Raw genomic sequence first — 144,179 nt, 5'->3', positions numbered from 1 at the left:
CCCGCAAAAGAACTAAGCAACTCGGCGTTCGAGATAGAGACAAGAGCTTTAGGAGCCTGTAGAGCTACGAAAATCCGCTGCAATTGGCAGAACTCAAATTACCGAAAAGCGATATGTAGATAAACAGGGCAAAGGAAACTAGAACAGGCCAGACCCATTACATGATCGCGTTGCTTGGGTCAAAACGCGCGTGGAAAGCAATTCGCAGCAATACCAATTACATTGATTCCAATTAGAGAACATTATTATGCGATCTGCAAATATTGTAACTACCGAGCAAACACCTCCAAATAATTAATATTGTGTGGTGCTTAAATTATTCATATTACATGAGAACGCTTTGGCATTTGCTGCAAACTGTTTTCAACGGCGACAGACAATGAAAAGACGCCTGAGTGAGTTCATTGAAGGGGACAGCTTGAACTTTGTGTTGCCTTTTGCTTCTCTCCAAATCGAGGCTGTTCTGTAAGATGCATGTTCTTGTACTCACTTTGCCGCGCTCCTGATCTTCTAGCTATTTCTACCTGATGTATCAGCCATTGAGAGAGAAAAATATCCTCTTGAGTGTTTCTGCTATTTTCTATCAGGAGGATAAATATTTTTTGTTTTGCAATTTACGTCTTATTACCCATATGTCAACAGCATAAAGAGCGCTTTAGTGTGCCTCTGAAGGAAGTGAAACATCAGAGCGCGTGGACTATTTTAAAACCACGTGTATTTAGTTTTCACGATTATACGCCTGCATCCGAAATACGCATGGTTTAGTGCATTGTCACTGAAGTACCCGAGTTATATTTCGAAGAGCACAGGTCGCGTGGTGTGTGGTACTCTTGTGTGTTTACATTGATGCTCCCTGTTGCTAGTGAAGACAGCTTTTTGGCACTTTTCACGTAATTAGGCTCGCTCAGGATTGTGGGGCCCTGCACCACGCATCCGTGCGCGCCGCGCATTCGAAGGCCGCGCCACTATCCCAATGCCCCCTGCGCGCGTGCCTGTTTCCCTCTCCCTGCTCGCGCGGGGATAACCGGTCCCGCGCTAGGGGGCTATAAAAGAAGGCACGCGCCGCTGTCTCGCCTCTCTTGGTCCTTGGTCCCTGCCTCCTCGTTCCTTCTTCTCTCCTGGCGCTCTCCACGGAAACGACCCACATCCACCCGGCCGACGACCTAGCACCGACTTCGACGATCCCTGTGAGATTAAAGATGTTTGTCATACGGCCCACTGTGTGTTTGTCGTGCGCATCCCTCGGGTAGAGAAATCGTCCACAACTGGCACCCAACTGGGGCTGAATTAGCACCCATGTGGACGATTTCTCTGCCAGCGTGGCAGCGCACGGCAACACGACGGGCCGGTCCTTCGTATGTTAGGCGCGACGCCATTTTGAGTTTAGGGCTATCGTCTGTGCAGATGACGCGGAGTGTAGTATAGTAGTGTTTGGACAGTGTTTTAATTTTGTTTTGGGTTATGTGTGTGTTTTTTAGTGTCGGGCGGTTTGTGTTTTATTTTTTGTGCATATGTTAGTTTTATGAAGTGTTTAGCCTTTGTGACTAGCCTCTTGATGCGGGCTAGGTGGTAGTCGTGCGCGTGTAGGCTCCCGGGCGGCCTTAGTTGTTGAGTGCATTGCCTCCGAGAAAAGACGTGCCAGATAGGGCCGCCGCTTCGGATGCCAGTGCATCTGGAAGTGAGGTAAAGGACGCGGTAGAGTCCGCGCATGTTACAGATGCGGCCGCCCTGATGAGGCAGATGAACGAAGTGTTGTCGGTGTTCACCCGTCAGCTCGGTTCGGTGGCTAGCGCCAACCAAGCCACAGCTGCGGCGACAGTCTCGCGTCCGCGGATAAATGTAGAGGTTCCCTCCTTTCCCGGTTACACGGACGTGAAGTCAGTCCACGAGTTCTTGCAAGAACTCGAGGATTATCAGACGGCACTGGGTTCCCCAGACGACGTGGTGCTAGCGCAGGTAATCCCCGTGGCACTTGTTGAGAGCGCGGCGCGGTGGAGACGCTGCCAGCCGGCCTTCCAGCCGATGGCAGACTTCACAGATCGCTTCCGCGCCGAGTTCTTGCCGCCCGAATACGAACGCCGGATGCTTGAGGAGCTAGCGTTGCGCACACAGCACCCAGAGGAGAGCCTCCTCCAGTATGTACGCGCAATGCAGGAGCTCTACATGAGGGCAGATCCCACGGCAACCGATATAGAACAGGTCACGCGCGTGATGAGGCAATGCCATCCGCGCTTCAAGCCGTATTTGCGGGGACGTGGTTTTGCAAACCTCGAGGCCCTAGCACAGGAAGCGAAGGTAGTACAGGCGGATTTACTCGCTGAATTGCGCTACCAGCTACCCCCCAGGCCCGCCGAATCGCTAGAGCCGCGATGCGCCTGGGCCGGAGGGGGAACGGCTAAGGGGGAACGGCTATCGCTAAAGTGCAGTTGGCATCAAAGAGAGTGAACCTCTTGGTATTTGTGGCTGACGATGACACTTTGAGACCGAACGATGACAAACTGCAGGCAATTCTGAACTACCCCTGTCCGACGGACGTGAAAATCTTGTAGAGGGTTTTGAGAATGGTTGCCTTCTACAGACAATTCATCCCTAGTTGTTCAGAGCTCGCTAGGCCGTTGAACCAGCTGTTGCGGAAAGGCTCGAAGTGGGTCTGGGGCAAGGAACAGAACGACGCTTTTGTTGCCTTGGCTCGCGCGATAGCGAACACCGCTAGTTTGCGCCTCCCGACCTGAACAAGCCGTTTGTCTTGCAGACAGATGCTAGTGATGCCGGTGTAGGAGCTGTTTTGTTGCAGGAACACGAGGGCAAGCTGCGCCCTGTCGCTTTCGCTAGCCGCACGCTCACATCGGCGGAGCGGAATTACTCCGTGACCGAAAAGGAATGCCTGGCGATAATGTTCGCATTGTCAAAGTTCGACATGTACCTAGACGGAGCGGTTTTCACCGTGCAGACAGATCACCAGGCACTTTCGTGGTTAAAGAGGCTGCAAAAACCCGCAGGCGGACTCGCGAGATGGGCGCTGACGTTGCAAAGTTACGCATACGCCATTGAGTACCGCCGCGGAAGCATGAATAAGGTGGCCGATGCTTTATCGCGCGCACCGTTGAAGGCTGGCAGAAGCGCAGAAGAGGCGCAGACCAGCATTGCTGAAAGCGGCGTCGCCGCTAGTGGAGAGAAGGAGAGGGCGGACGCGAGTGTCGCGCCCTGCGTAGTTAAACAGAGAAAGGAGGCGGATAGAGTTGCCGCGCAGTGCTGCGAGAGAGAGAAAGCGCAGCAGCTGGTGGCGGCGACTACTCGCCTGCCAAGAAGCGAGGCAGAGAGAAATCTGTCATGGGGAGCAGCGGTCAGTAGGGAAGAGCTAATTGAGGCCCAGAAAGCAGACGGTCTATGCCAGCGGGTGCTGACAGAGCTTCCGAGTAGTGCAGCTTGCACCGGCAACGCTGAGGGCAAGTACGACGCGTATCTGCTGAGCGATGACGGCTTACTGCTCCGCTACATCCCCCAACTTGATGATGAAGAGGCGATTGCATCCCCCTTCCGAGTTGTGGTCCCGAGGAAGTTGCGGAAACGATTCCTTCAGTACTTCCATGACTTAGCGCTGGCAGGCCATGGCAGCGGCAGTAAGATTTACGATAAGTTATGCCGTGTCGCGGCCTGGCCAGGTATGAGAAAGGATGCGCTGGGTTACGCCCGTACATGTCCTGTTTGCCAGGTAGCCAAGCCTCGGGCGGGGAAATCCGCTGGCATGATGAAGCCGGTAGTTAGCAACTATACGAGGCAAGTGGTCGCGTGCGATATCATGGGGCCCCTCCCTCGCTCCGCGCGCGGGCACCAATATATCCTGGTAATAACGGACCACTATTCCAAGTGGGTTGAGGTTTTCCCCCTTAGGAAGCTTGTGTCTGAATGAATTTGGGAGAAACTGTTGGAGACATTCACTCGTTTCGGTTTCCCTTCCGACCTCATTACAGACAATGCTTCGTATTTCACATGCAAAGTCTTTGTTGATTCCTGTCGGGCGCTTCAAATCCGCCACAGGAAAACGAGTCCCTACCACGCTCAGAGCAACATAACCGAGAGAGTGAATCGGAATGTTAAGAGTATGCTGGTCACGACGACCGAGCAGCACAGAGATTGGGACGCACGGCTGTCCGAACTGGCTTTCGCCACTAGAACAACCGTGAACAGGTCGGTGGGTATGACACCTTCTTACTTGAATTTTGGGAAAGAGATCGCTTTTCCGCTAGAGAATGCCCTACTTGACGCGGCGGGGCCCACGCCCCCTCCGCTTACACAGTACGCGGCAAAGCTCCGCGAGCGCCTTGAGGCCGCGCAGCGTGCGGCTCATGAAAACCTCGATGTCGCGCGCATGGAGCAAGCGGATCAGTACAACAAAGGTCGTCGTCACGTCGTTTTCAACACGGGCGAGCTGGTACTGAAAAGAACGCACCCGCTTAGTAACGCAGCGCGTGGTTTCGCCGCGTCGCTAGCGCACAAGTGGGTTGGACCGTTCGAAGTTACCGCACGGTCTACGCCACTCACCTACCAGCTGCGGTTGTTGGCGAGCGGTGAAACCACTGGTCTGGTGCACGTCGAAGACTTGAAAGCTTACCACCTTCGCAAGGACGATAACGGCGAAGCGGGGGAAGCTCAAAGCGATGCAGCGATCTCCCCCAAAGTAAGGCGTACAGGTAGCAACCCCGTTCGCAACCGACGCTATAACCTAAGGCCAAGGTAGTGCACTACTTTGTGTAATGTCTTTGCTTCTTTCAGAATGCATTCTGATAAGATTTTGCAGCAGCCAGATAAACCACCATCGCTGGGGCGGGAAACCGCACCCAGCGCATGGTTCAAGGAGGGGCCACTTAAACAGGGGGTACCCCCCTAGTTTGTAGTGGTTTGTGGCCCATCATTGTGACCAGCGCGGCCATGCTGGCCGTCTTCAATGAATCTGGACTGGAGCTCGCTGTCCAGGCCTGGAGTACGGGCCCCAGGAAGCCAGGTGTGCCCGGGGCGGAAACGCCTGCTGCAATGTGCATCCAGCACGGCGCCACATGGAATGGGGTCAATGATGTAGAGCAGCAGCTCAGGGCCGCTGCCAGGCGTATCCGTGGCCGAGCCCAGCTACGCTGTGACCCCGAGGATGTGGCCGCTGCCGGAGAGGGACCAGTCGGAACAGTCCCGCCATGCCTGCTGCTTCTCCTGTCACACGAACCAGCTGAGAGGGCATCCCGCCTGAGCCAGGCGACAAGCCTCCCTATTTTACGCCGACCCGGGCTCGGACATGGACATGGCCCGGCTGTTGGCGTAGCCCGGGTCGGACGCTGAGGGGGGGGGGGAAGATGTGGGGCCCTGCACCACGCATCTGTGCGCGCCGCGCATTCGAAGGCCGCGCCACTATCCCAATGCCCCCTGCGCGCGTGCCTGTTACCCACTCCCCGCTCGCGCGGGGATAACCGGTCCCGCGCTAGGGGGCTATAAAAGAAGGCACGCGCCGCCGTCTCGCCTCTCTTGGTCCTTGGTCCCTGCCTCATCGTTCCTGCTTCGCTCCTGGCGCTCTCCACGGAAACGACCCGCAGCCACCCGGACGACGACCTAGCACCGACTTCGACGATCCCTATGAGATTAAAGATGTTTGCCATACGGCGCACTGTGTGTTTGTCGTGCGCATCACTCGGGTAGAGAAATCGTCCACAGGATAAATTCTTATAGCTACTTTGAGCCCGTAAACACGAACGCAGAGAGAATATAAGCGCTTCTTGTGTACTAATATTCCTTCTGTATTCGTCTTTATGCGCTCGTGTTGGCTGTGTGCCCATACCAACTCACCCATATATCTGCGGTGAGTAATTGTCATGTTTTTGTTTCCAAGCATATATGTAATACCTGCAGGCATTCGTAACCTTCTCGCCTGATCGCATAATTATACGCGTGCGTTTGACAGAATGCATTCGTTTAAACTGTTTGCGTTTTTTAAAGGCCACAGTTTCAGAGGAAACTTTCTCCTACTGTGCGTGTTACCTCAGGAGCTTTTTGATGTTCCGGACGTTTCTAAAGCATGGTCCTTTGGCTTTCAAGCAAGAACTGTGATGCGCATGCGTGGACCGAAATTGAATTAGCTGTTTATAAACGTAGTTTGAAGTTGCCTGTTTTCTGTGAGAGCTTGCTTTTTGTATGTGTGTGAATTATACTTCACTGTCATGAGTAAGAATGTTGAATATCTTGCGTTTCTGTCAAACTATGTTGGATTCCTACGGCCGTGCTTCATTTTCACGTGTTTCCTCGTGTTGACTCCTTGAGTTTGAGCATTAGGTACGCTTTATTTACTCTCAAATGCAAATTCATAGCATAGGGAATTACATTTTTGAACTCGCATTAGCTGCCAAACAGTTGTTACGCCTTACCGAATGGAAATGAGGAAGCACTTCGTAGATTTGTTCTCATGTCACTGATGCTTTTGCGCCTGAAATTAAGGAACTGTCATACTTTCTGTACTGATGCGTGAAAAGTTTGAAACACCGCAGCTTGCTGTTTAAAATATTTGCCAAACGTTCTCATGTTTGCTCGCCCTTCACTACATTTCGTCTTCACTTTCTGTATTCTGGTTATTATATACTCATGTTATAAATTCTGCACCCTATAATAAAGATCAAGCGCGTGGAACGGGTAGCAAACATGTGTTTCTGTGCCTTGAAACGTTATGCTGAAGACGAACCTGTAAATATCCCGTGTGGTAATTTTAGTTTCAGATTTATAACAAGGTCATTTGATACAAAAGCGCTCTTTACATGATTTCTAAAGTTACTTCATCTGTTCCTGGCATGGTGTGTGTAATTTAAACAGCCGTGCAGTACTGACGGTAGCGCGGTATAAAAGATTAATTAAGACGTTTTGACGGCCACCACAGTTATTTTCAAAAACGTGCGAAGGCGTGGGGAATAGATAGGCTGCCCTATACAGCAGGTATTTCTTGCTGTGTCTTCTTCTGCCTTCGCTCGTACAGAGTGGTGTTGGTGACCACAACTGCGCCCGTGGCTCAGCGACACATTGCGGTGCGGATATGAGCACCTCCCTTCTCAGACTGTACATGTTTGAGACTGTACACGTTTACACTTATTTAAATGGTCTGGTTTGGTTTGTGGGGTTTGACGTCCCAAAGCAACTCAGGCTATGAGAGACGCCGTAGTGGAGGACTCCGGAAATTTCGACCACCTGGGGTTCTTTAACGTGCACTGACATCGCACAGCACACGGGCACCTTGCTTTTCGCCTCCATCGAAAAGCGGCCGCCGAGGCCGGGATTCGATCCCGCGTCCTTGGGAACAGTAGTCGAGTGCCGTAACCACTGCGCCACTCCGGCGGGGTACTTTACGTCGTCAGATGCGACATCAAAACATAGTTCGCTAACTGCAAATGGGTGAACCTTCAGAGGTCAGAGGCTAGCAGAATCAGGCCTTGGGCTTCTTCCACACTTTAGGCCGGAGTCCCTAAAGACCTCCGTCAGCCTAACCTCCCTACTCGAACAATCCTTCTGCCCTCGACTCTCGTCTGAGCCCCACTGTCTCAACGCTCGCTTCCTTAGCGTTCCCAAAATTTGATTCTAATCCGTTGACCAATCAACGACTAGTCACTCTGTGGCCGATGACATGCAGTGTTTCAAAATGGGCTGGCCACTCAATGTACCACATATATAGCATTTAGCTCTCCTATGCATTTCAAGTAAAGCAAACACAACACACGCACTCAACAGCGAGTGGTTGCGCAAGCATACAAAGATTTGTGATTTACACTCTCTCCCGAGGTCGTCCCTCAGTTCACGCGAGAGGCGCAAAGCAGTCGCAAAGAAAAATTGCGTCGACGGTTATGCGTCCGAAAACACACACATAAAAATACACGCACAAACCTCAGGCCCAAACATTCCGATCGCTGCCCTTTTGGTCGGTTGCGCGCGAGCGGCGGATTCAAAGGGACGTTTAGGCGTCTTCTCGGGAAGATGTGTGAACAGTGGCGCCCTCTGCAGCGCGTTCTCCCCAGGCCCGCGTTACGCCGCATTTCGGGATTTATGGCCTCCGCGCCCTTTTCCCTCGAACCGGAGGTCATAGCATTTAGCACCGAACCCCTAACCACTGCGCTTATGCTGTGCTCTCTAACTGCACTGTTTTGCTTCCTTCGCGGCACGGGACAGACAGAGCCGGCAGTGTCGCCCGCTGCCATGTGTTCTGGCATCACTTCCGAAAAGCGGCCGCCTGCGCGACCGTCATAAATCAGCAGCGTTAAGCTGCGCCTTGACCTTTGTCGCCCCCTCGAAATCTCCCCCGCGACAGTGTACCGGCGATCAACACTTCGATTCTGGGCGAAGCCCGCAATCCCAACTCGTCCCCATCGACACTTGTACGCTCCACATAAAACTCTTCTAAGAAGTGGGGGGGGAGGGGGGACATTGTTGTGTGGCGTACACCAAACAAAACAGAAACAAACGCACCATGCAAAACAATAGTGCAGCACTCCGCCCAGAGGCGTGCGCGTCCTGAACCAGAATACTCCGTATGCACATTCGCTAACGGTAACTAATACATGCGCCAAAACTCTAAACAACACTGCTTGGCGTATACGACACCACACAAAGCAATAAACACAGCACTATAAAGCACAAAACAGAAGTCCATACAAGATACATAGTCCCGCACAGGAATGGCTGTCCACTCCGTGCTCAAAGTGTCTTGGATCAGTCAACGTTCCCCCACTCCCAATCACTGCCTCAGCGCGTGGTCGAGCCACAGGCGATCTTTAAGCCTGTGCAAACTGGCAGTGGCAGAGTGGGCTAAGACTGTGAACGCTAAGCGCACAGCGCGTACCATCGGGATCAAACACCCTGAGGGCTCGCATGGCACAGACGAGCCGCAGCATGCAAGTTAATCGCACGCGCCCTACTTTCTGGCTGTGCTGCTCTCCTGCATCGCACAAGACGCTAACCGATTGTTTACACAGTTCACACGCTTCCTCGAAAGCCCGAACAAATATGCACCTAAAGGGTGCTCAGACTATCGTGCCTGTCTCAGAAAGCTCATTCTCATGAGGCTCCGACTTAGCGATACGTGCTCTACGCAGGCGCTCACCGAGATCCTAAGGCTGGTCCCACTGAAGCCCACTTGACATGCCAGCCATCCTGTGGAGACCTGCACGCAACTGTCGGCACACCGCGGAGAATGTTTGCAGTGAGCATTTGGCCCTTCTACAAAACCGAGCCGGATCCGTATAATTTGGGGTAAAAGTCTGTCCATATCAGCTCCCGCGGACAGCCGTAACTACTTCGTTTTTTGGACACAGCAAATATACCCCAGATTAATTTACCACTCGCATATTTGCGTATAATTTTGTGCAAGTGTACCCCAGATCTTACGTTCTAAACCGAACCTCGTTTAGGGAGGGAGGGAAGAGAGCAACAGAGCTTGTTGCGCTATCCCTTCAGATTAATTTTCTTTCACACTAGCAGCAAATTTTATTCAGTTTTTAACGTTGACAGGAAAAATATTTCGACCTCTAACAAAATTGAAATTTTATTGTTTTTACCGTTAACTGGAAAGCACAAAATTTCGACCCCTAACAAACTTGTGCACTTCATTTTCAGAATGGCGCTATTGAAACACATTGCTGGCTGAGGCGCATTTGGATCGCCGGGGCATCAATGTCTGGAAGCGGCGTGATGGCTTAGGGAACTCTATATCGAAGAGGGCCCTGGGCAACCTGGGGCACAAGATTTTAATACTCCTACCGCAACCGGCCATGGTCATCCGATCTTCACACATCCTGGGCAGTATAGTCAGTGGCGAGTTTGGTATCCGTGAGGATCCAGCCAGTCACGAGGATCCATGAAAGCTGAAAGCGGTAAACTAAAAACCGAACCCTATGTGCACACTCAGTACGGTTCATTAAGCAGTGCCTTCCACGGATGTAGTATAGGCCAAGTAAGCAGAATATTTTGCTCAGCCTTCGTCAACATTTATGGTGTATCCTACGATACACGTTTTGGAGGGTTTAATGATTTCCTTTGGTGTTCAGGGGGTTTCGGGTTCAAAACCTATTCAGGCTATTGATGACGCCGCAGCGTAGGGTTGCACAAATTTGCACCACCAGAGTTTCTCTTTAACCTGTAGTGACATCGCACTGCACATGGGCGCCATTCCCTTCACCTCCATAGAATATATGCCGCTGTTGTCGTGACTCGATCCAACTTTGTAGGGCTCAACAGGCAAATGACCTAACCATTGAGCCTACACTAGGGGGGGGGGGGGGTGATTGCCTTCATAGGTCATCATCGCAGCAAGCCGTTACATTCTTTCTCTACTGTCTTCACCGATCTACACATCATCGTCATGTTATAAATAACATCGACTTTGACTTCTTCGTCAAACGATAGGGAGAGAGAGAGAGAGAAAAAAAAGTTTTAATGAGCATAATAATCAATAAGAATTGGCAGGAGCTGGGTGGTCGGTGCCCCTAGTCAAGGGCTCCGCTGGCAGCAGCTGACTTGCGGACTAGCTGGATAATCCAGGCTTGCTGGTCCAGGTTGTCGCTGGTCAGGGCCGCCTCCCACTGCTCGTGTGTCGGGCATGGCACTAGTAACGTTGGGTCAGGTTTGTCCTGGCATTCCCAAGAGGTGCGATAGAGTGTGGGGCTTGCACCGCACCAAGGACAGTAACTCGTGTATTTTGTTGGGCTTATCTTATTTAAAATGTGAACATTAGGGAATGTGTATGTTTGTATTTTTCTCCAGTCTATAGCGTCCGAGGAAGGAAGTTGTTTGTGTGGTGGTGAGAAAATTCTTCTTTCTAACCGCAGGTGTACCAGCCTGTCGCCGTAGGGTCCTAGGAGAGGGGTGGGGTAGGAATGGGGATCCGCCCGGTTTCTGAGAGCTCAGGCTAGATCTTTCGCTACCTCATTTCCTTCTAGTCCTTCGTGTCCAGGTGTCCATGTAATTGTGTGCGTCTGGGAGATGGAACGTAATATTGCACACGCTCTTCTGTGAGGTTTTCCGGCCAGGTAGTCCCTGCAGGCTGGTTGGGAGTCCGTCACTACGTGTGATGACTTCTTTTGGTGGTCTTGTGTTTTTATGGTGACGGCCTATTGCCAGTGACTCCGCTTCCGCAAGACGATCGCTCGGTGGCCCCGAGTAGTGTTACAGGCGATAAAGAAGAAGCGGGCACTGGCGTGGGCAGGCACGCTCGCGCTACGTCCACCGCCTTTCATAAAAGCGTCATCTACTATTGCTATCGGTCATTCTCTGTCTCGTTTCTTCATCGGCTTGCCGCCTATAGTAACAATATTTTTACCGCCTATAGGAATGGTGTACTTATGATGCGCTGAAAAAAAAACAGGCATTTGGCTAAAATTTGTTCTCTATAGTTAGAGCCATCGTTGCCAAATTCGGAAGAGTTGGAATCTGATGCCACCGCTGTCATCTGATTGTTCTTTCGCAGCAAATAACATTTTTGTCAAATTACATCGTTTTTAACGCAATATCTTGCGTTCCGCTGTGTTAGTGGAGGTTGATTTGTTCGCTATGCATCGCTGGTTCTCTAGTGTTATTCTTTCGGTGGCGTACGCTGTGAACTTCGCCTCTTCGTCTCGGCTTGCATTTCATGTCATCTGTTTTCTTGTATTGCTCACATAGCATAGAGGTTTCTATTACCACGTCGTCGTCACCTTGCTTGTGCTTTCTTGTGATTCCGACAAAATAAGCGAACGTTTGAATAACAGTAAAATGTGGACGGCAGTTACCCTGCTATGGGCAAGTTCAAAGTCCGTGAGACTCTTATTGTACTTTAGTGCAGGGCTGTATGCGGCAAACTCTCTGAGTCATACTCAGAAGAAAGTTAGTGGTAGCAGAGCGCTGTCGCAAGCGCTAACATACACGCAACATTCTCCGAGATTGTAGCATCGCAGAATGACAAGGATAGGAAAGCAAACCCTGGATAATCATTAATATGAGTATAGCGTCCTTACCGAAGCTGGCAGCGTGTTCTTTGGAGCTGTCTTTTAGGCAGCCGCTAATGCACTTCCCTCGCCAGTGTTTTTATACCATGGTAAACTAAAAATAATCATTAACGAACTAGTGAGCACGCCAATAGGCAGATAGCGTTTGGCTTTGTTTGGAGCGTATCGTGTACCGTTATGGAACTAGTCACGATAAGACAGGAGTCACTACGATGGTCTTCAGAAGTTGGGACAACTTTTTATTTCTTTATGTGCACGGACATCGCTCATACTGTGGACGCCCTCTTTGTGGTCTCTACAGGAAAGCAGCCGTCGCCGCCAGGAATGTTCTCGTGTTCAAGTTTTCAGCTGTAGACATCCTTAACTATTGAACCCTCACGGAGAGGGAGCTATTTTACATCTTGTTAAATTGAAACCGGGCGTTACTGTAACGATTAGGATGATGCAAATATCTGCTTTTTTTGCAACCTCAAAGTTTCCTCATTTCGCTCGTCTCCTTGCGTAGGTAAGCAATTTGGCTGACCATAAGCTATATGCGTAGGTTCTCAGCTCGGCTGCATTATTCATGCAACAGAATTTATACCGTTCTCTTCTTTTAATTGCGTTTGGTTCGTGTTTTAATGGAAAAAAAAATCTTTTAAAACAACTCCACGTGGCTGATAAGAAACGGCTGCCATTTGTACGGCTGCGTCGTTTATTTGCGCAGCTGCGACATCTCCCATATATACCACACGTTCCTTCAGCGTGGCAGGCTTGAACTTTACTCGGAAGGCTGCATTGCCCGCGTCTTGCGCAGCGAAGAGCGTTTGTCATCTTTCTATGTTTGTTGTGTTCTGTTGCATTTAGTGGGGCATAGGCAGCTGAGGCTATCATTCGCCAACCGCAAGGTTAAGAGTCTGAATAATTTACGTCTATGAGAATATTCGCTAAACAATCTCAGCGGGACTGCCTGAAAAGCAGAATACTTGTCAGGGTGCCGATATTGATCCCACAGCAGGCATCCGTTTTTAAAGCTGAAGTTTCACTGGGTTAGCTGCGGCGTGTTTCGCGTACGCCGGAGGTTACCCTTCAGCCGAATTTCAGCCGCATGGCAAATGGCGTGTGGCCTACTAGCCGCCCGCTTCTTCTAGTTCACACGTGTGTTGTACGCAACGGGAGGCGCTCCAATCTTCTGCTGCTGCCTCGCTTCTTGTTCTACATCATATAACTGGCAAACTGCATTAGTACCGGTACTAATTGCAGGTCTCTGCCGGATGAACCAATGAAAAAAAAATTATTTGCTACATATTTGAGCTGATTGTGACCGTTAAAGGTGACGTGAAAGCCGTGGTCGATCGTTGGATCAGGATGCCGCAATTCAATGCTGCCATTGAGACTATACGAGTAATTGTTCTGCTTCCTCGTCCTTGCTGGCTAGCAAGTTCTCTCAGTGTTCAGGTCGGCCTTAGGTCAGTCCCATTTGACATGATCTAGTGCACACTTTCCGTGACACCACGGACATTTGCGTACATATTGCCAAGGGAAATGTTATGTAATCTGCCTAGACGTTGATAAGTATCCGGTTTGCGATCTACGCCAGTCTACTGGCCTGCCTTCTGCATGGTGAAAAAACAGCGCGACAACAACGAGACACACGAGAGACAAGCGCTGACTTAGAACTGAGTTTATTGCGACGAAACGTGCCTTCTTATACATGTGCAACAGCCACGTGCGACACAACCATATCACTGAAGCATTGGAAAGAGTAACAGAATTTGTAATCATGCAGGCGCGTCAATTTACAACATGCCAAGTTCACGTTTTGTTAATGCAATAGACGGTGGGCTGATACACTTATCATTCAGCTCCGCTATAGCAGCTGCCTCAATAATCTTGCGGACTAGCTGTTCTTTGCGCTTGGCAAGCACTTTGCACCTGCTGAGTTCCGGAGCACAAATTTTTGAGGGGCAGTCTCTGCAGTGAACCCTTAAATGTTGGCAAGCCTGCTCAAAATTTCTTTTATGCTCTAATCGTCTTTCATTCAAACATCTTCCTGTCTGCCCAATGTACTCCTTTCCACAGGACACCGGCAAAAAATACACAAGGCCTTCAGTACATTCAACAAAAGGGTTTTTGTGCTTTGTCAGGCACACCTGTTTTTTTTAGCACTTGAATTAGTGTTTACCTTTCTACAGAGACTTTTCAATTTGTTAGGGTAGGATTTGGGTAACGTTTCCGCTGGCCTCTGTAATTATCGAGTACACTTGAGTACATGGGGATAACAGGGTTAAGTCCCCGCCGAGAGCCGCGAGTGACATCATCACTTAGCAATAGGCCCCACTGCACATGCGCCGTGGCTCCTGCTGCTACGCTGCCAAGTGGGATATAAGCCGTGCAGCAGCCGCTCGCTTGCAAAAGCGTATATATACGTTGAGAATTGCAGCGACTTCATAGTGCTATATCAATATGGGGAAATAACGCTTAGTGCGAGCTAACACATCACCCTTAACAACAGCAGTAGCAAGGGCGTCTATCCGCTACCTTGAATCGGTGACGCCATCGGCTGTTTAAAAGAAACTGAATTCTTTTCGTCTTAAGACCTGCGGTTAGGTTATTGGCATGTCCCTCTAGCTGATGGCTCTAGCGCAAAGATCGCTTTTTTAACACCTGATAGCCTATATATGAATTTAATGTAATGCCCTACGGCCTTTAGAATGCGCCGGCCATTTTTGAGCGCATGATGGGTTCGATTCTTCATGGCCTGAAGTGAAATACTTGTCTGTGCTATTTGGTAGATACTTTCGTCTTCACTTCAGAGTTAGAGATCCCAGTCTAACCTTCTCCGATTGAAGCGCGTGTTGAACTGTTTCACCTTATCAGTGCTCCAATTTAATCTCAAGAAATGTCGTGTTGGCGCTCGCGAATTCACGATTTCAGGCCACGTCGTCTCCAACAATGGCGTACTTCCTAATCTTGCCGTTCTTCGCGCTACTGCTTTGTTTCCCAAGCCGTCATCTATGAAGGATCTCCACAGCTTTCTCGGATAGGCTCCTATTTTCGACTTTTTTTGCGTGCGCAATACTGCTCCAAGTCTCAGCCCCTTCGCGTAGCCGTGGTGATCTTTTCAGCAGCTGAAGATGGGACGGACATGAACAATAACTATGACATGGAAAGATCGCATGCAGTTGTCACCACCTCTACTGCTTCGCCTAACCTTCCACCTCAAGGATGTTTCTTAAGCAACTCAGCGCCTACTTCATCGCTACTAAAGTCGCCGCGTCCAGCTTCAGGGGATCAACCGACTTCAGCGTCCAACAGCTTGCCTACTCCTGTGACCATTCCTATGCGGTCTCTTTCCGATTCAACAGAAGCAGCTGCAAAGAAGGTAAAACCCTCTTCAGACGATCATAATTCGTCAAGAACACCATCGAAATACGGGCTCCCTGACGCAGACTGCTCCTTCCGAGTACATATTAAGCCTACATTTCAATATGACATAACGTCAATTTCTTCAAGATCAGTGCAACAGCTTATTGACCGCGCACTGGGTACAACAGGCTACCGAGGATTTATTTACCACCGTCCCTCTAATTCAATCACAGTGCAAGTAGCCTCCCTTGGCGATGCTGAGAAAATCTGTCATATTGATAAAATATATATCAGTGACTCTCAATATGTACCTGTGCACGCATATACCTAGCATCCGGACCTGGCTTGCAAAGATGTGTCATTTAAAACCTGGATTTTAAGGCCCCTCCAAATGAGGTTATGGCGGATCTTTTATCAGACACGCACTCTGTGCTAAATGCCCGCCAACTAGGTAACCGTGGCACATTTCTTCTACTTTTGAAGGGTCCTTTAGAACTCCCTACTCATTTGCTCTACAACGGGCTGGTCGTTCATCCGAAGCCTTTCCGGCCTGCCCCAGTGTTTTGCTACCGATGCCTACGACAAGGCCACATCAAAAAAGTATGCCCTGCATCCGAGGACACTTTACCAAAACAATCAGCGGACGGCCTCCCCTCCTTCACGTGTCCGTTCTGTAAAACAAACGATCACGACATTACGTATCCCAAGTGCCCTCGCAAGAAACGTCGTGTAGTACATAAGCCTACTTTTGATGCAGTCAAGATTTCAAATCGTTTTGCTGCTCTATCAAACCACACAGAGGAGGATGGTACCGACTTGACGCCAAAATATTTACTTCCGCCCTCTCAAATCCGCTCATCTTATGCATCTGTTTCGAAGCACAGTTCCCGTACTCTTCGTCATACAGAAGATGAAATTCCACCAATTAGTTCCCTTATGCCTAACAATATTTCTGTCATAGATGAAGAGATTGCCAAAGTTCGCCAACAGCTTGATCACCTTTGCAAACGTCGGTTAATCTTACTGCAACGTTCGCACCAATCGCCTGTTGAGCATACACGTCAAGTACATCATTACTCTAATGAGTACAGTCATTTTGAGTCAAATTATGCCCAACCTCAAAAATCTGCAGCTACAACTTCAATGACATCACTGATTACACTGCTGCAGAAACTGCCTGAAATGATAGCATCTGTTCTGAAAACTAATGGCCACTAACCATAAATCCCTTCTAATGCAATGGAACTGTAGGGGTCTCACTAACAAACTACCTGAATTGAAGCTCCGTATTCAAGAAGGAAAACTTAATGCATGGGCTTTCCTTTTACAAGAGCATAACGCTATTCCACCTCTATCTGGTTACTGCATATATCACTGCCCCTCGATACCCGACCGCCGCAGTGGTCTTGCTCCCGGTAAAGCGGCAATATATGTTCATTCATCCACTCCTCATTCTCTAATAGACCTATCCCGTTGGTGCAATGCCCGTCAAGAAGTGACCGCCATTATTACTAAGCCCCAACGTACTCCAGATATATTAGTGTCATTTTACGCACGACCGATATCTACTGTACTCAACTTTGGATGGCTCACACATCTACGCACCTCATACCCAGGTGTACCCATACTTGTTGGAGGAGATTTCAATGGACCGCACACAGCCTGGGGTTATATACAAGACTCTAAGCGTGGACGTCAAATTTACGACACATTTTTTGACCAGTCGTTTACACTTCTCAACAGTTTGACAAAATGTACCCGCCCGCGTGCACCGGCGTCGGCTCCCGACCTCACGTGGTGGCTAGGCCCTGGGAATCCTCGCTGGAATTGCGAACCAGACACCTGGGGCAGTGACCACTCCCCCATTCTAATCGATTTTACCTCAAGCACACTACGTAAAATTCGCCGCAAAATTCACATTACTTCTTGGGATACTCTACGTACAGATGCTCGCCTCATCTCAATAACTCCTGATTCGGCACTTTCTACTTTCATGCAAGTTCTAAATCAGCACACCGTGTCTTCAACCATCAATGAAGACCAACCAAACCCTGACCTTCACCTCCTTAACCTCTGGGCACGGCGCAAGCAAATGGACGTATACGTCAGTCAGCATCCGTCCAATAATATTGCCATAGCAGAACTTCATAAACTAACCGCTAAAGCCCGTCGGTATTCTAAGCACCTTCTACACAAACGTTGGACAGACTGGTGTTTTCACATAAATACTCCGATCGGAAACCGCCACCTATGGCGTGTGTTTCATTCAATGGAACGAAAACCCTCAGTTAAAGACTATACCGAGAGTATTCGAATAGCCCTGCGTCTTTCACCGCAAGAATTTGCCAAGCAAGCAGCTCTTCAGTTCTTCCCCAATTTTGACTGCCAACCTGCACCGGTTCCACTCTGTCTCGACAACCATCTCCCAGAAGATAAGATCACGAACCCTATCACCATGGCTGAGCTGATCGCTGCGATTGAAGACATCCGCCCAAACACCACACCCGGTCATGATGGTGTGCCTTAGACACTATTCCGCAATCTAGAAGGTGAATCATTGACCTCACTTCTGAGAATTTTCAATGAAATCTGGATTTCCAGTGAAATGCCACCAGATTGGAAACATTCTGTCGTAGTTCCCATACCAAAGCCAAGAAAACCACCTACAACCCTTGGTGCTCTACGCCCGATTTCTCTTACCCCAACTATCTGTAAATTGTACGAAAAGCTACTTGCCATTCGAATATCCTGGTGGCTTGACCATCATCCCAAATATTCGTTCACAGATTGGCTTTCGGCCTGGTTACGGATCTGAAGATGGTCTTCAACTTTTTGCCAATGAAGTAATATATTGTTCACCTCACAGTCGTCTCGTCCGCACAGTCGTGTCAACAGATATCACGAAAGCCTACGACAACATCCTCCACACAGCGATCCTCAATACTATGTCATCACTTGGAATGCCCTTACAGCTTTGTCGTGCAATTCACACGTTCCTCTCCCACCGAACGTTTGCTATCCGTGTAAATGGAAAACCAACAGGACATTTCATTTCTAATCGTGGAGTACCGCAGGGCTCAGTTTTAGCCCCAACTTTGTTTAATAATGCATTTATTCCTCTCATACATGAACTTGCCTCAATTCCTAATATTAAAGTGCTAGCCTACGCAGATAACATTACTATGTGGTCTCCAAACCGCTCAGTGCAGGTGCAGCAAGACTCCCTGCAAAATGCCATAAATATCCTTCAAAACTTTCTCAACAACACAGGCTTATCCCTCAACCTCACTAAAACATGCTATGTTCATGTGGGCAATAAGGCCGGCCGCCGAAGTTTCAAAGCTAATCCATTCGCGTTGACAATTGACAATACACCCCTCCTTGAAGTGGAACATACCAAGGTGTTGGGTCTCCATGTACATTCTTCAGGAAAAGGCACAGTTTGGCTATCCGATGTACGCAAAAGTGTCATGAACACACTGGGACTAATTCGAAGAATAGCAAATCGTTCTGGTGGTGCCCGATCAGATACCGCTCACCGACTTGTTCGTGCTGTCTTTCAACCGCGGCTTCTATACCAGGCACAGTTTCAGAAACTGAAAAAACGGCAATGGTCTACACTCGAGGCACTCAACCACGAGACCATGCGAGTTATTACGGGACTGCCTCGATCAACTCCTATCCGTCTTCTCCAGGAGTACGCCCACCTTAACTCGCTGGCAGAATTAACTGCCCAAAGACAGACAAACAGAGCAAGAAAAGCTTCCCTTCGTGTTGAATTAGAGAACCAACCACCTGCATGGGACTACTACCACCTCACTTCTAATAAGCCTCTACTCACCAAGAAGTCGCAGCTCTCATCATCATTCCCAATAACGTCTTGCGCAACACATGATGACTGTATTATTTACACAGATACAGCCGTAACCCCAACAGGTGGTTCAGTTGCTTTTATAAGCCCAAGCCACCCTCACCTGAACACCAATCGAAGTTACCTTACCGACGCCAAATCAACTCTTGCATTCGAACTGCAAGCTATCTTAAACGCCATAGAAGCGTTACCTGCCGACCCTACGTTTGAACAAGTACTCATAATGACTCAGTCTAAAGAAGCCTTAAAACATTTAAAGAAAGTCCATGGCACTCTTAGGGTCGCACAGACTATACTTGCTGCTTGTCACCATTACCCAGTGACTATAACCGTTCACTGGGTTCAAGACAACAAAAATTTGAATACCATAGCAGCAGACGTGCTTCCTCATGCAGAAGATGTGTCACAACCTATTCATGATTCCTTTCCACCGGATCCACTCCTGACCCATTTGACATCATCAGCATCCCTCAGGCAGCGTACACGTGCTCTAATTCCCCCGTGTACGTACCCCCTTCCCCCCAATCTAACAAGGGTGGAGGAGGTATCTCTGAGACGGCTGAGGGTCGGAGTGGCTCTTAAGCCCGCCGTTCGACACCAGTGGCAAAGTACTACTATTCCAGTTCCCGACAAATGCCCACACTGCGAAGAACCGGCTTGCGACACCACTGTACGGCATCTAATATGGACATGCCCAGGAACTTCGCATATGCGCAACACCATTCTACAAAAAGCTGGACTTTCACCAAGTAATGACTCTCATTTCCAATTATGGACAACAAACAGCATTTATGCACGCAGTTTGTGTGACTTCTTGCACATGGCTGCACTCCACACATTCCTGTGACGCTATACCACCACCTTGTATGCCGTGTGGCAAACTCAGCGCCATAAATAAATAAGATGGGCTCCCGGCCGTTGGGTGGCCGCAGCCGGTAGCTACATGGACCTCCGCCGCTGCCGTCTCCATGGTAACAGGAGAGGCTACCGCTGGGCTCCGAGCTCAAGTCGTCGCGTGGCCGCGGCCGGTAGCCACGGTGCGCCGCAGATGGAGCGGCCGCTGCCGACTGGAGACGCTGCCATCGCCATGAGCAGCTGCTGTTGGGCTGTTAGCTCAAGTCGTCGCGTGTTCGCAGCCGGTAGCCACGGCGCGCCACAGATGTAGCGGCAGCGCTGCCGTGTAGGGCGCTGCTGTGGCCGCTCTCTCGTCTGCTGCTTCGGAATAAGGATTATGCAAGCACAACTTACTACGTCATAAGGTGAATCCTAAGCCTAGCCATGCTAGTATTGCTTACGTAACCTACCTGGTTTAACTAAAGCTAAACCCCAGCTAATGGTCTGTCCGAAATTTCGTCACTATCATCGCGCCTCTGAAGACCCTCCTGCGTAGGGACAATGACCTGAACACTTCGATTAAACGCATGTGACACCACGTTCATTAATTGCGCCGTTTCCTCGTCTCGCTCCCAATTTTGTGGCACTTCGATACTATTCCTTCCACTGAACTACATACCACATCCAGTTGCGTCGGCTTAGGCGCTGTTCCTACGACATGCAAACCCAGTTTTGAAGAATACATCGTTGCCTAGACGGGCCGTTTATTAACCAAAGCCATCATTTGGGTGATCTCCAGGTTTCGCCCTTACACGTACGACGGCCCTTTCGACATAATGACGGACCCGCATCCTTGTTTTGGCTTCCTCCTTAAATACCCTACAGGCAGGCAGCCCAATGGGTCCCCCGTCTCCAAGAGTGCGATATTCCTGTCGTCTATACCTTCGGCCGGAAGCACGATTCCAACACCTTGTCCCTCTCTCCCCTACCACTTCTCAGTGCCTGTCGCTCTCACATCAAATGTCATCGTTGACATATCTGTTGCACAACAACACTGGCAAGCAAGAGGATATTTGGATAGCTAGACTTATCAAGTTTCTTTTGGATCAATCAGCCTCAACAGAACCTCGTGCTCTCCGCCGCTAGGCTGCTCACTTCATTCGCGACGGCCTCCTGCACCGCCATAAGTACAGCTCTGACGGTCGAACATGGCTACTTGTCATTTCTGCAAATGTCTTATCAGGTTTCTTTTGGATCAATCAGCCTCAACAGAACCTCGTGCTCTCCGCCGCTAGGCTGCTCACTTCATTCGCGACGGCCTCCTGTACCGCCATAAGTACAGCTCTGACGGTCGAACATGGCTGCTTGTCATTTCTGCAAATGTGATGTTAGAAATCTGCACACTCTTTCGCGATGACCCACAGTACGCTCAATGGCACCTTTAACACATACAGCTTCGCCTTCGCTAAAATTGACATGGTATGTTTATCTACGTTCGCAAGTAAGTCCGATCGTACGTCAACTGCCAACGCCGCAAGTCTGCTCATCACACCTCCGTGGGTCTGATGCAGCCTCTTCCTTGCCTCTCGCGGCCGCCTTGGGATCGACCTATATATGGGCCCCTTTCACGAAGTGCTTCCGGCAACCGCTGGGATATCGTAACCAGTGATCACCTGACACGTTACGTATAAATTGCGGTGGTCTCTTAGGCTACGGCATCCCGTGATGCATCTTTCATCTTACTTCATTCTGCTGTGCAAGAGAGGGCTTGGATTCATTTTGGTGATAGTAGAATATCTATAGCAAAATGTACCATCACTCACCGGACTAATATGACATACCATCGACATACGAATGGTTTGACAGGAAGGTTAGCCGCACCATGGGCGGCATGCTCTCCATATACGTCGCGCCCGACCATTCCGACTAACACCGGCACAATGCTCTATAGCCACATATGAAATTTTCATGTATTCGAAGTAAGCAAAAAGCGTACTTTCAGGTCTAGCATTTTCGACAGATTTCAAAAATGCATTTTGAACATCAATAAAGGCTTGAAATGTACTTCAGGTAAATTATTCTGATATTTAGAAAAGTAAATTTGTAATGCGTCGCAATCATACTAAAAACGCATATGTAGTTTCCAGCTATTCTAATTGTATTCGAAGTGTACTTTCAATAGGATTTTATGACATATTTTAAAAATACATTACAATATTGCAAATATTGACCTAGAAATTTAGAAAATATATTTTTAATATATTTTAAGCGTAATCATGAATACAATATATGTTGAAAGTCGTTTTCAAATATACTGAACTGCCTTCTTGGTAGGAGCAAATACAAAATGTCAAAAACACCCCTTTGCAATAAAGACCACTCTGCAGCAAAGGTCGATGTGAGAATATACGTGGCTGAATACAATGGCGTCAGCAAAGGACGCGTTCTGCGTTTCCTTATAGACCAACACCGATCTTTGACGTAAGCAAGATGCGGTTGCGCTTCTGTCGCCAACGTGGGCCGTGTGGGGGTGAAAAGTAGGCTTAGTGCCCGTAGGAATACATGGAAGCGAATTATTCCATAGCAGTTTTATAATTTCACGGGTAATCTGTGATTTCTTTATTCGGTACAGGTCAACCATGAACACCCTGGAACAGATCTTGGCAATGTGAAATCTGACAACCGAGGCGAAGTATTTTTAAAACACCGCGAAACGTATGAGGGTGCGAGATGAGAGGGTGATCCCATCACATGGTCGATCCCATCCCGACCATGTCACATGGTCGACTTGTCGGAAAGTGCCGACCATGGTTTCTCGTTGGAGATGGGAGGATTAGTGAAATTGATACCTGCATGATCCTCCCATTCCGACGAAAGAGTGTCGTACGTCATCGAACGCGTCTAAAAGCAAATTTAATTGTTTGGTTAGGTTCCTATAATCATGTGCATGTGCCTAAGTACTTGCATTCTAGTGTTCTTCACCTTCCGTTAGATTATTGTTCTCATTTTCAAGTTTCTACAGGCAGCGACTGTGCATTTTATCAGAGACACGTTTGTTTAGGAGCAGAGCCTTCACTGAAACAACTTCACTAACATCCTCCTCCCACACTCAAAATGCGGTAAATTAACAGCCAAAGCTACATAGCAGAAGTGGTGGTGATCATTGAACTTATGGCTGTGCCCATTCATCGTTAACCCTGATTACTAAGCTCCAGACGCTCCCAAAGCGCCAGGTCAGTTTTCTGTCCTCCATTAGGATGGCTTATCTGTGTCACCGGTCAATAAGGCGGGATCTGTATAGTGACTTAGTTGCGTATGTTCCAGAAGCTTAACTTTGGTGAAGCGCCCGCGCGAACATTCTTCTTGCAGCCTGAAACTTGGGCACATCCAGATCCCCAGATTCACTGCCGCCGTTGCAGGAATATATTTCATTGTTCTTCCAGGTGCACACCGGCACGCATAAATCATATTAACCATGAAACACAACTTCAAATAACATTGTTTGTCGCTTGAACTTTGTTTTTGTCGCTACGGCAAAATATTCAGAGCTGGCCAATGAAACAGATTGTCAGGCTATTATTAAGGCAAAAATAACTGAAAGGGAACTGACAAAAATGTCAATATCAAGGTTTATATCAATAAGGAGGTTTTTAACTTATATCCTACAATCATGATTTAGGATAATATAGCGACTCCATTGGAAGATTGCAGAGCCGGTAAAGTGGGTGCTCCAAATCGGAGCTCGTTTCTTAGCTAAGCAGCAACTTATTCACTTCTGAAGAGTGCTCTGTTTTGTGTGTCTACCATTACGTAACTGTGCTGGTTTCGATAACTGCATCTAAACATTTTGTTAGTGTTCACACATTCTGTGGAATTTTTCAAGCCCGCTGTCCGCTTTGAGGTCCGCTCAAATTAGGGTGCGGAAAATCAGTCATACTTTCGTCCAGCGGTGGAGCAAAATTATTGCTTGCTAGGGTGTTGTCGCCCATATTTTCCAGTGTGCATACTGATGTAATATTTCTCCACAATGTAAAATAGCGCTTGATATTTCCTTACGACTTTCTTCAGATGTGAGGCGCAATGCTTTTTCTTGGATTCTGGGCACGACAATGTTCGTTTTTCCGAGAATCCCCCATTATATTTGCATAAACAGCGAATTCTGTTTCATGAAGAAGAAAAAAAAATTTAAATAATGACAGCATTTGCAACTTATGCTGCAAAAGGGGCATATATAAGCGGTCCTCTTGCAATTAGCTTGCATTAGTTTAACAGCAACCTCGAATATTCACTTCTGTATCACAATGCGCTGGTTTCAAATCCATATACTTATTACGCTTGCCTTCAGTACTTATGCAGTCAGGCTGGAGCACGTAGAACAGGTGAGGTAAATTCTAATATTCAGTAGAGACATAGGAATGCCGATGTGTGTTTATTGAAGAATTATAGACACAGTCCTATTTTATCCTATTTTAATGTATTCCACAAATAATACTTTTGCAGCGCACTCCATATTGCGCGTTCAGTAATGGAGACAGTATCAGGTGAGATGGGCCAAGTAGCTCCGATTCAAATTGACCTGGCGGTAGCATTGGATAAAGTTCGGCACGATGTCTTGCTCGCGGTCTTGGAAAATGCAAACATTGCGGACGTTTTTGTCAGAAACATAGGGCTGTACTATATGAACACATATACAAGACTAATTGTTAATCAGGAGCTAACGAAAGCTATACCACTGGAATCATCTGTTCGTCAAGGATGATCGCTGTCTGCATTGTTGTATGCCTTATATTTAAAATCCCTGCGTCTCCGTATAATTAACAGTGCAGCCATTCATGGTTTCTCTCTGGCTCAAAGTGAAGTTAAGATGTTAGTCTAGGCTGGCGATGTCGCCCTCTTTTGTTCTGACAAAAAGAGTGTACTTGAGGCATTACACTTGACTGAACAGTTCAGCGATGCGTCAGGCGCGGCTCTTAGTTTAGATAAATCCAAAGGCTTTTGCTTGAGCCTTTGGGGCGCTAGTCCAAGCCAGTTCGGAGGAATATGCTGGGACTGTAGTCTTTTCTGTACATAGGGGTTCAGTTTAGAGGCATATGCTGAGACTGTAGTCATATTCTGCACCTAGGTGTTGCTCTGTACCAATTTCGCAGCAGTGCAGCCTACTGGGATCCACAAATCGTACCTATGCGGCGCAGAACACAGGCTTTGATCTGTAGGGAGCTCTCAGTGTTTGCTAGGGCACAGGTCTGTAACATATTTTTGTTTACAAAGCTTGTGTTTGCCTTTCAAGTCTTGCTTTGCACAAGGAGAAAGGTACAAGTAATACACAAAATATTAGCAACATTTTTGTGGCGCTCTCAGTGGGAGCCCATACGGCGTGACAACTTGTTCCCTCCCTTAGAGTGTGGTGGAGTGGACTTTGTTTTCTTGTTTATGCATCAATTTATCTCCCGATTTTTCTTTTTCAAATCGGCAAACTACCCGTTTCTTGTAGCTGTGCTCATTAGGCGTCTTAGTCCTCGTTTGCCTAAGTTATTCGCCCCGACTGGGCAGGCTCGTGAGGGGCCTTTAAGGGGGTTGCATAAGGAGGTTTCTGATAGGTTTTATTTTCTCACTGTGCGTTTCTCGATAAAGTACCTGTATAGCCTCTGGAGAAAGCAGATGACCACGGTTCTAACTGAGTCTGTTCCCTGCAACGTTGTATCGGCAGCCTTATCTGGGTTTATTGAACAGCACTGTTCTATAGCATATTAGGAAAATGTGCATTCAGGCAGCCGCAAAAATGTTCTTCTTGAAACTACGCACAGCGACGTTGCCTGTCAAAGCATTCCTTCATGACAAGCGGATGTTCGCGCCCTGGAATGTGAACTGCCGTCTGTGTAACGTGCCTGAGACAATTGATTATAGCTTTATTCTGGGCAGTGATGCTGAGTTTTTTGGGGGCATATGACAAAGAACTCTTAAAAACAACATTGAAATGGCACAATATTGTAATTGTAAAGACGACGATGAGTTTCGGAGGCATGCGCACCGCGAGCGCACGGCGCGAGATCCTGCTGTTGAAGAAGAAGCCTCGGACTGACGCTTCAGGGAGATCTCTCGGATCTAAGATCAGGCTAAGAAACCTCGTTACAACTTGGTGGAGTGTGCTGATTTGACCCTTCCTCTACCATCCTGGAGCTACGCAGCCGCACCATCGCACCTACAATGACGACCGATGTGAGCCAGCCTTCTGCTTCTTCGCCAACTCCCGTCGTTTGCCCAGGAGTGCTCCGACAGTGGGACCCGGCCATATTCAGCGGGACTGATGATCACGATGTGGAGGATTGGCTTGCCTCTTACGAGCGGGCAAGCGGCCACAATCATTGGGACGAAGCTCTGAAGCTCAACAACGTCGTATTCTACCTGACGGACATTGCCAGTCTCTGGTACCACATCCACGAAGCAAAGTTCACCACCTGGTCAGCCTTAAAGCGTGCCTTGCATGCTATCTTTGGCCGCCCTGCTGTGCGAAAGCTGCGCGCAGAACAGCGCCTGAAATCTAGACGCCAGCAACACGGTGAATCCTTCACCAGATATGTAGAAGATGTTGTGAGTCTGTGCACATGTATCGACCCGTCCATGCCGGAAACTGCTCGTATCGGGGATATTTTAAGTGGCATCGAAGAATACACCTTTCATATGCTTGTCGCTCGCAGCCCCAACACCGTTGCTGAAGTCTTCACGCTTTGTCAGATATAAGATGAGCTCTGCAAGCAGCGCATTTCAGCCCCACCACCATCCATACAGCCTGATTTACCATCAAGCTTGGCTGTGTCGGCGACCAGCAGCACGCTGCTTGAACAGATCAAGGACTTTGTGCGCGAGGAGGCCGCCCGACAATTATCCATTCTGCAAAGCGTTCAGGTCCCTCCTTCTAACCTAGCCCCAAGCCTTCAAGCTGTGATTGGGGATCAAGTGGCTGAGGCGCTACCGATCACTGCTCAGCAGGTTCCAGTCGCAGCGGCCGCTACGTACGCCGACATCCTCAGACGCCCCAGCCCCGAATCACACAATCGCACATCCGCTACCGATCGACCACCTGGTCGCCGCTGCTCTCCATCACCGAGGCGCTCGATTTAACTGATGCGTCGCTACACCAACGAGCCTCGGGAAAACTGATTAGCGCAGTTCCCGAGGCAAGAACTGCGAGCGTGTCGAATAATATAAGGCCTCGTTTCGCCTCTGCGAATGTGATTGAAGTTGTGGAGGGCGTGACTGTCTTAGCCCTTGTGGATACTGGCGCTGCTGTGTCTGTGATGAGCCGAAAACTATGCCGCAGGCTACAAAAAGTGACGACGCCTTTACCTGACCATTCGCTTCACACTGCTAATGCTCAGCGTGTCTTGCCTTTGGCGGCTCGCACAGCCAGGGATTTCATTCAAAGCTTCCTATATAGTATAGAATTTGTCGTTCTGTCGTCGTGCTCAGATGACCTTATTTTAAGTTGGGACTTTCTCCGCAACCATCACGCCACTATCAACTGCGCTCGCGCAGAAATCGAACTTCTAACTTGCAACGCCCCTTCAGATATCGATTTGTTTCGTGCGCCCAGCAAGCTTACTATGACTGCCGACATTGAGGTCCCTCCGCGCTCATCTATTACAGTTCCTGTTTCCTGCCTCTCCGCACCTGACAGCGCCGTCATTTTCTCCCCGCCCGAGAGCTTCGCAAAACGCCACGCCCTGCTTCTACCATACTCTGTGCTCACTTTCCAAGACGGCAGCAGCCTAATTCAGGTTTCCAACCCTTTGCTGAGCCCCTGCTCGTTCCTCCGAGGTGAGTGCCTTGGTATTGTACACCTCATCGATGGCGTGATAATCCCAGACAATTGCACTGATTCCTCTCTTTCTGTCGTCTCACTTACTTTGCCTGAGGCTACTTTTTCCGATGCAGCCGAAGTCTTTGTTGGTCTTGTCGACGCAAGCCTCGACCCACAACAGCACTCCCAACTTATTCATTTACTGGAGAAGTATCGCTCTTCGTTCGATATTTCAAAAAACCACCTCGGCCGCACAGCTACCGTCACCCACGAGATTGATACCGGCACCCACAAGCCGCTACGTCAGTGCCCATACTCTGTTTCGGTAGCTGAGCGACAGATTATTGAAGACCAAGTCGACGACATGCTTCAGCATGATGTCATTCAACCATCCAGTAGTCCGTGGGTCTCGCCTTTTGTCCTTCTCAAGAAAAAGGATGGCATTATACGGTTTTGCGTCTATGAACGGCGCCTTAGCAACATCACATGCCAAGACGTCTATCCGCTAGCTCGAATTTCTGACGCCATAGACTGTTTACAAGGAGCTGAATTCTCTTCGTCGTTAGACCTGCGATCAGGATATTGGCAAGTACCTCTTGCGGATGCCGCACACGCCAAGACTGCTTTTGTAACACCTTATGGCCTATACGAATTCAACGTCATGCCCTTTGGACTTTAACGCGCCAGCCACTTTTGAGCGCATGATGGATTCGATACTCCATGGCCTAAAGTGGAAAACTTGTCTCTGCTATTCAGATGACATTGTAGTCTTCTCTTCTGATTTCGAGAGCTACCTTCTGCGTTTGGAGTGCGTGTTGAACTGTTTGACCCAAGCTGGGTTCTAACTTAACCTGAAAAAGTTTCGCTTTGTTGGCCGTGAAGTCACGATTTTAGGTCACGTAGTTTCCAAGCACGGCGTACTTCCAGATCCTGCCAAGCTTCGCGCCGTTGCTGAGTTCCAGAAGCCAGGTTGGATTTTGCTGATGGGTGCAGCGGTGAGAGTTCAAACGATATAAAACAATGCGAGCTCTGTTCAAAGAATAGAGAACACTATGCATTTAAGAGAATCGGTGATATTTCTTCCGAGGTGACCAGTAACAAATACAGTACTTCGCCGTGAAGGGCCAGCTAAGTCGTTTTTTTGTGCGACATTCCGAGCCGAATCAGTTACACATTCTCGTTTCTTAGTTGTAGCTCTACATCATAACCACACAGAGCAAGAGCCCTTCATTTCCAATATATTTGGTCAGTGGTGTGACATTTTAAACATGTTATTCTTAGGCAAACGAATTATATGATGTGATTACGATTGCGAGGTTGAAGTACTGAATTAATTAGGAAAGTTAGAGTATTTAAAAAGGTAAACATCTGACTATGAAAGGTGGAAGCAGCCAACCTGCCCCTGAGAAGAGAATTCATAGAGCTATGAAATAGTGAAAAAACATAAGGTACGTCATCTACAGACGAATTTCATATGTAAATTAAAAAGTGAATGCTAAATGAAATATTGTATGCATATGACTAGAAAAAATTGAGAAAAACACGCATACAAAGACAGAGACATATAGAGATATAGATAAAAATTTTCTGGCAGATGTAGGTTAGATATGCTAGCAAGTGGTTTTGCATAGATCTATACTGTAGGCATAGTAGCCATGACCTTAATAATAAAGCATTAATCATGAAGAGAAATAGGCAAAGCTTTAGACGAAATCTAAGATCTCGGATCATTTTGGTGCTACAAGGGAACGAAAGGCATTTGGAAGGACAGTATGTCACCGTACATAAAAAGACTTGCCCCTTTTTACTCAATATACCTCATGACTTTGTTAATAAAGGGGTCTCTAAAATGTGTTTATATTGATTTAATCCGCAAGAAACTGAACGTCGATGGATTGACAAATAGAGGCTGGTCAGCTATAAATGTGGCTCGGTGTTCAGTGCTATAAACAGAAGACGTTTTAACTAGAATAAAGCTATTACTCAGGCAAGCTATTCTACATGCTACATCACATTTGACCACATGCACACTATCATTCAGGCCATAAAGGGAATGTAAAGAACATGATAACTTTTTATAGCCGCGAATAATCGAGATAAGGAGCTTTAAGAATTGACAGCTCGGAAGTCAAGTAAGCACTGCAGATCGAAGGGGTACGATCGCCACATAAGAAAGTGATGGGTGTTTTAACAGCTGAACTCTTATAGTTAACCACTCCTTTCAAAGCAGGCTAATGTACACCAGCTCCCAACAGCAATTTTCTGTCATCGCAAATAAGCATGAAGATATATTTCACTAGAAAATTTGCGCGCAAGAATTAATGCGCAAATCTCAGTTGTGCAAAAATCACTGGTGACAATGTCTTGATAAGCACTTCAACGGACATCTCGCAAAACTTGTCCAATGATACTGACGCACAAACAACATATGCGGATAAATTATACAGCCCGGATACTAGACGTATGCAGAATAGCCTCAGAAGAAATCATCAGTTTACGAAATGCAGAGATATGCTGGAAATGGTAAAGAAGCACCACTACTTACTGGAAGGTAATAATCCCAGACATAGACCGCCCTATTAAAATAGTTTTGTTCAATAAAAAACGTGTTTAATAATTCAATTACTTTTCAGAGCATATTTGATCATTCAGCTAATTTTTATAGAAGTGCTTATAATTCAACTGCATGCTATACTGGACGAGCCTCTGATTTACTCATTGAATAAATATAACATAAGAAATAGTTTTTGACTGGATCACAGCTCTACGAAATAATGAAAAGGTGTCAATAATATTGACTTGCTTACGCAATGCGCCTCTATTAGCACATGTGGTTTTATGGTGCACTTGTGGCTCGAACAAAATTTTAACAGGCCCCCTTGAAGGGTTAATATCATCTCTGACTTAAGGCCTTAGGTACTTTATGTGCGTTGTGTAAACCACCCTTGTGGATTAATCAGAAAGGGCCATTGAAACTATTCATATTGGAGTCTCATAAAATGCACAAGAGGTGTTACATGCTTCTTGTAGCACTTCAGGCGGTGGGACGCCCGCATTTTCGGATCATGGTTCTCATGTATGTGTTCACCAAGATTAGCTATAGCATTTATAAAGGAATCTGAATGGCCGACATCCTTAGTGGCACATGTACACACCATATGAAATGATTCAAGCAAAACAAACGCACCTCCACGACGGGTGAAAGGCAGCAAGGGTGTTCAATGTGATATTTATCCAAAGTGAGGCTGTTGCTACTGCAGCTTAAAAGAAGCGATAAATACATCCAAAAACTTACACATCTTAACGTCCCGAAATGACTCAAAATAAGAGTGTAATGACATAAAGAGGGGTTTTCGTTTCGCCGCCATTGAAATGCGCCCGCCTCGTTAGACCTAAGTATCCGCTGCAATGAGGCAGGCAAATTTATGTCAGCGTTTTGTTTCCAATAATACTTCATCACAGAGGAGTGTATGCTGAATTTGCATCATATGAGTTTCCATTGTTAGAAGTTTCAAGGACTCTGAAATCGGTTTCACACTGACCTATGTCCCTATTAGTCGAACAACAAAAAGCGCTGATACGTTTGTTTTCATTCCATGGATTCAACCATGGTTCCATTGATGACACATTTGAAGAATGGCAGCATATTAGGTACTTTATTGCAGTTTATACGACGCTTCAGAGACCTGAACGACTATTTATTGTCAAACCATCCATACGGAATTAGAAACTGAAATATAACTCGAAAATAAATTCAGTTACAACGTAACCTGCGGCTGCAAAAGAATTCTGAAAATGACTCGCGTATAATGATTTCGAACGCACCACTCCAAAAAACGACCATGTGCAAGAAGGGTCAAACTACATTCCTTTAAAATACTAAACAATGATCTGACTTGACAAGCCGCTGCTGGCTCAGGACAGGGAAATTTAATTAATATGTTCCAAGCTTTCACCTGTTGCGAGTGTATATACGAGTAATAATGAAAGATAATCCTGGGGACCTCATTCGATCTTTCATCTTACCTTCAATCTTCCTTAGGCTGGAATAAGGCAAACATAGAAATCGAAATTTTGTGAACAAGTTGTCTGGTGATGATATCTGTCCGACAGCATTGCAGCATTTTCCCAGGCTGTTGAGTATTTAGTTCAGGCGAAGGGCTCTTTTTAGTTTCACGTTGGGCTCATTTTGGCACTAACAATATTTTTTATGAATCAACGTTTGTACGATTTCTGGGCTGCTGTGAACACCTGCCAGAAGTTTCCCTGATGGCCTGGTGCCATTTGCAATATGCTTCAATTGTAGCAGCCACCTTTCTATCGCATATTCGCCCTGACGAAGGGGTTAGTCAAGGCATCGCCCACTGAACAAGTGTTGATTTTCTTCGGTGATGTAAACCGCGGGCCAGACGCTCACATCAACAATCGTAGCTAAAGCAGGCCTAAAGGAAGATTCTCTTAAATTTGAGATAATATAGCTTACTTTGGGGGGATACAAAATACCCCTCATTTTCACAGCGCAAAATTAATAAATATTGTTACGGACGAGAAAAAGGAAGAATAAGCGGGCAGTACCGGAGGCAGGAGCGCTCAAGCTAGGCTCGCTAAGATATTCATTAAGCGTCTTCTCACGGCCATCGAGCATCTTCTATCTGTCCTTTGTTCTCCTGTTCTCATCGGCTTGCTGCATCGTAACTTTTCGTTGGAGGTGCTGGGTACTTCATCATCACCCCCTCATCCCGGTCCGGAGCTGCGGCGCCCTGCCACTTCTTACGCCGTCGGTGAAAGGTTAGGAGTCATCGCATGGCTGTTCCCCAGCCTGCCGGATCCAGCAAGACCGTGCCGTTCCTCCGCCCCCCCCCCCCCCCCGACCACAAGACACGACGAAGGAGAGACTGACCCGAGACGCCACACATGACCATAAGACACAAGAAGAGACCCGACAGACCATAAGTGACCTCACTGACCAGATGTGCCTACCAAAGACCCCACGACCCAAGGCACCACTACACTTGAAAACAACCTCCCCCGCCTATGTCATGCGGTGCGTGCCTTGGCCTCCGCCATCAAGTCGGGGCAACGTGTGGCTCGAGAGTGTCCTGGGCCAAAGTTCATCGGAAATCATGGTGCCGGCAAGCCGTTCTATTGTTCCTTCTTCCTCTTCTCCTTCAAGCATCGAGACATGCCCATCATCATACTATGGAATCATCAACATCGCTAAACTTCCCCGTCCACGATCGAGATGATCGCTCGGTGGCCCCGGGTCATCTTACGGACGAGAAAAAGGAAAACGAACCGGGCAGTGCCGCGGGCAGGAGCGCTCGCGCTAGGCTCGCTAACATATTCATTAAACGTCATCTCACGGCCATCGAGCATCTTCTCTCTGTCCTCTGTTCTCCTATTTTCATCGGCTTGCTGCATTGTGACAATATTGTTACGGTGAAATCAGAAAGGGGGTGTTTATTTACAGGGCTGTGGCAGCGGGTCAAGGTGAAGCCAACTAGCCCCCAGAAACCAACGCTTCTTCCTCCTCTTCTGACACATCGTCACAATCCTTCATCGTCGTCAGTAGCGTGACAATATGTTAACTCAGTAAATACATTGCCTGCATGGTTTTATTGAACACCCTTATTGTTATACATTGCTTGGGACGTTGTAAAGATGGCATCGGTGTTCTAGTTGTAAAGCTAGTGGTGACCATAATACACTTGATAAAATTAAGCATATTGTAATTTCGTTTGGAAATCTTGGATTCCTCCTTAACAAATCTTACACAGAACAGTGTATTGAACTGTGTATCTCAAGCAGGTATAGTTGAATATGCTTAAACAGGGGCTGTATGGAGAAAGTGATGAGCGTAAAACTGAGGGGCGAAACTGGGTGACTTGATAATCGGGTAATCTTATCAAGTTTAATACAGACATTGAAACTTTGTACTAGGATTATGTTTTTCATTGAAACTCGGCGTAGTACGGTCAACCAGAGAGTTTACAAACTGTTTAGAAGTCAGCGTTCATTTGGCTGCATCGGTGCAGGCAAACAAGCGCAGCGTTTACGTGCCTGTATGCATTTCCGATGCACATGTGTATAACTCTGTAATACGGGCAGGGCTCTTGACGGATCATAAACCAACAGGGAACCAAACCCAGTGCATGTACATGCTCTTATCCAAAAGGTGCTACATACTTTCGTATAGGCAAAAGCGAAACATATCAGATAATAATATGTATTATATTTCTTGCAGGCTCTAAACACCACCGAAAGAATTTACTTGTATCTTCGAACTAAAGACGATATGTAGAGGGCTGATGTAATATGCACATATATAGAGCCCACTGGGCCGAGTGAAGGGTACCGGTATTTTCTGGAACGTGGATACAAAGTCAAAGGGAAATGGTAAGCGATATCAATTCTCAGAATACATAACTCCGCAATGGTCCTTCAGCTGCACACTAGAAGGTAATTGCAAGAACAATTAGAGGCATGAAACATAAAGAAATGCCTGCAGATATTATTGTGATTCGCTCATCTGTACAAAGAAAGAGGGTGCTAAATGGCTGGGTGTTTGAACAATAACGATTAAGGCAGCTAATCGGTTTTCATCTCTGATATTGCGGCGGGTGAAGGGTTTTCGTCTTTGAACAGCGCGGAGGTTTTCGTGCATTACAAACGCATCTTTATGAGCCAGTATTAACAAAACCTGGGGGTTTCGCAGGTATACCTTAAGGTGAAATTTAAAGCACAGTAAATTTAAAGCACAGTAAACCCCTTCATGGATCACTGCCTTGTCGTGGCGGAGGGGCTTGCGAAACTCGATGAAGTCGTGAGCTCTGCTGTGTAGGGCCACCCAAGATAGACAAGTCACGGCAGAGAGTTCTGACAAAATGTGATTCACTGGAGAAGGTAATGGCAACCCACTCCAGTATTTCCTGCCAAGAAAAACCTATGGCCAGTCACAATACCATTAATGATATGGCGCCGGAAGATGAGCCCCCCAGGTTGGAAGGCGTCCCACATGTTACTGGGGATGAGCAAAGGGCGATTCCTAGTAGCTCCAGGATGAATGAAGCGGCTGGGCTAAAGCCAAAAGGACGCTCAGTTGTGGATGTGTCGGGAAGCGACCGGAAAATCCGATGTTGCAAGGAGATGTATCACATAGCAACATGGAATGTAAGATCTATGACGCAAGGTAAAGTGGATATCGTCAAGCGAGAAATGGACAGATTGAACATTGATATCTTGGGTATCAGCGAGCTCAAGTGGACCGGAATCTGATGATTTAACTCCGGCGACCATTATGTCTTTTATTGTGGGCACGAATCCAAGAGAAGGAATGGGGTCGCTCTCATAGTAAACAGAAGAATGGGCAAAGCAGTGCTAGGGTACAACCCCAAAAACGACCGAATGATTTCACTTCGGATCCAAGGTCACCCTTTCAACATAACAGTTATCCAAGTCTATGCACCGACCACTACTGCTGAAGAAGCTGACGTTGAGAGATTTTATGCGGACCTACAATGCCTTTTAGACCGCACCCCATCACTAGACGTCGTTTTTCTCATAGGAGACTGGAATGCTAAGGTAGGGAGTGAAGAAATGTCCGGAATTACAGGCAAGTTCGGTCTTGGTGAGGCAAATGAAGCTGGGCAGAGGCTAGTAAAGTTTTGTCAAGAAAACAACCTGACCATAGCGAATACTCATGTTCAACAGCACAAGAGGCGCCTGTACACATGGACTTCACCGGACGGTCTGTACAGGAATCAGATCGATTATATTATTTGCCGGCAAAGATGGAGAAGCGCTATACAAGCAGTAAAAACAAGGCCTGGGGCCGATTGTGGCACCGATCATCAGCTTCTTCTTGCCAAGATTAAGCTTCGATTGAGGAGAACGCAGAAAACTAGAAGGCCTTTCAGGTATAATCTGGATCAAGTTTCATTAGAATATGCTGTGGAAGTGAGGAATCGATTTCAAGAATTAGATCTAGAAGACGAAGAGCCCGAAAAGATGTGGACTGATGTTCGCGATATAATACAAGAAGTTGCTGCTAAGGTAGTTCCAAAGCAAAAGAAATGCAAGAAAGCAAACTGGTTATCTAAAGAGGATTTGCAAATAGCTGAGGAAAGGAGGATGGCAAAGGGTATGGGAGAAAGAGAAAGATACAAGGTTCTCAATGCGGATTTTCAGAAAATAGCAAGGAGAGATAAGAATGCCTTCCTGAACATACAGTGCCAAGCAGTTGAGGACAACAGCCAATTAAGGAACACAAGAGCCCTGTATAAGACAATCAAAGATATCAAAGGAAGCTTCTGTGCTAAGCTGGGCGTGATAAAGGACAAACGAGGCAAGGACCTCACTGAAGCCGCAGAGATAAAGAAGAGGTGGCAGGAATACACAGAAGAACTGTACAAGAAGGACCCGAATGTGCAAACCCAACATAAGACGGTTGTGATCGCTGATCTCGAGCCGGGCATCCTGAATTGTGAAGTTGAATGGGCCTTAGCCAGCCTTGCTAAGAACAAAGCTAGCGGAATTGATGGCATTCCAGCTGAGTTGCTTGAAAACCTCAATCATGACGCTGTTAACATTCTGCATACATTATGTCAGAAGATTTGGACAACCCTGCAGTGGCCACAGGATTGGAGGAGGTCAGTTTACATTCCCATTCCAAAGAAAGGCAGTGCCAAAGATTGTTCCAACTACCACACGATCGCGCTTATTTCGCATGCTAGCAAGGTGATGTTGAAAATCCTCCAAGGTAGGCTGCAGCAGTATGTGGATCGGGAGCTTCTGGACGTGCAAGCTGGGTTTCGCAAGGGCAGAGGAACTAGAGACCAAGTTGGCAACCTTCGCTGGATCATGGAAAAAGCAAGAGAGTTCCAGAAACTCATCTACTTCTGCTTTATTGATTATGCGAAAGCGTTTGACTGCGTAGATTACAGCAGATTGTGGCAAGCTCTCCAAGAGATGGGAGTTCCAATTCACCTCATGTCTCCTCAGGAACCTGTATGAAGGGCAAGAAGCCACAGTCAGAACTGGGCATGGTCTTACTGATTGGTTTCCGATCGAGAAAGGAGTGAGGCAAGGCTGCACACTGTCGCCCTGCCTATTTAACCTATATGCAGAGTGCATCATGAGGAAGGCTGGTCTGGACGAGTCTTCAGCTGGAGTGAAGATTGCTGGAAAACGTATCAACAACCTTAGATACGCGGATGATACCAATTTAATGGCAGAAAGTGAAGCGGAACTCAAGAGACTTCTGATGCGCGTACAAGAAGAGAGTGAGAAGTTTGGGCTTAAACTGAACATTCGAAAGGAGACTGCAGCCATGAAATTAGGAGACGCCTGCTTCTGGGAAAGAGAGCAATGGTTAGCCTTGACCGCCTAACAAAGAGCAGAGACATTAGTCTGCCAACCAAGATCCGTATAACTCGTGCTATGGTCTTTCCAGTTGTGATGTATGGATGCGAGTGTTGGACTGTGAAAAAGGCTGACCGCCGAAGAATTGACGCGTTTGAATTGTGGTGCTGGCGAAGTCTCTTGAGAGTTCCTTGGACTCCCAGAAGACCAAATAAGTCATATTGTCGACCATAAACCCTGAATGCTCATTGGAGGGCCAAATTCTAAAGTTAAAGCTCAGCTACTTTGGCCATCTGATGAGAAGAGAGGAGTCGCTGGAGAAAGATCTGATGTTGGGAAAGGTTGAGGGTCGCCGGAGAAGGGGTAGGCAGCGAACGCGATGGTTTGATGGCGTCCTCGAGGCACTGCAGATGAAGTTATGTGATGATAGGAAGAGAGGTGAGAGACCGGAAAGCGTGGCGTGACATGGTCAATAGGGTCACGAAGAGTCGGACACGACTGAACTGAACTGAAATGTTGGAAACCATTCAGCACAAAGATAATGTTTCGTGGATAGCCGTGAAAACATTTCTTATATACGACAACGTAGAGGCTGCCATTTAAAGGAATACCTGGACTTGCACGGAGAACTAAGGATAGGTCAGAAAGGTTACAGTTTCATTAAGAGTGGCGGAATTAAAATCTCCCTCAAGCGATTGACTGAAAATATCTCCCAATTCTCAGGGCCATCTATCTACTGGCTGCTCTCGTAAAACTCTGGTATTCATGTTATTGAACAGAAAGCATAGCCCTTCATTATATTTGTGTGCCGCCATAAAACAAGGCGAAGATGACATTAGTGATCCTTCTAAGTGGTACCAGATAGAAAATATTATCACGCGGTTTTGACGATGCCGTTGGCAACAAATGAGCAGACGATCTTCTCAAAGATAACTCTTTTTTGGGCTTACTTGCGCCCGCAAGCAAACTAAGCAATCGGCGGTGGCGAAAGCAACAATCGTGCACAGCAGTCGTCGATCTGCGAATGCCAGTTTAACTTGTCAGCGTTGAATTTAACGTTTGCGAGGAGAGATCTATATAAAGCCGCAAACAGTGACTAGCATGACCTGGAACATTGTAGAAACATACGCGAGCGCCTAGAATCTTCGAGATACATCCTGACGCATCTTGCCCGAAAAAGAAAATTATAAAGCGTCGTCTTGCGAAAAGGAGCATGAACAACTACAGAATCGATGCGCGGGCTAGAATAACAATGATAAGGTCCCACGCCAGCGGTTGTCATAAAAGAACAAATGAATTTTTACCAGTTCGCGGTAATACTCCCCACCCCTCTTAAAAAGGCATTGCCTCAATGCTTATAAAATAAACAGAGATAAGTAAACAAAAAAAATAACTAGACCCTTTAGCGTGCGTAATAAGGCTTTAGGCGCACAACATGAACAATTTCTTGGCGCGCCCGGCGCCGCTGGGATGTGGTCGTGCCGTTGGAGAGAACTTCATAGGTGAGCTGTTCAATTTGCTTGGGCCGAAGTACCACCGCAAGTGCTTTTCACTCAGTCCGCGTTGCCGTGTCGGCGTCTAAATCCACACATGGTCTCCCGGCCTCTACTGTGCATCTCATCGTCAAATGTATCCTCAGGCGTCGGAGCGTTTTAGGTCCTTTAAACGCAGTTGGGAGAGTCATCGGGCTTCCTTTGCGCGCTGAAGGTGGTGGTGACAGAGGGTCGTCTTCCGTCACTTGTAGCAGCATCGTTTCGAGCGTTGTAGTGGGCTTCCTGCCGCTCACATGCTTTAACAGTGTCGCCTTAGTTGTCACCTGGACGGCCGTGTTATACGCGAATATACTTAGGCAGAATGGCGTCCCAGGTCTTGTGTTCGGCGTCGATGTATGTACATGGCAGTCATGTCCGCAATCGTTTTGTTGAGTCTCTTTTTTTAAGGATGGCACGCAGTTGTTCGTCCATGGATCGTAAGACTGTAATGTAGGATGGCTTCCGTCAGCTCTAATGCAAATGATGTACCCCTGCCTGTGATGACCACTTCATGGGCGCGTGTCAAAGCAGAATTGGCTCGATGAAGAACTCTGCGACTTCTGTCGCGGCACAATTAGGCAGGGCTTTCACTTCGGCGTAGCGGATGAGGTAGTCAGCGGCCATTATGATCTACTTGTTCCCCGCTGATGATATCGGGGCCGAATAGTTTCCCAATTTATTGAAAGGGTTTGGTCAGGGGCGGTATGGGGTTCTGTAGCCGAGCTGGTCTGGTCGGTGGCATCTTGCGCTGCTGGCACTCACAGCCCGTTTTCAAACATTGGGCAAATCGTCAGGTAATCGCGGTAAGTAATAGCTCTCTCAGTTCCCATGCAACGTGCTCGCCATGCCGAGGTGCCCTGATGTGGGCTCATCATAGAACGCTTGCAAAATTCCCCTTCGGAGTTTCTTTGGCACCACAAGGAGGTATGTGTTCTTGTTGGGTGCATTTTTTCAAAAAAAACATCATTGCGCAGCGCGAAGGACAACAGCTGACATCTGAACACTGCAGGAGTGGAGGCGAGTTTTCCTTCAATGTAGTGTGCCAGGTCCTTCAACTCAGGGTCTGAGCGCTGCTGTTCAAAGAAACTGCTGGAGCTTACCGGTCCGAAGAAGGCATCGTCATCGTCTTTTGAGGGCGCGTCCACAGGCTCCCAGGACAAGCAGTCTGCATGGGAATGCTTGCAACCTGACTTGTAGACTACTTTGATGTTGAATTCTTGGATACATAAGCTCCACCTAGCAAGGCGGCCGGATGAATCCTTCAAATTTTCGAGCCAGTGAAGCGCATGATGATCGCTCACTACCTTGAATGGTCAACCTTAGAGGTAGTGACTGAACTTTGAAGTGGCCGAGATAATCGCGAGGCACTCCTCTGTCCTCGAGTAATAGGCTTCGGCTTTTGACAGGGACCTGCTAGCGTTGCCGATTACTTTCTCCTGCCCTTCATTCATCCAAACGAGAATAGCGCCTAAGCTCGTCCTGCTTAGGCGCTATCTCAGTTCCGGCAATCTCATCAAAGTGGCCCAGGACAGGAGGGGACTAAAGGCGGCCCTTAAGTCCCTCGAAGGCTTCCGCATGCGATGCTTTCGATTGAAGTGGCACATCTGCCCTTGTAAGCTGCGTCAAAGGTTCGGCGAGGTGCGAAAACTCATTGACAAATCGTTGTATTAAGCGCACAGTCAGAGGAACCGGTTTACAGATTTCTTGTCATCGAGCTGTGGAAACTGCGATAACAGCTGTTTTCTGCGGATCAGGGCGAACTCTTTTCTTGCTACCAATATGACCCAGAAACAACATCTCTTCATGGAAGAAGTGGCACTTTTCTGCTTTCAGCGTTAAACCTGACAACTTGATTCCGTCAAGAACTGTTCTAAAACCTCTCAGATGGCTTTTAAAGTTTGAAAAGAAGACAACAACGTTTTCTAGGTATACCAAAGAAATTTGCCATTTCAAGCAAGCTAGTATGGCATCCATTACTCGCTGGAATGTCGCCGGTGCGGTGCAGAGGCCGAATGGAATTACTTTAAAATTGAAAAGGCCATCTGGTGTGATGTGAGCGGTCTTCTCGCTGTCTGTTCCATCGACCTCAATTCGCCCGTACTCGTTCTTCAGGTCCATTGAAGAGAAGTGCACAGCGTTACACACCCGATATAATGTGACGTCGATTCGAGGAAGAGGGTAATTTTTTTTCCGTTCTGCTAAGGATGCTTCTTGTTCGAAGTCGGCGACTATTTGGGTCGGGTTTCTCAAAAGGCACACAAAAAGGGATTCTTTGGCGCCCTGCTATAAAAAATTCACTTTCCTTTCCTCAGTCATTTCATGGTCTGCACGGCAAAAGAGACGCTTCCTTCCTTCCACATAATTGAGCACTGAATATTCAGAGAGTTGAATTGGGATGTGAAGGTGGACATGTGCTCTTTCTTTTCGGACGACGTTTGCAAAAGCCATTAAGAATTTCATTTAAATGCCGCCTAAACCTTCAAGCAAGTATCATGGTTTCCGACCCAGATCCGGGCAGAGTCTTCAAGAGCAGACGTTGTACGAGACACAAATTCAAACAGGCAGAGCCAGAATTCCGAGTCCTCATCTGGTCGTCCTTGGAAGCAGGGGGGCTCACGGGGATGGACAAAAGCCAAAAGTGATTTCTGTTCGGCGGGTGCCATATGGTCGGGGGTACGTCACGGTGTCGGGATGAGCACCTCCACCAGAGGTCCTATGGTGTAACGAGTGCCGTTGGCAACAAATGAGGAGATGATCGTCGCAGGTATAAACTCTTTATTGGGCTGAGTTGAATCGGAGAAAGAAGTGATTCGGTGGTGGCGATATTAGCAATGGGGCTCAGCGGTTGCCGATCTCCGAATGCCAGTTTCACTTGTCAGAGCTGAATTTAAAGGCGCCGAAAAAAGATCAAGATAAAGCCACAAACCGTGAATAGCATTACTTGGAACATTGTAGAAACACACGCGAGCGGCTGAATTCTTCGCTATTCATCTGAATGCATCATGCGCAAAACGAAAATGATAAAGCGTCGTCTCGCGACAACGGCCATGGATAAACACAGAATACAGAAATGATCCGAGCGCTAGAATCACAATGATTAGGCCGCATGCCAGCGGCTTTCGAAAAGAACAAATAAAGAAAGCCCACCTAAAAATACGCAGTATAAAATTAACGGTTTAATGCACACATTTGTAAGAGATAAATTATTTCTGCCGAGGATTCAAGTTACCAACGTTTGACGCCCAAGCTGAGCATACTAACCAGCAATAACATTGAGTAAACAAGGACGCTTATCGAGGCTCTTGGTTTAGCGAGCTGCTCAGTTTCACACTTGGCAACTTTATTTAAACTCCTGACATCGTGGTATTCTACCGATTAGTCTCTATGCACGCTGAGTGTGATTGAAAGCTAGCCCATGGCGTCTTAAGTGTCCAGCGCCTTCATTATGTATCGGTGTTTTCCAGGCTCATCTCGGAACATCCGAATTTACCACTGTAGGCTGTTTTGTGGCCGCCCTTGAGACATACAGATGGATCGGAACCCCTATTTTTATTCCCATCGTGCCTTTTAGCTTTAAGTGTGGGTAAATGAGACATCAGCGCCAAGATTCGCTTCTAATTTGTTTTCGTTAGAAATAGCCAAAAAAGCTTTAAATGAAAGATAGCTCGCAGCAAGCAATACGACACATTCATGTGGTAGTTTGAGGATATAGTTGGGTGGCCTCATAAGATTAAGAAATTTCTACAGTGAAGCACAAACTACACCTGCTCATAATTATTAGTATGAACATTATATGATCTGATGCGCATGAGAGCGCTACCCTCTAAACACTATTTAAAGATATAGTTTTCTAAACAAAGAGCGCCCGCCCTGTACTTCCGTACGTGGCTAGATTTCACGCATTATTTGGAACCCCTTGCTTTTTCTGTATTATTTTTAAACTGGACAAGTAGGACTTGCTCAATCTAGAAAGTAGTCGTGGTCTATCGGATTTGGTAGCTTTATCAGATCTTTGCACCCAAGTTCCACTCTGTAGGGTAATGGTTTGTTTCCGGTTTATTCTGCCGCATGAACATGGTATATCCGGCTTATGCTTCGTGGAGAGTAAAGAGCTTAGCTAGTTGGTTTTGCGCAGAAGTATGCGACCTAATTCCAGCGCATAAAAAAGTCAGGGACGAAGGCAATGTTGACACCAGAAACCCAGAACTTCAGCAGATGTTTATTTAATCTATGTGCTTTTTGTGCACACAGAGGGCCGCTAGTGAGCTCTGCGGCTGAAACTGACGCCCCAAAAAGGTGAAAATATTCAGGGCAGCCGAAAAACCAGCATCAAAGCCGCACTTGTCACGTTCAACTTAACGGCGCATATTTTATATTGCCTACCAGGCTTACCCAACACGTTTGCGTATAGATTAACTTTTTCCCCGTAGGCCACTATAGGGCTGCTGTCGCTGTTCTCTTGTATTTAAATATACAACATGCTTCAAAACTTTCTCGGCTCTTTGTGTAATACATCTGAGGCACACGCGGTTTATCGAAAACGCCTTGCATGCTGCTTCATGGTAGCAACGGTGAACGTGGCCAGGTTAATGACCTCCGCCACTTATTGAATGAGTTGCCCTGCAATACTATAGCAAGTAAAGCGACTCAAGTAATCCGTCTCCTTAGTCGGGCATTGACGTCATGAGTAACTTGATGCTGATACAACTTGGAAAGAGTACAGTGAAGGCATTTTTTCTATAACTCCTTGCACGATATTGGAATGGGATGATCTGTAATTAGTAATTAGTTTTTGTCCTTGGCATGTATTGCCACCAAACATGATTTTCAACAGATATGAGCTTACATAATTTAACTGGACGTCACATCCCTGCTTTCATTGGTGAGTATACTTCGTCCAAAACACGTCATAAGGAACAGTTCAAAAATTTTACACAACAACAGATCTCACCTCAGTTCATTCAAGTTCACTACCACAAGGTGGTATATAGATACCGCAAATACTTTTCTACGTTTGCGTTAAAAAGGGACGCTCATGCATGCTTTTCAATCGTAGATACTGATATTTCATTTAAATGTGGCGCTAGGTACGCGTCTATGACTTTCTCGTTTTAGAACAAAATGGCGCTCATAGCCGTATAGACGTAAGATCTTAAGAGGCCTAAAATTTTCGATCAGCGATCATGCAACCATACGTCCGTCTCGGGTGGCAGTAGTCCTTTTGCGCAAGGTTTTGGTCAATTACCCGTTTTGCAAGCATTTCACACCAGAAGAGGCGAGCATCATGCCGAGGGAAATCTTGACCCTTGAAAACAGGTGGATACCCGGAGGCCACGGGAATCGAACTTCGTACCTTCTGAACGTGAGGCGGACACTCTATCACAAGGCCAGGGATTAGTATCTTGTCTTCAGTACGTCGTCTTGTTCTGAAAGGCAATAGACCTCTTCGTGTAAAACTGCTTCCGTGGAACGATAACAGCAGGTTTGGTTATGTTTATGGGATTAAAAGCAGAAAAGAGACAAAGGTGAGGTACAGTGGTTTTCAAAAATACACAGCCCACGGCTTCAGTCCGCGGAGCGGCTGCCGGGCCGCACCGCGGCGCTGCTATCTCTGCCCGGCGCTCGGTACGAGGGTGCCCTATGTGACGACACCTTTCTCCCTCCCTCTCGCGCTGGAAAGTAACAAGCCTTCGGAACTCAATGTGCGGCGTTCGTCCGTTTTGACTTTCCTTCTCTATGGTTTCGCCGCTGGCGCTCGCTACGAAAGAGGGCATGGATTTTTGCATCACAGGTCTCGGCGGGCGTTTGCAAATACTGGTGCCCTGCTACCTTCCTCCAACATATGTTCATCGCCGTATGTGCATCGAGACGCGAAAACGAGTGTCGCGCCTCTCTCGCGTCGCGCTGTTTTCGGACCTATATCGACGGAGCGTTCAGATGCCGCGCTCTGCAGTGGCGAGACCTTGCACTCAGTCCGCTGCTCTTGTGCAGTTTTAGCGAAACTCAGTATGACTTTTTTTAGAAAAGTCTGCTCTCCTCAATAAAAACGCTTGGAGGGAAGAAATACCAAGTTTAATGGGAATAAATTTTCTACAATTGGCCATTTTGTCTAGTATAGTTGCACTTGACAAATCAGAGACCTTAAACGTCTACTGTGAATTATGTCAATGGGAATAAATTTTAACATTATGCTACATTTATTTATATATCACTGGATAGCTTGTCAAGTATAACACTGTACTAATTTTGGGTATTAATGAGTTGTCACTAATATGTAATTTGTGATTAAATATTTCGCTTTACTTTCAAGTCATAAATTGTTGGATAGCTATGCAGAGTATAATTGCGCTGGACTAGCTAATCGTACTTTGCAATTATTCATCGCTAAATTGTTAAATGCAATTAAGTATGAAATATGCTAGACCATGAAGTCATGAATGGTTGGAAAATTTGTATGAAGTATTATTGCAAATAATGACTGGTAGGCGCTAAACTATTATAGCTAATTTGTTAATTGCTATTAAATACATATGTCGCACTATTACCTCATGTTACGTATCATTAAATAGCTTACATCGAGTAATATTGCACACAACTAATAATAGGCGTTAATTAATTAGTGCTAATTTGGGAATTGCGAATAAATATATATGTTACAATAAAACCTCCAAATACATATCATTGGGTAGCTTATGTCGAGTATTATTGCACAGAACAAATAATATGGGTTAATTATTTATCACTAGTTTGTTAATTGCGAATAAATATATAATACACTACAACCTTAGCTTATATATCACTTGATAGCATATGTTGAGTATCACTGCACAGATCTACTAGTAGGTGTAATTATTGCTTATTTGTTATTTGCGATTAAATATCTATGTTAGCTACAACCTGAATTTATATATCATTGGATAGCTTATGTCGAGCATTAATGCTCGGCATAAGCTATCCAATTATTGCATAGAACTAATAATGGGTGTTAATTATAGCTAAATTGGTAATTGCAATTAAACATTGAGTGCCATGCTAAATGTTCAAGTTATATATTTTTTAATTGCTTATGTTGTGTATAATTGTACCACCTATCAAGAAAGATTAGTAAGGATTACAGTATCTTGCTCTGAATTAGGCTAAATCTGGTGTATTGTGGCGAACTGTGTCTAAGGCGATAACAAATGAGCGCTAAATAATTAACCCTTATTATTAGTTCTCTGCAATAATACCCGACATAATCTATCCAGTGATATGTATTTTGAGGTTGTAGTGTAATATATATATATATATATATATATATATATATATATATATTTATTTATTCGCAATTAACAAATTATTGATAAATTATTAACGCTTCCCATTATTTACCTGATATAATACTCTATAAATTTTCCAATCATGCATATTGCATATCTAGTTACAATTAAATAAGGGCGATAAATATTTGAAAAGTACTGTTAGCAAGTCCAGCGCAGTTACTATCCAACAATTTATGGATTGAAGGTGTAGCAAAATATTTATTCGCAATTTACAAATGAGTGACAATTCATTAGTACCAACAGTTATTACAGTGTAATTGTTCTTGACGTAAGCTATCCAGTGATATATCATTAAATGTAGCATAATGTTCAAATTTATTCACACTGAGATAATTCACAGTAGATGTTTAAGATCTCCGATTTGTCCAGAGCAAGTATATAATGGTAGAACACTTATTCCCAATAAACTTTGTATTAGAGTGCAGCTCTTTGGCGTCTGTTCCTGGGTTTCGCGTCGGCGTCGGCGTCGTCATCGGCCTCGTAACCAGCTCCGCCCCCCTTTCATCCCCCCAGTGCCAGCAGCGACCGACTGGTACCGCTGGATGCCGCTGACGCCGCTAGAGAGTCAAGATAACGTGACTGCATAGAACACCGTCGCCGCCATGCAGAAAGAGGAGGGGAGGGTCCCCCCCCCCTGTTCCTGTGTGGCGGATAGGGTGCTCTTCAGTTGCCGACGCGCCGGTTATTTCACGTAGGCCCCGGCACGTCGACGAATACGTGACCACCTTCCCACGGCTAGACCTGGTTCTTGGCGCTGCGGAAGCGAGGGTATCATATTGTTTGCGTCGGCGTCGGCGGCGTTGTCCCTGAAACTAACTCCGCAGCTGGGGTTGACTCACTATCGGCGTCAGCAGAATCAGTCAGTCGCTGCTATCTCTTCCCTCCTCTCTTTATCGCGTTGTCCGCTTGCTGCGCGCGCTTCTGCCCCCATCGATTGCCGCTGGGTGTACACGCCGGCCCCCCTCCCCCCTCTGCCTGCGAGTCCCGGTTGTCAAAGCGCCGGCTCGAACTTAATTCCTTTCTTCGCTCCTCCTCCAATGCAACCCCTGTGCGGTGGCAATCAGAGAGCCGGATCGGTGGCGGCGGATCTGTATATGTGCACCGCCCGAGCCGAAATTGCCGCTGCCGTTCTTTGTTAAAGGAATACATGTGAAAAATAAAAAAAAATTCTGTGATAGCGCATACATGTGTTGCTCGATTTCTTTGCCTCAATCTATCGAAAAGGTGGTTGGTTTGTTGGTTTGTAGGGTTTAACGTCCCAAAGCAACTCAGGCTATGAGAGACGCCGTAGTGGAGGACTCCGGAAATTTCGACCACCTGGGGTTCTTTAACGTGCACTGACATCGCACAGCACACGGGCGCCTTGATTTTCGCCTCCATCGAAAAGCGGCCGCCGAGGCCGGGATTCGATCCCGCGTTCTTGGGAACAGTAGTCGGGCGCCGTAACCACTGCGCCACCCCGGCGGGGCAGTCGAAAAGGTGAAACAGCTTATTTGCTGCGCTCAAATTTCGCATTAGGAAGTAACGTAATCGTCGGTAATTTTTTCTTCTTTCGAACAGTTTCCATTGAGGAGATCAGTTTTATCTAGAAAAGTCATACTGAGTTTCGCCACAACTGCGCAAGAGAGAGAAAGAGAGAAACAACTTTATTTGCTCGAGCTAAATACGACGTCTGCTTAGACGCCGTCGATGGGAGTGGTTCCCTCTTCACGGGACCCATATGCATCCCTGGCCGCCTGGCCCCTGGAGATCAGGACGAGCTGGTCTTCTACGGCGGGGCTGGTTAGCAAGGTCTCCCGTCGCTCGGTAAGGGAGGATTAGGGATGGGGTAGCGGGGTAGTGGGGCAGGTAAGAGGTGGGGGGATTTCCTTGATGAAGTTGCATACTCCAATGACATGTTGGAGCGTGCCTCTCTCAGTCTTGCAGAAATCACATTCCTTCTGGTACCTTTCCGGGTACATTTTGTCTTGAAGGTAAGGGTGCGGGAAGGATCCTGCGTGTATCTGACTGTAGATCGCTTGCTGTTTTCTGGTAAGCGATTTGTGAGGGTCGGGGTAACGTCGCCTCTCCGTCTTGTAATAGTTCCTAATTTCCTTACAACTAGTAATGGACTGTGGCTCACCTTCCTCTGCCCGGTGTTCCATTTCTCGGGCGGACTGGTGGGCAAGCTTGTTGCCCTTCAGCCCACATTGAGCCGGTGTCCATATCAACTCAACTTTCCTTTCAGCAAAGTCTCGTTTACTTTTGAAAATTCTTAGTGCCGCAAGAGACATTCATCCCTTTCTGTAATTGTTATATGCCTTTTCCGAGTCGGTGGCAATTCTTCCCACTTTGGGCTGAGCGAGTGCAAGCGCTATCGCGGCCTCTTCTGCCACCTCTGGAAAAAACGTTTCAATAGAGGCGCAGGTTACGAGCATATTCCGCGTCGTAACTGCCAGCGTGGCTTTCGATGAAAACATGGGTAACGAAGCGTCTGTGAAGACAGAGACACTCTGTTCCTCTTCTATTTTCTTTAATGTATCCGTCAATGCCGCTATGCGAGCCGTTCTGCTGCCATCGTTACGACCCGGCCTCATGTTTTGAGGCAGCGGCTTACTCACAATTTTATGCGCTCACAACCTGGCTAACGGTCCCGTTTCCTTCCGGTCTGCCTCTTGCCAGCCCAACTTGGCTAGAACGCGACATCCCGCCGAAGTTTGACTGAGCCGGACTCTTTGATTAGACAGATGAGCTTCTATTAACTCTTCAACGTCGTTGTGCTTGGCCATGCACAAGAGAAGCGGACTGAGAAGCAAGATCTCGCCACTGCAGAGCGCGGCATCTCAACGCTTCGTGGAAATAGGTGTGCATAACGGCGCAGCGAGAGAGCCACGAAACTCGTTTTTCGCCTCTCGATGCACGTCGCCTATGAGCGTATGATTGGAGCAAGGTAGCAGGGCGCCAGTATTTGCAAACGCGTGCCAATTGTTCACGTGGTGAGAGCCGAGATCGGCGATGCGAACATTCTAAGTGAGTGAGTGATTGAAAAACTTTATTGAGTAGAGACAAGGGAGGGGGATGTGTAGGTGGGGGTCCCTAGTGCAAGACTCCAGCGGCTGCCGCTGCTATCTGCGCCCGTGTCACGACGGCTCATTGGGCCTCTAATCCAGAGCTGGATAGGGCAGCCTCCCACACCTCAATTGTTAGCACTGTATTTGTGTCATCTGGAAGCCCAAATGCAAATATTGCGGGCGAAGACAGACCTGCACCATATGGTGTGAACCTGCCCACACAATCCTCCAGATGACCCAAACATCCTACGAACATCCAATGTCCAGACGCCCTCTTTCGTAGCGAGCGGCAGCGGCGAAACAAACGGACGAACGCCGCACATAGTGTTCAGAAGGCGTGTTACATGACAGCGCGAGAGGGAGGGAAATAGCTATCGTCACATATGGCACCCTCGCGCCGAGCGCCGGATGGATGGATGGATGGAATATAGGAGCGTCCCCTTTGAAACGGGGTGTTAGCAGTAGCTATCATGCTCATTTTTCTCCATATATCCTAATTATTGATTTAGAATGGTTAACTAAACCATCATTCTATTTATTAAATTTTGCTCCTACATTACTAACATTATGTCACTTCTCTGCTTTTAAGCCACCAATCTTCCAGTCATAATTTGCTAGTTTCCACCGCCGGTTTATTCACCCGGCCACTGTTATCTATAAACCCCAGAGCTTCAGGAACAGTGATTGCGCCTGCATCAGTGCCGAGCAAAGATAGCAGCGCCGCGGTGCGGCCTGGCAGCCGCTCCGCGTATCGAAGCCGTGGGCCGTGTATTTTGGAAAACCACTGTACGTTGTAGCGGAGGGCTCTATTAAGTTTTACTACCTGCGACTATGTAATATTAAATTAAATCGCAAAACATAAGGACATAAGGGCGCCCTGATTTTCACCTACGTGAAGAAGCGTTCGCTGCTAACCGGATTTGATCCCTCTTCATTGTGTACAGCAGTGCATCGCGGTTACAGCTGCAGCACAACAAACCGAAAAAGGAACGACAACATAGGCGCAAACTACCAACTGTAATAAAAATCAGAACCCCAACATCCTCCTTCACACCCAGGCACAACTTGCTCCTCTACTCCCAAGTACGCCGCACTCGCACACCTCTTATTTCCGAAGCAGATATGTCTGGTCGACAATGAAATAGTAACTCTCACATTCAAGGTAGAGTCCAATCAACGAATAAAAGACCTACTCGACCACTATTATCGTCCGAACAAAACAAGAACTTCCGCCACTTAGACAAAAACTAAAAACTCACCACACATCTGCAGCTGCCAGTAATGAAAGTCAGTTTCACTCACAATACATCTAAAGTTTGCGTGGTTTCTAACGAGGCTCGAGCTCTGCTCCCAGAGACAAACGCCACACCGCTAGCTCGGGCCATAGCCTTGACCGTGAAGAAGAACACACCGAGACACAGCCAGCGGGCAAAGCTGTTTATTGCGAGCGCGCAGTGTTCTTCATCGGTCTCGTATCAGCATCCGCACGCTCCGGCGTCGCGGCCTCGTCGTCGTACTGCAGGTATGTCTGTCGAATATGAGACGAGAGAGTGAAGGAGAGGCCGACCGACGCGCTACACCAGTTCTCGCTAAAACCACATAATCAACTAAAAGTAGCGCCATCTCCTCTCTCCTGCTCCGGCGCCGCCGCTCTTTCTCTCGCGTTTCGACCGTGGCTTCACCTATGCGATGCACGGCTAGCGCGTGCTCTCCTGAGCAGGCGCCGGTCGTGGCCGCCTGCCATGCGCCGTGCGCCGTGAGACGCCCATAAACACTAAAGACACCCAAAGATGCTATGAAATCTAATAAGCCACATTTGGTGACACTTTCGCCGCATATCCGGCAGCAAGAAATGGAATAATTGCTGAGATATTGCAATAAGAAGTTGAGGCTTTTCCTTGTTCCCACCGGTCGAATTCACACTGTTCCCTCCGACTACGTAGTCGGAGTAGAGTGACGCACACTATGACGTAAGCGGAGACCGTGATTGCTAGCAAGTCGGCGCGGCCCGCGGCGTCGAGCCTTTTTCAGGGGCCAACATGGCAACAGCATACTCGCAATGACGGCCTCAGCCGAAATAAATAAAACGATGAAGAGAGTAATTTACCGAGCGATGGGCCCATAAAGGAAGAGAAAAAACACAGAGCGCTTGTAATGCACAATATTTTACATGTTTCTCAAGCTTTTGCGCTCCTTGCACTGCGTATAAATAAACCGAGCCCTCGGCCATCGCAACGCTACCCGAAATGTTTACATACAAATAAGATTTAGTTACCAGCAAAATAGTGTCCTCGCTGCTGCGCTTGCCAGTTCTGAAGCTTCATCGCCTTTTTTCCTTCCCCTTACGAAAATCCCATATCTGCTCCAGATATGGAGCATATGCTGCCAGATACAAATATATAAGGCAGCAAATAAGGCCTTACCTGGGCCAGATAAGCTCATATATGCGCAAAATGTTGCCCTTATATGGCTCAGATTTGGCCATATCATGCAACATATAATCCATATCTGAACGGTTGACGGGACCTTATATGGGTTGATCAGGAGCATATATCGTATCCTCGCGGCCTTATGTGGTGTTATAAAGTGCGTATATGGCATCGTCATGACCTTATATAGACAGACCAGGGCCATGTACCTGGCATCAACAGGACTTTATATAACCTCATCGGGGCCTTAAGTATGTACGCGCCATAGTGATTGTATATTAGTAATATATGGCATTCGTCTACCTTCTGCAAATATTCAATATTGGTTCATTCATTCTAAAACAGTGCAAAAGAACAGGGACGAGAGAACGAAACGTACAACACGAGCGGTTGCTACGTTTCGTACTCTCGTCCCTGTTCTTTTGCGCTGTTTTAGAATGCATACATACCAACTCGCCCAGGCTTCTGTTTTGGCAGATTTCAATATTGGCATCATGTGGTCGAGCTTCAATTTTTTTACACTCAGCATGGCCTGCATGCTTAGTGTTAATTGTATCCAATTTAGAAAATAGCTACGACTCCTAATATTTCAAATATTCCGCAGATTTCGCTGCACTATAATTATTTTACCATGTGTTCCTTAATCCAGGAGGGCACTGGGTTATGGCTACACGCTCCACTTTCCGTCTACTAACTCGCATTTTTATTTAAAATGCGGCGGCAGTCCGGTGAACAAACGCATGGTCCGTTAAGTTGAGCAATTCAAAATATCAAGAAAATGATGGCAGTTCAGTATACGGCCCCCTCCGAGCTGTCTAGACGGGGACTCACCCTCAGAGACAGCTGGCGGTTGCTACGTGGAGGGCCGCACTGGCTAAACAGTGACTCCTCCTCTCCCGCGTTCCCCTCTTTCCTCTCAAACAGCGGCGGCGCCTCTGTCGCGGGTTCGCATTTCATCTATCCTCCTCGCTGCCACGCTCTATACCGCGTAGGCCACGAGTTCTCCATTTTGTGTGTGCTTGCTTCTTTCCCCTCCCCCTTTCAACACCGTGCGCCTAAGCACTTGTCTCGTTCCTTTCGCGGTGGCAGACATCGGAGTTAGGTGCGGCTGGCGGGCTTGCTGCATGTTGTATATGCTGGTGTGTGTGTGCCAGCGCCTGCTTGCTATTAGCTGTGTGCATGTAACAAAAATGCGACAGCAAACCTACAAGAGCTTCAGTCTGACTGCCGGCACAGAGGAAATTACTGTGTCCCACTGCGGGTAGAAGCTGCCCCCAGCCTTGGCAGCGAACCTGATGGTCGATTGAGCTTTTCGAGGCTTCTGCCCTTAGTGGCGCGGCAAAATCTTCACCATTGCATCGGGTCGCACCCTCATCGTGCCGCCTCATCTTCACGCCCGATCACCAAACCGTGAGCGTGAGACTTCTTGTCGGGAACTAGCACTTGCCAGCCTCAGGATATTGTCCACTTTATTATTTTGATGGAAAAATTTTCCAATCAGTAAATTGGATGGTAATTGCCAGTATGATATTTTTCCATACATTTCGTTGCTAATTTGTCTTTCGCTTCAGCAATTTTGACAAATTTCAGTCGGTGGATAGGGTCCTTCGTTGTTTATTATTATTATTATTTGCACTACCTAAGTAGCTTCATGCTTGATTTGGTTTAGGGGCAGAGCTGTCGCTTTCATGACAAATGCCATCAGACATGCTTTTTTTGTTTTCTCTCCTAGTTTGAAAATAAACCACGAGTTAGGTGATTCGCTCATTTTGCACTGCAGTCTCTGCTTAGGTAACACCAGTACTTCCTGACAGCCTATATGTAGTTTGCTAAAGTTTAGGTATTATCAGCAGTTCCAGCACTGTGTGTTTTATCGCCCTACGGTTTAGCGCTACCTTTTCCGGGTGTCGACAAACCTTTAAATTTCATTTTAATAGTCTAGTTCGATAAATAGCCGTTTATTTTATTTAGCTTCGCAAGTAAACCAGCTCAAACTAAAAGCATTTACTGGCTAAAGCTCTGTGTGTAAAAGAGCAGAATAAAAATGTAATATCTAATTTAATAGGTTAATGTATTTCGCTTTAGCTTCTCGTGTAGATATTATTATGTTCAGATATCTCATTAGGTTGTTATAGTATCGCGCGTAAAGGAGTAGAATCTCAATATTTACTAACGGATGAACATGTCTTTGACCCTCGGTATACACACGTAATTCAGGCCCGTCTTTGAGCAATTCCATATGGGCAGGGAAAAAAGAAAACCTGTGGTTTCAAAGCTACTTTCCTGTAAGCTAGGTTTGAAATAAAAGGGGAAATTCAGGTTTCCCTTGGCAAACTTGATTGATCATGCGTTTAGCTGGAATACTGAAATTGTCTTGCGTGTGTTGTAAAAAAGTGTTATGTTGATATGCAGATATATAGATCTATAGTTCAAAACCTACATGCCATGCGGGCTAGATCTTTAGATCAGGAATAGGGTTGATAAGGCATATCTGACCAGATGTGCCTTATCTGGTACTTGAAATCAGGAATTGGGCAGATCAGGCGTATACAAAAAGATATGCCTTATCTGGTACTCTAAATCAGGAATTGGGCAGATATGCCTTATCTGGCCTAGATCTGTCTTACTATACCATATCTGCCCAACTCCTGATATACCTGATCTGGATTTTTTTATAAGTCCAGATATGGCATTTCCGTAAGGGTCAAGCTTTGTGCTACAGCTCCGTGTTCAGCGAAAATTACGTCCACGGTAGCAGAGCATGACTGAAGAGCCGGCGCCACTAAATTTGCTAGCGCTGTGATATTACACATGTTAAGATGGATCCAGTGCACAATATAATGCGCATAGGCATCCAGAACGTTAAATGCAAGTCGTGAGAGCAGGCAGCATGCTGCAAAGATCAAGAAGTTGTAACTTTTAGACCGGCAACAGAAACATGTTCCATTGTGAATGCGGCCATGATGTAAAGTGCAGAATTATTTCAGAAGTTCCTGTGACGCGGCGTAGCCGACCTGTTTAATATGCAGGAAGCCAGAAACGATAGACTATGTTTTTTTACACTGTTGGGAAGGAGTATATTTTTGGGACGTATTGCAAAGAACGTTAATGAAAGATTTTCCTCTAGACCCGCATGGCATTCGGTACTTATGTGTCTAAAATGAGGATGGTGTAATACTTGATTTAATTATGCTCATGGGCATCCACTGTATATGGCCGTCAAGAATGGCGGGTTACCATTGCGATAAAGATGCACGGCCTGCCAGAATTTATTTTCGGGAAAGCGTGAACAGGTATTTGGCAATCCAGAAAGCTACAGCAGAACCTCACGAGTAGATCTCAAGGCTGGAGCCTTTGTTGCGTATGCGTGAATTTTAGCGTGTCATATGTAAATAGCGTCTGTAAATAACATTTGGGCGATTTTTGTATATTTGGTTCTCGTGTCAAGACCAGGCAATAAAGAAAAAAAACGCGGCGTAGCCGACTGGCTAGCGCCAAACGTTACGAAGCAAGCAGTGGCGAGTTCGAATCCAATTGCTACATTTTTTCTACAAATCGATCTTTTTTACCTTTTGTAATGCATTTGTGGTGCTTCGTTGTTTTTAGTTTTACTTTTTACCCGAGGCCCTTTTTTTTCGCCGGGCGACCAGCGCAATATATCGACGCTCTCCTTGGTATGAGCGGCGAGCGGCAAGTATAGCCCTTTTGTTTACAATGCCTGCAAATAGCACGTTGAAGGTCTTGTTGTCGCAGTATGTTGGTCAGATGTGCCATGATTTAGCAAACAATTGAATAATAATGCGTTTTTCATTCGGTATTTAGTATATGTGTGCTTTTCGTGGCGTATGTAGCTGCAGTCGAGCGGTCTGGTCAGGGTTAATGGGAACTCGCAGTCGAAGCGGCGTCGGCGGCGATATGTTGGCGCAGAAGTGTGAACGAAGGAGCGCGTCGGCGGGAGTGGATTTCGCTCGCTCGCGCCTCCGAATGCTCAAATGTGAACAATCCAGGCGCATCTGCTGCTCCAAGCTCGTAATTCAGGCGCTGCAGGCCCAAACTTGAAACTATCCGAGTGCGCACGAATGCCTGAGCCGAAACATAACCGAAACTGAAGTGGGCGCCTGTGGGGCCTCCAAGTATATTTTTGTATTTTCCTTATAACGTTTACGTTGTCTTTTCGCCGTCGTTTACTTATGAGAAAAACATGTTATCATATTCGAGACAAAACCTACTACTGCATTCAAACGGGCAACGTAATTCGCATTTGTCAGCCTCCGGGATCCGCTGCTCGTCACGTGATTTGTAGTCGCGTGTTTAGGCTGTGGCGGCGATACCTGTATTTCTGTTCTTCCTCTTTACTACCTTATAACAGGTCTGTTTTCAGTAAGAGTGGATTTTTTGTAAATATGAATTGGCATTCTATCGACGCAAGCCCACTTCAGTTTTCTCTTTAGTGTCCCTTTAAAAGCGCTAGCGCCGGGTCTCACCAGAGTATTTCAGCTTGAATTCTGTCGCAATGTTTTCAGGTAAAATAGTACTCGTAGCGGAAACATCAATACAGAACGCTGACATGAATTCTCGCCAAAATAGTTTTAGCTGTCAGTGTCTTTGACCACACATACGCAATTTCGGCGTTGGTTCAACTCGTCTTCACCTCCGTGCGTCAGAAGTTCGTCACCCGTTGGCCAAACTGAGCGACATGCTTTGAAAAAAATTGTAACTAGGCGGCAGACGGAAAGAATTTAGCACCAGTCGTTTATGATTTTTTTTGTAGATTTCGTTGGCTTGTGGGCTGCTGGTAAACTTGAGAAGCGTGGCATCAGTTGTCCTAACTGTGTTTTTAACTTCAGCTTCAAATCCTGCAGCGCTTGCATGCGTGGCGTGCGAAATCAAGTACTAGCAGGCCAAACGAAAGTAAAGCACAAAATATGCGGCTTTATCCGATCGCCTAAGAGCCGTCACTGTTTCGTTAAATGCTCCGACACACAAAACATGCAGTTAGCTTAGATTCACGATCAGAACAGCGCCTCAGAAATCATGGCTCAGTAGCTAAAAACCAAGAACCTTATTCTATACGTAGATGTATAAAGCAAAATGTGTAAAAATGAGATGACGCGCGGGCATGTGGTACTTGGCAGGACAAAAAAATGAGCAAATCCGTACAGAGTATGTGGCGACAAATTAGTTTAGAGATGAGTACTTGCGCACCTAGCGTGCAGAGCCGTCACAGTAACGTTGAGTTAGAGTCCGCCCGGCCAATTAGATGCCACGAAACCTTCCTCTGCGCTGCATCTCGATGAGCAGGCGGCGTCAAAAACTACCTTTTGTTATCATACGCAAGTGTGCTGCACCAGAAAGCGAAACAACACGGTATTTCGAACGAAGCCACTTAAAAAAAACGGCGTGAAAGAGGCGCGAGCCGCTGCAAAACAAAGGACGATACACGCCGCGCGCGCGTAGTTTTGCACCGATGGAAAGGAGGCAGCCAACACAACAAGCAAGAGAAAAGCGCACGAGAACACGTGACGGCGCGCGGCCAATGGTTGAGTCGAACACCGAAGGTGAGCGCCAAAGAGGTGGCAGGCGGAAATTTGGATATGTTGGCGCTACTTTTAATTTATTGAAGCATTTTAGTTCTCGCACCCCCACGCTTTCCGCATCAGCTCCGGGGGAAGAAGGCCGGGAGGGGAGCGATGAGAGCTCACCGTCAAAAAAGGAGTGTTAACCGCGCCGTGTGGGCGAGGAGAAAGTTGCATCCCCACACCTTCCATCACTTAACCATGACCTCCACCTGGGCGACGTTTTCTCCTTCGGAGCCGCACGGCTGGTCTCAGCAGGTGTCCATCGCAGGTCGGGAGCCGGGTTCGTAGCCTCTGCCTCTGGGGCGCGGCCAAGGCGAGGGCTCGATGTTCGGAGGCTGGAATTGTGGTGTGCCGCTCGATAAGGCAACATCGAAGCATTGAGGATTGTCAACGAAGGCCGCAGGCAGGGCTCGTTTTTCTTCTGTCATCTCCAGCCAGGGTTGAACCGACGTGCTCGAATCTGGGAAATCTCATACAGCGGTGGCAGAGTGCACTGGTATCTCCTCGCCCTCCTATTCGTGAGGTAATCGCTGGAGCTCGAATACGAGCTGCTCCAATAAACGTTTGTAAGCGGGCGCAGCCAAGGGGCGTGCCTTCTAATCATCGTCTTGGCCGCTGTCGCCGCCTGTACGCAAACGGTTTGGCTTGTACCTGCGCCCGGAGTGCCGGAGTCGTGAATAAGGGCAGTCGGCAACGTTCTCAGCACAGACTTCGCGTAAAGGAACGTAGAGGGCGTAAAGATTTTGTCTATCGACATGTGCCGGATAACTTCAGGCGGGACATCTCGTGCCCTTGCGGTTGACATTGAGCGACTTGGCTTACCTTCCGCACTGTAACATCGCGGAAAGGACAGCCTTCAGTTCAATATCCGCTCGCGCGCGCAGGGATTTGCAGCCCTCATCTGAGGGGTCATTGCCTAGCATGTACTGCAGAACAAGCTTAACAATAGCCCAGCCGGACGTCTCCAACGCACACGTAGCAATACCAGCTACAGCAGAGTACTCGAACGTCACACACACCACACGTGGCTTCACAATGCAAAAAGGCTTGAATTGTCAAGGGGTTCTCTCTTGAATAAAACTTGCGACAATTGTATGTCAAAAATGAGCCTTCCTGCTAACCCGTGACATCTCTTAACTGGTGAACGCAAAGTCAGGGGGGGGGGGGGCTCCCCACTTACGAGATGCATGTACTCTTGAGGCTTCCGCAACTGGGCGCTCCGCGGTTATTTCTCTAAACCGCTTATTTGGTGTACGGACGCTCCATGAGATATCACACTAGCGACCATAATTTACACTCCCTTTTCGAACGGCATCTGGCTGCCCGTGAACTCAACAGCAGAATGCGAGTGACGTCGCCGCATTTTCATACCACACCACTAGTCAAGTGTGCTTTCGACTCTCCCGAGCAGCTGAAATTTGAACCTGTGCTCGGCACCCTTCAGCGGCGCTTTTGTCCGCATTCTCCGAATACACGCTGCGTGCTTTTGAGTCAGCGGAAAAAAGGGACTTATCGCATCTGCGGGTGTGGGTGGGCAAGTGGGCACTTTACCGTGAGATGGACTAACGGGCTGTCTTTCCAAAATGGTTATAAATTATAACGTAGGCCACTGAAAGTACCTTGACGAGTGCCTCAGGATCTCCTTGAAAATAACTTGTCGGACCACAGCTGTGGTTTCATACGAGGCGAACAATAGTGGCGGTCGGAAGCCTCTACAAAGAGGCTAGGCTTCGCATAAGGGCCAGAATCTCCCAAATGACTTATCGGGCTACTTACTGCATGGCATTTTACCATTCTTCGAGAGCGAGCCTCCTTAAACTGGACTGTCAGTCGCCATTTTATTAGATTTCTAACAGAGCTCCGGCTTTTCTCTCTGAGCGAAACGCCTTATCGCAGCCTCGGGCCACATCCGTGGCCCGGGCTAGCGAACGCTACACGTAGGCACATCCTGCTAGCCGCTGCTTTTTATTGGGAGCGTCCCAAAACACTTTTCGGCCTCTCAGCAACATCCGCACGCTCCGGCGTCGTGACTTCATCTCTCCGCTGCAGAGATGTCTGTAGAAGATGAGTGACCGCCCGGTGCGCTACGACAGTCCCTCTCAATTCCACCGTTTATGCAGCTGCTCCGCGGGAAGATGGCCCAGAAGGGGAAGATGAGACCTTACCGTCGAAAACAGAAAGAGGGTGTTCGTCGCGTCGTGCGGGCAAGAAGAACGTTGAACCCCCCCCCCCCCCTTATAACCGAGTCCGCTTTGTGAGTTTAACAGGTAAAAAACACATTAAGCTAACTATTCTTGCAATCGCTGATGACCTTGGCCAATCTGGTCAGCTGCAACTCATTACATAGCGCGATGAATTTTGCTCTACTAACCTTCTTCTTCACAAGCACACAAGTAATTGCCTAGGTCGCCTTCTCTTTGTATAGGCCAGCCGGAATGACCACGAAGCCCCCTTCTTTGTCCGTTCGAAGAAGACGAAGGTTATTCCTCTAAAAATGGCGACTTGTAGAATATGTTCTATCGGTATCAGGTCCATCTTCCGAGAACTTTTCAATAAACCATCAAGCCCTACCAATACTCCTCTTATGCAATAGACATTCCTTGCAAAAAACTCATAAGCAGCCTTCAAGGAATAAAATTTCATTTCTGCGTGAGACCAAAAAGGCATCATTTGAACATGTGCTGCCTTCCTTTGTATGAAACACGGCTATTACAGACATTCTTATCCCCACACTAACCTAAGATCCTGACCACAAAGCAATGGCTCACATTTTCATTTTTGACAATGACGTGGTAAATTTAACCCTTTTCTCTTATCTGAACACTCTCTTTTTTTGTCACTAATAAATCGCGTGGTCTCCCCTAAATTTGCGTTTCCACATTTAAGTGGAATGTCAGACACCGCTCCCACCACACAGCCTACAAAACGCTTGCTATGCCTCGTATCACACTGTGCTATCTTATTATTCCTTACACGTGCCCACAAACTCCACAGTGCCTTCGGCGTAGAAAACATTGCCGATACATCATACCTGCCCGCCCCCTTCCTCATGCAATGCACCACTCTCTTTAGTAAAAGACTACTTGTGGGCGCTTATTTACGAACCTTACTACAACCCTTTCTTGCTATTCATTTTTGAAGGAAAATCTCTGCCACTCTAAAAATAGGCGTACCCGGGAATCCAGCTACCGGCAGCATATGTATTTGATAAATAAAACTGGCCTCACCCACTCGCCTTAGCAGCGTTGACTCCAGGCAAAGAGATGCAGTCTCTTTTAACAGTTTTTGAAACAGCTAACCCACACGGAAGAAGTTGGTTATTAGCTTGGGGACAATATTTCCAACGAAATTTCTCATAGATATTTTGGTATTTCTTTCTAAGAATTTCAGTCCGTCACGCTACTGATATTTCATGCGCAAAAGCTAACTCTCACTTATTTCCTGAAAAAAGAAAGGACACATCCCTCAGAATATGGCATTGCAGAGTCATTGTCCTTGAACACTAGGAAGTCATCTACATTGGTCGATTATTTAGAATTTCCCAAGGTGGACTATATTTGTAATGAGGGAGTAATTACTCAATATCCTCCTCCTAAGCGCAGCCATAAGGCTACAAAGGAAAGCTAGACAGCCTTCTCTGAAACTTCGTACTTAGTGGAGAAGGAAGAAGTAGAGGTTCCCGAACGTCTCAATCTAGCGATCTTCCCCTTTTCTGGACTTTTAATCTCTGTAAAATACTTGTAATCTTGTTAAACTTCGGGACGGCGGTGGCATACCCCTTGCGCCCACCCGCCGCTGTCGAGCAGGCTGCAACATACTCGACGCGTCGCCTCTACATCGGGGGTGTCGAGCTTCCAGATTCGGCGGATAAATCCACAGTGATTGAGATATACTCCGACAGCAGCTACACGCTTAAGTTTTTGTCGCATTGTCTGAAACGGAAGCTGAGTAGAACATCACCAACGAGTGAGCTATGAAAGCAGAATGCTGACAAGCAAAGGATCGTCTCCATGGCCTTCGTACCAACAACGGCGAAAGCTAATATTTATGTTATAAACAGGCAGTACCTGACCCAGGCTTTCGATTAGCTGGTTCCCGGCGAAGTAAGAGGTCATAAATAATATCAGGAAGAATTTCCTACCATGGATATCAAATCGTAGGCTACAGTGGACAAGCTGTAAGGAATTGGTGCGCCAGGCAACATGCCGGTTCGTTCCTTTCATGCACATGGGAAAAAGACTACCGCAAGTGTAATGACAGATGTTGACCCTGAGATAAGTGAAAACGACCTCTGCACGCTAGTCAAATCTACTGCGCGCATTGTGGATGTTTATCATTTCGGCTGCTCGAAGTATGTTAAATCAGTATTTAAACTGAATCCTTCCCATTCGAAATGAAAGTGGGCTATGTGAGACATCAATTTCGAATGTATGTTCCAAGGCCTGTTTAGTGCCACAAATACAATAAGATCGGTCAAGCGAGCCCCATCTGTCTAACGGGATATCCTGCTGTCAATGCGGCGGTACGCACACTCATTACATATGACAGTACCGCTTTCCTTTGATTGTGATCTGTGAGCCCTACATGCTGTCTGCTTTTCGCCTTTCTGAATATGCCCTGCGGTGGTCCCGAGAAGTAGACGAAACAAGCAGTGTTGGTGTGTGTACGCCAAAACATTGCGCACGTCCGCCATTCTCTACAGCCCCACAACACGAATCAGTACATTTATTTGGCAATAGCCCTGAAAGGAGGAGATTATTTGTGTAATTGGCGCTTGTATGCCATCGAGAGATGGCTTTGACCAGTCATATCTATTTTTAACAATCCAGTGTTGCGCAGCTCCTTATATTATTGCGGGGGACTTTATTGCTCAGCACCCTCAGTAGGGTAGTGCTATAATGAGCAATCAAGGAAGAGACCTGGCAGACTTTATGCATACGCAAGATCTCGTCCATATAAACGACAGCTCACCGACGTTCCTATACGGGAAACAACCTAAAGCAGCATATCGCTGCTGTGGGTTGACACGACTGTAGATGAGCTAAAACTCATGAATAAAACATTATGAATATAAACTCCAGCAATAGTTCGACAAAACTACCATACCATACACAATTATACATCTCTCAATGATTTAGATAACTCGATATGCGGCACCGAACGGAGCGAATCCTCTGCAGTGTTAATGTTGACAATTCACCGTGGAGCCAAAAAAGAACGCAGCAGTACAGATGGCAATGGTGAGGCAAGCTGCACGGCTGGTGCCTAATGCACGTAGAGAAAAATGCGTATTGGAAGGTGTTGATGGACTGTTGCGCCGCAGTGTATATAAAAGGAACCTCGCTTAGAAGGCTTGCTGATGTCTAAGGGAAGATCTCTGAACGCGTTACTGGCAGACAAAGAGAGTGGCTTTATTGTTATGTCAAGCCAAGCATTTCAATTACCAGCTACTGATATACTCATTCGGTCTTTGATAGGTACGAGAAAGTGTCGTTTCGCAAAGTTAATAGTCATCTTGTAAAGATGTGCTAACGCTTAAACTTGGACTAGCTTACTCGGAGCATCGATGGTGACAAGCTCTACCAAGATATAATTTTTGCGCAGACTCACAAGCCTGACTGCCCAGTCTGTTTTATTGGTTTGGATAACGGGACATAGCAGAACCATCTAAAAACGTATCTACATGCAGGCTTACCTGAAAGTGCTCGATATGGATGAACCTTCTCAAGTGAAATGTTCCGAGCAAGTTATTGATTACCTTAATCACAGGCACAGACGCTGCTTTACTTCCGTATCTGTGAATATAAAAACATTGTATTGTTCTATTCCTCATAACGACCTGTTAAGCAATTCAAAAGACTTTATCGAGGCCCATGGTTCCGTTCGATTTCAAACTGCATCAGGCATGACGGTTAGTAGCTACGTGGAGCTGCTTGACACTTACTTGAGCACCGCCTTTGCTAATTTTAAATACTACAATGTTTCTCAACAAAACGTAACTTGCAAGGATTCTTGTGTCATGCCCATTCTGAGCGATATAGTATCTGTTCCCCGTTACACAGTATACAGCGTCTTGCCCAATTACTTGTGTGCTATAGAATCATTCTCTCAAATAAAGTGCTCATTCTTTGAAACTCAAATTTCGCACAGAGATGGCCTTTGGTATCTAGCATTTTGATACCAAATTCGTTTCGAGCATGTTCCTGATTCGATCAGAAGTCGGATGTTTCTGTTGTATGCACCGGAGGCGAAGCGAGCCGCGGCACATAATAACACGAAGGCCTCAGCTCACTCGAAGGTGTAAAACGAGCTATTTTTAAGTCGTTCTTCTTAACCGCTCTTGAGAATTTATGTAGATAACATAAATAAGCCTTTCAGTGGCAAATGCATTGTCTACAGTCAGCCGGATATCCAGTGAAATTTCTAATGCAAATGCAGAGACTTACTGAAGCAATCGGAAAAGAGGTCCACGGAGCAATTAACCTCGGAGAAAGGTAGCTGCGATACCATACTTACATGCAAATTGAAAAAGAGAGGAAACGAAGCGGTGGTGTATATCTTTTTCGCGGCTCAAGAGAACTTGCATTATTCGTGCACATGTTAAGATGTGAATTTTGACATTAAACGTGAGCCTGAATGCCTGATGAGTCACCATCCGCTTCTCGTCGTTGCGAAATGAAGTAATTTATTCAATTCCCCGATCGTATATCAAAATCTACATATGCTAAACAGGGAGGTACCTCACCACTGCATTTGTTGAACATGAATAAAATCAATGGAACCTAAACCCGTAGAACTTGCCTTGCATAGTAGCCAGTGCAAAGGCTGCACTCCTGCCTTTGAAAAAAAAGCGCTATTCTTCGCAAGTGTCGGGGCAACAACACAAGGGTGGTAGTAGAGGCTCTGGCAATCTAAAAATGCCCAGATAAATGCGCCTGCAACCCGTCTGTGCGCCTTAGCGAAAACGGAATGTAATTTCTCAATACCAATGATAAGATGAAAGATTGAAGGAATGGTAGATTATGCCGATAATAAGGCTACAGATGCGAGAAGTGATATGTTTGTTCTTCGTTTTTGTTGTTTTGACCTAGCATCCATATGATCTAGTTCAGGGCAATAAATACATCAGTGCTTGAGGATGTGTTCTTATAGTATCGTCTAAGTTGCCACTGCGCTACAATCTTCAGTATGCAAAACCAACTAAACAGAAACTATAATTTATGCTACATGCAGTACAAAACTGTGGACTGCGTTCCAAGCAGTGTACAAATAGCGCGGAGTAATTTATTCCTTAGTATGATGGCTGTTCATCACAACCGCCTCTTGCAGCCATGGTGAAGCAAATTTCTGGCACGGCAGCTTGGTTATCAACGTGGTGCTATTTAGTAGTGCACAAAACGCTCCATGCGGACAAGGCTTTACGCTCTACTATTGTGCGGAGACAAACGAGGAGGGGGTGTAGAGGCAACTGTCGGGCAGCAAGATACTTTTGATTTCGTTGTCAAGAGCACCGATTGTTGACAGCACTATGCGTTCGGAAATCTCTGCAGCCACATAATCGCTCTTTGCAGGAGCGATCATGTGTGAGCGTACGTTTTCTGCAGTGAGATCCCAGTACCGAGGCGCCTGCCGCTTGTCTTTTACGAACTTAAGTGAAGAGGTTTACCCGGTAAACGAAATTTTCTAGATGACATCTAAATCCAAAGTTAAGATGTTGAGCAATTTAGAGTGAGTGGGCAATTTTAAGTGTTCTATTGGAGAGCCTTAATTTCCTGTAGAGGCGGGAATGTTTGAGAAAAAGTTAATTTTGTGTGGTCTGCAATATATTCGCTTAAATACTGCTCCATTTAACAAGCCTAAATTATGTTTACTATAAACCAAAGTGACCCGAGAAAGCTTATAAATAATTTCGGCTAAACCTTCATTGAAATTAGTATAAGAACTCCAAACGCGCCATTTTTTCAACTTTCAGTGCCAAGTGAAATAGGAAAAATCAAATATTCTTCACTCCATGAAATTACATTAGAGAAATTTAGCTTACCGTGATCCGCGATCCGCCACCGTGACCCGCTACCGTGCGTGGGCGGTGTGCACTAGCTGATTGGTCCCGACGCGGCAGGCCTATGTGCTGACATCCAGTATGTGGCGCCATCTATCGGCGTCAAGAGATCTGGGCATGCGCAGTGGAACGCGCAGTTGCGGATCACGGTAGCGGATCGCGGATCACGGTAAGCTAAATCTCTCTAATGTCAATTCATGGACTGAAGAAAAAATAATTAAAAACAAAATTGCATTATGTCACCTTCTTTCGAGTATAATTTGATTTTTTTTTTGTCCACTAGCGTTTGCCTATCTGAAGAAGTATCGAATTTCCTTTACGTTACAAAATTTTTTCTCGGGAAAAGGGCTTTCATAAAATAATTTTCTCCTATTGCCAAAACGGAGGCCACATCGCATGGAATAAGCCAGTCCTACATTACTATCAACCGAAATTAATACTGCACCTAAGACGAAATCCAAGGGTTGGTGTAAGAGTGATTACGTCGTGAAGATCGGTGACCAGCAAGGAGTGATCACATCGAACCTCTCGTCTCATAATATCAAAATGACACCTTTGCCCAGGAGAGCATCATGTTGTCCTAACTGCATAGATGGATATGCTGACAAAAGCAGCAGTGAAACTGACACTAACAATAAAATGACCATTTTTTAACCTGCACCAGCAGCAGAACAGTAGCAAAAAAAAAACTGGAGATATAGGAGATATGCTACACTGGTCTAGGCAAAAAAATAGCCCGACAGAGGTCTAAAAAATAGCCCTAGAGACAAGTTGATTATCAGAATGCTACACTTCTGAACGGATGACTGCGGGATCGCATGTGGGCCGTAGCGGCCGCTTTCCGATCATGAATCAACGCAAGGCATCCGTGTGCTGTGCGATGTCAATGCAAATTAAATAACATCAAGCGGTAAAAAGTAAAATGCATAGGTTGCATTAAGGTGTTTAACATTATGAAATACACGAATATATAAACGCAGCTGGGAACCCTAAAGCTGTTCGTATGATATCCTAAGTCGCTTCCCCATTGCTTCACGTCGGCAATGTTTCGTTTGAGAAAGGGAGAATTTTCGCATGCTGACATGGGTGAAGCGAAGACGAAGGTGGTCTTTATGTGCGTAAAGTGTTTTTCATGTGACAACGACATTGGTGTGGCCATACGTTTTTACATCAAAAACATGCTACCACTAGAAGGTAAAACGTTTAGGTCCATTCCTTTGCAGGCGTAAAGCTAATATCACAGCAACTTTGGGGGAAGCAGAAAAATTAGGTTATCCTCCTACAATCACAACAACCTGGCCCCATGGTAAGCGAAGTTCTATGACTTCATCTATGTAAACACTCCCATAATTGTTCCTCATTCCTACTTCAGTTGTTCTGGCCCAGCGCTGATATTTGTAAAAAATAAAGCCGGGCATACTGATACAAACTTTTAATACAAATGTCTGCACTACACCAGGGGACTAAGATTCCAGGAACCGTTGTATAGGTGGAGCAGGCTAAGCGCTAGTCCGCTAGTTAAAGGAACCCTGGCAACGCGATGCATGCCCCTAGGTACATTAAGGTCGCCATTAATAAAATTACAAGAATAGTAAAGAGCACGTTCTGCAGAAACAATCGCCATCGCTGTAACTCGAGTTGAGAAAAATGGTGACAGAGAAAATTTGCAATACATTTCATACCAAATGCTTTTGCGAACGCGATTTCAGCAGATTCAGGCTGCTGTCATACCATTTCCCTTAATAATTAGCAAAAATACTCTTGAGCAGACCTAAGTAAGTTTGAGAGAGTGGTTTGAACTGACTGAATAAGCCCTTCTGATAAATGCCAACATTCAATTAGAAGTAAGGTGTCGCAGTTTCATTTAAAATTCAATTTGAGTGAAAAATAAAAATTTGTTTGGTGAATAATAAGGTGAGGTTAATGGATCTTCGTTTCTATTCTTAAACAGATGCTTGAACCGATCCAAAGTTTTCAGTCATTGTTGGTTTTAGGAATTTAGTTGCAATATGCAAGGTGCGCTCAATGCAGCACAAATTATCGAATCATTTACAATCTACGGCAGTGCATGCTCCTTCAGTTCCTAGAAACAGTCACCAACATTGTTTAGAAAGGGTGTGCTATAAAGTGTGAGTGAAGCCAGTAGGATCAGCGGTGCCTATGCTGCAAATTTCTTTTCGCTCTTTATGAACACTTTATCATTTATTGCGTTTTTCACTCGCGCGGCCGTAGTATAGAACTATACCGAAAAGCTCAGATATCCGAATAAAATCTTTCTCAAAAATCTCGAAAAATTACACGCGTGTAATTTCGCATCAAATTTAAGAAACAACATCTCTTTGTGTTGTGTTTATGTTGTGTTATGTTTAGAGGTGGGACACGGAGGGACAGGGAGAAGAATAATCTTTCGCTCTTTTTCTAATAACTGACTCGGGCGCCCCTTTAAATCTGAGAGAGACAGAGAAATGAACGAAAACCGGATAATGTAGTGGACGCCGCCTGACGTTCCGTCCGTCTAGCAGCGAGCAATGCAGAGATCAGGCAATCTCGTGGAAGCAATTGCAATCAAATGCATATCCGAACCCGCTGCAGTTCAACAAGATTTACCCCGAAAGATGACACCAATACATGCAAGGTCTGCAAGACAAACATAGCATTTACTCAGGGAGTGCAAAACACAATTTAAAGGCGTTAATCCCGACATCCTCTCGACGAGGTGGTCCACAGCTCTTCGCAGCTCGATCCTCAACGACCAACTCTGGGTTATCCAGCAGGCCCTCGTTGCGGCGAAGAGACAAGATCTCGGCGTTCCCACTTGGGAAACCTAGGCTTGATCGCGTTAAACACTGCCGGACACCCAATAAATTTATTCTTCCTCCTTCTCCTTCAAAATCAAATTTAACCGTCTCTGTGGCTAAGTGGGTAAAATGCTAGGCTACTGAACGAAGTTCCCTGGTTCTAACTGGATGGAAGCGACTACGAGTCGATGGGGCAGGAATGCAAACGTTTCCGCATAGAGTGTGATGTCAGCGCAGGTTAAAATCGGCGACTGTTACGGCACCTCTTTCCCTGTAATCGTTCTCTACCAGCACCCTCCCTTACGTTCACCATAAGCACACAGCACAAGCTCAGGGCTTTAGTATACAGTAACCTGCGACGGCTCAAGATGGGCGATAAAGAGTACGAATGGATATCGTACCTGTCAGCGCCGGACGACTCTACGAGAGGCGTGATTTATTATGCATGTGACGCGGAATTCCAGGTGAGGTCCGACAAGGATTCCTGGAGCGTTACCAAGAAATTGCGGTGGTGGATGCTGCTTTGGCCAGTCATTGACTAGCAAAGACAAGCAAAATTCTAGCAAAGACATAAAATTGTATTGAAAGTACGGATGTGATTGCCTTTCAAAAAACATGCGGTTTGTCGCTGAGCAATTTTATGTCCTTGCTTGAATTTTATCTTAACTCAACCTTTGTATCCTTTAACAGCCTGTATTTTGTTCAGCGTAAATACATTTGCATTGGCTCGTGTGTAGCACCAGTACTGGCTAACATCTTTTTATCTGTCATTGACAGTGATCTGGCGCGCCTTTTTGACGACGAAATAATTCTGAGTTTTTAGATAAGTCCGCAGGAAAGCCCAGCAGTTCTTGCAGGGATCAGCATTCCGGCGAAATGGGTGCTGGTGCCGAAAGTGATAAAGAGTAGAATAACGACCGCCCCATTTGGCGCGCATCTGCGATAGGCTAGGTGACGGTAATATTGATTCATTGCACGTCTTGAATTATCTCGTCCTGATTTTGAGAGCCTGTGATATTGTATATTATGCCACTGAGGACATTGTCCGGTGCGGCGGGTAAGCGATAGCACATATGCGGAGTTCCGATATACGGAGATAGAAGCTAGCGCGAGTTCAGACTCGGTGCTGAACAGAGTTGTTATAAGGATTGATCCGTGCGCGGTCGGCAGCATGGAAGGTGGCATAGTTGAGGGTGCACAGTGTCTGATGTGTGGTCCATTAGTGGTCGTGCAAAGGTCCACGCCCCCCTCATGGTCTAAAAGCGATTTTGAAGCCTTCTGCTGGGAGGCTAGGGAGAGAAGCGTTACAGTGCAGAATAACAGCAGGAGAAATGAGTGTTGACGGTGGAGTGTCGGACTTAGATGCGGTCGAGGGAGGCGGTTGTGAGAGGGTGAGCTTCTGAGCCGCAGCTGCAGGGTGTGCCTGTACGGCCCGTGCACAGTGGAAGTTTGCTTCAAGCATGGCAGGGGGATAGAGACGACTTCGCTTTGGTAGGACGTTCTGGCGGCTTCGAGGTTTGCGAACGACAGTGGCGGTGGCAGCGACCAACGCATGTGTGGCGCATAAACGCAGCAGCGCGCTACACAGGGGCTCTGTGTCGAGCTCCAGGCGATAGGATTAGCGCGCCTGTGGCGGGGCAGAGCGGAAACTGATACAGAAAAGTCGGTTATATTGGAATTGAACTGCGAAGGTGACAATGAATCCTCTCCCATTCAAGGATAAATGATTCGTGTAGAGAGTTAGGGGAGATCCGGTAAAGCAGGACAAATATCGAAAACTCATGCCGAACACGTTCGTTCTGCTCCGCGTCCCATCGGACACTCCATCCACTAGGGGAGCGCGATGTACCGCGTGAAGAGCTGTCCTCAGGCTTTTGCATTTCTCCATAAGATTCTCCAGTGTTCTCGGATTTTTGTTGCGAAAGCAACACTACGAAAGCCAAGTGACTCTTCGGGCGGCCACAGCTTCTTCGTAAAGAGGAGTAAAGAGGGATATGCCGTGAAGAGGCTTAGCAACGCTCTCCTGATGGTACTAAAATGAGCCTGCCATGACATTTGAATTCACGTCTCTCCGATGCCACTAGCAGGAGCTGTCAACTCGGGTCGCTCTTTGCATGTGGGAGGATGATATTGGAATTGGCCTGCCAGAACTATTTGTAATTTCGTTACCCCTACGACACACAGGCACATCCGTACGAATTTGTTGAAGTATGACTTTATATGTGGGCCGGTTGCTTAAGCTTTCTCTCCATACGCTTAAAGGGTGAGCTTAGTGTCCCCAATAATGTAGCTCCTTACAGTGATATGACATGATAGGGGATTTATGCAGCATCACAAAGAAGCTTCCGCCGTTGCTTTAGCGATCAACTAGGACTCCCCAGAGCTATTCGACAACTAATTTTTTCCACTGCAGATGATTGGTTACCTTTCTTTACTCACTTTCTAACCATCCCACCGATTTGTGCACGCAAATCACGCCATTTCTCGCTCGTTCATGTTGAAACGATTGAAATTTCCCACCACCGGAAGGTAGGCCTACATCACTGGAAGTCGAGTACAGTCGAGTACAGTCCATTTAAATGTCTCCACTCTCTGTCGCGGATTATTTGCCGTCTAATTGACCAAATAGGCTCTAAATTATTGACCCACATGCGCATCCTGAGTTCCCATAAGGAATTCCTTGATATTTTATCCTATGCAAGCACTGTTTTATTACAAACGCTTTAGTTCCAACGTAATTGTGCGGACAAGATAGTTATGATAGAAACCGCAATTATATTTGTAGAATGCTTACGCATTATTAAAAAGCGCAGTAAGGATGATCCCAGAAGAAAGACACCACAAATATTAACACTGCAATTAAGTGGCTTTGTTTCCTACAGCGGTTAACAATACATAGGGTTACACAGCGCATGCGCACATAACACTAGGTCGATGACAGCCTTCTTAACAGAAATACAAATAGCATTTCACGTCTACAGTCGACGAAACAAGTGGTAATAAGATCATCACTCGGGAAACAGCGCCAAGAACCAACAGACACCAATGAAAACATCAAGAAAACGGGCACGCGCGTAAGATATGGTGCTCATCTTGCAGATCTCTCTCCAACAGCAAACTTGATAACAAAGGACAAACTTGACATGACAAAAAACTTAGTGACGCGTCGCTGACAGTGATTCGCTTTTTTGTCGATTTGGAAAGCATCCAGAAAAATGCTGGCTGTTATGTAAGACCTCTGAGGAGAATTTTTGCTTACTTAAAGCGATGCTCGCACTTTGCGCGGCTGAAAATGTGAAAATAAATTCGCAAGCTTATTTTTATCTATGTTAAGAGCATTGTTCCTTAACTGATCACTGAGAGTGAGCCCAGTCTGCCATAGCTTCTTCAGCCGGACAGGGAAATTATGTAAACCACTACCAGGACAAATTTCCTGGAGGCTTGTTCATGTCGCATTTTTAAAGTCTGCTGGACCTCCTCGTAGATGAGGGGACACTATTTAGGAAACATACTAGGCGTGGAGAAAACAAAAGCTGCATATTATGTCATTTGACCACATTTTGAGGTTATTGGAAACCTTACAGGAGCATGCTTTAGACATAGAAAAAGATAAACTTGCGAATTTGTTTTCGATGTACCGGCTAATAAGCTTAATTACGCTGCCTACCACCTTCTCATTAATACAATAGAAACAACCTATATTAGCAGCTCTCTCTATATTGACAAGAATCCCTACCCCTAATTCTCGTCTCTCTGGTACGCGTCGATAACACGAAACATGTACTCCCTTCGCTACACTATAAGCCTTTATTGGCCTCCTAACCTCAATAAGCAAGTAGTGTGATATCCCATTTTATGTCTCCTAGTTGCTCGAAGAGTACTGGTAAACTGGCCTCACTGGCTGGCATTCTAGCACTAAAATTTGCCAGGGCCCGTCTCCAATTGCAGGCTATCTGGAGCAGGATACCATCTACTGCGTTACAGGTCTAACCGCCACCGCTTTCAGTTGCTTCGCAGGCACGGTGGATTGAGGGCCAGGGGTTTTTGGAGTATTCGTAGGAGGTTATGGCCAATTACCATTCCAGGGTGGCCAAATCCTGTTCTTGTCAGGGAATGTGTTTCCGGAGATCGCCGGCTTAAGGTTGCGTTCCAAAGCTATTTATGCAATTCTATCGACACGCGGATATTGTTCGTTCATTTTTTAACTTATTGGAGAGATACGCGGCAACGGGATTCTACCCGCTGTTATTTTGCACGCGAGGTAGACATTCCACCTCTACGGCACCGCCGCGCATGATTAGACAACGGTAATTATAGAGCCGCGCTTTAACCAGCCATTTCGATATTCTATTTGTTGTCTTATAACTCGGATCCAATGTCCTCACATCAGATTCCTATTGGACCTTCCCGTCCTACAGTTGAGAGGTCACTTGTGCTCTAGAGTACCAGCCTATACTACGTCAATGCCTCCAATCTATATGACTCGCAAATATGAAGTGCCGTAGGTATGCATTTTCTTTTTCTCTCAAAATTTCCGTCGCGAATTCACTTGTTCGCGTACCCTATTTGTCCAGTTTCCACAATTAGTCTTCTACATTTCCCTTTTCCTTGCTGCTCCAGGCGCCAGAGCACTACCATTCCCGATGCGTGCCACAGCTCATATTGCTTGCAGTGACGTCGGCATACGCGATGCTTTAAGCCAGTAAACATGTCTTGAAGTGCATGACATGATAATTTAATGCGTCCTTCACAATGCAAAGTCTGCCGTTCAGCCGTGCCTAAGTCACCTATGTTCTGGGTGTTGACGAGAGTTTGCGGAAGGCCGAGCAGATGATTGTGTTTCAAATTTTGCCGTGAATAATTTGACAGGATGTCCAGGGCCACCCTAATGTTCCCGGGAGGTCGCAGGCGACGCCGACGGCGAGGCAGCTGAAGCTAGGCACGGAACCTAAGACTTGCTTCTTGAAACTATTTCCTACCTAATCATGCATATTGTCACGATATTCGCGACTAGGGCTAGGTAATCAGAGCCGGTGCAGGTAGAATTACACGGTCCAAGCTTTAGGTACGTCCTTCAGTCCGGAGCCGATTCACTTCGTCCTTTTTCCCCGAGCGCCACTTCAACGTCTGTCGCTCCGAGCGCCCCCTGGCACTCCTCCCTCCTTAAGCGTGACGCACACGGCACAAGTGATCACAGGTGGACAAAAGCAACCGAAAAAAAAAGTTTGCAGATGTCGTCTTTCGGTTACCGTGCAAAGTACGGCTTCAATCGTAAGACATGAACTGTCTCTGGACGAGGTAGCCGACGGCCTGTGTGCTCTGATCCATCCTGGAGCACCTCGTAATTGACGCTGCTGATGTATCGCACGATTTTATACGGTCCGAAGTAGCGGCAAATTAGCTTGTCTGAAAGGCCGCGGCGTCGAACAGGAGTCCACACCCACACCTAGTCCCCGGTGTTCTAGGAAGCTTGTTTTTGGTGGAGGTTGTACCGGCGTGAATCCTTGTCCTGTTGCTGGGCGATGTGGACGCGTGCTAGTTGGCGTGCTTGCTCAGCATCTTGGGCAAAGTGTTCTGTGTCGGTAGAAACCTCGGTATCTGTTTCGCAAGGGAGCATTGCATCCAGCATAGTCCGAACCTCCTTGCCGTAAACTAGGCGAAACGGCGTGAAGCGTTTCGTCTATTGGACTGCCGTATTGTACGCGAATGTCACATATGGTAGGATAGCATCCCAAATCTTGTGCTGGGCGTCGACATACATCGCCAGCATGTCCGCAATGGTCTTTTAAGCCTTTCCGTCAGCCCGTTGGTCTGCGGATGGTAAGCAGTAGCTTTTCGATGAGCCGTACCGCCGAGATGAAAAACTTCGGACATCATTTGTGAAGTAAAGGCAGTCCCTCTTTCAGTATTAATACAGGTCGGAGCACCATGCCGCAGCATGAACTGGTGTACAAAGAAATGGGCAACCTCCGATGCTGTACTACTAGGTAACGCTTTTGTCTCGGCATATCGAGTCAGGTAGTCTGTGGCGATGATCATTCAGCGGTTGCTCCCGGAGGATCGAGGGAAAGGACCGAGAAGGTCCATGCCGACCTGATCAAACGGTGCGCGTGGTGCTATTTGGGCACGAGAAGGCCTGCAGGCTTTCACTGCTGAACCGTCCGACGCTGACATTGCCGGCAGCTCTTAACATAGCGCTTAACGACAGTGGCAAGGTTGGGACAGTAGAATGTCTTTCGTATTCTAGCAAGTGTGCGAGTATAGCCCAAGTGGCCAGAAGTTGGTTCATCGTGGCACGCGGAAAGGATTTCCTCTCGCAGAGCTGCAGGTACCACGAGGAGGCAGGTTCTCGAATCGGATCTAGAGCTGTGCTTATAGAGTACACCACTTCTCAGGCAGAAAGTTGAGAGGCTCCGAGAAAAGCACTTAGGTATTGTGGCTGGCTGACCTTATAAATAATCGATCAGGGCTTGTAACTCTGGCTCAGCACGCTTTTGATGAGACATATCTGAAGTATCAACCGCTCCGAGAAAACTGCCAGAGTCACCTGTGTGTGGTGAAGCGAGCTCGACGGGCGCACGAGAGAGTGCGTCAGCATCTTCATGCTTATGTCCGGACTTATAGACTATAGTGAATTCAAACTCCTGTAGGCGAAGGCTCCATCGCGCCAGGCGGCCGCATGGGTCACGCAGGTTGACAAGTCAACACAAGGAATGGGGGTCAGTGACCACTTTAAATGGGCGACCATAAAGGTAGGGGCGAAATTTGGCAGCAGCCCAAATAATGGCGAGGCATTCCTTCTCAGTAGTTGAATAGTTCATCTCGGCGCGGGATAAAGCACGGCTGGCATAGGCGACGACCCGTTCCACACCCTCTTGACGTTGCACAAGAACCGCCCCAAGGCCAATGTTACTGGAGTCAGTGTGGATTTCTGTCTCACCGTGCTCATCGAAATGGGCTAGAATAGGCGGCGATTGGAGACGGAGACGGTGTCTCCCCGGGTGAGCCGAGTCAGCGGTTCAGCAAGAGCAGCGAAGTTATCGATAAAACGGCGGTAATAACTGCACAAGCCGAGAAATCTGCGAACAGCTTTCTTGTCACATGGAATCGGAAATTCCGCAACAGCAGTAAGCTTGTCAGGGTCGGGCTTCACGCCGGCAGCGCTTACGACATGACCCAGGAATTTAAGCTCTTGGTAGCCAAAGTGACATTTCTGTGGCTTAAGTGTCAAGTTAGCGGATCGAAGGGCTGCGAGTACTGACCGCAGGCGCTTAAGATGTTGTGAAAACGATTCTGCGAAGACCACCACATCATCTAGGTAGACTAGGCAACACTGCCATTTAAGCCCGGCGAGGACAGTGTCCATCATCCGCTGAAATGTGGCCGGCGCGGAACAAAGTTCGAAAGATAGAACTTTAAATTCGTAAAGTCCGTCGGGTGTGACAAAGGCCGTTTTTTCACGATCTCGCTCATCTACCTCAATCTGCCAGTAGCCACTTTTCAGATCGATTGACGAAAAGTACTTCGCACGCCGAAGGCGGTCGAGAGAGTCGTCAATCCGCGGCAAGGGGTAAACATTCTTCATGGTTAAGGCGTTCAGCTTGCGGTAATCGACGCAAAAACATAACGTGCCGTCTTTCTTTTTAACTAGAACGACTGGGGAGGACCATGGGCTATTTGAAGGCTGGATAATATCATCTTCGAGCATTTTTTTAACTTGTGACTTAATAGCTTCGCAGTCGGTCGAAGAGACGCGGTAGGGGTGCTGGTGTCGGCTGGTGGGCGCACATAATCGAACGTCACGATTTGGTTGCTTGGCAATGGGAGTCTGATGCACTTTTGACGATGATGCAAACCACTCTCTGAATTCGAGTAACAATCAAAACAGCTGTTCATGCTGGCTCACCGATAGCTCTGAGCTATTATCGAGGTTGTCGAGGGATATGGGCGGTGGCACGGTTTCTGTGGACAAGCACTCGGAGACTTCAGATATGCGTTCCGCGAAAGCTACGGAAGTATTCCGAAAAAGGTATCGATACTCGTGCGAAAAATGGGTGACAAGTACCTTGGACTGACCACAGTTAAGATGGATCAAACTGCGAGCCAAGCAGACTCCCTGCGTCAACAGTAACGAGAGGTTAGTTTCGGCTATTGCATCACCATCGTGAAGTGCATTGCATTTGACATTAACGAAGGTGCTGGTTCGGGGTGGCAGCATGACACTGTCAGCATAAACTCGAAGAACATTGAGTGGTCGCTGTGTACTGCTGAGGGCCACTGCTTTCTCAGTGGAAAACGAGACCTTAAAATCCCGGAGGTCAATTTTTGCGCCATATTCACGAAGAAAATCTACGCCCAGAATTAGGTCACGTGAGCAGCTTTTCAGAACGAGGCAGCTTACCACAAATGTCGACTCTTGAATTTGAATCCTGGCCGTGCACATGCCTAGAGGAGTAACCAGATGACCACCCGCAGTGCGAACGTGTGTGCCAGCCCACAGATTTAAAAACTTCTTGAGAATCGCGGCAGACTGGCTGCTCGAAATAGAATAATCAGCGCCAGTATTCAACAAAGCTCGAACATAGCGACCATCCAGTATTACTGGTATGTCCAACGACAGCTTCTCGCGAATATCAGGCTTCTGAGTGTTTGAGTGCTCTGCGTCGGTGTACGCGGTATGCTTCACCTGCGGTGTCCGTTCCACCGGCAATTCGTCGTCGTTGCGGGTGCGTTGTCGCCTCACCTGTTCCACCGGCAATTCGTCGTTGTTGCGGGTGCGTTGTTGCGTCGTCTGTTTCACCGGCAATTCGTCGTTGTTGCGGGTGCGTTGGTGCGTCGTCGATTCCACCGGCAATTCGTCGTCGTTGCGGATGCGTCGTGGTGACGTCGAGGTAGCGTTATAATCGGCAACCGCGGACTTTTGCAATGTCGATTCGTAGAGTTTCCGCGTCCGCGTCGATGGGGGGTCTCCCACGCAGCGATGTCCAACGAGCCTACCCCCGAAGGTCGCTGGTTTTAGTTTTCCCGCTGAGGGCTGGGCAATCGGCCCTGCGCTGCCCATGAGGACCTCGCAGCAGATGGCGAAGGGCGAGCCCTGGGCGACGGTGATTGAGATTGCCGCAGACGAGACGGAACACCACGGCGCTGGTCATTGAGGAAATCTTCAGCGGCTCGGGACGGTTCACCGTAGCGAGGCCGCGGAGAATCGGCGGAAAAACCTTCGAGGCCCAGTCGACGGTAGGGACAGCGCCGATAGACATGACCCGGTTCGCCGCAGTTAAAGCATAAAGGCCGTCGGTCGGGGGTACGCCACTCGTCTGTTTTCCGTCTAGACTGTCGGGAATCCGTTACGTACTGGATCACGGGGGCCGGTGTTGTTGTTGCAAATGACGGTCGGCGACTGGGGCGGCGAGTATTGCAGCACCTCGGCGTATGTGGGACGCTGGCACTCAGATGGCGTAACAGGAGGAGCAGGGTGAGGTTCACCGCTTGGAAACGGAGGCCGGAGCTCTTGCTGCACTTCGTCGCGGACAACGCTCGCAATGGAGGTGGTTGATGTGCGCCATACAGCAGTCTGAGTTCGTCGCGCACAATCGAACGTACGAGCTCAAGTAGCGCCGATGCGTCCATGCCATGCGATGGTAACTCGGCAGGGACGGAGGTGGCGTGGACGGTGCGATTCTGTGCCGACGCTCGCTGCTGAAGCACTTTTTCTATCGTGGATGTTTCCGCAAGTAATTCTGCGACAGTTTTCGGTGGGCTGCGCACCAGGCCAGCAAAAAGCTGCTCTTTAACGCCAAGCATGAGGTAGCGCAGCTTTTTGTCCTCGGACATTGTAGGGTCTGCCCGCTTGAAGAAGCGTGTTATGTCTTCGATATATGCCGCGACGGTTTCGTTAGGCATTTGAACCCGAGATTGGAGAGCGCGTTCGGCCCGTTCGCGGCGATCTGAGCTACCGTAAGCAGCCGCAAGATGACGCTTGAACTCAATCCAGGAAGACAGCTGGTCTTCATGGTTCTCGAACCATGTCCGAGCGCCATCTTCAAGGCTGAAGTAGACGTTGCGCAGCCGGTCGGCGTCATCCCAGAGGTTGAAGGTAGCTACCTTTTCGTAGTGCTGCAACCAGTCGTCGACGTCTTCATAGGTGTCCCCGTGAAAGGTCTTTGGGACGCGGGGGTTCTGAAACGTCAAGTAAGTAGGTGCCGCTCCAGGCATTGCGACGACGTCGTGGCTTCCGGTAGTCATAGCCGATGGGGAAAACCCAGGTGGTAGGCCTCGTTGTCTGCGGCTGGTGCGGTGAACAGGCGTTTCCTCGAATATATGACCAGCACTCCTGCTTAACGGAGGGGTACGGGATATCAGACCTGACCTCCACCAGATTTGTCACGATATTGGCGACTAGGGCTAGGTTATCAGAGCCGGTGCAGGTGGAATTACACGGTTCAAGCTTTAGGTACGTTCTTCTAGTCCGGAGTCGATTCACTTCGTCCTTTGTTCCCCACGTGCCACTTCAACGTCTTTCGCTCCGAGCGCCCCTGGCAATATTGTCACTGATAATGCTTTTTTTTTATTTTGGAAACGAATAAACTGAGGCAAAGTTCCACCAGAAAAACAACTCTAGACAAGAACTGCAAAAATGGGCTTGCGTTTACCCGTTGTTCAATTATTAAAGCATCTTGGATGTAACCTTTAGAGCAAGAGGGAACCATGCTGATGGATTCCCTGCTGATAAATGTAAACGCCTGAAAGTCATCAGCATAAAAGCTCTCGGCTTATATCATCTAAACATCAAATAGGGCACGCTGGTCTACTATACACTAAGTCAATGGTGAATTAGAATATATAATTGCATCGCAAGGTCATTTACTGCTTGAATTACTGTACTTGTCATCTGGTGTTTAAAATTATGTTCTGCCTGCAATATTGTCTTTTTTTGTGTGTGCAACAAAAATCTGTAAAAAAAAAGCGCTAGTAAAACTATATACTACAACTCTTACATCCAAGGTGTACCTTTTTATGACAATGTAAACATCTTTAATTGCATTATGTAAACTATGCAAATTTTGCATGTGGTGAATTACGCAGGCAACGAAAACTACACAAATTTTATACCAACCTCAGGAAGTAACGTCTAACAGTCATTCCTGCCAATGCGTCATCTCAAATTTTGGTTGGTGCCTTTATCACGAGCCAGTTATAATGCGGAAATGGCATGTATGACTGTTCCAAGTATGTTTATGTACTAATAACGGATACAATTATCAGATACTACTGGGGTCGGGATAACCGAATAGCATGTTTTTCTTCAGTTGTGCTCCACATATGTGAAATGGAAATGCTGTCTGAAGTGTTAAGTGTACAATTCCATTATTTTGATTAATTGCCTACGTTTTGGGTTGTTTATTGCTTTTTAATATTTATTTGCACTTATTTTACTTGACATCAGTCACATTTAAACCTTTAACCACCGCTTTGTTGGTGGCGGAAGCTGAGTCATTTTGCATAGTAGACAACCTTGCATGTGCTCAGGTAATATATAAAAAATCAAATAAAAGAAAACAAATTGATGGGCATCACAGTCAGTCGCAGAAAGCTACATGCTATCGACATTTTAGTTAATGCCGGCTTCATATCTTTCCGGTGGTACCTTGGGTGGGCACTCAGCGCAATCAATGTCTCAAAATAAACTTTCACTGTAATTGCTCTGTGCGCTGGCATGGTAATCACGTAGTGGCGGAGTGGGCGGCTTACGCACGCAGAAATAGGGCCAAATTGATAAGATCTTGAAAAGCTTCACACACTCTAGAGTGTCTACTTGTGATGTGTATAGCTGTCTGCTGTTTGCAGATAAAATAATCGCGAAGAAACGCCAAACGGCCCGGAGTGTTTATGAAATTCTGAGCTTGACAATATTCACGTATTTTTGTCTTCCAGATACAACAAAAACAGTTAAATACACAATGATTTACTGGGACGATGAAGGAAAATGTTTCATTTTGTTATATAGCCGGGATATTCATGAAAATTTTAACACCGAACATTGCTGTCTATCCATCGGACACATCTTTCTAAGCTGTCGTGGAGCTATTTTTATGAATTAGGACAATAGACTGACTGAAAAATTAGAGATGCCATAAACTGGCTAAGAGCGCAATGTGGCGGCAATAGAAACAGCCTTCCTTTTTGATATTCATTTCATAATGGGGGCGAAACATTCTAACCTTCATTTGTTGCTTTTTAACAGCCACTAGCATGCGGTCTTATCACTCAGCTCACGTTACAATTTCGTTCTCTTTGGGCATGATTTTGGTTGCGGTATGGGGTATTATGTTGCTTTGTTTCGCGATATACGTCGACATGTATCGCGAAAAGTAATAGCCATGAGCGACTGTTTCTGCAATGTTCTCGGTTATGCTAGACACATTTTACCTCTTCAAATTGATATTTCTGTTACGAATTTACATTCAGCCCTGAAAAGTGCACCGGGCAGTCGTACTTCCACGACCAACGAGTGCGCGTCCTGTTATCGCAGACGTCGAATTACGTATTTCGCGGTCGCAGATTGACTAAATAGTTCACTTCAGAGTATTATCATCCTCTTCGATTGTTGCCTACAACCTTGCCACCACTAGGTGGTGGCAAGGTTGGAGGGGCCTCCCTTAATGTGGTGGTGGGGCCTCCCCTAATGTTTTGGATTACTACCACATATCGAGATAACAGCCCTATTCGTATTCCTCCGGAAGACGTACCCACAGCCCAGGTCCAACCTGAACACGAACTGCTACCAGTACCTACCAAACCCGGAAGGAGGCTTCTGCATTAACAATGGCTCACTTTACGTGCCTGTTTCGATTGCGATCCAGCAGCGCCGACAGCCCCGAATTTCCGACAGCAGTTCAGTATAATAACTAGAGGACTGGTTCGGTGAGTATGGTCGAGTTGCCGCGTACAGCTGGGACGATCCATTGGAGCTCCAGAATGTCTACGCACTGGATAGGTCGGCTCCAACATGGAGTGAATATGAAGAATCGTCCCTACGACATAGAATGAGGATGAGGCACTGGCCTGTTTGCCCAATGTAACATATACCACAGGACAATAGGATTAATACGCCACACTAATGGGGCAGTTCACAAAGCGCGTGGCGTGTTTTGTTGCGCAGGGTTTTGTCTGGTACGTACTGCTGACCATGCGGCACATCCTAGACAGCTTTTGTGGGGCTGTTAAGACGATACAAATGCCGCACTTTCTCGCAGCCTATTTAAGGCTATGGGACAAGTTGTGTATGTAGGGCACAGGCACCGGACGTCCTAGCAGGCCGTCATTTCAGCAGCCTGCTGTCTTGCATTCCCTGTCGGAGCTATTTAATAAGGCTCTTAGCGACGGACGCGAGTATGCTGTCAGGGAAGCCAGCGCTACGCCTACGGACGCCATCTTCGTAGCGCTGGCTTCCCTGACAGCATACTCGCGTACTTATGCCCCACTACCCCAAGAACAAGCAACACTCGATTCGCTTTCTTCTTGAAAGCTACAGCGAATGTTTTTTTTTTCAGCAGCAAAGCTGCGACACACTCCGTTAGAAAAGCTTCGAATTATCACAGACGAACAAGCCCGACCTATTCATCAAAGGCCGTACCATGCATCGCATCCTGTACGCCAATCTATCCACAATCAAGTTGAGGAAATTCTACGTGGATACGTAATTCAGGCATTGAAAAGCCCCTGAGAGGCGCCAGTCATCCTGGCGAAGAAAGACGGTACATCGCTTCTGCTTTGATTACTGCCGTTTGCATAACGTCCCGAAGAAGGATGTCTACCCGCTCCCTCGCATCGACGATACTTTAGAGTCCAGACCATATCTGCAACGCTCGTACTTCTTGTCAATGGATTTGAAGAGCATGTGCTGGCAAATTGAGGTCGACGAAAGTAACCACGAGAAGACGGCGTTCATAACACCAGACAACCTCTGCGAATTCAAGGTAATGTCATTTGGACTGTGCTTCGCACCAGCCATGCTTCAACGTGTAACGGACACTGTGCTGGCGGGCTTGAAATGACTGATCAGCCTCGTATAAATAGATGATGCGGTTGTCTTAAGCTCTAACTTTTGTAACAACCTGAAAAGGCTTCGGACAGTTCTAGAAGCTATAAATTTATCACGGTTAACTTTGAAAGTAGAGAATTGCCAATTTGTTTACGAGGAACTGCGATTACTGGGTCATATCGTTAGCAGGGATTATGTTCGCCCTAGGGATGGATAACTACGGAGCGAGCCGGATCTTCGGAGCCGCTCCTTTCAAAAAGCTGGTGAGCCATTTGGCTCTGCAAAGTCGGAGCCCGATCCGCCGAAGCCCTCGAATCCGGAGCGGCCGGAGCGGTCGGAGCCATCGGAGTGGTCGGAGCCGTCAGATCTTTCGCAAATCTGGTTGCTGGTTCTCTCGTTCAGTGAACTTTTCCGCGCCGCGCCGTCTATTAGCAATGCGAGAAAGCAACCTCCTGCCCTTTCTCGCAAGACTCGCAATAATCACCTCGCGCTCGGCTGTCTTTTATTTTATTATTTGAAATACTGCGGACCGTGCATGGTACTAGCATAAGGGGCACATTCAAACATTATACAATACAAAAATTACAAGTATATGCATAGAGAAACATTAGAAGTGAAACAATATGAATTCAAGACATCATTCAGAATTGAAGATTGAGCGGAGTGCGCCGTTCTTTTGGTTTTGTTCTATAGAGACCGGATAAATGGCTGGAACGACCGTTCTTTTGAAAAGGCGATTCTCTCTCGTTCAGTGAGCCTTGTCTGTCGGAGCCAGGTGAGAGTTTTCAAAACGCAAAGCAAGAAAGCAAATATAACGCCCTTCCTTTTCATTGTCACAACGAACCCATTGTCTTCGGATCTTCCGGCGGGTACCGCGGGCGCACTCCTGCTAGTGTCCGCACTTTTTTTTATTGCGAAAGCAATACTACTCTAGGTTTCGAGCCTTTATCATGGCGCGGCCGCAACCACATGACGCTATGACTTCACACCACACCTGACCCTAGGGTGAGAGCTGGGCTACTAAATCAAGCGGTCGGCGTAGCGCGGCCGCACCCACGTGACGCTGTGACGTCACACCCCACGTGACACTACGTTGAGAGCTGGGCTACCAACTCAAGCGGTTGGCGCAGCGTGGTCGAAGCCATGGCGCAGCGTGTTACGTCATACTTCACATGGCATAAAAGAGAGATGGGCTGGCAGGAGCTGCCAAATTGGGTCTCTCGATTCACATGGAACGATTATGTCAGAATCAGCCTGCTAGGAGCCTTGCATTCAAGGCTCCTAGAAATAAGGCCAATAAGGCACGTTTACACGGCTTGGTTAAAGCGGGGCTTTATATATGGGCTGAGGATGAAGAAAAAGAGAAGAAGAATGCTCGGTCACCCGCACCTAATGGTTTCGCTCAGTTATTGGTTCAGTAGCGCTGAATCCTTGTAATTTTTATGTCCTGCAGTTTCGTGGTTTTGTTTCATGCCGACGAGTGGGGACCGGTACACGCTCTCGTCCGCTGTGTAAAGTGGTCCGCGGCAATCCTTTTGGCTCTGTATACGTAGTATAGTATGACACCCGGTGCCACTGAAGGGGGGAGTAAAGCAGCCTTATTTGGCAAAGAATAGCCCTCGACGCCCTCGAGGCAGGGGGTTAGGGGATCGAGGCCAATGTTGTACACCAAGCATACTTGGTACGCGGTGGCTGTTAGTGTCGGGAGCAGAGAAAAGCAGAGCGAAGTGGCCCGATTGTTCCGCGTTCTTTCGTAGCACCTTCCTCACCCGTCTCAACAGGCAGAAACCGCAACTGCAATCAGGACCGCTGGCAGAAAATGATGCTAAATGCCCTCACAGGCTGGGTCAAGTAAGGGCCAAAATTGATTTTCCTTTATATTACTACTGGTGTTATATATATATATATATATATATATATATATATATATATATATATATATATATATATATATATATATATATATATATATATATATATATATAGGAAAGCTTTCGCCCTCGCTCTTGATGATGTTCTACGTGACGCTGACGGCAACAAAGGACGTACCACGTCCGCCGCCATGGCTGAGGGTGGCGCTGGTGAACACTCTCAAGGTTCGTATCCAGACAACATAAATACCCAAGCAAGTAGCAGGGGGGACAGCGGCCGATGTAGCTCAGTTGGAAGAGCACCGGACGCGATATTCGGAGGTCGTGGGTTCGGTCCCCACCATCGGCACGTCGTTTTTTCTTCTACTTTGTGTTTAATTATCTTTCCCCTAAACAGATTGCATTACTAATTTCTGTGATTATCCAAGTATACATTAAAAAGAAAGACAAAGTATCATCGCCAACGCTTTCCTTGGCCTCACCGACTGTTGGCTTCTTTCCTTCATATATATGTATATATATATATATATATATATATATATATATATATATATATATATAAGATGAGGTAGGGGCGCACAAACGAAAACAAAGGTTTATTTCCGACGTTTCGGCCGGGCCCCGGCCGAAACGTCGGAAATAAATCTTTGTTTTCGTTTGTGCGCCCCTACCTCATCTTATACATATTTCTGGATCCTGGAAGACTTTTATGAAACATATATATATATATATATATATATATATATATATATTTATATATATATTGGGGGTTAAAGAAGAAGGAGGTGCAGAAGAAGGCAGCGGCGATCGCGACAAGGTGTCAACGTCGGAGTGTTTGCATCTTGATCGATAGATCACGTCAAAATCAGTCTTGAAGGCGACGAGCCCAGCGGCCGAGGCGTCCAGAAGGGTCTTTCAGCAAGGCCAACCAGCAGAGGGCATTGTGGTCGGTGATGATGTTGAAGCGGCTGCCATAAGGGCGAAAATTTGTTAAGGCCCATACGATTGCAAGAAACTCCTTTTCCGTGACGGTGTAGTTGAATTCAGCTTTCGTTAGCGCTCCGCTAGCGTAAACAACCACATATTCGAAAAAGCCGGGTTTGCATCGAGCGCGGACAGCACCGACGCTGATGCCGCTGGAGTCAGTGTGCACCTCTGTAGGAGCGGATGGGTCGTAATGGCGGAGATTGGGCAGTGAAGTTAGTACACGTAGGACCATAGTGAAAGCATCGTCGCACAGTAGGGTCCATGTCGACAAGTCGGCTGGACAATTCAGCAATTTTGTAAGCGGTTCAATTATGGTAGCGAAATTGCTGACAAAACTGAGAAAATATGAGTATAGGCCGACGAAGCTGCGCAGCTCTTTAACAAACGTCAGTTTCGGAAATTCAGTGACCGCACGTAGTTTGTCCAGGTAGGGCAGGACGCCATCTTTGGACACAACATGACCCAGTATTGTGAGCTTCCGGGTGCCAAAACGACATTTCTTCAGGTTAAGTTGGAGAGCAGCGCCATTGAGACAGCTCACGATTTGGTGCAAGCGCAAGAGGTGCATCGGAAAATCTGGAGAAAAAAACGATGATATAATCCAAATAACAAAGACAAATGCTCCACTTGAGACCGCGTAAGATGTTGTCCATCTTTCGCTCATAGGTAGCAAGAGCGTTGCAAAGACCAAACAAAGGCTGTTTAGGGTCGGTCAGACTCAGCCATAGGTACTTGCAAATAGCCAGAGCGCAGATCCAGGGACGACAGTACTCTGCTGCTTGTAAACAATCGATGGCGTCGTCAATACGGGGTAGTGGGTATACGTTTTTACGTGTAATTTTGTTAAGACGGCGGTAGAAAACGTAAAATTTTATGGAGCCATCCTTCTTTTTCACAGGTACTACGGGAGGCGACTACAGTCTAGATGAAGGCTGAAATACACCACGTTGTAGCATCTCGTCGACCTGTTCAGCAATAACACGGCGCTCCGAAGGCGAAACACGTTAAGGGCGCTAACGAAGAGGGGCATGAGTGCCGGTGTCAATGTGGTGAACAACCTCGGTCGCACGGCCCTAGGAAGTCGTCTGAGCGTCAACCGAAGAACAGAACTGGTTGAGGAGAGCAAACAGTTGCTCTCGGTGAGTCAGGTCGAGGTCACTGGCCACAGGCGATTGAAAAAAGGTCCGAACTCCGTTTATCGGAAGACGCAGTAATATGCGTTAGGAAGGATATACGTGGGCACTCTGTGGTAAATATCCATCAACTTCAAACGGCGAGATGAGGTCAGCAACTTCTATATGTCCAAGGCATTCGCCACGAAGTAGCGGGCCCACAGCGGTTGAGGTATTCGCAACAACAATGTCAGCGGCACCTGAGGTAATATCGATGATAGCAAAGGGAAGAAGGAGGTGACGGCGAGAGGCGAACTTGGGAGATGGCGAAAAAAGAACATTCGCATTTGGAGAAGTAGGTACACACACGGGAACAGTCACAGCACAGTTGGGCGGAATGTCAGTATCGTCGGCGACAACAAGTTTGGCGCAAGAAAAAGACGGCGCATGGTCAAGAACCGCATCACAGAGCGCAGAGAAGGCGACGTGGGCGCGGGCGCAGTCAAAAACAGCATTGTGACGGGAAAGGAAATACCAGCCAAGAATTAAGTCATGCGAGCATGACGCAAGCACTAAAATCTCGACGATGTATAAGACGTCCGCGATAACTGCACTCGCTGTGCGAGCAGCAGACGGACGAACGGAATCTGCGCTGGCGGTACGAAGAGAGAGTCCAGAGGCGGGGTAATAACTTTATGAAGCGAGCGGCCAAAACCTTCGCTAATGACGGAGAGAGTGGCCCCTGTATTGAGGAGTGCAAGTGCACGAACACTGTCAACAAAAATTTCGAGAACGTTCGGCGGAGACAGACGAGGACTTGTGGTAAGCGAAATGTGCGCAGTTCGTGCCCCAGGAACTGCGGCTGCTAGTTTTGCGAGTCTTGTGTAACGCTGCGACGCCGCATTGGCGACAAGGACTGACGGCGAGGGGACGGCAAACGGTGGAATGGAATGTGCTGGCAGCCCGATGAGCTGTGGGCTTCCATGGAGATGTCACCGAATGTGGGTGCATGGTGTTGTACTGATAACTGCAGTCAGCCAAAGTCCGTGCAGGGGCAGGACGCAGAGTACGACGGCATAGGTGGGACGTTGCCTGGAATTCCGCAGGCGTAGCAGTTAGGCCGGTTGTCATTCGTGCGCCAAGGATTGTAGGGAAGCGTCGTTGATCGGAACCGTGAAGAGATAGTCGGTGGGGCCATAGTCGGCACATACGCAAAGGACTGTAGCGGCGGAGGGCGAGCGGTTACTTGTGCATATGTTGGAGGCTGGTTGGTTGGTTGGTTTGTGGGGTTTAACGTCCCAAAGCAACTCAGGCTATGAGAGACGCCGTAGTGGAGGACTCCGGAAATTTCGACCACCTGGGGTTCTTTAACGTGCACTGACATCGCACAGCACACGGGCGCTTTGCTTTTCGCCTCCACCGAAAAGCGGCCGCCGAGGCCGGGATTCGATCCCGCGTCCTGTTGGAGGCATTTGTACTGGTACAGGTAGAGGCGGCACGACAATAGGGGGGTTATAACTCACTGGTGCAGCAAGAGGTGCGGGCTGCAGTGGGACAGGGTCGATAGTTTTGGTGCTGGCTGGCCAAAACTGGAAAGTGCATCGGCAACTTCCTGTGTGATGGTGTGTCGGATCGCAGGGTTAAGTAGCTGGGCTGTAGACGACGGGCGTGGGCCAGAAAAAAGCCCAAGTTGTCGGAAGACCTCATCTCGAATAAAATCTTTGTTGGGAGACAAAATGTCGCTGCTCACAGCCAGGCCAGAGATGGACGCAGCAAGTGCGGGAGAGCGACGAGTGTAGAGGCGTTGCTGGAGCATTTCCTCGAAACTTTGGCAAAGGTTGTACGCTGAGGTCACCGTGGTTGGGCTCTTTGCCTACAGCACTAGAAATGCATCGGCATCAGTGCCTTTCATTATGTATTTTATCTTGGCAGCCTCATCCATAGACGGGTCGACACACTTGCATAAATCCACACAGTCTTCAATGTAGCTTGTGAAGATTTCCCCTTCATGCTGAACTCGTACGCACAGGGCTTCTTCAGCGCGTAGTTTCCGAACTGTGGGGCGACCGAAAACGTTCGTGAACTTTATGAAGTTTGGCCACGTTGGCATGTCAGTCTCATGATTTGATACCATAGGTTAGCAACGTCACTCAGGTAGAAGACGACGTTGTTGATATTCCTGCGGTCATCCTAATTGTTATGACGACTCACCAGCTCGTACGAGGCCAACCAATCTTCAATGTCCTGGTCGTCCTGCCCGCTGAAAACTGCAGGGTCTCGCTGCCGAATGGCACCGGAGCATGAGATGGACTGCGAAGGGCCTGTCACCTGCTGTTGGCTTACCTCGTTTGTCGCCATAGGTATCGTACGGCTGCGGAGCTCCACGGTGATCGTGTAAGAGTCGTTCCCAGACGCGTTCCACCAAATGAAGAGGGGTTATTCCAGAGGCTGGAGACGGTGACACAGTCGATCGTAGAGCGAGCGCAACCTCTCCTGAACAATATAGTCCGAGCTCTCAATGCACGCGTCAGCTGATCGGTGTCGTCATCGTCGTTCGTGTCGGCGGTGTATCATCGTCATCCTTACAATATATATATGCATATATATATATATATATATATATATATATATATATATATATATATATATATATATATATATATATATATCATCATCATCATCAGCCTGATTATACCCACTGCAGGGCGAAGGCCTCTCCCATATCTCTCCACTTAACCCGGTTCTGTGCTAGCTGCATCCACTTGACCCCTGCGAACTTCTTAATCTCATCCGCCCACCTAACTTTCTGCCGCCCCCTGCTACGCTTTCCTTCCCTTGGAATCCAGTTTGTTACCCTCAGCGACCATCGGTTATCCTCTCTTCGCACTACATGTCCTGCCCATGTCCATTTCCTCTTCTTAATTTCCACTAGAATGTCGTTAACTTGCGTTATTTCTCTGACCTACTCTGCACGTTTTCTATCTCTTAATGTTACCCCTACCATTTTTCGTTCCATAGCTCTCTGGGTTGTCCTCAACTTAAGTAGAACTCTCTTGGTTAGCCTCCACGTTTCAGCCCCATAGGTGAGTACAGGCAAGATGCAACTGTTGTATACTTTACTCTTGAGCGATACCGGTAAGCTGCTAGTCATAATCTGCGAGTGCTTGCCAAATGCGCTCCATCCCAATCTTATTCTTCTTGTTATTTCCTTTTCATGGTCCGGATCTGCGCTTACTACCTGTCCTAAGTAGTTATATTCGCCTACTACTTCCAGTATTTCGCTACCTAATGTAAACTCCTGTTCCTTCCCGAGGCTGTTGAACATTACCTTAGTCTTCTGCATATTGATTTTCAAGCCTACCTTTCTACTTTTCCTGTCTAGGTCATCAATCATTATTTGCAGTTTATCTCCCGAGTTGCTTAGCAAGGCAATGTCATCAGCAAATCGCAGATTACTGAGGTATTCTCCATCTACCCTTATCCCTAACTGCTCCCATTCCAAGTCTCTGAATACTTCCTCTAAACAAGCTGTGAATAGTACTGGGGAGATTGTGTCTCCTTGCCTAACACCTTTCTTTATGGGAATTTTGTTACTTTCTTTATGCAGAACTATGGTTGCTGTGCAGCCACTATATATATCTTCCAGCACTTTCACGTACGGCTCGTCTACCCCCTGATTTCGCAATGCCTGCATCACCGCCGAGGTTTCAACTGAGTCAAATGCTTTTTCGTAATCAATGAATGCTATGTATAAGGGCTGATTATATTCCGAGCATTTTTCTATCACCTGATTGACGGCATGGATATGATCGATAGTAGAGTACCGTTTCCGAAACCCTGCTTGATCCTTTGAAAAAGAAAAAAAAAATATATATATATATATATATATATATAAATCATCATCAGCCTAAATTATAACCACTGCAGGGCGAAGGTCTTTCCCACATTTCTCCACTTAACCCGGTTCTGTGGTAGCTGCACCCATTTGACCCCTGCGAACTTCTTAATCTCATCCGCCCACCTAACTTTCTTCCGCCCCCTGCTACGCTTTCCTTCCCTTGGAATCCAGTTTGTTAGCCTCAGCGACCATCGGTTATCCTCTCTTCGCACTACATGTCCTGCCCATGTCCATTTCTTCTTCTTAATTTCTACTAGAATGTCGGTAACTTGAACTATTTCTCTGACCCACTCTGCACGCTATCTCTTAATGTTACCCCTACCATTTTCTGTTCCATAGGCATTTGGGTTGTCCTCAACTTAAGTTGAGTTTTCCTCAACTGGGTTGTCCTAAGCTGGGTTGTCCTCAACTTATATATATACATATATATTGTTACAGTACGCAGTGAAAGAGACGATGACGAAGTGCTAGACTAGTGGAGAAAGACGACGCTGCAGCTGCGTCTGGTTCTCCTGTGAGTGTCCTTGATGGTGAACTGTTGCGGCTACGACGTACCATCGCCTCGTAACATCTCGACGTGCCTCGCAACATCTTGGTGGAGCTGCTGGGTAAGACACCAATACCACAAGCTGGATCTCAGTAGTGGCTGCCAACTTGGTGCTAGCGCTATGCAGTCCGACGCAGCTACCTCTACAGGGGCACAACCAGCGCCCACTGTCGTCTTTGCGCATCCTCGTGATCCGGGAACCTTTTGCGGCACCGATGACATCGACGTCGAAGACTGGCTCGCTATGTACGAGCGAGTCAGTAAGCACAACCGATGGGACGCAACGTAGATGCTTGCAAATGTCATTTTCTTACTGGCTGGTACGGCGCGCGTCTGGTTCGAGACGCACGAAGATCTAACATCCTGGGACATGTGCAAATAGAAGCTTCGGGATCTCTGGCAAGCCGATCGGACGCAAGCTCGGCGCTAAAAAGGACCTGGCATCGCGAGCACAGTCGTCGACCGAATAATATCTGTCGTACATACAAGACGTACTAGCTCTATGCCACAAAGTAAACAGCGCCATGCCCGAGTGTGACAAGGTGGGCCACATCTTAAAGGGCAGTGCTGACGACGCTTTTAACCTTCTATTTTGCAAAGATTGTACGACGGTCGACTCCGTCCTCGAGGTATGCCGGCGGTTTGAGCAAGCTAAACATCGTCGTATTGCTCCCCGCTTCGACAACTTGGCAAACACAGTTGCTACGTCTTTGTGCGAAGATCTGCCAACACTGCAGCAGCCGTCCCATGAGCCAAACTTGACCAGGATCGTTCGCAGAGAGCTGGAGACAATGGCCCCCGTCGCATTCACACCTCAGCCGGCGGATACTACTATAGCACTGATCCAAGCTGTCGTTCGCCAAGAATTCGCGAACGGGGGCCTTAATGCGAGCGTAAGCCTCAGCTCTGGTCAGCCGTCCACACAGCCATCTGTCCAGCCCACCGTTCCGGTGGTAGCTGCTGCGGCTCCGACTGCGCCATTCCCGACGCGATACCCCGAATCTAAACGACGCTACTGCAACCCAGAATGGAGGACCTTGGAGAACCGACCCAACTGCTTCAACTGCTCACGCGCCGGCCACTTTTCTCGCCATTGCCGCAGCCGTTGGGGTCCGCCACCTCGACCTCGCTACTATCATGATCGCGGCACCGCCTACGGACCACACCCAACCTCTCTCGTGATACGCCCTCTCGTGACTTTAACCCGCCATCCCCGCGCATGTCCAACCGATCGCCGTCTCCCCAGACCCGCCGTTCTCTCTCGCCCCTACCTCACCGTTCCTCGTCCCCTCACTTCTCTGGCCCGCTCCCAGAAAACTGATCAATGCAGTTCCCGGAGGTGAAGCTGCATTAACGACCCGGCCCGAAAATCCTCTGCTGACCCTCGCTCATCGCCGCAATCTTCTAGATATCTGTGTAAATGGTATGCCTGTTACCGCCCTCATTGACACTGGTGCCCAAATTTTCGTCCTCAGCTCTTCGTTTTGCCGCCGACTCAAAACAGTTGTCACACCAGCCTCTTCATCAGCCGTTCGCGTCGCCGATGGAGGCGTTGCTGCCGTCGTGGGACTTTGCACTGCGCGCGTGAGCATTTGTGGTCGAACTACCCCTGTGCTCTTCACTGTAATCGGCCGCCGCCCTCACGATGTGATCCCAGGCATCGACTTTTTAACGGCGCACTCTGCCCTGATTGATTGTTCAAGTGGCCTCTTTCGTTTAAACCTGCCTTTCTGCTCTGACCGCACAGATATCATGCCACGCCTCTGCTCCGTCTAGTTTGTTCGCCTACCGCCCGAAGCTGCCATGTATGTTCCTTTGGCCCCGTTTCCTGCTATTCCGGATGGTACATACGTCACTTGTCCAATCACCGATGTTCTCCACCGTAACGTCATACTCCCTCACACTGTCCTGACCGTCATAGATAACAGAACCTATCTTCCCGTCCTTAACTTAAGCCGCTCTGTCCAAGTTTTGCCCCATGGCATTGCACTCGCTGACTTGCTTCCTTTGGCTGACTGCGAAGTTTCTGCCCTTAAGCCTGTCCCTCTGCCTGCTTCTATCAGCTTCTAGTTCAGCTGCTCGTTCGGCCCCTTTTTACTCCCATGATAGCACCGGATTTGACACCTCAGCAAGCCAGTGTTCTCTCCGACCTTTTATTTCGTACAGCGACATTTTTGATTTTGGCGACCGACCTTTGGCCCAGACATCTGTCGTTACCCATCGCATCAATACTGGTGATGCACGCCCTATTCACAGAAGGCCTTCTCGAGTCTCTCAGACTCTCTTGCTGAGCGACACGCGATACAGAAGGAGGTCGACAAGATGTTGACAAATAATATTATTGATCCTTCCTGCAGTCCCTGGGCGTCTCCTGTTGTTTCAGTCAAAAAGAAAGATCCAACGTGGAGATTCTGTGTAGATTACCGCCACCTCAATCAGATCCCTAAAAAAGACGTTTATCCGCTCCGAGAATTGACGACGCCCTCGACTGCTTGCACGGTGCCAGCTATTTTTCCTCGATCGACATGTGTTCCGGCTACTGGCAAATAGCTGTCGACGAACGGGATCGAGAGAAAACCGCATTTGTCACCCCTGACGGACTATACCAATTCAAGGTCATGCCATTTGGCCTTTGTAACGCTCCTGCGACCTTCGAGCGCATGATCGACTCGCTTCTCCGTGGCTTCAAGTGGACAACGTGCTTATGCTACTTAGATGACATTGTCGTTTTCTCTCCCACGTTCACAAGTCACCTTGGGAGGCTTTCTACGATACTGGCAGTCTTGCGCCGCGCCGGTCTTCAACTCAACGCAATAAAATGCATCTTCGGCCGCCACCAGATCAAAATCCTGGGACATTTGTTTGACGAAAATGGTGTGCAGCCCGACCCTGATAAAGTTCGTGCAGTCCGCGAGTTCCCTACACCACATAATACAAATGATGTGCGAAGTTTTCTCGGGCTCTGCTCCTACTTCCGTCACTTCATTCGGAACTTCGCTGACCTAGCACGTCCCCTTACCTCCCTTTTGCAGAAAAACGTGAATTTCTCGTGGAGCCGTGAACAAGCTCAGGCCTTCACAACGCTCATTTCTGCGCTCACCGCTCCTCCTGTACTGGCGCACTTCGACCCGTCTGTGCCTACAGAACTGCGCACCGACGCTAGCGGACATGGTGTTGGCGCCATCCATGCCCAGTACCAGCACGACCACTCTCGTGTGATCGCCTATGCCAGGCGCCTTCTATCTCAGTTCGAACGCAATTATTCCATTACGGAGCGCAAATGCCCTGCACTTGTTTGGGCGTAGACCAAATTCCGCCCTTATTTGTTTAGGCGGCCCTTCACCGTAGTGACGGACCATCATGCCTTGTGTTGGTTGTCTTCACTTGAGGACCCTACTGGCCGCTTAGGTCGCTGGGCCTCGCGATTACAAGAATACATGTTTACTGTTGTATACAAGTGAGGCCGCCTACATCAAGACGCCGACTGCTTGTCCCGCCACCCCGTTGACCCTCTTCAATTCCTGACAATACTGCTGACGACTGCGTTTCGTCCATTTCGAACTTTCTCCACATCGGCGTCGAACAGAGTCGTGATCCTTCCCTGCGCCCCATTATTGATCACCTGCGCAACGACAGCACCGATCCGCCCAATTGTATGTTTGTGCTGCGTAATAACACATTATACCGACGCAATATGCGCCCAGATGGTGTAGACCTTTTGCTTGTGCCGACACATCTACGCTCTGCTGTTCTTGCGCACCTTCATAATGCTCCTACAGCAGGGCACCTAGAAGTGTGCCGCACATACGACAATGTTCGACGGCGATTCTACTGGCCAGGTCTCTACCGCTCTGTTCGTCGCTACGTCGCCGCCTGTGAGCTGTGGCAGCGCAGGAAGACCCGTCTCTTCACCCTAGTGGGCCCCTGCAGCCACTCCCAGTTCCAACTGAGCCCTTTTCTCGAGTTGGTCTCGACCTGCTTGTCCATTTCCTACATCCACTTCAGGGAACAAATGGATTGCCGCAGCAGCCGATTACGCCACCCGGTATGCCATAACCAGAGCTATCCCCACCAGCTGTGCCTCTGACGTTGCAGACTTTCTTTTGCATGACTTCATCTTGCTTCTTGGTGCCACTCGTCAACTGCTCACCGATCGCGGTCGCTGCTTCCTTTCTAAAGTTGTTAATGACCTTCTGCGCTCATGCGCTACGCGCCACAACTTCACAACGGCCTACCATCCACAAACGAACGGTCTTACTGAGCGCCTTAATCGTACCCTGACCGATATGGTGTGAATGTTTCTGACCATCACCGTGACTGGGACAACCTTTCATAACATTCGCTTATAACTCCTCACGGCATGATACCGCCGGATACTCTCCCTTTTATCTACTCTTCTGCCGCGACCCTCTACTTCCCTTCGACACCTTACTGCCTCTTGACAATTCCTCCTGCAATTACGCTTCTGATGCCATCGCCCGCGCTGATGCCGCCCGTCATATTGCTCGAGACCGGCTTCGTGCGTCCCAGCGTTCTCAAAAGCACCGTTACGATCTCCAGCACCATGACGCCTACTACCCTCCTGGCTCCCTTGTACTCCTCTGGCTCCCTGCTCGACGTGTAGGCATGTGCGAGAAACTTCTGCCCCGCTACGTGGGCCCTTGCCAGGCCTTGCGGCAACTTACCGACGTGACGTACGAGATTATCCCTGAGAACCGCCACTCTCCTGCAAACCATCATCCAGAAGTCGTGCATGTCGCCCGTCTCAAACCTTCTCGCGCTCACCTGTGTAGTCTACGCACCGGGACTGTGCTTCTTCCGCGGGGGGGGGGGGGGGGTATTGTTACGGTACGCAGTGAAAGAGACGAGGACGATGTGCTGGACTAGTGGAGAAAGACGACGCTGCAGCTACGTCTGGTTCTCCTGTGAGTGTGTCCCTGACGGTGAACTGTTGCGGCTACGACGTACCATCGCCTCCTAACATCTCGACTTGCCTCCTAACAATATATATAATCTACGGCCCCTCCTGAGTGACCCACTCACTTCTACAGATGTAGGTGAGCCAGTGAGCTTTCTCAATTGAGCCGGCGCACTTTATTGAGCAGAGCTGCTCCCACCAGACACACTAAAGTGAGCCGTCTTGCCATGGGCAAGACAGTTCGCCCAGACACAGACAAAACATCTGCGAGTGCACTGTTACCGCCCCCCGGCCGGCAGAAAAGCCGAGCGCAGGTTCCTTGGGCTGTACGCTTACTATCGACGAATTGTCGGGAACATTGCGCGCATCGAGAAACCTTTGACGCAGCTTATAAAGACCGATATTTCTTCCAAATGGGAAGCGCCGCAGGCGGAAGCTTTCAAGTAACCTAAGCGCCGCTCAGAGGCCCCTCATATCCTCCAGCACTTCGACGAAAACGGAAAAGCAGAAATACTTACAGACGGTACCAGCGTTGTTCTAGACGCAGTCCACGTTCGGGTAAGTGAAGGTCAAGAAAGGGGTATAGCGTGTGCCGCCGTATTGAAAGCCAAAGAAAATTACTCGATCACCGAAAACGAGTGCCTCGCGATATTCTGAGCAACTTCGAAGTTCCATCCGTACTTATACGGCTGACCATTCAAGGTGGTAAGCGATCACCAAGCGCTCTTCTGGCTGGCAAGTTTGAAAGACCCTCTAGCCGACTTGCGCGATGGAGCCTACGTCTCAAGAATTCGACATCACAGTCTTCTACAAATCCGGGAGGAAGCAACCCAATGCATACTACTTGCCACGAGCCCCCTTAATGCGCCAACTAATGAAGACAACGAAGACATCTTTTGGCGACCGGTAAGCGCCAGCAATATCGCAGAATAGTGATCGGAGCCTGAGCGGGAAACGCGAGGTGATTCCTTACAAAGAAAGACCGCTTACTTTCCTGCTGTATTCAAGCTTCGGCCCTCGTCCTTCGCATTACAAAATGAAGGCTTTGCGAAGAACCTTGCATACATGAGGTTCGCACACTCTTGTGCTTATAAACATTAGTGAGGCAATCAACAGGCGTGCCACAATGAGCCAAAGACGGGAAATCTTTGCCTTGCATGCCCGTTGCACCGAATCCGGGAGTATTATTGGCCACGGTCAGATGTCAATATTTCCAGAAACGCAAGACATCTCCTGCAAGGCCTGCTGGTCTACTGACCCAGAGAGCACCCCCAAAAAAGTCCTTTCAGAAAACAGAGAGGAACCTCCTCGGACCCTTCCCAAATTCATCGACGGGAAGGAAGTAGATCATTGCGGCCACTGATTCCTTATCTCATCACGCCAAATAAAAAACCTGGTCTAACGGTTCCGTAGTGGACGTCGACGCATTTTTCGTAAACCAAATTCTCCTCCTACACGGCGCCCCCGAAGTGCGTATCGCGGACCGGAGAACAGTATTTATGGCGGAGCGCATTGAAGCAATCCTGAACTACAGCCAGACAAGCCACCGGAGGACGATTGCCTACTACCTGCAGACAAACGGCTTTACAGAACGTCTGAATAAAACTATTGCGGACATGCTTGCTATGAAAGTTGATGCCGAACATAAAACTTGGATCGCCATCCTGCTGTACGTGGTCTTCGCGTATAACACAGCCATCCAGGAGACAAACAGCGCGATGCCATTCAAACTTGTGTACAGCAGAAAGCCCACGACGCTGTTCCACGCGATGATGCCACACGTGGCAGAAGACAGCCGCGAAGTCGCTACCTACCTGCAACGTGCGGAGGAAGCAAGAAACAGACGCCCGGCGTTACAACTTGCGACGACGTGACGCAGAGTACAGGCCGGGAAGCTAAGTGTATGTTTGGACGCCGGTACGCCACCGTGGACTGAGTGAAAAGCTCTTGCGACGGTACTTCGGCCCATGCAGTCATTCGGCACATCGGACCGCTTAGTTACGAAATAGTCCTGTATGATACGACCACACCCCAGCCACGCAGGGCGCGCCCAGAAATCGTCAATGTTATCCGTCTAAAGAGGTATTACGCGCGCCAAAGGCCCTAGTGGCTTTATTTTCCTTTATTTTTTGACCGTTTTATGTTCATGTTGTTATATTCACCTCCTAAAGGCATCGCCTCGATACCTTTTAGGGGGTGAATAATGTCGCGATCTAGTCAAACAGTTATTTGATCGTTTTTCGACAGCTGCTGCCGTGCTGCCTTATCACTCTGATTCTGGTACGCGAATCAGCTCTGTACTTTTTTAGTTCATGCTCTTTGTTGCGATCAGCTACTTTATTAGTTTCGTGCCAGTATGATGCGCTGAGATAGTTCTCGAAGAATTCTGCCACTCGCGCATGCTTCTGCAATGTTCTAGGCTGTGCTTTGTACCGTTTGCGGCTTTTTCCAGATGATTCGTTCTCGTCTTTAAATTGAACGTTTTTCGGCATGGCGGCATTTGTTCGACGACCGCCGAGCACGATTGTTGCTATCACTGCCACCGAATCGCCTATTTCTTTTGCGGGCGCAAGTCAGGCCGATAAAGAGTTTCTTCAGTGCACTCACAAAATCTTCATTTGTTTCATCGGATTTGTCACTACCACGTGACAATATTGTTAGAATGGGTCTTATCAACCTGTAAGAAATTACGTAATTGGGCGTCAGTTACGTTTCCATAGCAGGAGAAATATTGAGATAAAATTGAGCTCGGCACTGGTGCATCACTTCTGGACGCACACGAGTCTGTAGTACCATGAAGGGAAAAACAAGATCACATCAGGCATTCAACCACCCTGGCGTCCCTAGTCTGCGCCATTTACGCAAGTGTAGACATTTCATTGCTGCGCCATTCGAAAAGTGCATGTGCACCTTGCAGGGCCAACTCATCGCACGGGACCATGAGTTGGAGGCCCTCAGGGTCCGCAGCGCCGAGGTACCCACCAGCGTCTCCGAGATCCAGTCACACCTTCGCGTTCTCCGAGGAAGAACGGGCGTTCTTCGGACCTTTGCAGCAGTCCTGCTCGGCAATAGTGTCCCTATCCCATCTGTACACGCTGATCCAAGTGCCTCGGATCCCACCTGGAGACACCCAGAGCCGCTCGCCCCCGGGGTCTCTCTTCCGGCCCAAGAACCCCGTCAGTGCGCCCCACGTGAAGCTGCTGGGCGCCCCTTCCTCTTCCGCGATTGCGGTTGCTCCTTCTATTCTTAAATTTTACTCTGTATTGCTCTGTTGTTACCCGTTACCAGTGGCGTCAGCAGCCTGTACTCTTTCACCTTGTTTGTGCCCCCACAGCATCACTTGATCCCTGTGACGTTCTTTGTCTTCTTTTTGCTACCCGCGGCACCTTTTATTCGCTTTCTCTACATTTTATCTATCGTGTTACGACTTCATTGAGCGATTACCCAACCTTCGTTCTCTTCTTCTCAAGCCCGATGCATGATTCAATACATCATCAATGTGTCGGATGCCTGTCACGTGCTTGGGTACTTTCATCCCCTTGTAATTGCTAAGTCCGCACTTTTAGTGGTTACAGGTTTCTTTTGCCACCAGCCGATAACTAATCCCCTTCGTCTTCTTGCCTTTCACTTCCCAGGCTCTGCTTGCTGTCATTTCGACTGCTTTTCCATGCCTGTAGGGTTGCTTTCCACGTTACCTTTATCCCATCTATCTTCGGGCGTTATCAGTCACCGCGATTTCGGCCCTTTTCACCTTTCTCGCCTCCAGGGTTACACATCGCTGCCTAATCTTGTTCTCTCCCTTTGTTTTTCTCCCTCTCCCCCATCTTCCATCCATCGGCGGTTGGCGGGCCTGTTATAATTATTTCACGCTCGTTTATATTCTTTATTGTATCACCATGACTAGTTTTAGTTTCTTTCAGATAAACCTTCGCTACACCTCGCCTGTGATGGCTGCACTCTCTAGTCACTTTCTTCCATCTTCTTTCTCCCTGTCGGCGGCGGAGGACTTTCTTTACATGCTAGGTGGCTTGGTTTCAGCCCTGCTCAGTGATGTTGGCGTCGTCTTTGTTTTTGCAAAATTTTTTGCCTCAAGGTAAAAAAGTATGGTATGGTGGATGAAGGGTGTGGCCATATAATTGAATAAAGGTTGGGTGATGAAATGAAATCGAGGAGTGAACGATGATGCGGTCCCAGCGTCCAAACTGCATATGACACCATCTCATCCGCGTTCGCTAGACCTTACACGGGATCCTCCTTTTAAGGTATTCCCTGCCTATTTCTCACAATAGTCGTGTCGTTGGTGAGCACCTCTTCGTCTGCTTGCTTTCTTTTAGTCTCAGTTTATTCTCCCCTGCCCGCTGTATTTGACTCATCTTTAGAAGAGCTGGACGAAGTGATTACCTTGAATGCGGGCCTACCTATAATTCTGGCTGGCGCCTTTAACGCCAAACATGAATTACGGGGCCCTGCGTCCTCTGACTAACGTGGCTCCAAATTGGTCTACTTTGCAATGGCCCATCAATTAATGTTTTGAATAATCGAGCTTCCGTCCCTGCGTGTGACAACCATTACGCCGAGTCGTGAATCGATGTCACGCAAGCTTCCCTGTCCCTTCTCAGCTCAGGATACAATTGGATCGTCTAGGACGCCGAATCGATGTCCAAACGCTGTTATATTTAAGCGACCATTGGTCCTCCTCTTCCATAGACGTCTAATGGTTGCGTCGAGAGCTCGTATCCTCGACTCTCTCGCAAGAGACACATAGTTTTCTCGGGTCGCTGGAGCTGACTTGCGTTCCTCTGACGTACTGGAGACCGTGGTCACACGGTTCCATGAACGGGTTATTACGCTGATTGAGCACCACAATCGTACACCTACGATTCTCAAAGCTATCGAAGCCAGGTGGTCGCCCAACCTCGCCATCGAGCGACGTCGCGTTCCAGCCTTGTGCCGGCGCTTACAGCATTGTTCAGACCTGCCGATGCGTCCTGTATACCGCACCGCGTTTCAGACGGCACTTGCATGTTGCCGGCGAAGAATCAAGGAGGCCAATGGGGACACGGTTATACAGCAGGCATGCCGCGATGCGACCTGCAAAAATCTTTTCGGCGCACCATTTAATCTAGTATTCGCTGATGTTTGCGTACGCGCATTACTAGCGCCCCTGGATATCGATGAAGACGTCCTGACGGCCACCCACCCTCGAGTCCGCAGCACTTTTGCTCCACACACAGGTAGCCTGTGATGATATTTCAATTTATTCAGAGCTACACGCGTCTATCCGTGCATCTGTCGAGTTGCGTTACAACCCTTCCTTACCTATTGATGTACCGTTCTCGCGTAACGAGCTTCCGTTACGGTTGAACGCATTCAATACGTGCACGGCTCCCGGACTGGACTCTCTGACTGTTCCATTGCTACCGGCCTCTGACATGCCCACCCATCCTTCTTCATCTTCCTTTTCAACAGTGCCCTCCGTATGGGCAACTTGCCCTCGGCGTGGCGCAAAAGGCAGAAATTCTTCCTTTCTAAGCCGGGCCTTCCATATTATCTTTCTACTTTCAACCGGCCAATAGCAATAAATCAATACTGGGCAAATTATTCCAACGCTTACTACATTGTTGTCTATACTATTTCTTGAATGCCAGGGGCCATCTCCAGCCTAACCAATTTGGGTTCACACACCACGCAGTGCTGTTCAAGCCCTCGCCTCGGTGCGGACGGCTCACGCCCTGGTGCTCATATTCCTGGATTTTTGGCTACATTTGATAGCGTTTGGCATCTCCTCGTCCTTTGCTACTTTCATGAACGCGTTCTTCCATCCAACCTCTATCAGCTGTTACGTTCCTTCCTGTTCCAGCGAACGGTGGTCTACCGCACACGCACGGGCGAGGAAGTGTCTGCTAATCCTATTCTTAGCTGGCCTCAAGGATGCCCTGTTTCCCGTTGTTGCGGAATATATGTCATAGACGTTTTCGAGTATGTAACACTTTCTGGTGTTTTCTAACAGAATGCGCCGTGAATTAGAACAATTGTGTGCAGTCGTCCTAGACAGAATAGCCAGCTGGGCCTCCCGCTCCCGTGTGACCATCTCGTGGGAACAAACTTTCTGTATGCTACTGTCTCATGGCGTGGGCGTAACGCGTAAATGCGTTGGGGTAACGCGTGGAAACGCGTTACTCCAACGTGCGCTTTGCGGGCCGGCCGCTGAGCTTCAAACAAGAACTCAGAATTTTAGGTGTTATGTTTGGCCGCCATCTCGCATTTTACCTCATTATAATTTCCTACGCGGCAAAGCAGATGAAGTCATGTGCTCTGCTGGCTCGCCAGTTTCGAAGACTCTCAAGCAACTTTGTACAATGGAGGTTACGCCTCCCAAAATTGGACATTACGGTTGTCAACAAGTGCGGTCAAAGCATTCTGACCCAGGCTGCTTGCCAACGGCCCCTGTTGATGCGTCTCTGATGGGAGACGACATCGACGCATTCTTGAGACAGGTAAGCTTCAGCCCTTTGACAAATAGCAGCGTTCAGTCCCTGTCTTCAGAGACCTAGTGGATTAACTAGAAAGAATGCTTCCCCTCCTACTGCATCCAGGCGTCAGTTGTCGTCCTTGGCGTTTCATAGCGACGTGCTTATACAGGACTTCACATCCAACGGAACCACATGCCTCTTTGTCGTGTCTAACGAATGCCTAAAAGAAACTTTGCAGTTTCCACAATGAGCCGACAGCAGGAAATAGCACGTACATCGCATCAAGCTAAGAAAAGTGTAATTGGCCGCAGTTACCTTTTGACGTTGCTCATTACGAGAAATCTTATCGTGAGTTTTAGCAAATCAAAGCGCCTCCGATCAGTTCTGCTGGGATACAGAGCCCCATACCACCCCGACCAATCCATTGCAGAAAACGGGAATGGGTCTGGTTGGTCTCTTTCCAACTTCATCAACAGCTAAAAAGCGGGTCATCATGGCCACCGATTACCTTTTGAACTAGGCGAACGTAACTCACTGCCTTATTTTACAGCAGAAATAGCCAAGATTTTTTAGCGCATTCTCCTGCGCCAGGTTGCTCTTCAAGTACTCATCATTGATAGGAGGCCAGTATTTACAGCGGAGTTCACTCAAGCTTTCTTGAAGTGCAGCCAGACTAGCCACCGCAGAACGACCGCCTACCACCCTCACACAAACGGACTTACAGAGAGTCTGGAAAAAAACATCGTGGACAGAGCCATCCTGAACATCGACGCGGAACACAAGACATGAGGTGCCATCTTGCCCTATGTCACCTTATTCTATTACAGCGCCGTTCAAGAGAGAATAAGGTCGACCCTATTCAAACAAGTAGATCGTAGATCGACAACCACCGAGCAAAATTGCTACTATCTCTGCCGCAGGTTGTTTAGTTTTTTTGCGGAATCAAGTCCGCCCAAATATAGAGTGAAGTTGAGCGAAAATCCAGTGTTCTCATTTCTCGCCAAAGGCATTCTCTTCACTGCGCTACAATATGCTGAATTTGATTTAATCCATTCCGTTCCTTAGTGAATTAAGCTCCACTTATGAAGCTAGGTTCAACAATTCGCTGTTAGCTCCAGTTGTCTGTATCAAAGCCAATGAAGAGACCTTACCTGAAGAAATTTGTTTCAAGAATCAGACTGAAAATGCAACCCTTTCTGTTTCCCGACCTTGGTTGGTGTTGAACGCGTAATAATTGTGTCAGTAATCGGGCGCCCTTATTACTTCAGCGTTGTGAACGGATTCCTTTCGGATGACATTTATTGATGACACTTTGGTGTGTGCTGAATTTGTAGCAACTGTTCTTGCTCTTTTAAAATCGTTTTCATTCCTTTTGCAGGTAAAACGAAGTGTGAGATGTACCAATGGAATGAAAAAGTTGATGAGCGCCGCGGGCCTATTTTCAGCCCCAAGCCTGTCAATCGGGAAACTGTCTTTCGCCCTTGCGAGAAAGAGTACTATGATTTCTGCAAAGACCCTAAGCCTTCTATTGTTTATGATATGACAAAATGCAAAGGGACTAACCCCCCGTTACCATAAATGAGGGGTTTCAATGTGTTGCTGGCTGTTCAATCGTCATAATTGTAAATTGCAATCCAAATAAAATATTTTTGTACTGCTTGCGATGAAGACATAAGGCGAGTGGCAGTCTCAACATTCAGGGAACATTAGCTGGTTGTGAAGCCCATAGGGGTAAAATTTGGAGGGTCAAGCATTTCGCAATATACTACTTCCCTGTGCAAGCAAATATTTAGCATACATTGAGTTTCATTTTTACCTCCACATTTTTATACACCACAGATCTACAACTGCTGGGTGTGCGCTGATAAATACAACTCTTATACATATTTAAATTCCATTTTCTTGGTATAGGACAATTCTCCGATTCAGAGCCCAGACAGCATTGGCCGACTGCCGACCTATGGCCGGTCATCGGCAGCTGGTCGGCAGCCGACCTGCCGGCATTCGGTGCTCGGTACAATGACGGCCCATGGTGGCCATATACCAGGTAGGGCGGAAGTTGGCCATCAACCAAGGCCCAAGCTCGGGAACCTGACTGAACGCCGACCATTCCCGCCATGGTAGCTCGGCCATTGGGCAGCCCATAGTCGGCCATGTACTAGATTGGGCAGAAGTCGACCAGCATCCATGGCCCGAACTTGTAATCCCAACTGAACGCCGACCTGTTTGACAGCGGTTGCTGCGACATTTGGCGGCCCAGGGTCGACCGCGTACCATGTTGTCCAGGAAGCCGGCTAGCACTCACGACGCAAGTTGCCTGTAGTGGACGCCGATTATATCCCTGGATCTACGTAATCTCTAGTACAAATCCAATTGTCAGTGAGAACGCGCATACAAAACGAAACCATATGGTCATAGCACCATCATGTGACATTAAATTAATGATTAGAAGGTAGCTTTTTCATTGCCGAGAGAGAAAACGTTGCCTCAAGTTGATCAAAAAATGGTCGTTTTCTCAGCCTTTTTTTTGTGCTAGTGCTTTTGCATTATTCATAAGGAACTACGCGCAGCATCGTCTATTTACCCGGGGAAAGGACCGAATACGATGTGTGTACTTTCTAGACGCAATCCCTGGAAAATGAAAAGCCGGAAGACGTTTTGGGCATTCACACGGTGGAAAAAAGAAAAAAAATTGCAGTTTTTCGCGCAGACTGCGAGAATAACAAGCCCCGGTACATTCATATGGTGCACAACATACATATCGGCAATAAACAACAAATTAGTTTGTTCCGCCTATTAGCTTAGAGCCCGATCATTCCAGCAGCGCTAGGCGGTGGCAAAGGAATAAAAAAGTAGAATTTTCCACATAAGATAAAAAAAATTGTCGGTCGACCTTTTACATTAATTTTAAAACTTTATATAATATTGTCAGACGACTGGAAAGAAGAGACTTGCAATTTGGTTTTGCTGCCAAAAAAGTTTTCCGGCCACAGGAAATTAAGAATGAAGAGGCGGAGTTTCGCGCTTATCTTCTCTGCTCTTTTGGAAAACTTTGGTTATGAATTACGGAAAATCTGTTACAGTCAATTGAAAATTATCGGGCTAAATGTATCCATGTTTTTATTTGTATTCAGTTATTTTTCGCTTTTCAAGTTAGTTTAGATGTTTTCAGAAAATTTCAGAAAATCGGCCCAAGAAGTGAAATTTTCCTACTTTGCAGACCTTATTATTTCAAAAAAGGTTTATGGCAGAGCAGCAATAATTCCACACTATATTCTCAGTATAGGTATGTATTAAACGGCTAAAGCTTATATTTATATAAGCTTTCAATACACAGATACGATCGCGCTAATTTAAAGAAAACAGCGAACATCGAATGTTTCTTAGGAAAGTAAACAATAAAGTTTCAACATTGTTTAAACTTTTTCCACATATTCTCCACTACCCCAGCTCTTGAAATCATAAAACGGCTTATATAATTTTATTGCGCTAGAAACTACGGCCACTTCAATAAGGCCCTGGTGCAAGGCGTAGCGCACCACGCAGATCTGAAGATTCTACGGCATTTGTGAATCACCCACGATTTTGAAATTGCGGCATATTATAGTAACAGTAAGAAATATATTTACAAAAGAGGATTAAAGATATATACAATGACAGACAGCCAAGGAGCTAGGCAATGAAGGCCCCCCATTCAACGCACTTCTTTTTCTTAATCTTACGCAAACGAGAGCGCCACTTCGTCCTCATCATTCTCATCGCCATCCAGTAATGTTTCGTCTCGACATTGCAAACTAGCTGTGACAGACACAGCATTGAAGGGTTCGGAGTCAGGGCAACTGCGCAGTGCAGCACTACGGCAGCGGAACCAGCACGCGTGCGAGTCACGGCAGCAGCGTCGTCGTCTTTGTCGAATCGATCGCGGTTCTTCTTCGGGCGCTACAATATGCATTTAATTGCTGTAAAGAAGAAACACAACGTAAAAACACGCGTAACGGAATCCATAAAAGTAATATGACAACAGTTCAAACCCCGAAACGCGAAAAGGAGGAAAAATACAAACTCGACCAAATAAGCGAATAAGCATCAATATCTATATATTACAGGCAGTAATAGTGAGACTATATATATATAGACAAACAAAAAAGAACAGAAAAAAAACGCACTCGGAGAGTCAACAAAAGGGACTACAGCAAAAGGTTCGGCGATTGTCGACATCGTGCGAGCTCGAAAGCGGCGCGCCCAGTACGATGAAACGCGCTCCTCGGCGCCTGTAATTTGGCCTCAACGCGCCCGCAGAGTAAACATCCACCCTCTTCCTCCGCCTGTTTCCCACCGACTGTGCTGGCGCGTCTCACACGCGCTGTTGGCTTGCGCACGCTCTGCGCAGACTACCGGTGAACAGCAGGGAGGCGAGAGAGGCTGATAGAGGCAAGAACCTCCTTCGGTTTCATGTTCCAGCTTTAGTACGCAGCATTGAACCAACACGTACAGCTTCGAGCAAACTGCTACAATAGCTTTTTTTTTATTTTATACAAAACGATCCGCCAGACAAAAATTGTTTGGGCAAGATGGCAAGTACATTTAAGAGAGTACCTTAAACAGAAAACACCCTCAGAAAAAGCGGACGTGCAGACTTTTCAAAGCGCGTGGTCTCTCCACTTTTTCACGCAGGTGCGCGTACCTCGCTAATACCCCGGTCAGACGAGCAAGTTTAGTGTCACTTTCAACGAGTGCACTGGCCTTTAGTGTCATTCGCATCGTGTCACACGACGAACTTGAATGACACTCGCTGCCGAACACACTCGGCGGGAAGTGAGTTTGGCGAACTCACTACCCTTTGTCCCGCAGGCGAGTGTGTAGTCTCGACAACAGGGCACTTCATATTACTTATACATTTTTTGAGAATTACAATGTTTTGAAATGTTTATCGTAATTTCATGAGCGTTTCTATTAATAGGCAAAGGATTTAAACTGTCACCAACTAAAACAATGCGTACACTTGAATAGCTACCCTCGCTCTCGTGCTTGCGCTAAAGCGAAGGGGTTCGTCTGCTGCTGCCCCTCGATGGTATGCGGTATCTCAAGCTGCATCATCGAAGTTGGAGTTATTTGTAACCCAATCTCTAGAAAGTCGTCACTTGACGCGGCAGCATTTCGCTCGGGCCGAAGGCAGCGCTTTTGCTCCCGTAAGCCGCCAGCTCCAAGCCAGCACCTTTACGGCCCATCCGGCCCCGCTGTCACCGGCGTCAGAAAAGTGTGCGAGAATTCGTTTTTGCCAATCCCTGGAGTAAAGCAATGTCACAAATTAATCCTTCTTGGGGATCGTTGACCCGTACCGAGTCGCTAGCAGGAGTAATTGCTGCGATACAAGCAAATTTCTGCTCACTACTTCATAGCCATCGTCGCCGGCGGCGCGGCGCAACTCACCCTTGTAGTAGACGTATACGCTAGCTATGCTCCTAAGGAGTCGTCGATTTGAATAGCACATTTCTCTCATTATTCTAATTTCTCTCAAGGCAGTACCACAAGTGAGCCATATATCCTATTAAGCTGGCCATACGAAAGCGCCGCCCACTGATACTTTGATGCCAAACAAACTATGGGCCTAGCGACGACCACGGAGGAGCGGCCCGTGCGCTCTGCCGTTCACGGGCGCTCACGGGCGGCATTACAGCGAAAAGCTAGTAGTATCCGGTGCTGTGAACGCTGCGAACTTCTCGCCTACTTTCGTGATGCTGCGGAAACTGGACATTTTTCGACGCTGTGTACGTACAACTACACGCCAAGCAAACGCTGTGAAGACGTGACGATGCTGCCATGCGTGGTGCTGCGCCGCTTGGACATTTTAGGCAGCATAGAAGCGCCGTCGGACATGATTTCGTGCGAAAAATGCACACTGCTCTGAATCATACAACTCGTGTAGTTTTCGCGCTCAAACACCGGTGGCTGCGTTCCATACGTAGGCGCTACCGGCATTTTATCGGTTAACGATGCAAATCAAAGTCGCAAAGCTACGTTCACGATAACCGCAGTTAGTAGCGTAACTATATAGAATAAACGAGGTCGGTTTTGCTTGTAAACAACAGTAAGCATGCATGTTTTAGCGAAAAGCGCGCATGACGTAAACATCGCAATGCTTTTGTTTTTTGTGAAAACCATATACTGAAGTGCACAAATAAACTGAATATTAGCTTAAGGTAATAAAATTGAGTTTTAAGGTATTTTTGTGAAAAATAATTAATTTCCACATAGGGCTGCAGCATCCGCATCGCCAGTGCCGTCATGTAAAAATGACACTTGATTGTGCCGTATGACAGCGAGCACCGAAAGTGTCACTCTTCCTATGAAAGTGCACTTCGTGAAAGCGTCACTAAACTTGCCCGTGTGACTGGGGAATAACACACGTCTCGAAAGGATGGTCGTTTTTGTCGGCCTATAACCAGAAAAGTCTCGTAAATTGCCTCAGCCCAACTTTTATTTTAATGCCTATGCTCAGTTGGTCCGTCGCTTCCAGAGTGAGGTCTATCGAGCCTTAGGAAGAACGGCGAGAAATTTAGAAAGAAAGCAACAAAATTCCCATAAAGAAAGGTGTTAGGCAAGGAGACACAATCTCCCCAGTACTATTCACAGCTTGTTTAGAGGAAGTATTCAGAGACTTGGAATGGGAGCAGTTAGGGATAAGGGTAGATGAAGAATACCTCAGTAATCTGCGATTTGCTCATGGCATTGCCTTGCTAAGCAAATCGGGAGATGAACTGCAAATAATGCTTGATGACCTAGACAGGAAAAGTAGAAAGGTAGGCTTGAAAATCAATATGCAGAAGACTAAGGTAATGTTCAACAGCCTCGGGAAGGAACAGGAGTTTACATTAGGTAGCGGAATACTGGAAGTAGTAGGCGAATATATCTACTTAGGACAAGTAGTAACCGCAGACCCGGACCATGAAAAAGAAATAACAAGAAGAATAAGATTGGGATGGAGCGCATTTGGCAAGCACTCGCAGATTATGACAAGCAGCTTACCGGTATCGCTCAAGAGGAAAGTATACATCAGTTGCATCTTGCCTGTACTCACCTATGGGGCTGAAACGTGGAGGCTAACCAAGAGAGTTCTACTTAAGTTGAGGACAACCCAGAGAGCTATGGAACGAAAAATGGTAGGGGTAACATTAAGAGATAGAAAGCGTGCAGAGTGGGTCAGAGAAATAACTCAAGTTACCGACATTCTAGTGGAAATTAAGAAGAAGAAATGGACATGGGCAGGGCATGTAGTGCGAAGAGAGGATAACCGACGGTGGCTGAGGGTAACAAACTGGATTCCAAGGGAAGGAAAGCGTAGCAAGGGGCGGCAGAAAGTTAGGTTTGCGGATGAGATTAAGAAGTTCGCAGGGGTCAAGTGGATGCAGCTAGCACAGAACCGGGTTAAGTGGAGAAATATGGGAGAGGCGTTCGCCCTGCAGTGGGTATAATCAGGCTGATGATGATGATGATGATGATGATGAGCGCTATAGCTTTCGGGGCCCAACATAAGTATAACATTCTCCAACAATCCACAAGGATTCTGCGACTGGCCAACAAATATGACATTCGAATCTGAAGCGTAGAAGGCGTGATGGCTCAGTGGTTACGTTCGAGTTCTGAATACAAGTGCGAAGGTACTTGTATTCAGCCGAAGAGCCAGGCAATAAGTTCGACGCACTTCTTTGTTTTATTATTCCACAAACGAGCGCGCCACTTCGTCCTCATCATCATCTGTCATTTTTTGTCTCAACGTTGCAAACTAGCTGTGACAGACACAGCAAAGAATGATTCGAAGTCAGTTCTGTATGCGTAGAGTTCTTGATGCGCTGTGGCATAGGGCCGCCCACAGATGTTTTCCGAAATCACCTTCACCATTATTACAATGAAAATTTCTGAGGACAATAAAAAAAACGTTTTTCATATCTTTTTAAGCTTTGTTCACGTATTCTTCTCGACATCAATTTTCAAGATCCATAAAAATATATTGCGCAATATTGAGGCACTAGTAGTTACGACCAGTCCAATAAGACCCTTAAACAGGAATTTGCAATTGCTGTAGGTCTGACGTTTTGGCTACTAAGCGAATAAAATGCAAACAGGATTGAATTTCATGTTCTAAAAATATGTTCAACAGTAGAGAAAAGATGTCGACGGAAATGAGGACGGTAAAGTTGAGATGTTGAGATGACCGGAGCGGCCATGAGCACGGGGATGTACTCATCTCAGACGTTCGTTTTAAGAGGCGATGCAGTGAGAGCTCGTTTTACGTCTTCAGACCGACAGACTTCAATACATATATTATGGTGAGGCTACACTATAACATAATATGCCTCTGCCCGTGCTACTAGGTATAAAGGACTTGTAGTAACTCTCTTGTAGCAGTTCGATGCATCTGCACTGGAGCTTCACTATTCTATCCGCCTGTTTTTCGCACCGCAACCAGACGCCAATAACACGGGGGGAAGTAAATGAGATGCGACCACTGTCGGGGAGCCCGCTTCACCAGCGCGTGCGACAGCCTCTGCCGCATGAGAAACTGCTGCGCCACATGCTATCAGTGGAAAGCATGAATGTGGTGCTGCAGTGGCAAAGCAAGGTATCGAATGCTTATTAAAAAAAAATATTGATAACCGTGAAGAAAACATCTCGAGTTAGTTTGTTCATCACAGAGCAAAACAGCGCAAACTTCCCAATGGACAGAGAAGGACAAGGAGAAGCGCCTGTGTCTCGTCTGCCCTTCTCGGTCCATTGTGAAGTTTGCGCTGTTTTGCTCATTGATAACCGGATACTCATGCCTCTCTCACATGACGACATCCAGAAGGCATGAATTGGGCCTTTTGCCGCGCGTTCGATCTACTGTTCGCACTTCATGCAGGCACGCTAGCCAGGACTGCATGGAAGAAACTGTACATGAATGAAAATAATATGCGCTGCTGAGTCATTCGAAAAAGCGAATGCAGCCCAGAAACACTGTGTTTACTGAGGCAGATTTCCATGTCCTTCAAAATTTTTCCATTTTACTAAAATAATTTGGAATACGTTGCTTGCTCATTGAACGTAATTTTCTTTCTCTGTAATCCGCGTTAAGGTGAAGGTGATTGCGAAAAACGTCTGTGTGTTGCATGATGTCACAGCGTATCAGGAACTCGACGCGTACAAAACTGATTCTGAATCATTCATTGCTGTGTCTGTCACCGTCAATTTGCGAAGTCGAGAGAAACAATGATCGAGGAAATACTGCTACAGCTGGGGAATTATGAGGACGGAGTGGCGCGCTCGTTTGTGGAAGATTAAGAAAAAGAAGAGCGCCGAACTGGGGGCCCTCATAGCCTGCCTGGCTCCTTGGCTGTTTCTCAATGCATATATCTTTAATCCTCTTTTGTAAATATATTTCTTCCTGTTACAATAATAGGGCAAAATTTAGAAACCTTGAACGATTCACAAATTCCATAGAACCTCAGATCTGCGCGGTGCGCTATAATTCGACAAATGCCTTATCGAAGTGGCCATAATTACTAGCGCAACAAAATTATGCAAGGCGTTTTTAATGATTTTGAAAGCTGAGGTAGTGTAAAATAGGTGGAAAAAGTTTAAACAGTGTTAAAACTGTTTTTGTTTTCCTAAGAAAATTTCAATGCTCGCTGTTTTCTGTAAATCAGTGCGATCGTATCTCTGTATTCAAATGACATAAAATATAAGCTTTATCTGTTTGCGGATAACTACGCTGAGAACATAGCGTGGAATTATTGCTGCTCTACAATGATCCTTTTCTGAAGCAAAGGCCTGCAAATTAGGAAAATTTTGTTTCTTGGGCCGATCTTGAGAATTTTATAAAAACATCTACTCATACCCGAAAAGCGAAATTAACCTAATGGAAATAAAAACATGTTGTAAGAATGGGGGGTTTATTCAGCGGATCAACAGGACTTGATCAGCAGGACTGAGCAGATCAGCTTCGAACACAGCGGCAGCGAACACAGGCAGATCCAGCACGCGCAGCGATCACGATGCCACTGACTGGCATGTTCCTTGTGCACTTCTTCCTCTTCACAATGTATATATTTAGTCAGATAATTTTCAGCTAGTTAACTTGAACATAATTTGTGTAATCTATAACTAAAGTTGGCCAGAGCAGCAGATAACCTCGGAACTCTGACTCTGATAATATTAATCCGTCATCACGCAACAATATATAATAATTTGAAGTAAATATAAAAGGTCGAACGACCATCATTGGTTCGATCGTAGGTGGAAGCGGGAGGGGAAAGATGACGCGCGCATTTGTCGATGCACCAACTATATGGATTTACGCAACGTTGAGGATGGTAGTTGGGGAGGCTTTCTATTTTTTAGAAAATGTTATGGGGCGGTCCGCGGTTGGCTTGAGGAAACAATGCTTTTGCGAGCACAAAAAAAACTATTTATTAGAACTCGACTCGAGCGGTGCGCGCAAGCGGGCGCTCATCGGCGCGGTCCGATCTCTGGGCACGGCTGGCCGATGCAGACAGGGGAGGGCTGGGGTAATGGAGAAATGGAACGTCAAGAAGGTTGTTGGTCTTTCGTTCCCACGCGCAGCCCTGCGAACACCACAACGCGGCGGGAATCGACGCGCACTGGTTGAGAAATTCATTGTTCCATCTCGTGTACGCATGCCAAGCTGCGCGGCTGTGCGGCCTCCTCCCGAAGCATTCATTTCAGAGCTTCATGATGACGCTACAAGACTTGTGACTGCTTCTTATACCTTTCTTTAATTGCTTCCCTCGTTAATTTTCTTATTCATTGTGCTGTGTATAATTTTTTTTCTTGCGCCTATATATGTGACATGTGCTCCGGTTTGTGCTTGCTACATATCTGTGAATAGCAGAGCTGTGAAATGTCGCCGGAGTACGGATTACAGCAACGGCGGGAAACCATCGCACTGTCGGACTCAGTGAACGCCGTCTTCTTACACCGTGAGTATATACCTTTGCAGCATGCCATTGCTTCATAATTGGTTCTATATAATCTCCTACCACTCCCAAATGTTCTCTTTCCGTATTCTTCTGGAAACAACTGCGCGAAGCATGACTTCAAGAACTAAGCAAGTTTTCGTCCGGGTTACATGCAAGCAAGTGCGCGGACTTATTTGCTGGCTGCGATATGAACAGCATTTGCGCCGAAATTAGAGAAGCCGAGCGTAGCAGGTGTGTGTGCCACCAACGCGCGACAGAACACCGCAGGCAGCCATTTGCGCAATGTTTTTTGACTGCGCAGCGCGCCGCAAACAATCAGTAACCGAATACTACGCGCCCAGCTTTGTACATATATTTGTAACAGCGTCGTTTCTGCGCGCAGGAAGCCATGTTTGCTCAGGTTTTGGATTCTGTTAAAAGTTAAGGGCAGTTTTTTTTTATTTTCAGATGTACAGACGATGCTTTGAAAACTGCCCGTGTGGTCTGTGCAAGCGAATTTTACAGTGGGGCAGACGTTATGTGCTTGATGCCACTTGATGATTAGGCTATAATTTATTAATAATGAACCCATACTTTTATAATGGTTAATATCATATTATGGAATTGAAAGCCGTGAACAGCGAACGTGAGCTCCTTTCCAAAATTTTCTTAATCGACGCCCCACTTTTGAGCACGCGTCTTCAGGTGAGGGCGTTGTCAGGAAGCGGCGACAATAGGAGAGCGGTTTCGCAGACGCGCTTCGAAGGCGGAGGAAAATAACAAAACAAGCAAAAAGGCCCATAAGCCGTGTGTGCACTGCGCCCCTGTCACTGCAAAGTAAACAACGTGCACGGGGGGACACATTGTACAAAAAATTGACAGCCGGTATGAGGCGACCATATCGTCCGAGATATATAGCTCACGAAGCACTCGATCACGGCGTGTACTTTAAATGGGACAGGATGTCAGATCCGCCTGTTCGGCAATTATAGCTCTTTGTGCCTCACGTACTGTATGCATGATGTGCAAGTCATAGCCATCGCACAAAAATTTTGAAACCGAAGCAGCGATCCGCGTATTCTATTTCTATAGGAAATCATTTGGGAGTAGAAAAGAGCAACTTAATAAGATGTACATGGTTCTTTAATGAATATGTATAAATGGACGGTTGAATAGTTGCAGTAATGGAGTGTTGTGCTAATTCTTTACGGCCGTGACTGCAATAAATAGTATTCTTATTGATCTTAGCTTTAAGCTCTGGCAATGACAACCCTATCCAAAGAACCAACAGGTAGTGACAGGTTGTTTACAGCTGTTGATGGAAAGGTAGGCCATCATGCTATTATTGCAAGGATATTTGCTCCTTTTTGTACCTCTGTTTATTACAAGTAAAACTTAATTTTGTTCCCCATTCCTAGGGACTCTGCACCTCTTACAACACTCCCTGTTCAGTCGCTTTCATTCAAGGTACAAAAAGGAGGAAATGCTCATGCACTCATATGATAGCCTGTCTTGCCGTTAACAGCTGCAAATAACACGCCACTGCTGCTCGGTACCATGGATGAGATTTTCAATGGGGTTACCTGAGATTCCTAGCAATTGCTGTAGTATTTATACCAACCACTGCAGTGAAAAAAAAAAAGGAAACACTGCATCACTGTAACTGCTGCATGCAGCTTTAAATTTGCCTAATTGTATTGCCTATTCTTATAGACACAGGACCTCTTGCTATTGACTTTGTTCACTAAGCAACCGTCTTTCATTGCTTCAATTTCTCTCCACCACTTTATTCTTGCTCCGGGGGTGATCATTTGATTTAATTGTTCAAATCATATTGTTTTATCATGTGTGAATGATTTAGCCTACACATACATGCTTTCATTTTTTTTTTAGATGAGCATCGGGAGTGTTTTCTACGCAGAAATGGATCGATTGAGTTGTATCACTGGCGCGAAAACCGACAGTTTGGCACCCCCAGAAGGTCTGTGTCCTGTGGTTAGAAGGGGAATAAAGAAGAAGGTAATCAGTGGAAAAGCCTGCCTAAAAACTTACAAAGGTGACTCAAAAGCGAAATGCTTATCAGTGTGAGTGTCTGATTACTTCTGTTATCCCACTTCACTTGCTAAGTGATGTGACTATGTATGAAGCACCTTAGTATATTTTGTGGTATACTTGCTGAAAATTGTGTAGACAATACATTTTTCCTCGTTCAATTATTTTAAGTGACGCACGAATTGGAATAAAACGAAGTCATCCACGCATCTAATGCCCATAGACATTAGATGCGTGAATGAGCTCAATAATTGTGTTCCTATGGGAACATGTAATACAGTTTGTCGAATATATTAATGTGGTAAAAGTTGACTTTTTTACTGTTAACCGGAGTAATACATATGGTCCATATCACAGCATTATTTGCCTATAGTTTGTAACTGCTCTTTCCTAAATTGTATCCTGCAGAGTATACGTGTGTCATCTCGTACGTCTATTAATCTCGCGAACAATTTGCAATCAAATTCCTTTCGTGATGTTGTTTCAGCTACAAATAACTAATGACAGTTGTGACAACATAGGTGGCTTTAGGTATAACGTGTAGCGCTGAAATCTTTATATATACGATGATATTTTTATTCACCGCATTGCCTAAACCAGTCAGTTTGAAGAGACGAAATGAAAACTAATATGGATGTCTTCGGACAGGAACAGTAATCGGGGTGCCATGACCATTTTGTTTTAATTAAATTTTTCTATGTCGTGGGCTAATCTCTGGATACAAAGGATAGACCCTTAGGCTTGCACGATGCGGCGTAGTTTTCCCGGAAAAAGAAAATGCCTATCGCTTAAGCTGGACAACGCCGTTTTTGTCATTTCAAAAAGTTGCAGGTTTGGAGGCCTGTTGCTTGCGCACTAAAATTTTGTCATCCATTGTTTTTTACTCACCACATCAACGTAACTTTTATTCCTATAAGAAGTATTAAAAACTTGTTTCATTGATGAAGTTGATTTATTAAAAATCGCAAACTTTGCTTCAGGAGCAACGCGCTACAAAAAAGTTAATTTTCAACCTTACATAGCCCCGTCGGGGTGGTGCAGTGGTAAGACGCCCGACTACTGTGCCGGAGTTCCCGGGATCGAATCCCGGCCTCGGCGGCTGCGTTTCGATGGAGGCGAAACGAAGTGGCGTCCGTGTGCTGTGCGATGTCAGCGCACGTTAAAGATCCCCTGGTGGTCGAAATTACTCCGTAGTCCTCCACTACGGCTCCCCTTTCTCTCTATCCACTTTCACTCCCACCTTCATCCCTTCCCTTACGGCGCGGTTCAGGTGTCCACAGAGCAAGTGTGACAGATACTGCGCCTTTCCCTTCCTATGAACCAACCAACCAACCTTACATACTGGCGTGATGCGTTACGTGCACTAAAACATTATGTCTTTATTACGCAAGTTATATTGTAACTTTAAGGCAGGATCTGGAGCTCTGAGCTGCTATGTGTGTTGTCTGTAACGGCAGCAAAATTATTATGCTGGAAAGCGATTTGCTTATGATTGTATTTATCAAACATTACACATTGAAAAATCATCTTCAAAAATATAGTACTGTTAGGTATGGTCAAAGCTGAGAAACGGAATAATATATTGATAAACTAGATTGAATACTACTGCACCTAGCAATAAAAAAGAATGCAGGACAGAGAAAAAGCTCAGCCTTCCTTGCGTTCGGCCATTAAATTGACAGAAATAGCGAATTAATATTATTGTAAGCTATATAATGTATTTGAAGACAAGCAGAAAAAGGGATTATAAGCGCTGACAAGGCTTTAAATTATACTTAAGGTAAAATGTAACTAAATTCAGCAAATACTAAATTAAGTTTTGATGCCTGCTCCATCAGGGGGAGTCATATAAGCAAATCTATAGAATAAAAACAGGCCTTTTTATATTTCTAATGTTATGTTTCGCAGAATTCAATATATTTACTGGCTCATATTAACAAATTGCTTTGCATTGTTTAAAAAGATTTCGATAAAAATCGATGTTGCGGCCGTTTTTACAATTCTAATCAGTTTTCCTCATTTTACTATTTTGTACTTTTGGCCAATTTCAATATAATATGCAGAAATAAACACAAATTTAGTGCTTCAAATTTTTCCGGAAATAAAGAATGGAACCTAGATAATGCAGATAAATAATTTCAATGCAAAGATATTATTGGATCTTGCAAGAATGCAGGCTGAATTTGGCCATTATCAGGACAAGCACTTGGTTTAATCTTTAATGTATTATTTTTAAATAATATAACGCAACACTTTTTAGTCCGCGATATATTTGAGGTACTGAAGATTCTTGAGAGGGATTGGAATGAAATCGAAGATGATCTTTTTTTTTTTTTTAATTGCAGCAAATTTGCCCTTTACTGCTGTTTTCGAATTTAGGGCAATTTTGATGCGTTGTGGAGAACACACCTAGCGGTCTGGAGCTCCAAATATTGCCGGAATCAAGAACATGCGTTAGGAAGTGAAAATATATTTAGTGCAACAAACCTAATGCATCACATTCCAGTATATAAGGTTAAAAACGGATATTCTTGCAGCGTATCGCTCCTGAAGCAAAGTTCGCGATTTTTTAAATAGCTCAACTGCAAAAACAAAACGGGTTCCTAATACTGTTTGTAAATGTAAAACCTGCATAAATTTAGTGAATAAAAATAGTAGATGACAAAATCATGGTTTTCAAACTTGCAACACTTTGAAATGGCAAAAACAGCGTTTTCTACCTTTAAAGATATACCCTACAATTGTTTTTGTTTTCGAGGAAACTACGCCGTATCTTGCAAAACAAAGGTTAATTCCTTTGTGTCTAGATATTTGCCCACCACATATAAAAATTTCTTTGGAAACGAAAGATGGTCATGGGACCTCGATTATGTTCTTTGAGAAAGCCACTATCAAGAACTTATTTTTAAAATTACATATTTAGAACGGTTGTGCCATCTAAGAAAATTTGAAAGCTAGGCACACCTTCTGTGTCACCAGCACTTACTTTCTGGTAGAGCTGCACTTGCGAAGCTGAATTAATACTTGAGTACTTTATTTTAGCCACAAATATTGCACTGCTACGTGTCAACTTTAAAGAAAGACCGCAGTGACGCGATTCTCGTAGTATTTGTAAGTGAAATCTGTAAAGATTACAAATATACCCATATATATGATCTCATGCAGGTTTTGTTCAAGCTACATTACACCTGCTGTGCCCGACAGCTTGAGCCAAGGGTTAGAAATAAACCATTAGAAACAGGCGATGGAAACCGGTGGTGCATTGCTGGCAGCCACTTAGGACAGCGCAGTAAATTTTTATTTTGTACATAGGGAAGTGGAGGTTATTCGCTCCAAATAGTAAATATTCACTTTAGACAATAAATAGGACTTACAGAGTCGGTGAGCACGTTCGGAAACCTCTGTTTCAATATTTGCGGTTAGAAACCTCATGTGTACCTTTTTGTTCTATCTGCAGAAAAATTCCGGGTTATGTAGATACCGAAACCGTTACCAGCCCATTCGCGCACCTCAATTGTGCTGCTTACAACATGACTTTGAGCGGACAAAACAACCTGCCGCTATTATGGCTGGCCCCATGCATGAGTAAGGGTGATATGCTGGCGATGGTTCCTTTGCGTCGGCCCTTTGGCGCACATGTAGGCGCGAGTTACAGTGAGCGTGCCGAACTTTGCAATGCGGATAATTACTACAAAGCGGTAAGGATATAAATGATTGGAACTATATTTTTCAGCTGTAAAGTACAAATACAGTCTTGTTGACGGTAGCGCTGGCGCGAACAAAGAAACCATAGGCAACTTATAGGTCTAATGCTACACAGGGCTGTCGAGCCAAGCCAAGGCCGCAATTGTATTGTCCAGCAATCTGATTTTTGTATTTTCGGGGTTTCCTATTGTATCTGGGGAACAAAATGCAGACGTGAGGGTTCTTTATCGCAAATAATGAAACGTGGTTTGTGCCGGTGCGCTTCAAAGTAGCAACGCCATTTATTGTGTAAGTCATGAATCAGTAATTTAGGTAAATAATGTAAAATAAGGATTCCAAACAAAACCTTCTCTGTGGCGCTCAAGGTAGCTTCCAGCAATATGTATCTGGTTTCCTTCCCTTGCCTCGGAAATGTATTTTTTATCCCTTGGATCAAATTTGCTTGGACAAGCAGTATAGGTGTAAAAATGGTGCACCTCATATTTCAAATGACTTCAGATATCATCCGATGGCATCACCACTGATCCCACTGATGGTACTTATAATTGTTTGAGTGATAGCCTTTTATCACTTTAACGGGCTAGAAAATTCATATAAATACGGAATGAAGGCTGATATTTTTTTTTTCGTATATTTTCTAGGATGCCTGAGGAGAGGCAGCGTTCACCAGAGGGACGTCCTCTCGAGAAAGACCGCGGCAGCACTCAAGCGATGGCTCGTAACAGTGAAGTAATGGGACGGCGGGCACAACGAACAGGGAAACGTGACATCTTTAACTCAGTCTTGCAGGGTTAGAGACCCAGTACCGGTGCAGCAGGAGTGTGCCCCCGGCCTAGTCGGGTCGTGAAGCGCTGGCAAGCGCCAGCGGAAGACGCTATGCAGACCTTGAGATAGCGCCCCAAGACGCTGGAGCACAATAGCGAATTAGAGTTAGAGTTAGCGGTAGCAGCACATTGACGAGCGAGGCAGTCCGGAGGCTGAGACACGTGCGGCGAGAGCGGGCGCACGCGAACCCGCCGGAGTGGCTGGCACACCCGCTCCCGCCGAGGTCTGAAAGGCGAGTGAGCGAATTAGTCCTCAGGGGCGCACGAAAGCGATAACATTTATGGGCTCCTCTGAAAGGGTCCACAGGCCAATAATTTATTAATATTGTTGCGCCATTGATGCACCCACTGAAGTGCTTAGGCCGTCCCTCTTTCGCTACCCCTGTTCCGGGCGATTCCCCACCCCCGACCTCCAAATTCCGAGCGTGATTTGATGGCTATTCCCTACACATCCAGAGATTGAGGGTACTATTTTCTTTCAATAAAATGGCTGCAACGCTTACGTCGCCTCCCCCATCACTGCTCAAGAGAGCCGATATTTGTCGAATATATTCTGAACTAGGCAACGAGCGATGGTCGCTCTGCAAATCAGCGAGCGAAGCTGCCGATCAAATGACGCCGGTAAGGTTTGGTGTGCCATATTTTTAAATTTCCTTGGTTTTGATCTTGCTTGCAGATTTAGTTAGCATTGCATCACTGTCACTCTAATTTCCTAATAACATTTATATAACAATGAACAATAATTTCTGAGGTATCATTACTGAGTGCGCTGTAGAATTAGGCGGTAGGATAGTTGCAGAGAATACCTGTGAGCTGTCCAAGGAGACGAATAATTTGATTAAGAAACGCAAAGTATGAACGTTTCCAATCCACCAGACCAGACAGAGTCGGCAGAGATATCAAAGCTAATCAATAAGCGCAAAGTGGCCGTTATAAGGAAGTATAACATGGAGCATGCTGTAAAGAACGGGAGAAGACTAAAAGCGATGAAGAAGAAATTGGGCGTAGGCAAAAATCAGATGTATACGCTAAGTGTTATTCTACTAGTTATTTCCCTTCCATGGTTCAGATCTGAGGTTACTATCTATCCTAAATAGATATATTCGCCTACTACTTCCCGCTGCTGCATGCTATTTGGTATTGCGTTTGACGCGCTTAACGTGTTACCTTGAGCTACACAAGTGGTCGCGTGACCATTTTTTTAGTTGAGATTACACGTTCGTTCAATCCATGAACCATTGTTGCGACAAAGCTAGAAACTTACGCGGCAAAGCGCAATCATAAGGCAACACTGCAAAAAAAGCATGCGAAATGAGAGGCAGTGGCGTACGCTGAGCGTACGTCACTGCCATGTTTGCACTTGATGATGGCGCATGCACTTTGGGGCGAACGAGTGAAATTTTCTATTTCGGCACATCCGAGTGATGAGCCAAGCGACACATGCCCATTTGCGATGCGCGCTGCCGTCGCGCTTGCGTAATGCGTGTAGCTCAGCCTTAAGAATGGTTGCTTGCAAGCTTTTACATTAGTTCCTAACCTTTTTGCGACTAACAAGGTCGCAGCTGCTGAAATATAATCCACTCTCGCATTATTCCTTTATACAAATTAATACTTCGAAAATGCTGCTTTTCGCGATCCAGCTTTCGCTGCCGCTCCACGTCACCTACCCTGGGAAGCCGCCGAGCGCCGCCCGCGATGTACTCGGAGGCGGGGAGTTTTCAAACTAAAGCTGGTTCTAGTAACGTTGCGGTAGAATGGCGTCTCTGGTCTTGTGTTTGCCGTCGATGTACATGGAGATCATGTTTGCGATAATTTTATTCAGACGCTCTGTAATACCGTTTGTGGGTGGTAGGCGGTCGTTCTCCGGTGGCTTGTTTGGTTGTGCTTCAAGATAGCTTGAATGTGCCCCACCGTAAATACTACACCCACCTCCGTAAGGAGCACTGCTGGGGCGCCGTGTCGCAGTAGAATGCGCTCGACAAAATCTTGGCGACTTCTCCTGCGGTACCATTAGGCAGTGCTTTTGATTCGGCGTAGCGGGTAAGATAGTCGGTGGTTTTTGATGACCCAATTGTTACCCGTTGATGCACTCGGGAAGGGGCCGAGGCGATACATTCTAATTTACTGCAACGACTTGGGGTTCATTACCGCAGCAGGGCTGATTGGAATCGTCTTGCGCGCTCTCACTCATGGCACGACTTCACGTATTGTGCAACGTCGAGAGGCAGCCGCTGCCAGAAGTACCTCACTCGCACCCGATGCAACGTGCGTGTCACCCTTAGATGTCCTGCTGCAGGCTCATCGTGAAAGTCTGCAAAATTTCCTTTCGTACTTCTCTACGCACGACAAGGAGGTATGTGGTCCAGTTGGGTGCGAAGTTCTTCACAGGAATGTCGTTGTTCAACGCGAAGGGCGACAGCAACGTCTGAATAGAGAAGGAGGAAAAGCATCGTTCCTTCAAGGTACTCCACTAGGTATTTCAACTCAGGGTCCCAGCGCTGCTGCTGTACACAATTGCTGGTGCCTACTGGTCCCAAAAAGGCGTTGTCGTCGTCTTCATCCTTTGACGGCGCGTCAGCAGGGGCCCTGAACAAGCAGTCCATCAAAATGCTTGCGGCCAGACTTGTAGACCATCGGCAAAATCGAATTCTCGGAGGAGTAAGCTGCACCTTTAAAGGTGGCCGGAGGGGTGTTTCAAACTGGCGATCCAGCAGAATGCGTGGTGATCACTTACTGCATTGAAAGGTCGACCGTATAGGTATGGACTGACATTCGACGATTTCGAGGCATTCCTTCTCAGTCGTCGAGTAATTGGTCCAGTCTTTTGAAAGCAACCTGAAGGCGTAAGCGATAAAATGTTTTACTCCAGAATTTCTCTGAACGAGGACAGTGCCTATACCCACGCTGCTTGCGTCGGTATGAATTTCAGTGTCAACGTTTTCAACGAAATGACCAAGGACAGGTAGTGACTTTAAGCGGCGTTTGAATTCCTTGTGGGGCTTTCCACTCGAAGGGCGCTCTGATTTGCAAGAAGCATAAAAGGTTCGCAGAGGCGCGAAAAGTTAATGACGAAAAGTCGGTAATAAGCGCATAATCCAAAGAATCGGCGCACAGCTTCAATGTCCTCTGGCTGTGCAAACTGCGCGATCATAGCTGTTTTGTTTAAGTCTGGACGAACACAGTTCTTGATTGCGACGTGTCCCAGAAAGAGCAGCTTCGCATACCCGAAGTCGCACTTCTCTGCTTTGAGCATTAGCTCAGACGACTTGATTGCGTCAAGCATTGTCGAAGCCTTTGCACCTAGTTTTAAAGGGCGAAGAAAAGAGCATGACATCGTCTAAATACACCTGACATATCTGACACTTCAAGCCAGCCAGGACAGTGTCCATTACTCGTTGGAGCGTGGCTGGTGCAGAGCATAGGCAGAATGGCATTACCTTGAATTCGAAGAGACCGTCAGGTGTTATGACCGCCGTCTTCTCAGGGTGCCTGCCGTCGACCTCAATTTACCATTACCCGATCTTGAAATCCATGGACGTGAAATGATTAGCTTTGCAGAGATGGTCTAGCTTGTCGTCAAGGCGGGGGAGCGGGGAGACATCCTTCATTTTAATGTTGTTCAACCGGCGGCAGTCGACAAAGAAGCAAATGTGCCGTCTTCTGGACCAAAATGACTGGTGCCACCCAGACTCTCTTCAATGGCCGAATCATATCACGAAGATTTTTCTCAACTCGATCGCGTATGACCTGGCATTATCGCGCCGATATACGGTACTGGCTTTGAAGTACCGGTCAGTCGTGCTTCCGCGATGATGCGGTGCTTTGCCAACGGAGTTTGCCGCACCGTCGATGCTGAAGAAAAGCACTCACTGTAGCTTTCAAGAAGAGTGCGAATCCAGTCCTGTCTTTCCCGGGGTAGTGATGCGTTGATGTCGAACATAAGCTCCTTGGCTCGGTTGGATTTACTGTCTTAAGTATGGCTGGGGAGGGCGAAGACATCTCGAGTGTCCACTAGCTCGTCAAGGAAAGCGACCGCCGTGCCCTTGCTCAGATGCCTGTATTCGTCTGTGAAATTTCTCCTCAGCACCTGAGTGTGTTCTCTCAGGAAGTGAATAATGGCTCTTGCGGTGCCGAGACATTGTTCCAAGTGCAACTGGGTGTTTCCTTTGACGATGACTTCGCTGGTTTCAATGTGTGGAATCCATGCAGATTACGACGCTTGATCGTGTCGGCACGGTCATTTGTTCGCAGAGCACATGAGAGGGACTTGTTGCGTCGATGTCGTCATAGAGGGATATTTTTGTCCGTCGAGAGCTTGTGGAGCTTAGATCGGAGGCCGATTATCGCGAGAATTTCATTCTGAAAATCCATGCCCGGAATCAGGTCACGAGAGTACTGCAGGACCACAAATCTGGTAGGATAAGCTTGTCCATTCACTGTCACTCGTGCGATGCATCGCCCGGACAGCGTAATGAGGTTTCACGAGCGGTGCGGATTAGCGGGCCATCCCAAGTAGTCGTCACTTTCTTGACATCGGCGGCGAATGCTCCACTGATTACAGAATAGTCGGCTTCAGTGCCAGTTAAGGCGGTAACTGTACGATCGTGGACAGCTACTTGAAGGTAACTTGTTCATGTCCTCGTATTCCATCTACGGCTCGAAGCTCAATCTCAGCTTCGCCTTGGGACGAAGTCGTGGTTGGGGCAAAGCTTAGTGATGATGCAGTTCGGAGCTGCCACTTCGATGTCTGGATGCCTGATCGTCTTGGACTTCTTGGTAAGGAGCGTCGGCGTAAAAGCGGCGTCCGTCGTCGTCACTCGTCGATGGCGGCATGGAATCTCGGGTTTTCGCTGTTGAGCAACATTACCTCCAAAAGGTGCTGCCGTTAGCTTGCACTGCAGGGGCTAGGGGACCTTTCGTGAATGTAACCGCGGCCCGGCGATGCAACTAAGGCATTGTACGGCTAAGGAGAGCATGACAGACGTCTTGGCTACGCGTTATCTTCCCCCGGAGAATGTCGTCTATTTCCTCTGGTAGGTCGCCAGGACAGTGTCGTGGGGCGCCGATGGCGAAGCCACGGAGATCGATACGCCTGTACAGACAGTGACGGAGGATGTGTCCAGCCTTACCACACAGGAAGCATAGCGTTTGGTTGTTGAACGTGCTCCAGGCGTCGCATTTGCTGAACCGGAAAATGGTTCATAGACGTGGCGGGTAGGTACCAAGCGGCAGATGTTCGGGTGAAGCTTGTTTGCGTCCAGGCTGTTTTGTGGGTCATGTCCGGGTGCACGACGGCGTGCGGAAGAGACGCAGTTCAAAGCTGCGGGTTACTGCATCGTTTCCGTAAAGGTAGGATTATCAAAGGCTTCTGCATTTCTTCGCGGACGATGTCAGCAGTGTCGCTACTTGATGATGTTCGAATAATGGAAGCAGCCGGCGCCGCACTACCCGAATGCCCTCACGGGTAAAGTCTCATAGGCTATCTGCACTTGTAGGTGAACCGTCTTAGGGGTTTCTATAAACCGCTTTTAGCGGTCTATAGAGTGGAACATAAATCCGAAGTTCGGCATGTGTCGCAGTTGAGCCGCCACGTTCACCAGATTGAACGGAATGGGGTACAGAATTGCTCCTTGGATCATGCATCTCGCGTTACTTATTTATTTAGGAATACTGTCAATCCCGGGCGGGATCGTCACATTTTCGGTTCTCACCACAGGGTGAAGGCGCAGTTTCCGGAGGAAACCTGAAAACTTCCGTTCACATGGACGACCGCGCAAAGTTCACAATCTGTGTGAGCCCTGCATCCTCTACAGCAACAAGGATTGCCTGGTGCGTAATGGTCAACTGCTTTCGAAAAGTTCACTACAATATACCGGGAGTCTTCAGACGGGCTCGTCGACCGCCACCAACGAGCCTGCAAAGCTGGAGGAGGCTATCTTGCATGAACAGGCCAAGCCAGAAGCTATTCATTGAATACCCGAAGTAGTCGCGGTACTCTTCATCCGGGTGGTAGACTAGCCAGTTCAGCACCATGCGCTTACAATGGACCTAACCTGTGTCGAAGTCAGTAAAATCGGCCTGTGTTTGGCGGTAGTTAATGTTTTTTCACTGCTTTGGAAATCGGGCAGGTGACAGAAAGTTTCCACTCTGCAGGGCGCTCGCCAGTTTCGTTAAACTACATTCAGCTGTTCAATGTGTGAACGTTTTTCTGGTTCGTCACGTTTGTTGGTCATTCGGTCAGAGTTAGCACCTTAAGCGCGAACGGATAGTTTTGCCGGCAGTCGTTGTTTAGTGTTTAGGCGTCCTACAAGGGGGGGGGGTTGCATGGTCGGTAAAGGGAAAAAAGCGTTTGCAGCATCCTCCTCGAACTCTTCAGCGGTGAGGTCAGCGATGCGCTTGATGTTACGCGCAATGTTGGTTTTTTGCGCTTGGCGGAGATTGCCTGATGTCTTCCAGTGTCTTCGGCTCCCGGTTCATTCGTCGACTGATGTACGTCCAAGAATGACCCGGACTCGTCCTTTGAACGTCTCCTTCTGGACTGCTATATTGGGTAAGCGAATAACAGCGGTGCCGCAGCGCATTGCCGAGAAAAATTTCACTATAAGAAATTTCACAAAGAATTATATTTAAGAGCAATCTGATTGATGTTTGATTTTATAGGAAGGGAAAGGCGCGGTAACTGTCTCACTTGCTTTCTGTGGACACCTCAACCGCGCCGTAAGGGAAGGGAGTGAGGTGGGACTGAAAGTGGAAAGAGAAAAAGAGGAGCCGTAGTGGAGGGCTGTCATGATTACGGTGTGATCAACTCGGTCTAATGCTTTAGATAAATCCAAAGCCAGGACGGCCTTTGTATGGCCCGGGATAGCCGGGTCAAAAATGTCGGTGGTGCGCTGCAACATGCATCCTGCGCGGACAAACGGGGGCGGAAGCCAAACATGCTGTGGGGGTAGAGGTCATTGTCCGTCATGTGCTGAGTGAGTCTCGCCAGCACGACGCGTTCGACAAGTTTTCCCTGACAGGAAGTGAGGGGGAAGGGTCGGAGGGTTGCTAGTGTGAGGGGTTTATTTGGTTTGGGAATAAATGTAACTTTGGCATGACACCAAGACTGGGGGAGGGTGCCTTCCGCCCAGCATTTGTTAAAGTAGTCCGCAATCTGGGTGATCGGTTGATCATCCAGGTTGCGAAGCATGGAGTTGGAGATTTTGTCAACACCAGAAGCGGAAGAGGTGCGAAGAGTCAGGAGGGCCGTTCGGACCTCGGCTTCCGTAATCTCAACATCGAGAGTAGAATTTGGTTGGCCTGTATAGGGAGGAAGGGGGTCGGATGTGCCGGCTGATGTATGTGTTTGTTTTAGATTGTCCAAAAGGACGTCCGAAGTCCGTGTTGTGTATGAGCCGAGTGACGTGACATTGCGTAGCTGTTTTGGATTGTGTAGAGTCGGTGAGGTGTCGAAGGAGTTGCCAGGCTCGCTTGGTGGACAGATTGCCGGCCATGCTGTCACAAACCTGTCCCTAGTTGGACCGACAGAGCTCCTTTGCATGTTGGGTGATCTGGGACTGCAGTGCGGCCAGTCTCTTTTGCAGCTTGCGGTTAAGTTTGTTCTTTTTCCAGCGCTCTAGGAGGCTGTGATAAGCCTCCAAGAGGTGGGCGAGTCTAGAGTCAAATGTAGGAGTGTCCTGTGTTGTTTCGATGTGTTGGGCGTGTGTGGAGACATCGGTCATGAGTGAGCTCACCCATTGGTGGATGTCTATTATGGTTTAATCTAGGTAGTCAATTCGCATTTTGCGGATGGCATCCGAGTTTGTTAGCTTCTGTGTAAAGAATTTCTTACGAGGTTGTGTAAATGGTACCGCGAGAAAGATAATGTAGTGGTCGCTGCCTAGTGGATGGTGTGTCCTGTTCCAGGTGATGTCCACGAGGTGGCGGCTGAGCGTCAGATCTGCACTGGTATCCATGCAGACGCTCTGCCGATTCGCGTGGGAGTGAAAAGTATTGTGCACAGTGAGACGGAGCCCACGTACCAAGGAGCAGAGGCGTTGCCCTCGGCTCGAGTTGGCCCGATAGCCCCAATTTGTGCACAATTGAAGTCCCCACCAATGATCAATGGATGCTTCCCTGCGAGTCGTTGGAGATCTTGCAGGAGCGTTTCCAGTGAGGACATTGGGTGTGAGGGGGGATGGTATATGTTGGCTATAAAAATAGATGGCATAGTGTGTGTGTGGTGTATAATCACGGTGATGACGCAATGCACGTCCGTTGTTATGTCATGGGTTTGAAATGTGAGCGAGCGGTGTAAGAGGGTAAATGCTCGAGGGGTAAGGGTAGTGTCGGAGTAAACTGAAACATGACTAGGGAGCGTGGCGGGTGTATTGGTGTCCTGGAGGAGGAGGATTTGGGGTGTGGGGGTGAAGGTGGGGAGGAGAAACTGAAGGAAAGCGCTCTTGCCCCGGAAGCTGCGACAGTTCCGTTGCAGGAGAGGTAACATGTTGCCATTAAAGGTCTGCCCCGCCATATTGGAGCGTGGGGGATTCAGGATCGGGGGTTGGGGAGGTACTAAGCTCATTTCCAGCATCTGGAGCATTCGGGTGAATAATTCTTCCATCTGCTGTTCAAATCGATGGGTGAGCTAATTTATGATGGAGCTGAATTTTGCCTCGAAGCGCGCCTCCATCTCTCGTAATTTTTCGTTTAGTTTCTCTTCTAGGTTCCTGTGATTGTCATGGGTGATCTGAGGAGATTCTGTTGTGTATTTCTTTTTGGTGGGTGGGGGGTTGGGTTGAGAGGTTGGTTAGCTAGGGACGGCTGATGAGAGAGCTTCTGTGGGATGGGATGAGTGAAGAGTGGTAGGAGAGTGTGGGGGAAGGGGTTGAGGGGATGAGGCAGTTTGTGTTGGAAGGGGTGGGGGAGCAGTGGTATGAGAGTGAGGGGGGAAGGGTTGAGGGGATGAGGCAGTTTGTGTGGGAAGGGGTGGGGGAGCAGCGGCTTGAGAAGGTGCCGGGATCAGGGATGAGAGGCATCTTACCTCCATACTTAGGGCCCGTCGCTTCTCGTCTCCGGGATCCGCATGGGATTCGCTGGGTTTCTTGCATCAACTCGGTCGGCCCATGAGAGTTTGTGGGACGCAGTAGATGGCTTTGAAGGCTTTGAAGTGTCCGTTCTCAGGTGTGATCGTGATCTTGAGGTACTGGAGCGATCTCTGGCATGGATTTTCTCTCGTTGCTGTGGAGTGTCCTTGGGGGATGTGATGGCCGGTTGTCCAGCTTGGGTGACACGGCGACCACGAGCCTTGCACCCATCAGTACCCGTCATGTGGGGTCCCTCACAGAGGATGCATACTGGCATGCACTGATGCCTGTTTTCTCGGGTGTGTGGAGTGCCGCATCAGGGGCAGTTGCCCCTGTGGGGCAGTGCGCAGACGTCTGTTCGATGCCCTGGCTGTCTACAGTTAGTGCACACGTCCATATGGCCTCGGTATGGGGTGCACAGGTGCAAACCTCCTCCATATTTATTTTTTTTTGCGGACTGGCCTTTGCCGAAAGGTGATAAGAATGGAGGTTGTGTTGCCCATTCTTCTAGCATCCACTATAGGGACCTGCGGGTATCCTGTGACCAACTCATCCAGAAGCTCAGTAGGGGTTTTTTTCCAGAATGCATTGCTAATTACCCCACGTACTGACATATCGGGGGGAGCAATGTATACCGCTACTGCATAGCTAGCGGCTTGGAATTCAAGATTTATTATGGTGACCATAGCTATGGCATCTCCTTGAATGGGCGTGCTCGCCGTGCAGGTATTGTTAGTAGGGTGAATGCGTATTTGCACCTTCTCTGGCGCCTGGAGCTCTGCTGCTGCGAGGAGAAGGGCGAACCCTAGTTGGCGGGGGGGCAGGGTGGTGAGTTGGAGGCCTCCTCTGGAGCGGAAAACCACCTTGAAGTCAATAGGCGGGAGTGAAGGCTGCTGTCGCGACCTTTGGGCCATTAGGCGTGCAGCACGCAGCTTTTCTGGTGTTGGAATCTGGGACGCCGCGGGTGGCAATCCGGCTGTCGAGCCAGCGCTCACGGCGGCGTTCGAGCCAGCCGTCGCACCAGCGTTCATGGTGAGAGCTTCTCTTGACGGCGCTGTCTGGCAGGCAACCCGTCTGGCCGGGACACTCAAAATATGTGTCCAGTCCCAGGGGTCGTAGTTCCACTGATCCAGGGTTTCACCTGGCACATGCACCTTCATGTTTGCGGCTCCAGGTACAGGCGACGATCACAGATCAGAGACGGCGGCAGTCGCCGGGTGCAGGCGGCAGCAGGCCCTTCTTCACAGCCACGCCAGCGCGAGGTTCGCCAGACGCAGACGATTTTCCAGGAAACTGTCGCGCGCGCTGCGCAGGGGCTCGGTGGCGAACGCCGGGTGCTAGGCTTAGTGCGTCGGTGGCGTGGCAGAGTACAAACGTTGTCCAGAAAGTTCAGAGATGGATGGAATCGAACACCGAAGGTGACCAACGGATCTTCTCATCTTCACGGATTCATTGGTGGAGACTCGGTTGGAAAGGTTGTGGAGAACCGATAGAACAGGTCAGAAGTCCTGGAGCCCATGTAAAGCACGTCCGTTCAGCTCCGCGTCTGGAACTCCTCTCCTGAAAGGAGGAAGGTGGGAGTTCAATTGTTAGCCTCTTGTAGGAATTCGTTTCAGTGCTACATATAATTATAATTGGTTTACACGAAAGGAAAGGCGCAGTATCTTTCACACACTCCGGCAAGTGTGAGTTTGGACGTACACTATCGCTCCTGTCGGGTGGCGTTCCTTGGCGCACGTCCAAGTGTGTCATTGCAGATGGCAGGAACACATCCCGCCTCAGCCAATCAGAACGCCGCAAAAGCGGGACACACTTTGTCCACGACAGCATGAGCCATTAAAGGCTTTCGCCTTAAAAATATCTTCGATATCTGATAGAATTCAACTATTATTGCGAAGGCACTACTACGAGCACTCTTCTGCCATCGGTGGAGGTAGTTCCTTCGCTTCGTGACGTCCCGACGAGAGGAGAGCAGGGGCCCCAACTCGTCTCTTCGGCCGTAGTCGCTCCTTCGCTCGGCGCGGCGGCTACCACGTGACGGCCTGCTCGGCCCGCCGCGTGAGGGCACTCGCTAGGAGAGAATAAACGGAGCGCCGCAGGCGCGCTCCGCAGGCACGTTCCGCAGTTGTACAAGGCGTCGCTGGGAGCGACGTGCTGCGCGCAAACGCCGGCGCCGTGCCGAGGAGAGAGACGAAGAAAGGCAAGAGCGATTGGCTAAGCAACGCGCCTATGCCGCAGAATGGCGAGCCCGGCGGCGCTCTACAAGTTAAGTGAGCGAGAGTAGTGTCATGGACTCCTGAATGCCGAAAAATCGTCTATGAGTACTGGAGAGCGATATAATTACCACAGAAGAAAGCGCCGTGTATAAGAGCGCGTTCATTGGAATAAACAAACAGTAGAAACCATGTTGTGTCCAGAGTAAATCCTTTATTTGCACAAAAATTGAAGCCATACCCAGTCGGAAAAAACTGCAAAAATTTTTCTAATGTTACGACAGAATTTCTGTGCGGTTTTTGACGGCAAACCTGTTGTGACAACAGAACATTTTGTAGTAACATTAGAAATTTCAGTCGTTACAACAGGAAAGTGCTACATAACTACAAACAACAGAAATATAGTAATTAAAAATTATGGATTTACAGAAACATTTGATGGTTACGACAGAACTTCAGGATATTTTGCCGTATTTTTGACACGGTTCTGTAGTTTTTTCGACTGGGCATGCCAAACCACCAGCAGAGCCAAGCGCAGCCAGGGAGATATTGCTTTCGCAATCACTCAGGCTTAACCAGAGCTAAGCCACAGCTAATTTTTTATAGTGAAGACCTGATTATGACCAAGGTTTATTGAGTTTGTGTCTCAGTTCGTTTCGTTTAGCGCCTGTATATTTTCAACACAATCTGAGAACTTATCAAAGACAAAAAACTTCCTCTCTGCAATTTGCTTACTTAAATTGTGCTTTAGGAACTGAAAGCATAAAAAGTGTTGTATTGAGTTACTGGTCAGAAAACTGAATTTAAAGCACAGCTTTTCACGAGGACAACCAACCAGACTTCCATGTGGAACTGTATTCTTGATGACCGTACCTAATCTTCCATTTTCAATAATAATTCACTCTGCGAAAACAAATACATTTCAATCCTATTTCAATTTACAAGACTTCGCTATATTGTTAAAATTTGGAATGTATTTACGAACTAATGTTACCCTGATCAAGACAGATATTGTACCCTCGTATCTCGGAGCATCGAGGCATTATATAAGTTTGGTTTGCAGTTTGTGGGATTTAACGTCCCAAAGCAACTCAGGCTATGAGAGACGCCGTAGTGGAGGACTCCAGAAATTTCGACCATCTGGGGTTCTTTAACGTGCACTGACATCGCACAGCACACGGGCGCCTTGCTTTTCACCTCCATCGAAAAGCTGCCACCGAGGCCGGGATTCGATCCCGCGTCCTCTGGAACAGTAGTCGAGCGCCGCAATTACTTCGCCACCCCGGCGGGGCTTATATACAGTAATTCTCTGTAAACCGCACAAACCAGCGCACTGGTTATAACCTAGCTACGACTTTCTGCAACAGTTATTCCACCAACGTCTGCCAAAAAAGAATTCTATTTTGTTTGTAAGCAATTAATTGACGGGTTGCTTTTATAAGCGAAAGTGTGTGAGCGGGGTTTACATGTTCGGTATAGAAATGTAACTGCCAGTGCATGAAGAAAAAAATTAGCTGTGGCTTAGCTCTGCCTAGGCCTGATTGATTGCGAAAGCAATACCTCCCTGGCTGCGCTTGGCTCTGCTGGCGGTTTGGCATGGCTTCGCTGTTTGTGGAACTGAATGATTTACTCTGGACAAAACATGGTTTATACTGTTTGCTTATTCCAATAAACACACTTTGGTGGTCCGTAAAATAGCGACTCTTGGTCTGAACACTGGTTGAGCCATAATGTCGCCGCTTCGGTTCAGCACAACGTTCTGCTTCTTCTTTGCATACGTCTTTCTTTTAGCAAGCCGTTCTTCTCTCTGGTCCGGTGGCTCTTCTACACGGCGCTTTCTTCTGTGGGAATTATATCGCTCTGCACTACTCATAGAAGATTCTTCGGCATTCAGAGAGTCCATGAAACTACTCTCACTCACTGAACTTGTAGAACGCCGCCATTCTGCGGGATAGGCTCATTGCTTAGCCAACCGGTCTTGCCTTTCTTCATCTGTCTCCTCAGCACGCCGCCGGCGTTTGCGCGCAGCACGTCGCTTCAGCGACGCCTTGTACAACTCCTCAGACATAAGTGATGGTGGTAGAACCATTTTATTGCCATTGAACAAACAGTAGGGGTGAAACCCCCTGCATGGCACTTGGGGGTCCATTACTATGTGGGAGACACCCTTATAAATCCAAAGAAAGTGCATGAAGAGCAATCCTCCTCAAACAACTGGAGATAATCCTCCGTTGTTCTTGACTTGAAGGGCTCTTCATAAGAGACGGCTCCAGTAGGACTCTGCGACGTTCGGTGATGGGGGATGAGGAAAGGTGGGGCATGTAAGAAGGATGTGTATCAAGTGACCTGGTTTGCCGCAGAGTCTGCATGATGAGAAAAACTGGTATGGGTATCGGGCATTTAGAAGTGTAGGGTATGGAGCCGTCTGAGTCTGCAAGCAAGCTTCGCCAGTGTACGGCCTGCGCTATGGTGAGAGAGAGGCCTGGGGGTGTGTATTCCCTTCGTTTGTCCCGCTAGTACAAGAGAATATCACGGAAAGAGAGAAGGAGCTCCCCGGCCTGTAGAGAGGGCTCAGTTTCACTAGCCCGGAATGTAAGACCTCGGGCTAGGGAATTAACCTCTTCGTTGCCAGGGAGGCCGGCATGCGCTGGCGTCCAAATGAGGCTTATGGTGTGCCGGGGCTGCCAGAAGCGTAATATGCGAGCAGCGGTGAGGGATATATAGCCGTTGGCATAATTTAGAATATCAGATTTGGAGTCAGAGATAATTTTTGTGGCAGATGTAAAGATGAGAGCAAGCGCGATGGCTGCCTCCTCTGCCTCTGTGGTAGAATTGGTGATTATAGAGCTGGAAGTAAGCAGCTTTGCTTGGTTGTCGGCTACAGCCAGGACCATACGGTAGCCTGAGGTATATTCTGCTGCGTCCACGTAGACCACTTCTTAATCCTCACTATATTGTCTGTGAAGGGCATGAGCCCTAGCTATTCTGCGGCCCTGGTCTCGCTCAGGGTGCATGTTTTTAGGGATTGGAGGTATGAGGAGATTAGAGCGGAGGTTAGGACAAAGGAATACACCGTCAATGGGGTGTGTAACTGGGCTTAGGTTTAAGTGGAATAATTAAGTGCTGCCAGCCGCCGAGTTGGATAGGTGGGCTATTTGTGCCAATAATTTAGCCTCTCCAAGTTCCTTGAAAGTGTTGTTTACACCGAGTTTAAGGAGTCGGGCATTAGATGTGCTCGGGGGAAGTCGTAGAGTCGTTTTCGTGCAACTTCGTATGAGCACGTTCACCCGGTCTCTCTTTGTTTGAGGGGGAGGTATGGAAGGACATATGTGGCGCGGCTTATAATGTAAGCCTGGATGGGGCGAAGCGTGTTTCGCCCCCGTAAGCCAGCCCGACGGTTGGCTATGCGGCGAATCAATCGGGTGGTCTGTTGACTTTGGGTATGGAGAGTCTCTATGACTTCTCCGTGCGCACCATGATAGTGAAGAACTAGACCCAGCACACGGAATGTGGATACTAGTGGGATCAAATGGGTACCTAGCTTGAGGGAAATAGGCGGACTGCCTGAATTGTATTGTTTGGGGCGGTAGAGAAAGAGTTCTGATTTTGAAGGGGAGCAAGTTAGGCCACGTTCCCTTACATAGGTGTCGATGGTGTTTAGTGCCAATTGTAGATGTCCCTCTATTTCGGCATCACTGCCGCGGTAGCCCAGACAGTGATGTCGTCGGCGTAGAGGCTGAAATGAATGTTGGGGATTTTGGCTAATTTTTCGGGTAGGTGGAGAAGTGCTATGTTGAATAGTATAGGGGAGAGGACGGCGCCCTGAGGCGTACCTCGTGCACCTAGAGTGATCTTTGGAAGGCAGTGGTCGCCTAAGATAAGTGTGGCTGTGCGCTGGCTGAGGAAGTCTCGGACGTAATTATACAACTTGGCGCCGACTCCCAGGGTTGTAAGATTCTGAAGGATTGCTGAATGTGCAACATTATCAAATGCTTTGGTAAGATCCACACCTAGGATGGCTTTGGAACCATAGGTTTGACAGTCGAGAATGTAATGTTTTATCTGTAAGAAGACATCTTGTGTAGAAAGGGCAGTACAAAATCCAAACATGCAGGTAATCGTGAGATTTTTGCCATCTAGATATTGAGAATTTCTGGTCTGGAGTACATGCTCCATTAGTTTGCCGATCGAAGAGGCGAGAGAGATGGGCCTAAGGTTTGATATTTGCAGAGGTTTCCAAGGGTTAAAAGTTAAATTGGTTCACAGGAAGGGAAAGGCGCAGTAACTGTCACACTTGCTCTGTGGACACCCGAACCGCGCCGTAAGGGAAGGGAGGAAGGTGGGAATGAAAGTGGAAAGAGAGAAAGAGGAGCCGTAGTGGAGGGCTACGGAGTAATTTCGACCACCTGGGGATCTTTAACGTGCGCTGACATCGCACAGCACACGGACGCCACTTCGTTTCGCCTCCATCGAAACGCAGCCGCCGAGGCCGGGATTCGATCCCGGGAACTCCGGCACAGTAGTCGGGCGTCTTACCACTGCACCACCCCGGCGGGGCCCAAGGGTTTGGTACAAACACAAATTTGGCCTCTTTCCATTTCGGCGGGAGGGTTCCCCGTTTCCAGCACTCGTTAAAGTATTAGGTAAGGGCGGCAATAGATTGGGAATCGAGATTCCGGAGTGCCTTATTATGCACTCCTTCTGGACCGGGGGCTGAAGATGTGTTAAGCCTATGAAGCTCAGCCTGCACCTCTGATACTGTGATGGGTTGGTCGAGGAAGTCGTTAGGGGGCCCTGAATTGTCGGGGTGTAATATAGAAGGGTACATGGGGAAGTAGTGATCGCGTAGTTCTTGGAGAAGTTCCAGTGAAGGTGTATCGCAAGTATGTATTAGTCTAGTGAGGTTATCTCGTTGGGTTGAGTCTTACTAGAGTCTATTAAGAGCCTAAAAAGGTTCCCAGTCTAAGATACACTCATATTTCCATCTAGCTTGTTGCACAGCGATTCCCAATTCTGTCGGGAAAAAGTCGCTGCATGCGTCTCTATCTCTCTGTTTAGACGGGCGAGGCGGCGTTTCAGGATCCGGTTCCAAAGCTGCCGTTTCCAGCGTCGTTCTAGGCCGCCTTTAGCCTCCCATAAATGCAGGAGGCGGGAGTCAACCATGTCGCTTGGGCAGTCGGCTGGTAGGGGACAAGTTACTGATTGGACATCGCTTTTTAGTTGTTTGGACCATTCGGTTATGTCATTAATGGGGGCGTGGGCGCGGGGTGCTCTACACGTTGTTAAAGAATCCCGCTTTGTGAAAGTTGAACCTCTGGAAGGCCTACAGGGCAGCTGAATGCTCAGAAGAATTTCTATGGTGAAATGATCACTTCTTAGATTCTCTTTTGTGTTGCACCAAGATGCGTGAGGGAGACTACGTGCGAAAGTGTAATGTCTCTAGAGACACTGGCTCCCGTGCGGGTAGGAAAGGTAGGGCAGAGAGAAGAGGGAGACCGGTTTGTTAAGCGGCTAACCACATGCGACGTCCTTTAGGTGCGTTATGCGGGTAGCCCCAGGCTTTATGTAGAGCGTTAAAGTCACCAACAACGAGTAAGGGACACTTGCTAGCTGCGCGCTTTGCAAGTGTAAATAATCGTTCATAGTTGTTTTTATAGCACTTAGGAGGACTGCATACATTTAAGATAAAAACGCTCTTCGCTCGAGTGTGTTGTGGCACAAGTTCAATTAGAAGATTATCAATGTCGGTAATCGCTAGGGGATGTGAGATGGTGGTGAGAGGGCGATAAACTAAAAAGGCTACTCGAGAGGGAGCAGGAGATGTATGCTAGAATGGGTGTATAGCCGGGGAGGGTGAATAGGCTGAAGGGTTCCTGTAGAGCAAGGATGTCGGGTCCCGTAGCGCAGGACAGCAGTTGGTGGACTACACGACGCTTCTGGCCAAATCCCCGGCAGTTCCACTGACAAACAGTAAGATTACGGTTTCGATATGCCATCATGAGAGCATATCGGAGGAGTAGTCGAAACAGTGGGGTGGAATTCCTGACCTATAGCAGGGAGAGGATTTTCTTGTCTTCCTGCTGCTTTGTGTTTCTTGCTCTCGAAGACGCGATGGGCTAGTATTGAGCCGAGTCTCAATATCCATATAGCGGTTAGAGAATTCTTGCGTTAGGGCATCTAATCTGTGATTAATAATAGCGTTGCCTTGCGTGATGCGGATTATCGCATCTTTGAGTGTAGCACATTCCTGATTGATGTGTGTTACAGCTTCCTGCAACTTTGCCTCAAATCAAGCAGCCAATGACTCAAGTATGGCTGGCAAGCCACCTAATGAGCGGGGGGTGGAGGGAGGGGTCGTTATACACGGAGTAGTGTTTGTATGGGGTTCCGTGTCAGCCTCTATTGGTAGTGAATCAGGAGGACAATTAGAGTTTTAGATTTTGGACAAGGTACCGACGGCGAATAAGTTAGGTGAGGAAGACTTAGATACGGTAGTAGTGGGGGCAGGAGGAACTGGAGATGCAATGGTGATGGCACTTATCTGAGCTTCCAGTCTGGCAATGTCTTGCCGACGGGCGGCGGCTTCTGTTTGCGCTGCAGTAGCTTCCGCTTTCGTCGCCGCTGTCTGTTCCTGAGATTTCGCAATAGCGGGTTGTAGACTGGTAGTCGGCGTCGTGGAAGTTTGATTGGGTGAAGAGGCAGAGGAGTTTCAAGCTTGCTTTAGCGGCACTGCTCAGGCCTGCTTATGCTGGTTGAGCTGGTTGAGTTCGGATAACTGGGGAAACTGGTCCTTGGGTGAGTCCGATCACTTGTAGCTGTGTTAGTTGCTGGCTTTATTGCTTGCGTGGCTGTTGAAGGCTGCGTCCTTTACACGATCCCGTGCCGGTAAGGTAAGGACCCTCGCACAGAATGCACATGGGTGTACAAGGCTGGTCTTGCGGATGCTGCGTTCTACAGCGGGAGCAGAGATTGTTCTTGGGACTTGGGCATATACGTCATGACGGTGACTGGGCTGTCTACAGTTGGTGCAGGCGTCCGGGCTGCCGCTGTATTGGGTGCAGCGGTGGATGGGTCCCATGTATTTGATTTAACGCGGCACTGTGGTTGCGTCAAAGGTGATTAGAATTGAGTGCGTCTTGCCTTTGCGCCGGGTGGCTAGTATGGTGTGCTCTGGATTTCGTCTGACCAGATCTTGATATAGCTCTGTTGGGCTCTCGTCGTCATAGGCGTTTGTGATGACACCTCTGGTAGCACCCGGTGCGGGTGCCACGTAGGCCACGCATGGGTAGGCTCGCTCTCCAATGGTGAAGGTCAGTGTCTTGAGTGTCTCGACTGTTGGGATGTGTGTCGTTGCCACGGTGAACCTATTGTTGGTTGGGAGAATGTGTAGGCAGAAGTCCTCTGGTAATATGATTTTGAGCCCGGTCTGCACTGCTTTCCCAAGGTGTTGGAATTTGTCGAAGTAGCAGTTCACCGCGCGGTCGAACAACTACTCGAACAGCGTTCGGCGGCAGGGGTGGCAGCTGTTTGCTACGCTGCCCAGTGATACGGGCCTCCTTGGTCGCAGGCGGAAGGCGGGCCCCCGTCCTGCTGCTGCCGGTTGTGGTCGCACCTCCATGGAACACTTGCCGAGCGTTTAAGGTATGCGCCTCGCTGGTAGCGTTGCCGGAGTGATGAGGTAGGCTCGTTGACGTGGCTGGTCTTGAGACGTAGGCTTTGTATATAATTGGCGTCCAGTAGCCAGACTCGAGCACTTCTGCGGTTGCGGTGCGACCTTCAACCGTTGCTCCCATGGTAACGGCCGGTGTTGCCGCCAATGTCGGCTCGGTATTGAAGATGGGTTAGGCTTAACCCGGCGGCTGAGCGTTTCAGTCAAATAATCACTTAGATGGACGAGGGGAGAGTACGCCGGAGTGCCAGCGGCGATGGACGCACTCCACTTGGGCTCCGCAATTTTCTTATCGTAACCCCGGACAGGGCGACTACAGCGTACTATCATCAATGCTGCTGGATTCCTAACGTCGTCAGGATTCTATGGACACCATTGCGAAGTACGTACAACGATTTTTGACCGTTTACAGTCGATTTGTTCCGCGACCACACCGTATGCTCTGCTATGCCTACCGCCCCTCACCGCGGCTGCGCCGCCAGCTGTATCGGGCGCCGAGCGAACCCACGCGCCGCCGGCCGCCATGAATGTGACTGTGGATGGCGTAGAACTAACGCCCGAAGAATTTGCAGCAAGTGAATGGCTGACTAAAGTGAACAAGCTACGGGAAGCTAGAACAGTGAAGGGGACACCCGCACCCGACGTTTCCGGCTCTCAGGATGGAGCACCAGCGTCCCAAACAACCCCCGATGCTCCGACCGATTGTGAAAAGATAGCAGACGCGCTTACGCCTCGCCAACGTGGACGCCAACTCGCTAGACGCTCGGGAGCTTCCGAGCAGCCCCGCCTGCCTAGCAACACGCTCAAGCTCATCGTCCGCCCCAGAGGAGGATTACTACTCTCCAAGACAACTACATTTCAACTGCTCGAAGCGGTCTGCACGGCAGCAAACTTCAACCGCGATTCCACCCTGCATGAGGACATTATACAAGCCAACTACCTACAAAACACTTTTGCCTACTGCACACCAAATGTCGAATGCGCTGAGCGCCTCATACATCTTAAAGAGCTCGTCATCGACCGACGATCGCACGAGATATCTGTGTACTGTGCACCAGACGACTGTTAAGGAAGAAGAGTGATCAGAGGGGTTGATCTCCGTCTCGATCATGCAACTATCCAAGCAGAACTCCAGGACAACCGAAACCCTCCTATCGAGAACTTCAGAAGACTCGGCAACACCACTGCCGTGCTGATCACCTTCGCCCAACCTAAGGTCCCTGCATGGACCTATTTTTGTAACAGCAGACACCGCTGTACTATCTGCAAAAAGAAATATGAGGTATTCTATCGCTGCACCGAGCTCGGCTACCGATCCGACGTATGCGTGAGCACAGTTACCAAATGCCGAGGCTGTGGGCTTCCCAACCCGGCCAGTGACCACTCCTGTACGCCGACCTGCCGCCTCTGCAGGAAAGAACACCTCATGGGTGACAGCCGATGCAAAAAAATATTTCGCACTCCCTACGCCATCAAGTGTGTCTAAAGCTGCTAAGCAACAAGAACAAGCCTCCTCAAGCCGGGTACTTTTACAACATGCCAGCCGCTGGGACCGCCAATGTTCCAGCAGCAATCAACGCAGGCTCGGGGACCGGTCGGACTCCTTCCCACACCTCGGGCCAAATACCTCAAGGCTATCATCTCTGGCGCCGTCCAGAACGCGGCCAGATACGCCAGCAGCAGCAGCAGCAGCAGCAGCAGCAGCAGCAGCAGCAGCAGCAGCAGCAGCAGCAGCAGCAGCAGCAGCAGCAGCAGCAGCAGCAGCAGCAGCAGCAGCAGCAGCAGCAGCAGCAGCAGCAGCAGCAGCAGCAGCAGCAGCAGCAGCAGCAGCAGCAGCAGCAGCAGCAGCAGCAGCAGCAGCAGCAGCAGCAGCAGCAGCAGCAGCAGCAGCAGCAGCAGCAGCAGCAGCAGCAGCAGCAGCAGCAGCAGCAGCAGCAGCAGCAGCAGCAGCAGCAGCAGCAGCAGCAGCAGCAGCAGCAGCAGCAGCAGCAGCAGCAGCAGCAGCAGCAGCAGCAGCAGCAGCAGCAGCAGCAGCAGCAGCAGCAGCAGCAGCAGCAGCAGCAGCAGCAGCAGCAGCAGCAGCAGCAGCAGCAGCAGCAGCAGCAGCAGCAGCAGCAGCAGCAGCAGCAGCAGCAGCAGCAGCAGCAGCAGCAGCAGCAGCAGCAGCAGCAGCAGCAGCAGCAGCAGCAGCAGCAGCAGCAGCAGCAGCAGCAGCAGCAGCAGCAGCAGCAGCAGCAGCAGCAGCAGCAGCAGCAGCAGCAGCAGCAGCAGCAGCAGCAGCAGCAGCAGCAGCAGCAGCAGCAGCAGCAGCAGCAGCAGCAGCAGCAGCAGCAGCAGCAGCAGCAGCAGCAGCAGCAGCAGCAGCAGCAGCAGCAGCAGCAGCAGCAGCAGCAGCAGCAGCAGCAGCAGCAGCAGCAGCAGCAGCAGCAGCAGCAGCAGCAGCAGCAGCAGCAGCAGCAGCAGCAGCAGCAGCAGCAGCAGCAGCAGCAGCAGCAGCAGCAGCAGCAGCAGCAGCAGCAGCAGCAGCAGCAGCAGCAGCAGCAGCAGCAGCAGCAGCAGCAGCAGCAGCAGCAGCAGCAGCAGCAGCAGCAGCAGCAGCAGCAGCAGCAGCAGCAGCAGCAGCAGCAGCAGCAGCAGCAGCAGCAGCAGCAGCAGCAGCAGCAGCAGCAGCAGCAGCAGCAGCAGCAGCAGCAGCAGCAGCAGCAGCAGCAGCAGCAGCAGCAGCAGCAGCAGCAGCAGCAGCAGCAGCAGCAGCAGCAGCAGCAGCAGCAGCAGCAGCAGCAGCAGCAGCAGCAGCAGCAGCAGCAGCAGCAGCAGCAGCAGCAGCAGCAGCAGCAGCAGCAGCAGCAGCAGCAGCAGCAGCAGCAGCAGCAGCAGCAGCAGCAGCAGCAGCAGCAGCAGCAGCAGCAGCAGCAGCAGCAGCAGCAGCAGCAGCAGCAGCAGCAGCTACTGCTGCTGCTGCTGCTGTTGCTGCTTCTTTTTTTTCTTCTTATTTTGTGCCTGAGTGAGAATATTTTCATGCTGCTGTATTTTTTTAATACTAACCTGTGTAGCTTTGCAGATTCACTTTTTTGTTTATTTTCGTTTCTTTCTTCATGCTTGTGCTTTATTGTATTGAAAGCATTGCCATTGCGCACTGCTGCTGCTGCTCAGGACTCCGTACCTGAGCAAGCAATCCGCGACTATTTAAAATGCTAATTTTGATGCCATTAACCATAAACTCTCTGTTTTTCTAGATGATTACTTACCAAGCTTTCACGATCGTTGCGTGAATACAAACTGGAGCTTGTTTAAAGAAAAAGTTGCTGCGCTCAGTGAAAAATATGTTCCACGTTTAGTCATCACCTCTAATCGACAATCACCATGGTTCACTCAATCGTTAAAACGGCTTTGCAATAAGAAAAAACGCATTTTCCGCTCTGCAAAACTAACCGGTTTACCAAGAACGTTGGACTGCTTATCAGGCCGCGGCCCTTGAATATAAAGCTGCACTCAAGCACACTAAGGATGTATTTTTCAATGACACATTACCTTCCCTCTTAATCAATAACCATAGACAATTTTGGAGCTTAGTTAACAAAAACGACACTTCATCCATCAGCCTTAAAGACTCTAGGGACGAGCTAATTCACCCAAATGAGTGTGCAAATGTCCTTAACAGTGTATTCGTTTCATCGTTTTCTAAATATGTGCGTTCTGAAACCCCTGCATATACCAGTGCTGACTTTTTGCCAATGGATTCTATTGTCTTTGATTCTGTTGGTGTGGAAAAAATAATCGAAAAACAAAACATTTCTTCATCATGTGGTGTTGATAATATTAATTCCAAGTTCTTGATTAAAACCAATGTGTACAGCGCAATAATACTATCTAACCTATTTCAGCAATCGCTTCAAACGGCCTGCTTACCGGGAGACTGGAAGGTCGGGAAGGTGATTCCGTTGCATAAGTCCGGAGATAAACATTCCCCACATAATTATCGATCAATCTCACTAACAAGCATTCCGTGTAAAATCATGGAGCATGTTATTTACTCTCACCTTGCATCATTCCTTGATTCTAATAATTTGTTTACTGACAGTCAACATGGGTTTCGAAAGTTGTTTTCTTGTGAAACGCAGCTTTTAACCTTCACGCATGATCTAAATTCATTCCTTGACAGGGGTTCCGTTGTCGACTGCATATTTCTTGATTTTTCAAAGGCTTTTGACAAGGTTTCTCATCAACTGCTTTTTCTGAAACTAAGTAAACTTAACCTTGACCCTAACGTTCTCAGGTGGCTGCATTCTTTTCTAACAGATCGTTCACAATTTGTCACTGCTAATAACACATTATCCTTCACTTCTACAGTTGGATCAGGCGTGCCTCAAGGCTCTGTGCTAGGGCCTCTTCTTTTTCTTATATATATTAATGACTTACCTGAGAACTAATGCTCAGCAATAAATCTTTTCGCGGATGACTGTGTCATATACCGTGAAATTAACAGTGATTCTGACATTGCTCTCCTTCAATCCGATATTGATCATGCCCTTGAATGGACTAACAGGTGGAACATGGAACTAAATATTAACAAATGCAAGTATATGCGTGTCTCTCGTCATAACACTTTATTACCCTCATACCTTCTTAATAATAGTATCCTTGAGTCTGTGCCTTGCTATAAATATTTAGGTGTATTTATTTCCCATAATCTTAACGGAAGGCTCATATAGATCACATAACCAACAACGCTAATTGCATGCTAGGCTACATACATCGTAACTTTGGTCTTTCCTCCAGTTCTGTAAAATTGCTCCTTTACAAATCGTTGGTTCGTAGTAAACCGGAGTATGCTTAATAAATCTGGGACCCTTATCAAGAGACACTAATCTATGAACTTGAATCTATTCATAACCGTGCGGCCCGTTTCATTCTCTCTAACTATCATCGTAATTCTAGTGTAACTGCTATGAAATCAAGCTTATCACTGCCACTACTGTCTCAACGTAGAAATATATTCCGTCTTTGTCTATTTCGTAAGATCTACTATTATAACCCCATCCTTAAGAGAAAATTCATTACGCCTCCTTGCTACATGTCTCCTCGGATCGATCACCGTCATAAGGTTGGTATTCCTTCGTGCCAAACAAATCCCTTCTACAACTCATTCATCCCCAGCACACCAGCACAATGGAATCGCCTTCATCCATCGGTTGTTGAAGTGAGTGACCATTCTGCTTTTAAATCTGCTTTAGCTAATCTGATGTTAACATAGAACATTGAATTCTCCCACACTGCCATTTGTTTATTGTTTTTAGTTCATCTGCTGTTTTTATAATCTTTTTTCTCTTTTTCCCCCCGAATCGTGCTGCTGATTACGTGTATGATGGTATATTTCAGCAACTTTGTTTCCTTCCTGCTAGTAAAATTGTTTGTTTTGCTCACGTGGTATATTTTGTGTGCTTGTACAATTCGCTCATACGTCTATGTCAATAGCTAATAATTTGTATTCTTATTTTGCTGTAACTTGCTTATGTGTTTCAACCATACTACTGTTCAAATTTGTTGTAATACTGATTGCTGTTCTTTTCCTTTTTTTTTCTTTTATTGTACCCCACTCCCCTCTGTAATGCCCTCGGGCCCTGAGGGTACCGAAATAAATAAAATATATCTCGAAGGATCCCAGCCGCGCGCTTGCATTTCTGCAATGTTCCCGGCTGTACTTGTCACTGTTCACAGTTTTATCTAGATGTTTCTAAGCCGCTTTTGAATTGCGCGCTGAGGAATAAAATGAGCATTCTTAGTTCGATAACCAACAAGCACGTTTGTCGTTATCGCCACCGCCGGTAGTCGTAGTTATATTGCGGGTGCAAGTCCGCCCAATAAGGAGATTG

General features: G+C 47.6%; 3 long non-coding RNA genes across 3 annotated transcripts; 2 read left to right on the top strand and 1 right to left on the bottom strand.

Moving 5' to 3' along the window:
* The first annotated feature begins 24,306 nt into the window (after positions 1 to 24,306).
* On the top strand, positions 24,307 to 103,484 carry LOC146170864 (uncharacterized). Its single transcript, XR_014703084.1, has 4 exons — positions 24,307 to 24,425; positions 34,089 to 34,240; positions 66,399 to 66,481; positions 103,202 to 103,484. It is a non-coding gene; the product is annotated as an uncharacterized LOC146170864 (long non-coding RNA).
* On the bottom strand, positions 42,675 to 63,635 carry LOC146170865 (uncharacterized). The gene is made up of 3 exons (XR_014703085.1): positions 63,563 to 63,635; positions 62,812 to 62,911; positions 42,675 to 44,162 (listed from the first exon to the last, which is right to left on the bottom strand). It is a non-coding gene; the product is annotated as an uncharacterized LOC146170865 (long non-coding RNA).
* Positions 103,485 to 112,647: 9,163 nt separating the features above from the next.
* On the top strand, positions 112,648 to 119,914 carry LOC146170863 (uncharacterized). Its single transcript, XR_014703083.1, has 3 exons — positions 112,648 to 112,799; positions 114,672 to 114,862; positions 119,177 to 119,914. It is a non-coding gene; the product is annotated as an uncharacterized LOC146170863 (long non-coding RNA).
* The last annotated feature ends 24,265 nt before the right edge of the window (positions 119,915 to 144,179 follow it).

This window comes from Amblyomma maculatum, unplaced genomic scaffold (assembly GCF_055883805.1).
Source record: "Amblyomma maculatum isolate TAMU_Amacu unplaced genomic scaffold, ASM5588380v1 scaffold_30, whole genome shotgun sequence".
Taxonomy (NCBI): domain Eukaryota; kingdom Metazoa; phylum Arthropoda; class Arachnida; order Ixodida; family Ixodidae; genus Amblyomma; species Amblyomma maculatum.
Note: the sequence above shows the minus strand (reverse complement) of the source record. Positions and strands in the feature narration are given on the sequence as shown.